Genomic DNA, 144,179 nt, shown 5'->3' with positions numbered 1-144,179 from the left:
CATCTACATCAGTACCTGACTTTACTAACACCCTTATGTTCGAATGAATCTTCACAAAATCTCCTTAAAATCTAGAGGAACATCTTCCCAGAAGGCTGGTGTTTATTATAACTGGAGACTAAATGATATTTATGATATTTATGATAGAGGTCCAGATCATTGTGAGTGATTTGATTGTAGTATCACAAAACTCATCATTCAGGCTGATGTGCAGCACGTATCTGTGTTAAAGTAAAACAAGTGTAACTTTAATACCTTTAAAATGATTTGTAGAATTTTTTATTTGTTTTAAAAACTGTAATTAAATCTGATATTATTATCAAATGTACCAGTAAATATACTTAATAGAAGTGTTTCTATCTATCTATCTATCTATCTATCTATCTATCTATCTATCTATCTATCTATCTATCTATCTATTATCAAAATAATAAATTTGTGGTGAATTAAAAAGTAAACTGTAATGTGAATTTTAATAGATAGATAGATAGATAGATAGATAGATAGATAGATAGATAGATAGATAGATAGATAGATAGATAGATATAGACAAGTAGATAGATAGATAGATAGATAGATAGATAGATAGATAGATAGATAGATAGATAGATAGATATAGACAAGTAAATAGATAGATAGATAGATAGATAGATAGATAGATAGATAGATAGATAGATAGATAGATAGATATAGACAAGTAGATAGATAGATAGATAGATAGATAGATAGATAGATAGATAGATATAGACAAGTAGATAGATAGATAGATAGATAGATAGATAGATAGATAGATAGATAGATAGATAGATAGATATAGACAAGTAGATAGATAGACAGATAGATAGATAGATAGATAGATAGATAGATAGATAGATAGATAGATAGATAGATAGATAGATAGATAGATAGATATAAAAATGGAAGAAGAAACATGGTGGTGTAATGAGGAGCTGCTCTGTGATTGACAGGTCGCTTAACCTTAGAATAAACCATTTGATTGTTATTAGTGTGTGAAGGTGGTATTGATGACCTTTTGGTGAATGAACATGAAGACACACACACACACACACACACACACACACACACACACAACCCTCCGCCCCCCGACCCAATGTGTGTGCATGCGCGTCTTCCCCAACCCCGAAAAAAACCCTCCCAAAGTGTGTGATTGACGATTTCCTGGAGGAGGACCTTCTCATTTGAAATCAGCGCGGCTTGGAATCGTACCAGTTTCTGAGTCATGGATTAAAGTCGCATCTCCAAAGCGCTGCTCCTCCACCGCGACCACGCACAAACACACACCTGAGCCACACGAGGGTCTGAGGATCTGCACTGCGCTTCAGGTAAGACCTGGTAGAACTTTCTAAACGCATTTACATGGATGCTCTCAGATAAGGAACTCGCGAGGAACTTTTATTTAAGGGTTTTGGATGGGAAATAAAAGCCGCAGTGTTTAAACGCAATAAAGACCTCAGGTTGGAACAAACACACTCCTGGGATGAGTTGTGAACTCGTTTGGCTTTTTTTTTAAGCTAAACACACACACACACACACACACACACAGTTGTGTTTGGTGCACACACCGAGGTCAGGCCCGTTTTTTAGGTAATTTTCTTACATTTTTTATTTATTTTTTTAACGCGTTAAAACAAGAAGCTCCGATTTTCCGGTTTAACAATGAATAAATATTCTGCACTAAAATTAAGTAAAGTAATAAAACAAAAGTAAAACATTGTAAAGTACCTTTTAAAGCATTTCTCTGAATATTTTAATGAATTATCATCATTTGTATTACTAATAATTCAGAAGTCTGAAGGTTGCACGTGCATAAAACCAAAAAAAAAAAAAAGCTTTTGTTTCTACATGTGCAGTATGAATCCTTATCTCGAAAGATCTTGATTTTGGCATGTGTTTGTTTGTTTGTTTGGATATTGTTGAGATTCATGGTAGATTTGAAGTGTTTAGGCTACACGTTAAAGCTGCATGTTCTCTAAAAATGTGCCAATAGCAGGTTTAGGTTTATGTATTTATCTCTACTTAATGCCAACCTGATGTTCTCCTTGTGTCTCTCTCACTACAGGCATGATTCAGAGGAAAGAGGTGGTGCTGTCCGTCCTGGAGGAGCTCCAGGAGGCCACCGAGTCTGTGGGCTTGGATGCGCTGATAAAAGTGGCGCTCGAGGTGGAGCAAGTCCTCGCTCCTTTTCGTCTCCCGACAGCGTTGTGCTCGGAGATCTCCTCTTGGATGGGCATCGATGCCGTAGCTCACAGGCTTTACCCGGCGGACGCCCCGGCTGGCCTTCTCCCCCTGGTTTGCAAAGGAGGGGGGAACCTGCTGTTTGATGCTGCCAGTATGCTACTGGTGGGCTCCACGAGCCTGAGCTTGGAGCTGCAGGTCCGGACGGTGGTGGAGATGCTTCTGTGGAAGCAGTACTACCTGTGTGGCATGATTGACTCCAAAGTCATGCTTCAGGCCTCCAGGTTCTCGCTCTGCACCGAAGAATCACAGGACATGCTCAAACTGCCAATGCAGGTCCTGGAGGCCATCTTCGACGCTGACATCAAAGCTTCTTGCTTTCCGAACTCTTATGCCAACATGTGGCACGTCTATGCTCTGGCTTCCGTCCTCCAGTGTAGCATCTACTCCGTTTACCCCATGTATAACCTCAAGATTAGGCCCTATTTTAATCGCCTGATCCGTCCCAGAAAATGGCCCAAAGACACTGATCCCATCACTCTCCACATCATGTGGTCCGGTGATCTTGAGGCCGGGTCCGTTTTCAAACCACGAAACTTCGTGGCCTTAATTCATGCTGGTGAACTCAAAATCGGAAGCCCAGGAAGTGAGCAGCGATTGTCTTCGGTTAAGACCACGGATCTGCCAAAGGAGGATTCGCAGCTTTCCTACTCCACGCTAAAAGACAAGTTCAACATCACAAAGAGCACCTTTTACCGCTGGAGGAGGCAAAGCATGGAGTATCATAAGAAATCCGTTGCCAGATATGAAGCCAAACACTTTTTCCAGGCATGTTACAAAGAAGGCAAGCTCATACCCCAAAACCAGTTCAGAGCATTCTTTCCAGAAATCTCCAGATCCACCTATTACGCCTGGAAGCACGAGCTCATGGTTACTGGAAGTATCGGTTCTGGAAGTTCTACCGGAGAGGTCAGTCCTAGAGATGGCACAGAGCAGGACTACTGGTCCTCTCCGGAGAGCACAAAGCAGCCCTCCCAAGAGAGTTTCGCCAGCATGATGGCGGTCAAGTCGGAGAAACTGGAAGGAGAACGATTCCAGAGTGCTGCTTTGATGCAAGAAGCAAAGAAGAGCCTCCAAAACTGCATCACCACCAACATGTCGTTTCCCTACCGCATTTTCAAGCGAAGGTTCCCAGGAATCTCGAGATCGACTTATTACAACTGGAGGAGGGAAGCATTGCTCTTTACACCGTTCAAAGATCTATCAGGAAGTGGGGAGGAAAGCTCAGATCCGGAGAAAATCCAGAATCCCAGAAAGAAGCTGTTACCCCCTGGTATGCTCTCGAGTCACAGGGGTGTCCAGAGGGTCCGTCTCTCCGGGTGCAGTCAAAAGGGTCTCCGGCTGATCTACCTGCAAAGGAAGAAACTCCGACAGAACGCCAAAGAACGTGTTCAGAAGTTCAAGATGTCGCTGTTCAAATTCAAGCTCCGGTTCCCGTCCATATCGTCGTATTATTACTGGCTTTGGAGGTGTAAGAAATCCGAGAAGGAGCCTGTTCTGAGTTTTGAAGCCGATAACACGGAAAGGCGTCTTGAAGCCGGGGATGATCTTCCCAAGCGAAAGGAAAACGAGGAACAGTTTAATTTCGACGGAAACGCAGAGTACTTGAGCAATCGTATGATCGATACCAACCCTGAGATCTCCCCCTCGCGCTACCCTCTGTCGGAAAAGACCAATAGCAACGAGCAGATGTTTGTGATGGACGTCGTGGCGTTGGCGAACTTCAAGGCCAAGGCCAAGCTATTTCTCCAGCAGCGCTTCGAGGAGAAATCCTTCCCCACATTTAAAGAGTTCAGGTCTTACTTTCCTCTCATGCCACGCTCCACTTATTACATGTGGAAGAGGGCTTTGCATCACGGAGTTCCGCTAGTCCACGGATAAATTCCCAAATTCACATTGTTTTCTTCTCATCACACGAGTCTGGCAACCAAGACGTTTCTGCTCCACCACGGTGTAATTGCAGTTCATGCATCTTAATTGTATTGCTTCCCCCCCCTTTTCTCCAAGTTCCCCCACTTGACTTGACCACTTGGTTGCCGCTGAAGGACATTTGCATGTGTGTGAAATCAGACAGTGTGTTTAACACACCACTCAGCTCCTGATGGCCCTCAGGCAAAAGGCAGTTCAAAGCCACAAGATCTCAGGATTTCAATTGACTCTCTTTTGTTTTGACTTTAACCTTCACTTTAAATTTTAAATCGACTCTCGTTCCATCGTCTTTCCGTTTCACGTCGCTTTCATTTGAGTTGAAACGTTTCGAATTCTTTTTTTGTTTAGTTTTTTTATGTGATGTATATCTTTTTATTCGATCAAAAACAAATATATGACTTGTAAAGTTAGTTGTTATATTTAGTTGAATCCATTAATGGTTGTTTTTTTGTTTTTCTTTAGTTTTTTTTTCCTCCACATATATATTTTTGTATTGTGAACGCTTTCACTTCGGATACAAGGTTACGAGATCCGGTTACGGTAGTTGAATCTGGGTTCGGGTTTTTTTTTTTTTTTTTTTGCACGTTTGTTCACTTTTTTGTAAAAGTAGCTGCTGCTCCTAAGTTTTCTGGACAAAATCTCTTATTAAACACTTAAAAACGGGACGTGTGATGATCTGTATAGTTGTTTTTTTTGCTTTTGTTCAACTACCTATTTTGTGTAGAAACTCGGGATGTTGTTGTCGAAGGGGTCGACGTGACGCTTGTGACGTTTATTTAAAAATCAGACGTGCCGCTGAGGATTTTTATTTTTTCCGTTGATCTTGAATTCCTGTTGACAGTGTGATTGGATTATACAGGAAATAAATCATCTGTTTCACCCATGTTGTGTTTCTGTTTTTTCCTAAAAAAAAAATGATCAATTTTCCCAGAAAATGTAATTTTTTGAAGTAAAATTTAATATTTACTTTGAACAATAATAGAAACAGATTTAGGATGTTTTTAATGAAGGTACTATAAGATTTTAGAAAGGCAGATTTTATACACCTGTGGTTTATTAAATACATTATTTAATTGGTTGTTAGTGTTGGCGGAAAGCATACATTTTATATAGTATATCTAAAATTTGACTTTCTGTCTTTTTCTGACTTTTCTTCTCTATAATTTTTTATAGCATGCAGGATGTGAGTAGAAAGCCAGTGATGAAATTCTCCAAGAGTTACTCTTGGATTAAATTTGAGAGATTTTTTTTATATTTTTGCCAGTAAAATAAAGTTAATGCCACATTTGGACATTAAATTGAAAATCTCTGCTCTAGAATTCAATGCTAATCTATAATTCATGTAACTGAAACTCAACATTTCCAGCCTCTAAAACCCCTACCTTGGTATTTCATGATAATTTTACATGTTTTATTATATCACACATTATGAATGTGTTCTGAGAGAAGAACCAGTGCATACCATCGACAGTACGCTTCACGTTATTGTAATTCCACTACCAGCCACCAGGTGGCAACAGCGCGCCGTGTTTACGATGCAGGGTTAAGGAGAACACAGCTCTTGGTTTTGCACCAAAAGTTCCTGAGAAAGTTTTTTTCTGGAGTAAGTTACACTAAAGATTTTTGGTTTTGGTGTTCATCAGAGTTTATAGAGTGGAATCTTTAAACACTAAGATTTTAGATCTACAGTCTTCTAGCTTTATCCTGGTCGGGGGATGGTGGGTCCAGAGTCAATCAGGGGAACCCTGGAGGCGTGAGGTGAGAACACGGCATGGATGGGACATCAGACCATCACTGAGCACCATTTACACACACACACACACACACACACACACACACACACACACACACACACACACACACACACACACACACAGAGACAGAGGCGTGTTCGCACCTACAGGCGGTTTCGTGTTCCCTGTGCTTTTTGGGAGGTGGAAAGAAACTAGAGAACCCTGTAGAAACCCACGATTCTTTTGCAGCATTGTAACTCCTATAATAATGATTTCACCCAGTCAGGGACCTGAACATGACCCCGCTGTCACTTCCTGTTTCTACTTCCTGTTTGTGCAGGTACTCTGCTTTTCTCCCCTCTGTTTTTATACTTTACTTTTTATCACCTCTGATGTGCGAATTCTTTCTTTTCTTTCTTTCTTTTTTTTTTTTTTTTTTTCTTTCTTTCTTTCTTTCTTTCTTTCTTTCTTTCTTTCTTTCTTTCTTTCTTTCTTATTCTGTTTTTTTTCTTTCTTTCTCTTTCTTATTCTCTTTCTTTCTTTTTCTTTCTTTTCTTTCTTTCTTTCTTTCTTTCTTTCTTTCTTTCTTTCTTTCTTTCTTCTTTCTTTCTCTTTCTTTTTATTCATTTTTCTTTCTTTCTTTCTTTCTTTCTTATTCTTTCTTTCTTATTCTCTTTCTTTCTTTCTTTCTTCTTATTCTGTTTTTTTCTTTCTTTCTTCTTCTTTCTTTCTTTCTTTTCTTTCTTTCTTTCTTTCTTTCTTTCTTTCTTTCTTCTTTCTTTCTTTCTTTCTCTTTCTTTTTATTCTGTTCTTTCTTTCTTTCTTTCTTTCTTTCTTTCTTCTTTCTTATTCTGTTTTTTTCTTTCTTTTTTTTCTTTCTTCTTCTTTCTTTCTTTCTTTCTTTCTTTCTTTCTTTCTTTCTTTCTTTCTTTCTTTCTTTCTTTCTTTCTTTCTTCTCTATAATTTTTATAGCATGCAGGATGTGAGTAGAAAGCCAGTGATGAAATTCTCCAAGAGTTACTCTTGGATTAAATTTGAGAGATTTTTTTTATATTTTTGCCAGTAAAATAAAGTTAATGCCACATTTGGACATTAAATTGAAAATCTCTGCTCTAGAATTCAATGCTAATCTATAATTCATGTAACTGAAACTCAACATTTCCAGCCTCTAAAACCCCTACCTTGGTATTTCATGATAATTTTACATGTTTTATTATATCACACATTATGAATGTGTTCTGAGAGAAGAACCAGTGCATACCATCGACAGTACGCTTCACGTTATTGTAATTCCACTACCAGCCACCAGGTGGCAACAGCGCGCCGTGTTTACGATGCAGGGTTAAGGAGAACACAGCTCTTGGTTTTGCACCAAAAGTTCCTGAGAAAGTTTTTTTCTGGAGTAAGTTACACTAAAGATTTTTGGTTTTGGTGTTCATCAGAGTTTATAGAGTGGAATCTTTAAACACTAAGTGATTTTAGATCTACAGTCTTCTAGCTTTATCCTGGTCGGGGGATGGTGGGTCCAGAGTCAATCAGGGGAACCCTGGAGGCGTGAGGTGAGAACACGGCATGGATGGGACATCAGACCATCACTGAGCACCATTTACACACACACACAGAGAGACAGAGGCGTGTTCGCACCTACAGGCGGTTTCGTGTTCCCTGTGCTTTTTGGGAGGTGGAAAGAAACCAGAGAACCCTGTAGAAACCCACGATTCTTTTGCAGCATTGTAACTCCTATAATAATGATTTCACCCAGTCAGGGACCTGAACATGACCCCGCTGTCACTTCCTGTTTCTACTTCCTGTTTGTGCAGGTACTCTGCTTTTCTCCCTCTGTTTTTATACTTTACTTTTATCACCTCTGATGTGCGAATTCTTTCTTTTTTCTTTCTTTCTTTTTTTTCTTTTTTCTCTTTCTTTCTTTCTTATTCTGTTTTTTTCTCTTTCTTTCTTTCTTTCTTTCTTTCTTTCTTTCTTTCTTTCTTATTCTGTTTTTTTCTTTCATTTTTCATTCCGTTCTTTCTTTCTTTCTTTCTTTCTTTCTTTCTTTCTTTCTTTCTTTCTTTCTTTCTTTCTTCTTTCTTTTCTTTCTTTCTTTCTTTTTATTCATTTTTCTTTCTTTCTTTCTTTCTTATTCTTTCTTTCTTTCTTTCTTATTCTCTTTCTTTCTTTCTCTTTCTTATTCTGTTTTTTTCTTTCTTTTTATTCATTTTTCTTTCTTTCTTTCTTTTTTTTCTTCTTTCTTTCTTTCTTTCTTTCTTCTTTCTTTCTTTCTTTCTTTCTTTCTCTTTCTTTTTATTCTGTTCTTTCTTTCTTTCTTTCTTTCTTTCTTTCTTTCTTTCTTATTCTTTCTTTCTTTCTTTCTTTCTTTCTTTCTTTCTTTCTTTCTTTCTTTCTTTCTTTCTTTCTTTTATTGTTTTTCTGTTTATTGATTCAGTAGTCATGTTCTTGAGTGTATAATGAACACACTTTGCTACTTCGTATCGAGACCTTTTCTACATTTATGATGTCTGGTAGACGTTTTATTCAGAGTGACTTGCAGTTGTGAGTTAGGGGCCTTGCTGAAGGGCCCAACAGTGCAGTTAGTGTGGTGTTTGGAGTCCAATGAGCTTCCACCTTCCCAAACACATGTCCACATTGGCCTGCTACAGAGCTCTGACCTCAACCCTATTGTGATGTGATGTGAACACTGACTGCACCTCAGACCTCCTCATCTCATCTACATCAGTCCTGACTTTACTCACACTCTGGTGTCTGAAGAAATCTCCAGAAAATCTAGTGGAACATCTTCCCAGGAGATTGGATCTCATTATAGCAGGAATGGAGATTAAATTTAAAATGTGTGCTCCACAAACTTTTACCCATATTGTGTGTCACATAAAGTGTATGTTTGTGTGTCTCTGTGGTTGTGTGACTGCAGTTCTGTCCCCTGTTGCTCCTGGAGCTTCTGAATTCGTCTCGTCTGTCCTTTAAATAGTGTTTAATGTCGCTGTGTGCTTTCACACGGCTTTCATTCAGAGCTCCGGCTTCCACATCAACATCCATCTAGTTCACAGAAACAGTCTGATCTGATCCCGGCTTTTTCTTCTTTCTTTCTTTCTTTCTTTCTTTCTTTTTCTTTCTTTCTTATTCTCTTTCTTTCTTTCTCTTCTTATTCTGTTTTTTTCTTTCTTTCTTTCTTTCTTTCTTTCTTCTTTCTTTCTTCTTTCTTTCTTTCTTTCTTTCTCTTTCTTTCTTTCTTCTTTCTTTCTTTCTTTTTATTCTGTTCTTTCTTTCTTTCTTTCTTTCTTTCTTTCTTTCTTTCTTATTCTGTTTTTTTCTTTCTTTTTATTCCGTTCTTTCTTTCTTTCTTTCTTTCTTTCTTTCTTTCTTTCTTTCTTTCTTTCTTTCTTTCTTTCTTTCTTTTATTGTTTTTCTGTTTATTGATTCAGTAGTCATGTTCTTGAGTGTATAATGAACACACTTTGCTACTTCGTATCGAGACCTTTTCTACATTTATGATGTCTGGTAGACGTTTTATTCAGAGTGACTTGCAGTTGTGAGTTAGGGGCCTTGCTGAAGGGCCCAACAGTGCAGTTAGTGTGGTGTTTGAGTCCAATGAGCTTCCACCTTCCCAAACACATGTCCACATTGGCCTGCTACAGAGCTCTGACCTCAACCCTATTGTGATGTGATGTGAACACTGACTGCACCTCAGACCTCCTCATCTCATCTACATCAGTCCTGACTTTACTCACACTCTGGTGTCTGAAGAAATCTCCAGAAAATCTAGTGGAACATCTTCCCAGGAGATTGGATCTCATTATAGCAGGAATGGAGATTAAATTTAAAATGTGTGCTCCACAAACTTTTACCCATATTGTGTGTCACATAAAGTGTATGTTTGTGTGTCTCTGTGGTTGTGTGACTGCAGTTCTGTCCCCTGTTGCTCCTGGAGCTTCTGAATTCGTCTCGTCTGTCCTTTAAATAGTGTTTAATGTCGTGCTGTGTGCTTTCACACGGCTTTCATTCAGAGCTCCGGCTTCCACATCAACATCCATCTAGTTCACAGAAACAGTCTGATCTGATCCCGGCTTTTTTCTTCTTTCTGTTTTATGGCTGAAATGGGAGTTAAACATGGTGGAAAAGTTCTCATGAAACATTGGAAGGAACATCATAGAGATTTTTGATAGAAAACATGGATGGAAAATTCTCCATGTGCAGAGTGTGGAGTTTCATCACCAAGAGCTAATTTATTATATTATATTATATTATATTATATTATATTATATTATATTATATTATATTATATTATATTATATTATATTATAAATTATTTTATATTATTTTATTTTATATTATATTATATTATATTTGATTATATTTGTATTGTATTATATTATATTATATATTATATTAATTATTTTGTTATATATTATTAATATTATTTATTAATTTTTTACTTTATTATTGTTACTGATATTTATTATGATCATAATTAGATCTTTAGTTGATTATTTTTGCAGTTTATTATTATTATTATTATATAATCTATCTATCTATCTATCAATGTATTATATATTTATTTATGTGCTATTTTATATGATTGATGATGATTGTTGTTGTTATTAATTGAAAACCCTTCTACAGGCAGGGGTGGGGGTGGGATGGTGTGGGGGGTATTAGTGTTAATGTTGGGGGTGTAGAAAGCATTGTCTGATATCATATGTCATCAGATCGGACAAGCTCAGAGTGCTGTGGATATTATAAGGAGGAAGGCTGTCTGTTGTTTCAGTTTTAATTTGTTTATCCTGATCACTCAGGCCTCTAATCAGACACTCTGGTAGTAGATTAGACACGCTGCTGTGTGTCCGATTATTCTCATTTTATAACTTTTATAATTACCAGCTGTCGTGCATGCTGTACCTGTGTGTGTGTGTGTGTGTGTGTGTGTGTGTGTGTGTGTGTGTGTGTGTGAGGGTTAGGAAGAGAGAGACAGCAATGCAGGAACATTGTAATGATGGTAATGTGGAAACTTCAGACTCGTTCCTGCTCCTCGCTCTGATCTCCCTCACGTCACGTGGTCTGCTGTGATGTTCTGTCGTTCTTCTCGTTAAGCCTTCAGGCTCCTTCATTGGAAGAGTATAATTGCTGGGTTAATTACACACTCGTGTGGATGGTGAAAGCGAGTGTAAATATTGTCTGCAGACAATCATTTAAAGGATTCCAGTTAGCAAAGAGAACAGCACGCCTCAGAGCCCGAGATCTGGCGCAGAGGGAGAAGAAACAAACAGAGCCCTCGTTCCTCGTCATGTTCTCAGGCGCTTCCTGGTGTCACACGCAACATGCTAATGCCTCTCTTTATGCTCTATTAAAATAAAACCATAATAAGGCTCTTTTATAACAAAAAACCCATTACAGAGGGATTACCAGGCGAATAATAATTAAAAGAATGTGTTGACAAAACCACATTTCAATTCACAGTCACACACGGGCCAAAGTTTCCATTTCCTAATGATTTTCTTTCCTTTTAACAGTAATGATTTTTTTATTTCTAAACAAATTGATAGATTTTTTTGTTATATTTGCATATAACGTTTCTTAAAAAAAATTACTATTTTCTTTTTTTTTCTATTTTTAATCAATATATATACAGTATATATCATTTTTCTTTATTTTTCTTTCCTTTTTTAATTTTTTTATAAATAAATCATTTGTAAATTATAATTATAGTTTATTTTTAATTGATTAATTATTTATTTAATTGTTCATTTGTTCCATGCAATTTTCAACTGCAATTAATTTATTTATTTATTCGTTTATTTTTATTTTCTTTATTATTATTTATAATTTTTTTCCATACTTTTCAGTTGCATGTTTTATCACGTTATATTTTTTTTATGATAGATTTATTTTGATATCGATTTTAATTTTTTTTTTACGTTATTCTACTTTGTGTAACTTTACAATTTTTGTGTATTTTTGTGTATTTTGTGCACTGATACAGAGACCTGAACAAAAAGCTTTGTGCAAATTTACTTCCGTTCCTTTAAATAGTCACCTGTGTACCTGATAAACATCTGGAGGATCGTAGAGTGAATTTAAAGGTTGCAGATTTAAAGGAAATCTTCTCGCCGCCGTACTAAATCTAATGAACGTTTTATAAACGTTTCATAAATCTCACGCACAGAGACGTTAAATCTGATTTTGGGATTTGACTTTAATCTGTTGGATTGGGATTGGATAGTAATGCCTTAAGCCATGGCTTTGATCAGACTCTGATCTATCTGAGGGGGATTGGATAGTAATGCCTTAAGCCATGGCTTTGATCAGACTCTGATCTATCTGAGGGGGATTGGATAGTAATGCCTTAAGCCATGGCTTTGATCAGACTCTGATCTATCTGAGGGGGATTGGATAGTAATGCCTTAAGACATGGCTTTGATCGGACTCTGATCTATCTGAGGGGGATTGGATAGTAATGCCTTAAGACATGGCTTTGATCAGACTCTGATCTATCTGAGGGGGATTGGATAGTAATGCCTTAAGCCATGACTTTGATCGGACTCTGATCTATCTGAGGGGGATTGGATAGTAATGCCCAAAGTCCTGGCTTTGATCTGACTCTAATCTATCTGAGGGGATTGGATAGTAATGCTTAAAGCCATGTCTTTGATCGGACTCTAATCTAGAAGGGGTTGATTGGATACTGAAAGCCATTCCCTGGTTTAGATCTGATTTTAATCTCACTGAAGGAGATTGGATAGAATGCCCATCAGAACACATTTGGACCAATCAGGATGCAGGATTCGGGGCTCTGTTGTGTGAAGGAGAAGTCATGAAGTCTAATTCCGTAAACACTCGTAGAATCTCACCAGGTTCTCACTAATCTGACCAGAGAGCAGAGCCGTGTAATTCACGTGTAAATCAGATGTAATGTACAGAAAGTGTAAGTGGACTCGTCCCCAAACCCCCCCATTTCACCCCCCTATCTTATTTAAATTTGTAAAAATGATTGTAAGTATAATAAACACTGAGACTCATTCTATTAAGCAGCTCATGTTTAATATGTAAATATGTTAATAAACAGAATATATTTAATGTATTTGTATTAATATTGATGATTAATGACGATGGAAACGTGTGGACGTTCTGCGTGTCTCAGAGTCTCACTGTGGAGAAATCTCTCTTTTTATTTCTATATTATTAAAAAGCTCCGGTCAACAAAACAAATTCCTTGTGTACGTGAAACCACTTTCTGATTCTGATTCCGTGTTGTCACGTGATTATTCCTGCAATGTCACGACGCTTTATTTGAATTTGACACGTCCTCGTAAAAATAGGGGTCATAACAAGGTTAAACACCCTTTCACATTCATGATCATATATTACTCTCCTAACCTCAGATCTGCACTTCACAGTCTGATCACACGAGACACCACTTAGACGTGTGTGTGTGTGTGTGTGTGTGTGTGTGTGTGTGTGTGAAACCAGAGATTGTCCTGCGTCTTCTCTGAATTATTACCTTGTCACTTCCAATCCCTCTTGTCATCTTTCATGGCATGCAGCAACACGTGAGTCTGTTTCAGAATCAGGACCAGAGTCTCATTTTCTCCTTCAGTCCAACATCTCACATCTCACATCTCACATCTCACATCTCATATCTCACATCTCACATCTCACATCTCACATCTCATATCTCACATCTCACATCTCACATCTCACATCTCACATCTCATATCTCACATCTCATACACTGCTCAATACAGCGTCCTCATTCACACAACACACTCCTCTTTCTCCTCTTTCTTTCTTTCTTTCTTTCTTTCTTTCTTTCTTTCTTTCTTTCTTTCTTTCTTTCTTTCTTTCTTTCTTTCTTTCTTTCTTTCTTTCTCCTCTCCCCCTCTCTCTCTCTCTCGCTCTCTTTCTCTCTTTTTCTTTCTTTCTTTCTTTCTTTCTTTCTTTCTTTCTTTCTTTCTTTCTTTCTTTCTTTCTTTCTTTCTTTCTTTCTCCTCTTCCCCTCTCTCTCTCTCGCTCTCTTTCTCTCTTTTTCTTTCTTTCTTTCTTTCTTTCTTTCTTTCTTTCTTTCTTTCTTTCTTTCTTTCTTTCTTTCTTTCTTTCTTTCTCCTCTCCCCCTCTCTCTCTCTCTCGCTCTCTTTCTCTCTTTTTCTTTCTTTCTTTCTTTCTTTCTTTCTTTCTTTCTTTCTTTCTTTCTTTCTTTCTTTCTTCTTTCTTTCTTTCTCCTCTTCCCCCCTCTCTCTCTCTCTCTCTCTCTCTTTCTCTCTTTTTCTTTCTTTCTTTCTTTGTTTCTTTCTTTCTTTCTTTCTTTCACTTTCTATATGTTGCTGTTAGAGTTAAATTTCTATCTATCTATCTATCTATCTATCTATCTATCTATCTATCTATCTATCTATCTATCTATCTATCTATCTATCTATCTATCTATCTATCTATCTATCATCAGACAGACTGATATAAAGGTATATAATCACACCTCAGTCTCAGGAGAGGACAGGAGTCTCAGTAGTTCTCTGTTCCAGTTTCTGTCTCGTCTCTGGTCTGATTTTCTAAAAAAAAAAGAAAAAAGAATCAGCCTGCCCGAGTGTAGCACATCATCCATCATGTGGGTATGACAGTGTGTGTGTGTGTGTGTGTGTGTGTGTGTGTGTGTCTGAGACCCCCTGGGCTTCACTTCTTCTCAGCTGGCTCTGTAACTCCTGACCCTCTTTAGTTGTGAGAAGCTTTTCATGAGCTTTCATACTCATGCAGGTCTCCATGGGTTTATTTTAGTCAGGTTCAGAAAAGTTTTCAAAGTGTTTCAATAATAAAATCTTTTTCTCCTGGGAATTCTGACCGGATTCTGTGTGTACATTTGGCAACGTAAACTAGACTGACAAAAGTATTGGGACACCTGACTTGTGTTTCTTCTCCAAAGTGTAAGCACAACGGTGGAGACACACAATCAGACGTCTTTGAATGAAGGAGCATGAAATGTTCCCTTTTTCTGAACTGGGAGACACAAAACTGTTCCAGCAGGACAATGCTCCTGTGCAGGACAATCTTCTCCTTTAAGATCTTCTTGAACACGTTTGAGATGAATGTGTACACTGCACCCCAGCCTCCTCACCTTCTCACCTACATCACCTTCCTGAATGAACCTCCACAAATCTAAAGAATCTAGAGGAACATCTTCCCAGAAGAAGAGTGTATGATTCTTAACTTTTCCTCGTGGTTGCCTGTAATTAGGTCTTTTGTTGCAGAAAAAGTTCAATACTTTTTATTGTATTTTTCGGAGGTTAAAGACTTTATGTGCACATCTAATCACGAGCGCCTTTGCAGTGTTTTTATTAAGCTGTAACCTTTAAAGCAACGCTTTGGTTCAGCAATAAAAAAATAAATAAAAAAACACGGCACGGAAGATAATGAAGTCTGAATTGGATTCTAATCTTTACACAGCTGTTGATCTGCAACCTTCTGTTTTTTTTTTATTTTTTTAAGGGTTTTTTCTGTCTTTTAATCCTCTGCCTATTAAATTACTAAACTCATCTAATTACCGAGGCTTTTTATCTCACTCCCAGCAGCACACTCCAAATGGATCTGGTCAGAGGGTCTGCTGATGGGAATATACACATATGGATATGGATTCTGGATTGTTGTGGATCCATCACACCAAATGTGATCAATGTTATTTATTTAACCCTTTTAACAAACAAAGGTGGTCCCCAAGCAGCTTTAAGAACAAAATATCAATATGAACGCCATACATTTGTCCATATCAGTTTACCTCTAATGAGTGAGCCAGTGGTCATGAGAGTGAGGGACAAACCCCATGAGATGGTATAAGAAACCTTGAGAGGAACCCATTCTCATTTGGGTGACACCAATATGGATTGACAGCTGCTTTAGTCTTTATTTGCTGTTCATTTGTTTTGGATTCTTTAATTAGTTTTGCGCTTCGGCGCCACCGTAGTCTTTCCTCTTCGATGCACGATTTTTACTCCAGAGTCCACGTTCGTTCATTTTTATTGCCTTCTTCCAATCTAGTGAATTAACTCGCCATGTACTATGCAGGGATTAGAGACTAAGCAAAGGATGAACACAGCTACAGCCGTGTCACAGAGCCCTTTTCATACTCCCTGGTTTTGAAAGAATATAAGATCTACATTCATGATATAAAGCTGCCCTGATTGTATTTTGGGTCGCTGCATTCAGGAACAGATTGTATACTTTAATCCCCAGGTTCACAGCAGGTTCATCTCTGAAGAAATCCGGCGTGCTGGAAGTTCATGGCATTTTGGCAGAGGCGCTTATCTACTTTTCTTCCATTTCCAACTTTAGAGGGGTTTTCAAACCCCACCTGTCCTCCATCACCCCCCAAAATGGTAATGAAATACTTCAAGTTAAATTATGTCTAATTGATTCATTTAGCAAGTTCAAATAGTATCAAGTTCAAAAATAGAATCAATAAAAGTGTGACCTGATTGTTTCTGGTTGTTTTTGAACTTTATATTTAATAGAGAAAATCATAAATAAAAATAGATGGAAAACATAAATAAATCCTGCCGTTTATTGAGCCCCGCCTGTCATGCCTTTATTCACCACTAGAGGGGTGCACACCACATTTCGAGAACTTACAGTTATCTCAGTTGAGCGATTGAAGGTTAAGGGCCCAGCAGTGGCAGCTTGGTAGTGCTGGGATTTGAACCCATGCCATTTCAATGACTTTCCTAGTGTGGCCCAAACCAGCTGTAATAAGCTGGGCATCTTAGTGGTTAAGGCATTGGACTTTGGATCCAAAGGTTCATGAGTTCAAGTACCTGGCACACCAAAATGCCAATCCTGGGCCCCGGAGCAAGTCCCTTAACCCCACAGCTGTATTAATGAGATAAATGTAAGTTGCTCAATTTACATCTACAAATGCTGTAGATGTAAATGTACGTCTTGGGTTCACGGGCCGTGGTGAGCTCCATGCTCCACATTTCAAACCTGCTCTGTTTCAGAATAGTTTCAGTTGCTTTAAATGTACACTAGTGTTATGCTTATCTGAGATACAGCTAGGAGTAAACAAAGAGGAAAGAGAGATGGAGAAATAGAGAGAGAGAGAGAGAGAGAGAGAGAGATAGAAGTAACACCACTTGGGAATCTCTGAGCTCCTGGTTCTCATATCCACACTCGTTTTTTTTTCAAAGCAAAAAAAAATCTTCAAACTTAAAATAAAGAAATAAAAGAGTGAGCAGTACGGGGCTGAGAGAGGTACGGAGAAACATGGCCTCTATATGTCAGCGGGAAGGAGGAAGAGGCGTTCCCTCTGCTCCTCCCTTCGCTGTCAGATCGACACACACTGCGATCGCTTCGATTTCACACTCAGCCGTGCCTGGCAGTTCTGCGTTTACTGCTTTTACAGAGGTCAAAATTATGTGTGTGTGTGAATCCGCGAGCAGGCTGTTTGAGAGCAAAAAAAAATGCTGAAAGCAAACAAACAAACCGAAAGAAATTCGTGCCCACATGGAAGCAGACACTGACACCTCTGGTCCGCTTCTTCTACTTAAAATGCGCTGCAGAAATTCGTTCGAGAAGTGACAGCAAATGAATCCGACGTATCTGATTGTTCCCGAGGCGCTCCAATCACCGTATCACAGAGACCCACCGGCAGCAACAAACGCTCTTTACGCTTTACAATGATACACCCGCCTGCAGCACATCATCCTCCACCTGCTTTCAGAGATACATGCCAGGCGTCCGACACGTTCACTGCTTACTTTGCAAGCCACCATTACTGTAATTTATTTTGGGTCTTGGATTAACATGGTGCTGGAATTACAGTGATCCGAGCTCCATGCAGCATCGCGCACGGATAATCCCTCACTCACTGTTGCCTGGGAGCTGTTTATACCTTAACCAAAGTTCTCATCCTTACATTTATCAGCCTTCTGCCTAAAACTTCCGGGAGCTAAAAACTTATCATTCGGAGCCACTCGACTCGGGTTCACGGCGACTAATCCACAACCCTGATCGAGTCCACAAGTCATTTTCCCATCGTCAAACCTTACTTTAGTTAGTGAACATCTACTCAGAGTACAGCAGAGTACAGGGTGCCAGTGTTACATTCAAATCTATTCAATTCTGCAGCTTACTCTCATTCCAGGGGTTTATTGTTCAGTAGGAAACAAGCAGTAGATTGCAGGAGTCACGCAGTAGTGGCGTAGATGTAGTACTCATAAAGTGCTCATATAGTGCTCATATAGTACTCATATAGTACTCATCTAGTGCTCATATAGTACTTATATAGTGCTTATATAGTACTCATATACTGCTCATATAGTACTCAAAGTGCTTATATAGTGCTCATACAGTACTCATATAGTGCTCATACAGTACTCATATAGTGCTCATATAGTGCCCATATAGTGCTCATACAGTACTCATATAGTACTCATTTAGTGCTTATAAAGTGCCCATATAGTGTTCATATAGTACTCATATAGTGTCCATATAGTGCTCATATTGTGCCCATATAGTTCTCATATAGTGCTTATATAGTACTCATATAGTGCTCATATAGTGCTTATATAGTACTCATATGGTACTCATATAGTGCTCATAAAGTGCCTATATAGTGCCCATATAGTGCTCATACAGTACTCATATAGTACTCATTTAGTGCTTATAAAGTGCCTATATACTGCTCATATAGTGCTAATATAGTGTCCATATAGGGCACATATAGTACTCATATAGTGGTTATATAGTGCTTATAAAGTGCTCACATAGTGCTTATATAGTGCTCATATAGTGCTCATATAGTGTTCATATAGTGCTCATATAGTGCTCATATAGTACACATATAGAGCTTATGTAGTGCTCATATAGTGCTTATATAGTGCTTATATAGTGCTAATATAGTACACATATAGTGCTCATATAGTGCTTATATAGTACACATATAATGCTTATATAGTGCTCATATAGTGCTTATATAGTACACATATAGTGCTCATATAGTGCTTATATAGTACACATATAGTGCTCATATAGTGCTTATATAGTACACATATAGTGCTTATATAGTGCTCATATAGTGGTTATATAGTGCTTATAAAGTGCTCACATAGTGCTTATATAGTGCTCATATAGTGCTCATATAGTGTTCATATAGTGCTCATATAGTGCTCATATAGTACACATATAGAGCTTATGTAGTGCTCATATAGTGCTTATATAGTGCTTATATAGTACACATATAGTGCTCATATAGTGCTCATATTGTGCCCATATAGTTCTCACATAGTGCTTATATAGTGCTCATATAGTGGTTATATAGTGCTTATAAAGTGCTCACATAGTGCTTATATAGTGCTCATATAGTGCTCATATAGTGCTCATATAGTGCTCATATAGTGCTTATATAGTACACATATAGTGCTTATATAGTGCTTATATAGTGCTTAAATAGTACACATATAGTGCTTATATAGTGCTCATATAGTGCTTATATAGTACACATATAGTGCTTATATAGTGCTTAAATAGTACACATATAGTGCTCATATAGTGCTTATATTTTATAAAAACAGTTTAAATCAAGCTGATTATAACCAGAATGTTATTTTCAGAGTTATTTTTAGGGCTGGACTTGAGCCCAGATTCCCACTAGACACTGCAGCCTTCAAACATCTCAACAGAAATCTGATATATAGCAAAATATGCAAAGCACAAATACTGCATACATGTTCATGTTTGGATTTCACATATGCCACATATATTTCAAAATATTACAAAATGGCCATTTATATATATATATATATATATATATATATATATATATATATATATATATATATATATATATATATATATATATAAATAATAATAATAATAAGTTTATCCTTGTGTTTATTATACACGTGTGTGTGTGTGTGTGTGTGTGTGTGTGTGTGTGTGTGTGTGTGTGTGAATTAATGAAATAAACGTTATGTAAACTGATGAACTGTGATTTAAGCTTGTGTAGTACATAAAATGTCCTCTTTTCCAATAACGTATTATTACTTACTTTATATAACTACCTCACATTTGCTCAATTCTATTAAATAAATGGTCAAAAACATGTTTCATTTCAAACATTTATTGTTGGTTTACAAGCAGCAGGACGTAATGCAGTGCTTAAATTAAAGCCATTGTTTAAAACCTGTGTTCCAACAAGTAACAGGGAACAACAACGAAGCAGATCTAACATTCTGTGAATAATTATTTACATGTGATTTCTTTCGGTTTTTTTTAATAAATTTGCAAAGATTTCAAACAAACTTCTTTCACGTTGTCATTATGGAGTTTCGTTTGTAGAATTTAAAGGAAAATAATGAATTGAATGCATTTCGGAATAAAGCTGTAACATAAAATATGGAAAAAGTGAAGTGTTTTTCCGAAATAAATAGATTTCAAATATAAATATTAACAACATAAAACTTTTATTCTATCCCTAATGTAAATAAAAAAAACTCTTTGCCCATGAGGTACCAGTGACCAGTGTTCCTGTCCCTTTCTTCACAAGGAATCAGAACAGTTCTGCATCGAAGTCACCACTGACCCTCAACAACAATGAAACTGTAATAAATGGACATTTGGTGTTGAGGGAAAAGGTTCCTTTTTTGACTCTGGTTCCACTCAAGATTTCTTCCTCATGAAGTCTCTGGGAGTTTTTCCTTCACCACTGTCACCACTGGCTCACTTATTAGGAACAAACTTTTAAGGAACAAACCTATACAGTATTTTATACAACTTTATAACCTCTTTATCTCTCAATTCTCAACATTCCAACAACCCATTCATTATAGTTCCATCACTGTTGAGGTTATCAATCGTTTACTGAAAGACACACAACTATTCATGTCAACTGCAGTCCTGAACCATTGCAGCAAACTGTTTATATTAATTACAGACCAAATCCATCTTCATGTTTATTGAGTTTAACTGAGATGTTTAACTGAGATGTTGTATGGATTAGAGACAGTGGCATTGAGTAAAAGACAGGAGGTGGAGCTGGAGGTAGCAGAGCTGAAGATGTTGAGATGTTCATTGGGAGTGACGACGATGGACAGGATTAGAAATGAGTTTATTAGGGGGACAGCGCATGTAGGACGTTTTGGAGACAAGGTGAGGGAGGTGTGATTAAGATAGTTTGGACATGTGCAGAGGAGGGACATGGGGTATATCAGTAGGAGAATGCTGAGAAGTGAAGGAGAACATGGAAGGTGAAGGTGAAGGAAGACATGCAGGTAGTTGGGTTGAAAGAGGCAGATGTAGAGGGCAGTGGGGTATGGAGATGGATAATCCACTGTGGCGCCCCCTAATGGGAGAAGGAGAAAGAAGAAGAAGAAGAACTGTCCTCATGGATCTGTGCATGTGGAACCATTCACAAGAGCATTGAGTGGATTCCAACTGAAGAAAACTCCATCTAGAAGCATCAGGATGAATTAGGCAGGTCTGGAAAAATATTTAAAATGGTGATTTTTTCCTTTGGAACCTGTAATTATATATTAAATATTAGAAACTTGACAAAAACTATGCAAAAAAGTGCTGATTTTCAAAAGACCAACATGAAATGAAACCTATTTGTGCATCATCAAGAAACAAATTGAAACTAAAAACCATAATACAAACAATCAAAGCTTGTTATAGAACCTATAATAAACCTGGATCAGGAGCATGATCTGAATACTGACCTGGATATCAGCAACAGGAGAACATTATTGTTGAAGAATTTAATTAAATGATTCATTCGATGAGTTCGAAGCCACTAGGAATAGAACATTTTAAAGGAGAAAGTGCAGCAGATTCACCATGCGCTACACTGCTGAAGTTCATCCTGAACATCTCATTGAATTGCAACGGTTCCCTCGTTCTCTTGGTGTCTGACTTCATCACAGGAATTTCATGAGCATGATGAGGAAATGTGGAATCAGGGGTTTGTTCCTGTTCCACAATGTGTCCTGGATGGAATTAATGGAGCGTGGTAATGTTAATGAGAAAGCACACTGACAATACGAGTAATAAATCTGCTCCCCAGGACACTGACAGTTTTCTTCTATAAGATGATGTTCACACTGCTGCGAATTTCTTACACTCGATTAACACACTCCGAGTTACTGAGCAGATGTTAGCGACTATCCTGCAGTTGATATAGCTCTTCAGATGAAAGACCCCACCTGTGTGGTAAGCCGGCTAACATCATGTATCATGTAGATATACGGTATTTGACAGACGCTCTTATCCAGAGCTTCTAAGCAGTTGAGGGTGAGGAACCTCACTCAAAGACCCAGCAATGGCAGATAAGTAGTGCTGAGATCTGAACTCATGACCCAATCAGAAGTCCAATGTCGTATTCATTGAGCTACAAAAGTCTAATCAATATTGAACCAAACAACCAATCACTGCTTACCATTGTTCCTGAAGACCTATCACCACTGTTCCAAAAATCCAATAACTGATCAACATTGTTACACATAGTAGTCGACCAATAGCCAATTTCTAGAGCTATCTGCAAAAATCCATACGGATAGTTTTTCCGACTTCTGTTCTGTTTACACATGAGAATTCATGCTGCACGGAGTGCGCTATATTATATTTATTATTTAGAACTGAATAATTATGTCATTATATTTATTAATGAATATATTCAACTAAATTTCCAAAATCCAATCTCTGATTACCATCGTTTGTAAAAATCCAATCATTTTGCATAATCGTTCCTGAAGACTAATCACTGATCAGCCTTGTTTTTTCATCAGCAAACTTATTTTATACTTCTGAATGTTCTTCTTTAGTAATATTCACACTAATCAAACAATCCTCCATTCATGTTTTCTAAAAATCTTCCTGTTCATCCAACCGTGTTTGATATGCAAATGATCACAGTAATTAAATACATATGCAAATGAGCAGGTGACATCATCTGGCAACTACTAGAGATTTTCTGAGCAGGCATTTGGGGCTTTCATCTGAAAAGGACACTATATTCTTCTCTAAGAAAAAAACTGTGATGATTTGTCAGACCTGTCTGCTCACATGGACCTTTTCCCAGAATGCCTCCACTTTTTTTGTTCAGTAAGCATTTGAAGTTTAATCCAGTAGCAGTGAGATCAATAAAGAGGCAGAAGGAGAAAAGAATTGCCAGCTTATTTGGATGCAGCACAGATCAGATCTTCACCTTCTACAGCTGGGTTTCAGTACCTGTGAAATCCTATTAATTACATTGAGAAGAGTTGTGGAGGTGTAGGAGCAGGTGGAGGTGTAAGAGCTGGCAGGAGGTGGAGGAGCAGGTGGAAGTGTGAAATGTATAAGCAGGTGAAGGTGTGAGATGTAGAAGCAGGTGGAGGCATGAGAGCTGGGTGGAGGTGTAGGAGCAGGTGGAGGTGTGAGATGTAGAAGCAGGTGGAGGTGTAAATTGTAGAAGCAGGTGGAGGTGTAAGAGCTGGGTGGAGGTGTAGGAGCAGGTGGAGGTGTGAGATGTAGAAGCAGGTGGAGGTGTGGGATGTAGAAGCAGGTGGAGGTGTGGGATGTAGAAGCAGGTGGATGTAAAAGCTGGGTGGAGGTGTAGGAGCAGGTGGAGGTGTGAGATGTAGAAGCAGATCAAGGTGTGAGAGGTAGAAACAGGTGGAGGCATGAGAGCTGGGTGGAGGTGTAGGAGCAGGTGGAGGTGTGAGATGTAGTAGCAGGTGGAGGTGTGAGAGCTGGGTAAAGGTGTAGGAGCAGGTGAAAGTGTAAAAAATGGATGGAGGTGTAGGAGCAGGTGGAGGCATGAGATGTAGAAGCAAGTAGAGGTGTGAGTGCTGGGTGGAGGTGTAAGTGCAGGTGGAGGTGTGAGTGCTGGGTGGAGGTGCAGGAGCAGGTGGAGGTGTGAGTGCTGGGTGGAATTGTAAGAGCAGGTGGAGGTGTGAGTGCTGGGTGGAGGTGGAGGAGCAGGTGGAAGTGTGAGATGTAGCAGATGGAGGTGGAAAATGTAGAAGCAGGTGGAGGTGTGAAAGGATGGGTGGAGGTGCAGGAGCAGGTGGAGGTGTGAGAGCTGGGTGGAGGTACGGAAGCAGTTGGAGGTGTGACAGCTGGGTGGAGGTACGGGAGCAGTTGGAGGTGTGAGAGCTGGGTGGAGGTGGAGGAGCAGGTGGAAGTGTGAGATGTAGCAGATGGAGGTGTAAAATGTAGAAGCAGGTGGAGGTGTGAAAGGATGGGTGGAGGTGCAGGAGCAGGTGGAGGTGTGAGAGCTGGGTGGAGGTACGGGAGCAGTTGGAGGTGTGAGAGCTGGGTGGAGGTACGGGAGCAGTTGAAGGTGTGAGAGCTGGGTGGAGGTACAAGAGCAGGTGGAAGTGTAAAAGGATGGTGGAGGTGTGAAAAAGAACAGCAACATGGTGATGGAAATTCATGGTGCTTTTTATACCTTAACTACGAATTTGTCAGATTTATTACTCCAGTGGAACAAGAGATTCTAATTCACGTTCTATTTATATAATCGTATATATATTCATTATTTCTTGACAGATTTCATAAGAGATCTGAAATGACTGTCGATAAAAAGTAAAAACAAAACAGACATTTTATTAAACAATGTTCAAGGTCCCAGGTTTCTCCTGTGTTCCTCCAGAATACTGATGACAGTGTGTTATGGTATAAGAAGAGACTGTGCAGGTCATTGAGGTGAACTGAACTGAAACGAATCGCAAATCTTCTCGTATTCAGTAGATGAAGTGGCGAATGTGACATTTATGGCCTTCGTTTACACAGAACAACAAACTTTACACAAGGTCAAAGTGCATTCAGGTGCTTCTGCCTGCAGATCTAAAACTCCACGACTCAAAAACTTCATCCTGGATATGTTCACCCATTACTAGTTTCTATATACATATATAAATTTCATATTTAATCTCCATTTGCTCTTATAATGAGCTCCACTCCTCTGGGAAAATGTTCTACTAGATTTGAGGAGATTTTGTGGAAAATCATTCAGTCACAGGGTGTTAGTAAAGTCAAGTACTGATGTAGGTGAGAAGGTGAGGAGACCTGGGGTGCAGTCAGCATTCATATGCATCCCAAAGGTCTTCAGGAAGTCAGGAGATCTTCCATACCTTTCAACCCATGAAAAGTAGATCTTCAGGGAGCTGGCTTTGTGCACAGGAACATTGTCATGCTGGAACAGGTCTGGGTCTCCTAGTACAAGTGAAGAGAAAAGCACACTTATATAGACCCGAGCTACTGGACCTGAACCTTCTGATTAATCAGATTAAATTATCTTGGTGATATTTTAACTGGAGGTCTAAACGGTTGAGATTGTTAAAAATAAAAAAAACATGAAGCCTCTGGTGGTATTCGTGCAATCCATGTTACATTTCGATGAAATCGTAAACACTCTAGGGGTTTTTTAACAGCAAACCTGTTTATGTTAAAACGAGGTCACTCCCGAGCGTGTTTCTTCTGAAACCTCAGTGAGGTAAAGTATTAATAGATATCTGATGACTTTCTTGTCACTAAAGTACACCCCAGTGGCCTCATATGATGCTCGAGGCTTTTACAGCTCTGCCCCTGCCACCATGCTATCTTACACAAATAAACTGCTGAGGCTATTAAAGCCAGATAGCTGTAGACACACTGCCTGTAAATCCAGACCCGGCTATTAAGAAGCCTGCGCGCCGCTGAGGTCGACCCAGATGAGCGATTTTGTACGGAGATAATGGCACATTCTGTCTGGGAATTTTAAACCATCACTTTAGCCACACAGAGCGTAAACCTGATTCCCTGATACCGAGCGAGCGGGGTCGAGGTCTTATTCAAGATCTAAATATCATTTTATCAATATATCGTTTCCTGGTGCTTGCTTTAGCTCGCATTAGCAAGGCCGTGAAAATGTCTTCCCAAATCACAAGCTGGGCGAGTGATTATGTGGAAAAGGTTGATATAACGCATTTTCCACAAAATTTGCTCTCACACGTGGTCGCTTAACCAAAGAAACTTATCGTTCCAGTAGTTTATCATTTTGAGCCTTTGTGCAGCCTCTGAATGCACAACCAGTCTTCTTTTTCCACATAACCACCAGGGAAAAGGCTGAACAGCACCAATCTTCTGTAAAGATCGTTTTATAAAAGTGAAACGCTAGAAATCTACCTTCTACTGAACTCAACTGATTTAAGAGAGAAGATCAAATCTTAGTTATGACTAAAAGACACAAAGAAGTAACTCATGGTTGTGATTAAAAGTGTGAAATAAAATAATTACTGATTTACTGAAGAAAAGATGAGTAAAGCTCAGTTGTGATCAAAAGATTTAGTGGGTCCAACACTGGCTTACTGAAATTCTTATTAGAAAATTAAACCACATTGGATCATTTGGATTTTATTGTCATTTAATAACATAAATCTGATAGCGAGCCAAATTAAGTTTTATAAAGACATGCTTCTAGTTTCTCGTGTCTCGCGTCTCTGTCTTTAAGTCTTTATGTTTAATGGGTATGTAGAGTTGGGTGTCATTCACATAGCACACCAAATCCACTTATAATAAATCCTAAATGTAACATGTATAAAGAGAACAATAAAGGTGACAGAATCGATCCCTGGGGTACCCCGCAAGTGAGATGAGTCACAGAAGACGAATAGACACCTTGATTAACTGAAAAACTTCTCTTAGATCTAAGGACTGGAACCACTTACGTAGATGTGATATAAATTGACCGGTCCAGTCGAGATAAAAAAATCTTATGGTCAACAAAATTAAAAGCTGAGCTTAAATCTAATAACATTAAAGATACAGTGGCACCAGCGTCTGTGGTCATTCGAATATTAGCAAAAAATTCAGACTGAGATCAGAAATCAAGATAGTGTGCAGATAATTTTGTAGCAGTATAAAAACAGATTTTTTGAGAATTTTAGATAAGAAGGTTAGGTTGGTTATGGATCTAATTCTTACATACATACAGCAGGGTCAAGTGAGGGTTTCTTAAGAATAGGAGTCACAGTGGCAGATTTTAGACTAGTACAGTTCTAGTCTTCAAACAATTATTAATGATGCTTAGAATGTCCAATCCAGATTCACTCAAAGCCCAATTTACTAAACATAGAATGAGTACATTTTATCCATGACCATGAACTTTACTTATTCCCCAAACTCTAATCTGATAAAATCAGAGAAATATTTTCCAAAGGATTCACTTACTTGAGTACTGAAAGTCAGAGGAGAGATTTTGGGTTCTAGCAAAAAAATTATATATATTTTTTTGATTCAGATACTGAACCACCAAGCAAATGGGGATGAACTTTGGTCCTGACAAAACGTTTCACCAAATTGTACATTAGTTTGCTCAATAAGCGATGAAGTATGTCCACAAAACAAAAAGCTAAGCTGCAATGACCAAGTTCTCGATGAGTAAAGCTTTGAATCAGACTACAAAGCAACATAAAAACGCTAAAAGTTTTTGCCGATCGCTGGATATTCAATTAAATAAACGAATAACTTTGGGCGATGCGTAATCTAAACAGTGAATCAACAGAAAAATATTTAGGGGCCGAAAAAAGCCTGTTTGTTTCTGATGAGAGAAAACACCAGGATTAATTGGAACAGGAATCGGCTCGCGGCTCAGGGAGAGATAACGTAAAAACAACGGCAATACGAGGCTAATTGACTGCGAGCGGTTTTGTAGAAAAAGATCGGCGCTCATTGGAGGGAATATTTACCGAATTAATTTCTGGATTTAATCTCTGTATAATTTTAAAAGTCATTTCAAAAAACAGCCGTTGTGAATAAATATGAAAGGCGTTTGAGGCGCTTTGAAGGAGAAAGAAAGTGCGAGAGCTCCTGGAACTTCCATAGTCTGGATAATTAGCTTGAAGTTCTGTAGGAAAGTAAAGATACTGATAAGGAAAGAAACAAACAAAAGCCAATTACGAGTCGCAGCAAACCTCAGACTTCAGCACCAATTTAAAACAAATGTCTCTTGTTTCCCGCAGGCGTTTCTCTGTTGCAAAGGCATTATGAGTGTTACTTCTTATTCGCATCCTGTAGTCGTGTTTCTGAACGTATCAGTGACAACACAACAAGCTCTGAGATCACAGACTCAGTGCGCATTTTATTCATTCATAAATATTTATATAGTATAATTTTTAAATGTACATGTTATTCCCAAAAGAATTGACACACTCGACTTTTCAGCCATAAGTGATTCTTCTCCGAACTGTTACCTCGAAGTGGGAGGCAACCAATTGTATATGACGTATTTGGATGCTGTGGCTTGAAATCTTCCCTTCACTTGAACTCGGAGACCCAAAAGTGTTCCAGCATGACAGTGCTCCTGTGCACAAAGCCAGCTCCATTAAGATCTGCTTTACCAGGGCTGGAATGGAAGATCTAGATCTAGAAGATTATATGTACTTATATGAATTTTAAGAAATAGACATTGGACCCTCTGCTCCACTTCGTCATCAGGGAACCAACAGGACTGGGTTCGCACCATTCAAACGTCTTACTGTGGCGGAGCGTCTTATCACCGTACAGTGCTTGAAGTCTTCTGTGGATATCCGTCTTCGTTCTCAAGAAACCTTAACACCCCATGCTATTCTGTCCATGCACTAACACTGTTGTCTGCCATCCTGATTAACAGACCGATCCACATGTGCTCTGCTTCTCAGTAATATAGAACACGCAAGCCACTGACTCATGTGTAGTACCATGCTAGCATTTATTTTTATACTTGTAACATAAAAAGTCTTGGTTTGACTTGAAGAGGGTAAATGAGCAATGGATAAATCTGTAAAATAATTATGAAACTTTTATATCAGGGTTTTCGTTGGATCGCAGATCCTACAACTGATGAAGGATAGTCACTTGGCCCTCTCCAGGGTGCTGAATGCGTTACTGTAGGTGGACCGCCTTAAAAAAAACGTCATTTCTAAATTTCCGAGCAACTCCAATACACTGAACTCCATCAAACAAGCTGAAAGTCTGCTCCAGTCATACAAGTCGATGAACTGCAACATGTCACTGAAGACACACTTTCTTCTTTCAAACTTGGATGTGGAAAGGGTTCACCAAGACATTGCCAACATGGAGAAACACTACCAGTGGAGAAAGTGGTGTTTTTCTATTCTGGGAGATTGTGGTTGGACATGTGAAGAATCGGACAGTCACTAGAAATAACAATCTGCTGCAAAACATTCTTGTTTTTTTCTCTTGCTTGTGCTTCAATATTGTAGCGTAGACCTGCAGCTGGAGACGTTATAATGCGTAATTGCAGTTTTCTTAAAAACCCTACGTGATACAGAAATTACAAATACATCTTTTTAAATGTTTTTGGCCAGAGGTGGAAAAAGTGAATTAGATTTACTCCGTTACTGTGTGTCTACTTCTACTTTTTAAACTAGTTGTAAAAATCTTAAATTTACTTTTACTTGAGTATGTTTTGTTTTAAATTTTGTACCTACATTTTGAAGCATATCAGTTATGTGGCAAATGCAATTTTGGGGCGCCAGATTCAAACCACTCTAAAGCAGGGGATAACTGTACCGTCAAATTATTAAACAAATCCCTGGCCATATTTATTTATTTATTTATTTTCTTTGACCTTAAATGTAGGAAAGTATTATAAAATTATTATGCAGTGTGAGCTGTGTTTGCCCAAAGTGACTGAACTGGCAGCTTATAAAAACTCCTCACAAGCATGTAGAGGTCAGTTAATGATATTTATATTTTTATTTCACATAAATGTTGTACTATTGCAAGAATCACTGCATGATTTTGCTAAATCACATAAACGAATGAAAAGTGTTTTATTTTAGAGTAGATCTGCTGATGCTGCATTAGACTGGATCATTACCGTATAATCAATCACACAGTTTTGTTAAGATCACAGTGTCCAATCAAAGCGTTTGTTTCGTCATTGCGGAAAACGCGGTTCAATGCGTTTGTTCACTGTCTGAATTCTGAGCCTGCATTTGAGTTTTCTCACATTCATATAAGGACATTATAACAGGAGAATTTTTTTTTTCTGCAAGTCCTGGACTGTAGTTTTTAATTATTTTATTTAATTATTTAATTATTATTATTTTTCCCCAGCCACTCTCAGTGCCGGTCCCAAGCCCGGATAAATTGGGGAGGGTTGCGTTAGGAAGGGCATCCAGCGTAAAAACATGTGCCAAATCAAACGTGCGGAGGATCCGCTGTGGCGACCCCTAACGGGAGAAGCCGAAAGAAAGTTTTTATTATTTTTTTGTTTGTTGTTGTTGTTATGGCACTTTAATTTGTAAATGTGTCCTTTTAATTTAAAACAGATCAAAACTTTCAAATAACAGCACTTTTACTTGAGTACAATATTTATTACATTTTTCCACCTCTAGTCTTTGTTTTTGAGCAGTAAGTTAGATGACAAGTCGAACTCAGCCATTAGGGTTGCACAAGCCAGTGCACTCTTAGTGCCGGTCCCAAGCCCGGATAAATGGGGAGGGTTGCGTTAGGGCATCCAGCGTAAAAACGTGCCAAATCAAACATGCAGATCACAAAAACGGATGATCCGCTGTAGCGCCCCCTAATGGGAGAAGCCAAAAGAAAGATAGTAAGATGAGGAGTTGGCCAGAGTTTTTGGGAAAATTGTGTGTAGAAGAAGGAGTAACAAGTAGATCCTGATTTATTCAGGATATTTTTGGCCTGCAGTTGAAACTGATTCCTCAACCTGCTGCTTCTGGATTGATTGTTTTATATTTCAGATTTTACCGTTATTGTAAACAAATCATCTCCGGGTTAATTAGTGATGAGTCGTTCATGAACGATTCGTTCGTTTTGAACGAGTCTTTAATGTGACTCAGACTTTTACTGGACGCGCACGAGCAAAGCATCGTGAAATCTCCGTAGGTCATTTACAGGAAACAGAATTGTGTAGTTCATCTCTCCACTCTTCTAGATGAACTAATTGTTAAAAAAACTCGCTCATGACTTCACCAGATTTAGTCTGGACTCGGACGTCTGAAATGATTTGAAGGTGAAACAGAGTTTCAGTGAGAGGAAACACATGCGCTCTGTGCTGTCAAAGCAGAAATGCAGTATGAATGTATATACAAGGTCTGTAGTGAGTGAATAACTTTTTATTCATGCTGCCACACACACACACACACACACACACACACACACACACACACACACACACACACACAAAACACAAAGTCCAGCATTCACAGACAGGCTGATAAGATAACTTAAAAGAAAAAAGTCTAAGCTTTAACATACCTAAACTCTTTTTCTATACAGAACCTTCACCTTGGTGGAGGAAACCAAGCCCTCTTGCATGCATCTCGTTACATCTGTCCTGGTTTCAAAAAACAATTTGTTTGGTAAGTTTTTAGTCCATCCTACAACACGAGGCGCTGAAAAAGTATCGAGTCGCCCAAATAAGACAAAAACGGCGGTCCACGAGGGTCACCTGCATCTGAGGACGATCGATGCATCACTATCCTTGTCACGTTGAAGCCCTTCGACCCTCACAACACGATTGTCTCATAAATACTCCGACAGCTGGCTCGCACACTGTAATTAAGAATTGATCAGATCGTGATGATCTCGCCAGGCTTTCTACAGACCTGCTCTCATCCATTTCAGATAGAACTATGAGGACGACCGGGAGCTGTGAGACAGAAGTCTTTCTTTTCCCCTGTCGAGAGGTACAATTAACACCACAGGTGTTTGGTGATAATTATCTACCCTGCCTTTATCCTGCATAAATTCTGTAGGGCAATCATCAAATCTGCCATCTTAAATTAAAAAGCATTCCCACCTTGTCAGTTCCTCAGACTGGCTCTTCTCCAAGACATGGCTTCCATTCTTTTCTTTTTCTTTTTACTCTAGCTCTAGGACCTTTTCCGAGTCTTTTTCCAATGAGAGAAGATCAAGACAGGATTCATTTGCTGTAGAAACCTGGGCGAGCTCTTTATAACAGCCCTGAAAGTCATAAAAGAGCTGCACTGGTCAGTCACACAGAGGTAATTGAGTGTCAGTGGAAGAATGTCTGCTGGTGAATGGTAAATGAAGACCCATCCATCTCAGACCCTGTTGTTCAGGTTATTATCCCGGGCGAAATGTCACCGTTTAAACATTCGCATCAATCATTCTCTTCTGCGCTATTAATCGTCTTTTGTCTGTTTGGTTGAGTTGAAAATCATGTCTGGAAAATAATTACCTTCCCTCTTTCTTGCCTCTTAAATTATGGATTGCTTTGTGTCTGAAACAGAATTGAGTTTCAACTTTCGCTGTATGGGGATAAATGTACGATTTCTCTCGAAAGACAAAAAGAAACTAAAATCGCTCAGAGAACGCAGTCAGTACAGCATGTGTTCTTTTTCAAGGGTCTGCTTCAGGGTTTTTTTTAAGTATTGGGTGGATCTTTTAGGAAGTCAGTACAACTACAGGTGTTCATGTTTTAGCAGACATACACCGATTTACAATAACATTACGACCACCTGCCTAATATTGTGTCAGTCCCCCTTTGCTGCTGAAACAGTCGTGACCCGTCGGGTATCAACAGCATGAATTGGACCATCAATGATCCCTGTTCCTTCCTTGGAGCACTTTTAATAGATACTGACCACTGCAGACCAGGAATATCCCACAAGAGCTGCAGTTTTGGAGACGCTCTGACCCAGACGTCTAGACGTCACAATTTGTCCAACTCGCTCAAATCCTTATGCTCGACCATTTTTCCTGCTTCTAACATCAACTTTGAGGACAAAATGTTCACCTGAATGAATCATCAGTTTTCTTCACTTCACCTCTCATAATGCTAGTGTACATCAGACTGGATTAGACCAGACAACATTAGACAGAATTTTAACTGAGATGAATTGGACAGGGTTAATTTAAACTGGACTCAAATGAACTAGTATTGAACTAAATGTTATTTTGGTGATTCAGGACATTAATGTAGAGACTTTTATTTGATTTTAATTTATCAAATTAGACTTGGACTCAGATCTACTAAGCTAAGCTGAATAGAACTGGATTGTCCTGGTCTGAAGTGGACTGGAAGGAACCATGATGAGCTTGAACTGGATTTTGAATAAACTGAACTTTGGCTGGAGTGGACTGGACTTTGAGAAGACTAGATTGGACTAGATCTCACTGAAGTAGACTGGTATTGAAGAGGAGGGGTTAAAATGTTGGACTTCTGATTGAAAGGTCATGGGAATGGATTGGACTCTACTGAAAAGACTGTACAGGACCAGAATGAGACTAGAGCAGACTAAGACTAGAGACTAAAGACTTCATGTTTTGACTGGAGTGTGGTTTTTTTCTTGCTGTTTTTTTTATTATTATTATAATATAGACCTCTGAAATGGACCTTCCAATACTAAAATTGTACTGGACTGGATTTAGCAGGACAAGATCTCGCCTGACTCAGATTGGGCAGGATTGGAATGGATTCTGACTGAGCTGGTATAAATTAGACTTAATTGGACTGAGCCAAAGAAGGCTAGAAAACTAGCTGAACTAGATTGGACTGGCATTCACTGAAATCACGTAATTGATTGAACTTTCTCTGGACTGCTTTGCCTGGATTGGATTCTGGAATGAGAAATTGAATGTCTCTATAAACTGAAAACGAGTCCAGCGCTGAAGTGTTGTTTTTCATTTTTCATGAAATCTGATTCTTTTTTCTGATCACCAACAACACAGCAAATAACAAAAGATTTTACAATCCCACAATAAGTCTTTGATAAACCATCTGCAACATGTTTCAGCATTTAAAAATGTCATTCAGACTCTAAAAGAGGCGTTTGAGAGTAAAGTGTTTGATTACTGGCACATGAAATAGAGGGCAATTAACCGTCCTTCACTACTAATGGCTTATCAGTGTTACAAAGAAGAAAATAGAGAAAAAACAATGTGGAGCACAAGTGTGGGGAATAAGCGTGAGTAAGGAGAAGGAGTGTGGAGAACAAATGTGAGGAATGAGTGTGGGGAAGGATTGTGTGGAATGACAAGGAATTAGAAGGAGTGTGTGGAGTTAGAAGGAGTTTGGGGAATGAGTGTGCGGAACAATTGTGAGGAACGAGCGTGGGAAATAAGTGTAGGGAACAAGAAGAGTGTGGGGAAGGAGTGTGGAGAACAAAAGAAGTGTGGAGAACAAGAGAGAGTGTCAGGAAGGAATGTAGGGAACAGGATAGAGTGTGGAGAAGAAGAAGGAATGCGAGGAAAAGAAGCAGTGCGAAGAACAAGGGGAGTAGAGAAGAAGAAGGGGTGTTTGGAAGAGCGTGGAGAAGAAGTAGGAGTGTGGAGAAGAATAAGGAGTTTGTGAAAGAAGAAAGAGTGTGGGGACGAAGAAGAAGTTTTGAGAAGAAGGAGTGGAGAAGAAGAAGGAATGTGAAGAACAAGAAGGAGTAATGAACAAGAACGGGTGTTTGGAGGAGTGTGGAGAAGAAGAAGGAGTGTGGAAGAAAAGGGCGTGGAGAAGAAGAAGGAGTGTGGAGAAGAAGAAGGAGCGTGGAGAAGAAGAAGGAGTGTGTGGAAGAAGGAGTGTGGAAGAAGAAGGAGCGTGGAGAAGAAGAATTAGGAGCGTGGAGAAAAGAAGAAGGAGCATGGAGAAAAGAAGAAGGAGCGTGGAGAAGAAGAAGGAGTGTGGAAGAAGAAGGAGTGTGGAGAAGAAGAATTAGGAGCGTGGAGAAAAGAAGAAGGAGCGTGGAGAAAAGAAGAAGGAGCGTGGAGAAGAAGAAGGAGTGTGGAGAAGAAGAATTAGGAGCGTGGAGAAGAAGAAGAAGGAGCGTGGAGAAGAAGAAGGAGCATGGAGAAGAAGAAGGAGTGTGGAGAAGAAGAAGGAGTTTGTGAAAGAAGAAAGAGTGTGGGGACGAAGAAGAAGTTTTGAGAAGAAGGAGTGTGGAGAAGAAGAAGTAGCATGGAGGAGAAGAAGAAGGAGTGTGGAGAAGAAGAAGGATTATAAGGTGATCAGAACTGAACGATGAGTGAGGGCCGAAGTTTAGCAGGCCACTCAAGATCTTCCACTCCAACCCATGGTAAACAGATCTTCATGGATCTGGCTTTGTGCACAGGAGCATTGTAATCCTGGAACAAGTTTGTGGTCTCCTAGTTGGAGTGAAGAGAAGACGGACAGACAGAGAGATAAATAGATGGGGAAAGAAGGCAGTGGCGTTTTCAGTGAATGACTGACGTGAGTGCTGCACGTGTCATTGGCTCGTGTGTATACGTGGTGATTTGATGTGTGTGTTGTGGCAGCACTGAATGATGTTTGTACACAGATCTGGCCAGGCTGCTCCTGCTGTGCTGCAACGCATGAAAATAATGACACTTTTTGCTCTGGGTTTTCTCTCAGACTCAGACGGAGCCGGATATAATCTCACGCTCTGTTCTCGCTGCAGGTTGCTGTTTTTAAAGCCAATATCGCAGTAAGAAGCTCTGGCGTGGCTCCTGAACAGGTTGCCCGCTCGTTCCAATCTTTTTTTTCCCCCTCCTTCATCTATTTTCCGCATCCTTCTCCCGTTCGCTTCCAAGAGCAGACGGCTTTTTTTTTTTTTGCAATTTCACGTTCATGAACAGACGTGAAAAGATGATCCTCCGGCTGAATGTTTATTAGTGAGACGAATATTCTCATAAAAAGCCTGAATGAGAAACTACACATCATGCTGCCATTTTGTCCACAGGCGAGAGACCGAAGCGACGTGTCTGTGCTAAAATCCCCGTGTTTGCTAGCTTTGGATTTGCTTCACATGCTAATCGATATTGTTACATTGTTAAAGTTTTGTGCGTTTGCTTTTTTCTTTCCTGCTATAGGTGGAGCCTAATGTACTCATAATGATATGGTACCTAGAAACCGACCAATCTGGAGAAAAAGCTTGAGAGGCGGGACCTATTGTAACCCTTGTGTCAGCTCTTTTTAGCTTCTTTTGTTGTTCCTTGCTTGCTGGCCCTTTGTATTTATCCTTTGCAATCCCCTTTTTTCTTATGTTAGCTCACTTGTTTTGGGAACAGAAAAGATTACAAACCTCCATTTCACCACATAGGTGCTTAGCATAGCTTAGCTTAGCTTTCAGGTGCTACTTAGGTTAGCTTGGCCTAGTGTAGTATTGATGCATGAAGATCGCATAATTTAAGTGAATGTGAAGTTATGTTTCAGTAAGCAGATCCTCCAACATGTCTGCATACACTTCCATAACGAAATTAAGACAAACTATGATCAACAGAATTGAGTAGCTTCACATCTTCTGGTCTGCATTGTTAGTTCTTTTTGACTCCCATAGGTGATCTGCAGTGCATTACACAGGAAACAGAATTGAGTAGTTCCTCTTAGTGACCTACTCAGTGAACTACATTCAGTTTCCTGTGTAGCAGTTGTATGGGAGAGTGGGGGAAGATGAGCTAGTGGGTAGGTTGAACCACCCCCTCTATCTAGCAACCAGACACTTGTATTATCATCTGACCATACATTTTAGACCCACGCATCATTTATACCAGACTGTGAAAAGGAGAAGCAGATGGGAGAAGTTAGCGTTAAGCATGAACTTTCTTTAAAAACTGTTTTTAGCATGTCAGATGTAATGGCTGCTACATCAAAACCAATATAGCACGGTCTAAAACTATTTACCATGGTGATTTAACAGTGTTTAAAACCTACAGATCATTTAGCTATATATGAGTTCTCCATCGTTCATGAACGACCTGACGCTAGTGCATAGTCAGCTAGTTTTGTTTGCTAGCTTAGAATAGCTTAGCTTTGTGTTACTTCAATTTCTTTGGCATCATCCACATTCTCCTGCTTCTCATAATCTCAGTCTCATGATCATTTGTGATAGCTTGCAGTTATTCAAATCACTTCCTGTCCGAATGTTGCGTCGGGGAGCTTAATTAACACGAGGGCGACGCTTCAGGAGCAGGGTTTTGTCTCTCAGGAATAGGCATTGTGTGCTAAACACCATCAGAACTCCCAGAGCCTGTTCTAGAGCAGTTAAAAAAACAAAAACAGTGGATTACTGGAGGGAAAGTAGGAGACTTTTTTAACAATGCTGTGCTTTTAGCACTGGAAATAATGCTACAATGAGGAAAGTTTTTACAGCAGCAAGCTAACAGATTAGCACATGCTCTGCAATGACTCGGCAAAATAACGGACAGGAAATGGGTGGGATGAGTGATGGTGAATTCGAAGTTCAAGCACTTTTGATATCATCACGCTTCTCTAATCTTTAAGCAGAATTCTGCCACATTTACCAATGAAAAGATAAAAGTTTGTGGACACTTGAGCATACATTTGCTCTGTGTTTTTTTAACATCCCAGTCCAAGTGGTGGACAGTAATGAAGTAAATGTAATTCGTTACTGTGCTTAAGTAGATTTGTTTGTGTATCTTTTACTACAGTATTTCCATTTGGGAAGATTTTACTTGAACTTCACTACATATCACAATGAATAGAAACAATTATAGCCATAATAAATCATAGTATTTTGGATACTTAAGTACATTTGAAGTCAAAAACATTCCAAGTGGATCCACTTTAACCCTAGTACAGTCATGGTTTGTATACTTCATCCAACACTGCCCAGTCCACATGTGGTCTCCATTTACTATTCTAATAACCTCCACTCCACTAGGGTTGGAGCGCTACTTCAGGCGATCTTCCACAGACTTCCAGGATCTTCATGGAGCTGGCTTTGTGCACAGGGAGAAAGAACCATATCTGGCTGGAAAGTTCTGGTGTCCAGATACTTTTTGTGTATTGCATTAATGTCTTGATGATTGGTGTTTATATATTAGCTTTATATTAGAGTGCTTGTTCTTACCTGTTATGGTTTCTATAGTAACAGCTTGTTCTATAACAGGAACTCGTGTGGTGGATCCGTTACATAATTACTGAATTGGTGTATCATCGAATGTAACTATAAACAGATAAAAAGTACATGAACTGTTGCAGAATAAGAAGGCAAACACATCAGTGGTGCAGGAAAGTGAAGCCTGACGTTGATTATTTTTCTACACTCCAAAAATTTACAATCCTTTTTCTAGCCATAAGAATCATATTGATCTTATTTTGAGACTAAAATATTATGCAAGATCAGATTGTGTCCGATTATTATGATTGTTTTAGGATTATTTATTTATTATAAAGTTTTAATTTTACCTGCGAATTGAACTTCATTACCATCAGTGATGTCGTTTGAAGCCTTGTATCTTCTAAGACGTTATTTTAGTAACTGGTTTGAAGGTTGCCAGTGAAACAATAATCACACTTTAGTATTATTTATTCCAAATGCTTCTTTTATGTCGACACCAACACATTTATTTACAGTCTAATAACAGATGATAAGAGTCTGCAGTTTGAAGTCTCCACACATTATCCAGTACGGTTATTGTTTTTTGGATCTTTGTTACAAACTACTTCTGGCTTTTTACTACATCGTTCGATAGTTTGATTTCAGATTCTCACAGCGAATATGTTTGTGTTTTCCGTGATGATAAAATACATTCAGTAATGTTTTATGTTGCAATAAGTATTTTGAGGAGTAATGATTTCGCTTTGTCTTCAGTTTAAAAGCTTTGTCTCATTTTAAGACAGAATATGTAATGATGACTAACCTCAAATAAAGAGGAATTTTCTTGTTCTCTGGTTTTAAAATCTTTTCACCCATATTAAGAAAAGCAAAGCAAAGCAAAAAAAAAAAAAATATATATATATATATATATATATATATATATATATATATATATATATATATATATATATATATAATTAACAAGCTAGTTTCAGCTAATTAGACTAAATCAACTGCTTGGAATTGATTTTATTGCTTTTTCTAAATCCTAGGTATGTTTTCTTATTAAGAAATCTTACCGAGTGTAATTATCTCACTACACTGGCACATCATGTGACTTGTTTCTAGTCTTCTAGAATCATATTAGACGGTTCTTTGTTTCAGTGTGTGTTCTTCCTTGATCTTTAGGAGAGATCTGGAGACTTTAGATCCTGTCTAAAGCTTATAATATAGAGCTATGAACCAGGCGTCTTCTGAAATCCCTGGTGTGACCGGGATCTTGTGTTTCCCACTGAGAATCTAAGTCCTGATCTACATCCCGGGCCTGTAGTAGATCAGAGGTGGCGTCCCTGAGGATTTGTTTGACGGTATTCTTCTCGGTAATCACCACTCGGCTCTGCTTTACACGTCAGCTGAGCACCGAGGAATCCACGAGGGAATTGCTGGAGACTCGGAGGACGGTGGCCATCATCGTCATCTGACTGCTAGAGGAAGTGACGGCAGGGCCGATCTCCTGAGCCGGGCAGGGCGCTGTCAGACTCCAGCCCTCCTGAGGACCTACCCAACCACGTGAAACCACATGAAACTCCCAGCTGACTTCATGAAGCCCTGCACTGCTTGCTGCCTTCTACCCCCTCCTCTAATGATCAGAGTGACAAAGCAGAACTCACTGTAGCAGGGAAATTGTACTGTTCATTATTTTCGCACACCAAATCTGCACAGTGGTCCAAATATACACCATATGGACAAAAGTAATGGCCCACCTGACTTTCTAGGCTATATGTGGTTCTTCTCCAAACCAAAGATTTGAACATGAGATAAAGAGATCAATTTTTGCTGCCATTTTTTATTCAATAAGATTTCAGCTGTCGAAGGTGTTTCTATACGTGATGGGAAGATCGGATCATTTTAGTGACTTCTCGTTCTTGTTCATCACAATGAATCCTTTTTTTTGCGAGTCATTTAGTTAATTTTCTTACTTTGGTCAGAAATAAAATAAAATGTTCCTCCAACATATGTGATTTGTATTTATGTAATGAGGTTTTTGAGCATCACATTCCACATTTAGTCTCAATTTGCTCTTATAATTCCCTCCTCTCTTCTCGGAAGATGTTCCAATAGATTTTGGAGTGTGTTTATGTGTTCATCAGCCACAAGTGTATTACAAAAGGTTGTAGGTCAACTGATGTAGGTGAGGAGATCTGGGGTGCAGTCAGCGTTCACATTCATCCCAAAGGTGTTCAGTAGGGATGAGATCAGAGCTCTATAGCAGCAAGATCTTCCTCTCCCAAACATGTAAACCAGATCTACAAGGAGCTCACTATGTGCACAGGGGATCGCCATGCTGGAACAGGTTTTGGGTTTCCAAGTTCAAGTGAATACAAAATGATAGCGCATCTAAAGACGTCCTGTACGATTGAGTGCCTCCAGATTTGTGGTAACAGTTTGGAAAAGAACCACATATAGTAGGAAAGGTCAGGTGTCCCAATACTTTTGGCAATATAATATATATAAAAAAATGCATAGTGTTTATGGGAGTCGCGCGATAAAAGAATGAACGACTCGGACTAGAAGAATTTTTGCGATTGCTTTGATCGTGCATGTCCAGTAGAAAATGAACGAATCACTCTTTGAGTTGACTCGTTCCACCGAGTCACATTGAAGACTCGTTCAAAATGAACGAATCGTTCATGAAAGATCGTCACTACTCTCTATCTGCCGTAAGGCGTTCAGAAATGAGCACTGGTTACATGATACATGGTTGAATGGAGCTTTTGAATTAACCAATCAGATTGCGAGTTGGTTGAACCGATTCCTTCTAGAAGGTGTACAATAACGTTGGCTAGTTTTAGTTTCAATTAATCCAATATGGGAAATTCGGACCTGTTTAAACAGAAATAGGGTTCAATTACGGTTTTACAGTAAAGCTGTGAGGTTAGAAGCCGCTGATGATAAAAAATAACTACAACAAAAAATAACAAGCCTCCTATTCATATTTGCATTTGTTCAGAAAACATCCTCAGTTCATTCAGAGTAATGTATTCATCAAATCCGCTTTTACTATTCACTCCTCTCATTTTCATATTCTTTCGCTGATTATAATTTCATGAGGTCCAACAGAATTCTAATAGTATCACTGCAAAAATAAAACAAATTCTACCGCTCAAACCTGCAACTTTTTCTTTTTTTTTAAAGAAAAAAGTTGAAAAGCTAATATACATCTCATTATGCAGAACAGTGTGTGGAACTCCAGTCACTGCTGCTATGGAGATATTTTGCTGTGAACTCTGTAGAACTCCATGACCTGTGTGGGTGGCCGAAATACTCACCGTATCCTGCAACAGCCTTGTTTATTTTCAGGATCTGTTTTTTTTATAGTCTTGTATTACAGGTCGAGCCTGCCAGGTACGTCCACATGGATTGGATGAAATATCTTTTGGAACCCGTCTGCTCGTTTTTTTTTTTTTTAAACCTGACATTTTCTTGGCAGCAATATGCAAGCATGTTGTACACCTCCCTGTTAGAGTGACCTAGAAATGCTAAATTCAGGCCCAGATAAACAGTTGTGTATCAGAGGCAATGGAAAGGGAATGGAATTATTTACACCAGGTGTGGGATTTTTGGTCGAATTCGATGGAAGGAATTCAACCATATACCGGATTTCCCAGCCATGTGTGGTTCTGCTACCACACACTTTTGAATGCATCTTTGGATGTGACAGCATGGAATTTTCCCTTCACTTGAACTAGGAGACCTGTTCCAGCACCATGAAGATCTCCTACTGTAAAGCTTTGAACACCTTTGTTATGAATGTGAACACTGACTGCACCCCAAGCCTCCTCACCTCACCTACATTAGTACCTGACTTTACTAACACAATTGTGGCTGAATGCATCTCCAGAAAATCTTCACAAAATTCTTGTGGAACATCTTCTCAAAAGAGTGGAGTTTATTAAATAAAAAATTATGGGTGGGTGTCCACAAACTTTTGCCAATATTGTCAACAATGAAAAAACAATTTTCTCTCATATAACTCTGGATTCATGAGTCAGTCTATAGAGGGTCTTGTTGTTTACTCTCACTGGTTAGTGGGATTTGGATGGACAGCTTCCAGAATTAGGGATATTTTTGTTACTGTTCTACATCATGACCTTCAGTTTTGTGCTTGGTTTTTGGAAAAGACTTCTCTAGTTAGTTCACTCATTTTTTCTATAATTTACATTCGAGGCTTGTTTTATTCATAAAGCGGTTTATTCATTAAGTAATGCGTCGCATGGGACGTCAATGCTGGTGTGTTTCTCTCTCATTTCCTCTTTGTTGCCCTATAGGTGGAGTCCTCTGTCAATTATAATTATTTGGTGTCTGGAAATGGACTGGATCAGGATACAAGAACATGACCAGAAGTGGTGAAGCCTATTGTTTATAAGCAGAGCCTTGAAGCCCATGTGGCAGTCATTTTTGGTGTCCTTATTGTGCCATGCTAGTTTGAAGCTTGTTTGAAGCTTGTCTGAGCATTGGCTGGGTCTTGTCTAAGCCTTGTCTGAGCCTTGTCTGGGCCTTGTCTAAGACTGGTCTGGGCCTTGTTTGGGTGAATGAGTAAAGTTGCTCTAGAAAAAGGTGTCTGCCACATGCCATAAATGTGAAATGTTATTTGGATCTGTGCCATCTCTGGATGCTTACGCTGTCCTACTATAGGTGGAGTCATCTGTTGGCAAGTTCTTGTTTTTGAAAAAGAAAACAAGAACCTGTACAGAAGTGGTGAAGCCTATTGTTTAAAGGCAGCCTACAGCCCATGTGTTTTTTTGTGCCAATCTTTTCTGGGCCTTGTTTTTGCTCACTTGCTTTGAGAACAGGTAAGATTGTGTGCTCACCTACATTTCACCACACAGGTGCTGGGGTTGTCTAGACACCCTTAGGTTAGAGGGCAGGTGCTACACCTTGTATTTTTTGATAGATTATCCTATTGTTTGGGATAAGCTAGTTTATTGCCATTCCTAGCTTTTGTTTGTTAGCGAGGTTAGCCAACTAACACAGCCTAGAGTAGTGCTTTATTATTTTATTTTCACTTCTTTGTCCATTTTCTCTTGCCTCTGTGAGCCTGTTCCCTGAGTCTTCATCCATCATTTTTGTATTTGATCATTAAAAAGCAATAAAAGCACCCTAACCTTCTGTCCTATTTTATATTCACCACCATTTCTATCCAAATAACGTGCAACATTAAAACAGTAATTGTTTCTGCTTCCCTGTAGGCCCCAGCCCCTGTGGGAATGTTACAGAGACCCTGACCTTAAATATTAAGAGCATTTTAAGTTCAGCAAGAGATGCGCCAAGTGACAAGATGGAGATATGACTAGATCTGGTGATGGAATTCATCAGAGCAGAGGTCGAAATGGATGTAGCAATAAATTGTGGGATCAAATGTGTCAGATTTGAGAAAGGGGCGCCTTTAAGGCTAAAAAGGAGGTTTGGGAAGCTAGGAGGATTGATGTTATTGATTTTGACCTTATGGACATTAAAGTTGGCATTACGCTGCTTATCAGGCGAGTAAAGACAAGTTCGGTGGTACCTCTTACAATAACGGACAGAAATAAGCTCAGGGTTCAGCGGAAAGCCGTGATGATGAGATGGGATACTTTACAAATCAACTCAGCCCGGAGAGGAAGAGTCGTGTTTCTACATGACCGAGACTCGGCTAAGAAATCGCTCTGATCCCTGAAACAAGCTCTGCTACCTTCTCCAGACTTGTATTCTATCCATTATTGAAGCGTTTGAGAGAAATCTGCCGTTTCGTGTTGAAAAGTCGATCGTTTTACATTTATTCTTTCTATTTTACTTTACAGCACTGCTGAATTGTGACTTCTGATTGTTCAGATAGTGGGGATTTATTTTCTATGACAGCATAGTGAACTTTTTTGTGTAAAGAGATGTTTAATTACATTAATGCAAGGAGTCTCCAGTGTCACTGGCACTTTATAACAGTCAGAGGTGAAACTGTACATTTTCTGATATGGGAAAATTCTCTGGGACAAAAATTAATGTTGGTTATAGTTTAATTAAAATATTTCACAATGTTACATGATGTTAAAGCTGTAAGTAGCATTTTCAGGGCTGCCACAGGCAACCTAGCAAGAACATATATGGTAGAACATCAATATTGCAGGAGAAATCTTTAGAAAATTGGAGAATTTGAATGTTATTGTAATGTTTGACCTGTAGGTGTTGCTGGGAGAAAAAAAAATCTGAATTGAAATTAGTGTTGCCATGGCTACGAAGACTGGTCCTAGGCCTAGTGCTGATCCACCTAAGGACTGTCTCTATGACAAAGTGTAATTAAAATGATGGAAAGATCGTCTCCATTCTTTAGCTCGTGCTTTTGGTTTTGAGTTCCATTGTTGATGTCACCCATCAGTTACAAGTGAACGAGTTTGAGTTGCTTCTTTACATTAGCATCAATTGAAATGTTTCAAGGTATTAAAAATGTTATAAAATTTTGAACTGTTGAATGATTTTTGTGACATTGTGTTGTTTTTGGGGTCTATTTGGGGGGGGGGTCTAGGTCATTTATTACAGGGTTTATTTGACTCAAGTTGTGGGTTTTGAATTAAAATAATAATGAGGGGCTTTTGTATTGTAAAATAAATAAATGAGCTGTAAGTAGTTGGTATGCAAGGTCAGAAAAAAAGAATCTAGATGTGTGAAGTTAAGTGACCCGTCACTTTCTTGTGGAAATAACAGCAGGGTTATGAACAAAAGGCATTATGAGCCAAAGGGACGCCTTACTGTACAGGGTTATTAATACAGTGCCAATCAAAAACGAATGAATCTCCCAGCATTATTTAACCAGTAACTCATTTCTAACACTGAACCAATTCTTATATTAAAATAAATCTGCTGGATATTTACAGATTCAGTCTTTAATTCCTGAAATGACTTTCTGGCAGGAGGATTTATACAGTCAGGCTCTGGAGGAAATCCCCTTGATCCTTCCGCAATATCGTTATATACAGTTATGCTACTGTAGGGGCGCCAGATCTTTTCAGTCATCACGAGCGATCCGATATTCCGAACCGATGCGCAGACGAAGGTCTTCCAGATACACAGCAAACGCTCACATCCTCTCTGTTTTGTCTTAAATGTGGTTTTATTTTATACAGCATCCTCCAAGTGGTTTTATTTGCAGTATTTACATGTTCTTGACTCACTCTGAGACGAAACACATGTTGGTCTTGAAAGAAAGAGAAACACAATCACAGATACTTCGAGAACACAAACCACCCCGGCGAATTTCGCTTCTTTTTTTTTTCCGTTAAAAAGCTCGTTTTTTATTTGCGGGTCCAAAAATATCATCCAGGATTCATCCAAATGCACACAAACGAGCGACACTGAAACGAGACTTTTTGCAAGGTAAATCATACAGTACATCATTTTTTTCCTTCCCTTTTCTTTTCTCTTCTTTTTTTTTTAATTACAGGTTGTATAAAGATGCTAAAATGAAATAAAAAATATATAAATAAATAAATAAATAATAGTGAAACAGTACAACATGTAAAATAAAAGCCATAAAATCCACAATTATTAAAAAAAGTAATAATATAATTCAAACTCATTATTGGAAAACTGAAAGAGTCGATTTTTTAAATCTGATACATTTGATCGGATTTGCATCCCGAAATTCGCCAAAAATTGCAGTATCCTTTGTTGGTTTGTTTTTAGGTTCAGGTTGTGTGTTTTTACTTTACAATTCCATGTGACTGTTTTTTTTTTTTTTTTACTAGACCTTCTACTCCTCTTTCTTATAGCAAAAGCAAAGTCTCAATCTATTTACGTTTAGGTTTTATTCAAACCCACTTCCACTCATCTCATTAATACATCTGAACAGTTGAAGGTTAAGAGCCTCGCTCAAGGGCCCAGTTTATGGTAGCAGCTTGGTGGTGCTGGTTTTCAGACTAATGACCTTCGAATTAGCTGTCCAACATCTTCACCACTGAGATACCACTGATTCTGAAATGTCCTCCCTGCTGTGTATGGACAATCCGGTACGATAACGACTTTCGGATTCATCCTCATAAAGCGAAATGCATTACATGCAAAATTGTGGTGTTTTTGTCGTTGCTCATTTCCTTCCTTTTAAGCTAAAGACACACAGGTCAGGCTTTGGTAGTTCCCCTACACAAGATATTTATCGAGGTGCTATTTTGTAGTTATGCTCCAGGGAACTGCATTATGGTAGGCTAATTGTAATGCGTCAATGGCAGGTATAGCGGACGGCCGCGCTGCGCCGCGAGACTGTAAGTGCCTAATGTTGGCTTTCGACGCTCCAGTGCTCGTAATGGAAGCACATTTTTTACCCAAACCCACTTTCAACATCGGCAAAAGAGCAAATTATGAGTCATGGGTCCTCAGAGATGTGGAGAAGCTCGAGTGTTTGAGTCATGCTCACTCGTTTGAAAGGATGTGGTGTTTTTTTTTAAAGAGGGTTTCGACGAACAATAGGAAAGCGAACGCTGTGTTCTGTTTGTGTTGCGTTTAATAAAACTGTGACGATGCCATCAGATCCTGTTTGCCCACACAGGACATTCAGATAACAGATGAATCACTTCGGAAAAACATTGAGATTTTTCTGATTATTACTGTTTACATTGACACAATATTATATAGTCAATTATTCTTACTTTATTATTATTATTATAATTATTATTACTATTACTAATATTAATACTACTAGCCACAAACTTTGGATTTTATTCTCAGGGTCCAAGCACCATGCTATCCAAATGAGCTCAATCCACATCTTTTTCATGCTTGCTGAGGCCCAAAAATGAATTTCTATGGAACTTTATATTGAATTTGAATGTCACCTAAAATAAGACGTCTGTCACTGTAATACCACAATCAGGCCGATCCAAATCGTCTCATTTGCCTGAATGAAGGCCAGACTGGTTACTAACTACAGTCCAAATCGAATTTCTGTAGTACAAACCGTTTATTTTTTTCCTGTCTAATTGTCTGTTTAACTTCCTTTCGGCTTCTCCCATTAGGGGGCGTCACAGCGGATTATCCGCATGTTTGATTTGGCACATGGTTTTACGCTGGATGCCCTTCCTAACGTAACCCTCCCCATTTATCCTGGCTTGGGACCGGCACTAAGAGTGGCTGGGGTTGGTTCCCTGACCGGGGATCGAACCCGGGGCATCCTAACCACTAGACCACCAGGGAACCTACTATGAAAAATCGAAGAAAGTCCTAATATTTTGTAGAAAATGTCAATATTATGAGAATAAAGTCTACGTCACAGCTCGTTTTTTTATTTCAATGCTGCGATTTACAATTGAAGATAAAGGTTGTAGTGGAAATGTATGTTCTAAGCCAACGTTCACACGTGCAACGAGTTCTACAAATAAACAAGGTCCTAAATAATTTGGATTTTTTTTGGAAATCCTTACCAGATCTACACTTGATGGACAAAAGTTTGTAAACACCAGACCATAAGAAGTCGTAGCAGTACGAGAATAAAGTCCACACTAATCCACATACATTTAAAAACGGCGTTTTCGTCTCAAAAACGGTTCACACGTCCACGCTTCCGTTTTCAAACGTTTTCTAGAAGCTGCTCATCCACACCGAAGAAAAATATGCAGTTTTAAATAAAAACCTATTGGTGTGGACATGGCCGAAGTTGTAGTAGTATGACAAAAAACATTTTGAGAATAAAGTCACAGCAATACGAGATTAAAGCGGTAAAATTTTGAGAAAAATCACAGAATTGCGTGAAAACGTTTCGCCATTTTGCATAAAATGACTTCTTATTTACTTCTATATTATACTTCTATTTAATAAACGTCTCTTTAGAAATGAAAGACTTTTGTGCAGTCTGGAATGTTGACCAGTTTTAACTCTTAGGATTTCGATGTTTACATTTGTGTGCTATTTGAAGAGATGTTGTTTCTCAAGAGACTTTGATTATGATGATCACGCTGGACGTCTCTGACATCGCCAGGGCTTCAGCCGGGGGTCCCAACACTTTGTAACAAATTAATTAATATGATGAACTTGTAAGTATGACTTTTTCGCTAAATATTACGACTTTATTCTCGCTTCACTTTTTTACGCAAAATATTACGACTTTATTCTCATTTTACTTTTTTCTTAAAATATAACAACTTTATTAATTTTTTTTTCTTTTTTTTCTCCAAATATTCCTTTTTTTCGTAAAATATTACGACTTTATTCTCGTTTTTTTTTTTTAATTACGATTTTATCCGTCTTTCTTCTTTCTCAAAATATTAAGACTTTATTCTCATTTAACTTTTTTTTTTTTAAATAACAACTTTATTTTTGTTTTACTTTTTTCTCAAAATATTAAGATTTTATTCTCTATTTTTTTTATATTAGAAAAATGTATTCTCCTTTTACTTTTGTTTTCTAAAAATATTAAGTTATTCTCATATGTTACATTTTTGTCTCAACATATTACGACATTGTGTTTGTACACTTCTTGTTGAACTAAATGTTTACGTGTGCTGTATTTAACAGAACAGCCGTCTGTACTGGACTAGTTGACGCTACTGTGTTACTGTTTTTCCTCGTCTCATGTTGTTGTTTGTTGGGATTTTTTTGCACTAAATGTTGCACATGTGCACTTTGTGTTGTTAGTTTGCGGTTCTGTGTAGTTCTGGGTTCCTTTAGTTAATGTATGTTGTTTGATGGAGCTCCGTGGTCCAGGGGAAACGTTGTGATGTTGCGATGTATATGGTTAAAATGACAGTAAAGCCTATTTAACTACTTTTTTCTCGTAAATGTGAGTGTTTTTTTTTCTCAAAATATTCCTGACTTTATCCTAAAACTGCTTTACTTTATTCTCATAATCTCAGATTGTATTATTTTTTAAATGTGGTACTAAAATGACGTAATACAGTATGTCGTGTGTTACAGAGGGGGGGTCGGTGCTTGGACCCCTTTAATTATAACCCCTATCTTTGTTTAGCGATGCCAATTTCTTTTCACGTTTTTCCTTTCAACTTCAAAGACTCTAAAACACAATAAAAAAACACACAATACAAACACGATGTAACAAAATACACATCGTTTTTCCGGCACACCGGCACCACCTAGAGGTGCCCTGCTCATTCTGCGATTTCCAATTGACGATGGTGGATGGTGGAATTCTACAAGTTATACAAACAAACAGAAGCCATCAATAGTTCAATTTTCTCTTTTTATGGGAATCGTAACCGGAGCTACACTATACGGACAAAAGTTTGTGGACACCCAACCGTAACATTTATATGCACTTCTCTTTGTACATCCCGTTCCACACTTAGTCTTCACTTGCTGTTATAATGAGCTCCATTCTTCTGGAAAGATGTTTTACTAGATTTTATGGAGATTTGTGCAGATTCATTCAGCCTCAAGGATGTGTGTTATTAATGTCAGGTACTGATGAAGGTGAGAAGGTGAGGAGGCCCAGGGGTGCAGTCAGCATTCAATTTCATCCTAAAGGTGTCCAATATGGTTAAAGCTCTGTAGCAGGCCACTCAAGATGTTCATGGTCATACTGGAACAGGTTTTGGGTCTCATAGTTGAAGTGAAGGGAAAATTTGACGCATCCAAAGACGTCCGATACAATCGTGTGCAAATTTGTGCTAAGAGTTTAGAACCTCATATTGCTGGAAAAGTTTGGTGTCCCAATACCTTTTGCCCATATAGTGTATATAGTAGTTCAGACACGTTCCCAGGAACCATTTAAACAACCACCAAAGCACCATTTCATTTGTCAGTAATGTAATTCCAAAAAAGCCCACCTTTTGTAACCCCCAACACTGCCTCCAGCATTATGCTAATGTTCACACTCCATCGGCGCCTCGCCTGGAGACACGGTGCACAAGACTGAGCAGATGCTTTGACAAACAAAACCTCGTCTTTTCTTTTCCTGCACCAAATGCAATATGAGCACGAGCTCACGTTCAGACCAGGAGGTGAGTCGATTATGTAGCAACGGTTCTCCGTCGCACCCCCGAGAACCTCAACCTCGCTACAGACCTGCCTTTTTTTTTTTGCGATTTTCAGTCACGTCTACAGCGCCCTCTACTGTTATTGCCAAATGAGAAATGGTCTTAAATTGCTTAATTTTTTGTTTAAAAAATTCAGAAAAAAAACTTGGATATGCCTATGAGGAACAAACATCTAACACATATGTTTTACATAATTATGTGACGTCTATAAGAGCAGAGTATTTCTGTGAACTGTTTGATGAAAGACCAAATGGTTAAACAGAAGAAAAAAAAAAAAACAGGTGTCCCAATACTTTTTACCAAATAGTGTGAGTGTGTGTATGTGTGTGTTTTTCACAGGAATTTTCACTGGAATAGTGAAACAGTGAGCAGATGCTCTTGCGCAGTGTATGTGAAATGTGTTGTCAGGTCTGGAATTGAAAATCACTCGAGTTTCAAAAAAAAAAAAATAAATATGAATTTTGGACGTCTGTGTGTTTCTCATTATTCTTTCTCCAAATCTCACAGACACAACAGGAAGCAATTGTAACATCAGTCAAAACTTTTCTTTTCATTACTGGGGATGTTTTCTTTTCAGAACCCCAGTCATTACCGTGTCGCGAAGCTTCAGAGCTTCGGGTGGAACAAGAAACCGAAAAACACAAAACATGAAGCATGAGCCAAGAACGATTGAAGAAGGAGGAAAGCAGGGAGCAGCAGCAGATGCAGGTGTGTTTCTCTCAGACACCAGGATTTAAACCCTGAAGCAAGCCAGGCTGAGTCGAGTCAAGGTGAGTCGAGTCGAGTTGAGATGAATTGACCCAAGCTTAAGTGAACCGGCCCAAGTTGAGCCGAATCAAACCATCTCGGGTTAAAATGGGTTGAACCGAGCCTGGCCAAGTTTAACCGAGCCGGGTCGGGCCAAGTTGAGTCGAGTCAAAATGAGTGAAGGCAAGTAGAATTGACTCAAACTGATATGAATCAACCCGAGTCAAACCAAGCCAAGCTGAGGTAAATTGAGAGTCGAGCTGAGTGGAGTGAATCAAACCAAGTCAGCCTGAAACAGGTTTAACCGAGAAAAGTCAAGTGGAGTCAAGTCACGGTGAGTTCAACCAAACTGAGTCAAGTCAATTCGAGTCGAGTCAAACTGAGCCTGGCCTCGTCAAACCAAACTGAGTTGAACTAATCAAAGCTGAGTGGAGTGAAGCTGGACCAAACCAAGTCAGTTAAGTGGAGTCAAACCAAGCTGATTCAAGTCTTGAGTCCTGACTTGTTTTGTCTTTCAGGTGTTAATATTCAGTATTTATGCTTTTAGCTGTTCAGTAAACATGAAATAAGAGAATTAGTTTTTCTGGAACTTCAAAAAGTTCAGATGGCGTCTTAAACACACACACAACAGGAAAGAGTTTGAGGTATCACGCAGGAATATCTCGAACCCTGGATACATTTAACCCAACGGCAAAAAATAGATTTCGATCTCAGGATGTTGAAAGTTCAGTTAGTTCTCATGTTCCTTTGTGCTCTCATCCATCAGGACTTCCTTCATCTGAATCCATCTGGTTTATTTTCTCTGGTAAAACACAAATCCCACGTTTCTCCTGCCATCCTTTTATAAAGAATTTTCTCGAATGTCCAAATGTTTTGAAATCCTTCTTTCTCTCTCTCTCTCTTTCTCTCTCTCTCTCTCTCTCTCTCATGCTCTCTCTCTTTCTCTCTGGGAGCAAATGAACAGGGGATGTGTTTGTGGGAATGAGAAGGTCTGCTGAAGATCTCAGAGGTGCTACTGCAGTTCCCGGGTCCGTTATGAGTCGGGGGGACGTTATATATGACCCGGTTTGGAAAGGTAGGCGATGAGAGCCACCACCACCCCCACGTACACCCCGGTGCCGATGGTGATGGAGAGAGCAGCCAGAAACAGAGCTCTCCTCGACGCGATGCTGGCCATCGGAAAATCACCCTTCGTCACGGCTTTGCTGGTCTGGAAGACAGAGGAGAAGAAGAGAGAGGAGAAGAAGTACAGATCAGAACAGAAACCAAGAAAATAGATAGTAGAAGGAAAATTAAAACAGAGAAATAAAAAGAAAATAGAAGAAAAAAGATAAGAAGAAAAGAAAGAGTGATGCGATTGGAGAAGAATTTTGGAAGACTCAAGAAGAAAAGAGGAGAAGAAAAAATTTGAGGAATAGAGGAGGAGGAAAAGAAAAGAAGGGCACAAGGAGGAGGAGAATTAAGGGGAAGAGAGGACAAGAATAAGAAGAAGGGAGAAAAGAAGAAGAGGTGGAAGAAAATAAATGATTGGAAGAAGAAATAGAAGAAGAGAGGAGGAAAAGAGAGGAATAAATAGAAGACAAATAAAAGGAAGGAAGTGAAGAGGAGAAGAAAAATCAAAATTGAGAAGGAGAAGATTGAAGGAGTAAATAGAAAAGATGAAGAGGGGAAAAGAGGAGAAGGAAAAAAAAGAAATGATGGAGAGGAGTAAAAGAGAAGAAAAGATGAGAGGAGGAGGAAAAAGGGGAAAAAGGAGAGATGAAAAAGAAGGACAAAGGGAGAAGAGAAGAAAAGAGAAGAGAAGAGAGAAGAGAAGAGAAGAGAAAAAGAAGTGAGGAGACGCTTGAGCGAGGATGATATTTAAATGCAACACATTTCGAAATGATATTAAACACACACACACACACACACACACACACACACACACACACACACACACACACACACACACACACACAGAGTTCTTGAATCCTGAGCTGTGGTATCTGGAAACACTGGAAGAATCAAACCCACGGCTCAGAGACGCACAGCGAGAAGGTTAATAGAACGATCAAAGAAAACTCAAATGAATGCCTGTGTGTGTGTGTGTGTGTGTGTGTGTGTGTGTGTGTGTGTGTGTGTGTGTGTGTCACGTTGGCTTCTTTTCAGCCCTACGCTCTTTAAGGAACTAATTACACAGCACACACATCCTTCTGTTTGAACATCCCATTCACAGAAGAAGAGAGAGAGGAAGAGAAGTGGGGATGTTGAAGGAGAAGAAGAGGAGGTGTTGAAAGAGGAGAACTGGGGGTGTTGAAGGAGGAGTAGTGGAGGTGTTTAAGGAGGAGAAGTGGAGGTGTTGAAGGAGTAGAAGTGGAGGTGTGAAGGAGGAGAAGTGGAGGTGTTGAAGGAGGAGAACTGGGGGTGTTGAAGGAGGAGAAGTGGAGGTGTTGGGGAGAAGAGGAGGTGTTGAAGGAGGAGAAGAGGAGGTGGTGAAGAAGGAGAAGTGGAGGTGTTGGGGAGAAGAGGAGGTGTTGAAGGAGGAGAAGAGGAGGTGGTGAAGAAGGAGAAGTGGAGGTGTTGGGGAGAAGAGGAGGTGTTGAAGGAGGAGAAGAGGAGATGGTGAAGAAGGAGAAGTGGAGGTGTTGAACGAGAAGTGGAGGTGTTGAACGAGAAGTGGAGGTGTTGACTGATGAAGAAAAGTGCAGATGTTGGAAGGAGAAGAGAGGATGGTGAAGGAGAGAGGAAGGAGGGGAATTTAGGATGGTTGAAGGAGTAAGGGAGAAGAAGTAGGAATGTTGAACAATAAAAAAAGAGAAGAAGTGGGGATGGTGAAGGAGGTATGGAAGGAGGAAAAGTGAGGATCTTGAATGAGGACACTGAGGCGGGCAAAGAGCAGAAGTATGGACACTGAGGTGAGGAAAAATGAGAAGAATAAATTCTGCTGCTCGTATTGAGGGTGTTCTCCTCTCGGCCTTGGCTTTCACCATGGAGCTGCTTTTATTATGTCATGAATAACAGGACAAATCAACTCGCATGTAAAGGAGATGTTCCAGTCAGTATCCATGGCAACATGAAGCAATTTAGGACACCATTGTTTTTTATTTTGTGATGAATGCGCATCACGTTTTTTTTTTTACTGATCATGTCTAATAAGTGTGTCTGTGTGTGTGTGTGTGTGTGTGTGTGTGTGTGTGTGTGTGTGTGTGTGTGTGTGTGTGTGTGTGTGTGTGTGTGTGTGTGTGTGTGTGTGATAAAAAAAAAACACTAGCTGAAGCAAGGCTCTTGTTTCGATTCTCATTTGTTTGATTCGTAAATTGTTCAGCTGTGACTTAATGCTCCTCAGGGATCAGGGTTTCAGGCGGGTGCATGTGAGGAACACGTGGGAAGATGTTTGTGTGCAATCAAGGTCTCACATCAACATCATAAAACTGCCTGCACAAACACTGGACATGACTGGAGAGAGAGAGAGAGAGAGAGAGAGAGAATAGATAGAATGTGAGTGTGACTGTGACTGTGAGTGTGAGTGTGACTGTGAGTATGACTGTGAATGTGAATGTGTGTGAGTGTGACTGTGGGTGTAAATGTGAGTGTGAATGTGACTGTGGGTGTGAGTGTGGGTGTGAGTGTGAATGTGAGTGTGTGTGAGTGTGACTGTGAGAGAGAGAGAGAGAGAGAGAGAGAGAGAGAGAGAAAGAGAGCAAGAGGATAGATAGAATGTGAGTGTGACTGTGGGTGTGAGTGTGAATGTGAGTGTGACTGTGAGTGTGAATGTGACTGTGGGTGTGAGTGTGAATGTGAGTGTGGCTGTGAGTGTGAATGTGAGTGTGAGTGTGACTGTGTGTGAGAGAGAGAGAAAGAGAGCGAGAGAATAGATAGAATGTGAGTGTGACTGTGGGTGTGAGTGTGAGTGTGAGTGTGACTGTGGGTGTGTGTGTGACTGTGAGTGTGGGTGTGAGTGTGACTGTGAGTGTGAATGTGAGTGTGAGTGTGTGAGTGTGACTGTGAGTGAGAGAGAGAGAGAGAGAGAGAGACAGAGAGAGAGAGAGAGAGCGAGAGGATAGATAGAATGTGAGTGTGACTGTGGGTGTGAGTGTGAATGTGAGTGTGACTGTGAGTGTGAATGTGAGTGTGACTGTGGGTGTGAGTGTGAATGTGAGTGTGACTGTGAGTGTGAATGTGAGTGTGACTGTGTGTGTGAGAGAGAGAAAGAGAGCGAGAGAATAGATAGAATGAGTGTGACTGTGGGTGTGAGTGTGAGTGTGACTGTGGGTGTGTGTGTGACTGTGAGTGTGAATGTGAGTGTGAGTGTGACTGTGGGTGTGACTGTGAATGTGAGTGTGACTGTGAATGTGAATGTGTGTGAATGGGAGTGTGAGTGTGAGTGTGAATGTGACTGTGAGTGTGACTGTGAATGTGTGTGTGAATGGGAGTGTGAGTGTGAGTGTGAATGTGACTGTGAGTGTGACTGTGAATGTGTGTGTGAATGGGAGTGTGAGTGTGAATGTGACTGTGAATGTGAGGGTGAATTTGAGTGCAAATGTGAATGAATGTGAATATTAGTGTGAGTGTGACTGTGAATTTGAGTGTGAATGTGAGTGTGACGGTGGATGTGACTGTGGGTGCGAATGTGATGGTGAGTGTGACAGTGGATGTGACTGTGGGTGCGAATGTGATGGTGAGTGTGATGGTGGATGTGACTGTGGGTGCGAATGTGATGGTGAGTTTGATGGTGGATGTGACTGTGGGTGCGAATGTGATGGTGAGTGACTGTGAATTTGAGTGTGAATGTGAGTGTGACTGTGGTTGTGACTGTGGGTGCGAATGTGATGGTGAGTGTGACGGTGGGTGTGACTGTGGGAGCGAATGTGATGGTGAGTGTGACTGTGGTTGTGACTATGGGTGCGAATGTGATGGTGAGTGTGACGGTGGATGTGACTGTGGTTGCGAATGTGAGTGTGAGTGCGAATGTGACTATAGGTGTGAATGTGGGTGAGTGTAAATGTGAGTGTTTGAGTGTAAATATATGTGTGAGTGTGAGATTTTTTAGTGTGTTATTAACTCACATCACATCTACTGGCCTCCTTCAAACACGCCGTGGTGAAACTCCACTCTATTTTGCAGCTGTGAGTTTGTTTGCCGTGGCCTTTCACACACTGATGTCTGTTTTAGCCGCCGTTTCACACACTGTGAGCTGCAAATCCCGTGTGACTGTATAGTGTGTGTGTGTGTGTGTGTGTGTGTGTGTGTGTGTGTGTGTGTGTGACCTCCTAATCCCAGGAAAACACTATTGATTTTTTTACTCTTTCACTCTGTGACAGTCAATAATGTGCTGCTCGGCCACCGCTGTGTATCTGCTGAACCCGACGTGGTGCGAACACATTTTTTGCTACTTATTCTTTCTTTCTCTTTTTCTCTTTCTTTCTTTCTTTTACTCTCTGATACACACACTTATTAGAATCAGTATCGCACTTCTTGTGAAGAACAGTACGGAAAGCCGACGCCCATTTTCTGGAGCGTAATTGAAAGGAATGAGTCTGTCATGAGAACATCATGTCATGTTTATTACCTTAATTATGTCTATAATGTGTGCGAAGGTGATGAAGATGATGAAGATGATACATTAGCCGAGGGAATGGAATGAGGGAATAGTGATAATAGTGACACTAAACTCATGCATTGTGTAAATATGAATCAAAAGAAAAGACAATAGAGGCATATGCTGGGAAGAAGGAGAAGTGGGGATGTTGAAGGAGGGAGGTAAAGAGAGGAAAGGAGGGAGAGAAGGTGAAAAAGTGGGGATGTTAAAGGGAGGGAAGGAAAGAGAAGGAGGAGAAGTGGTATGTTGAAGGAGGGATGGGAGGAGGAGAAGTGGAATGTCGAAGGAGGAAGTATGGAGGAGCAGTGGAATGTCAAAGGAGGAGGAGGAGAAGTGAAATGTTGAAGGAGGGAGGAAAGGGGAGAAACAGGGATGTTGAAAGAGGAAGTGAAGGAGACTAATTCAGGAAAGAAGGAAAATGTGGAAAATGAAGGAATGAGGACACTGAGGCAGGAAGAGAGCAGAGGTATGCACACTGAGAAATGAGGACAATACAGGAGAAGGAGTAAAGATACTAAAAGAAACAAGGAGGGAGGAGAAAGAGGGATGTAAAGGGAGGAGAGAAAGAAGAAGTAGAAATACTGATGGTAGAAGGAAAGTAAAGAGATAGAGGAAAAGCAGGGGATGCTGATGGAGGAAGGAAAGAATGAATGTAAATTTGAGGATAAATGAGATGCTGAGAGAGGGAAGAAGGGAGGGAAAAGTGGAGATGCAGAGAACACAGCGATTGAGAGAGAGAGAGAGAGAGAGAGAGAGAGAGAGAGAGAGAGATGGAGGAAGATTATAGTTGTCAGGAAGGAGCAGTAGGACGGCGTGGGCGTGACTGCGGTGAACATTGTATCTTTCTCTGCTTTGAAGGTTTATTCAGTTCTCCATGTCTCCACCCCCCATCTCTCTCTCTCTCTCTCTCTCTCTCTCTCTCTCTCTCTCTCTCTCTCTCTCGCTCTCTCTTTCTCTCTCTCTGAACACCATCGTCATTATCATAATTACTCCAACACAACCAGATTAACTTCTGACACAACCATTTAGCCTAAACTTCATCCTGCCTCTACCTGCCTTCCTTTCTCTCCTGCTTCTACCTGCCCCCTTCTCTCCTTTGCCTCTACCTGCCTCCCCTTCTCTCCTTCTGCCTCTACCTGCCTCTTCTTCTGCCTCTACCTGCCCCCTTCTACTTCTGCCTCTACCTGCCTTCCTTTCTCTCCTGCTTCTACCTGCCCCCTTCTCTACTTCTGCCTCTACCTGCCTCTTCTTCTGCCTCTACCTGCCCCCCCTTCTCTACTTCTGCCTCTACCTGCCTCCCCTTCTCTCCTTCTGCCTCTACCTGCCTTTCATTCTCTCCTTCTGCCTCTATCTGCCTCCCCTTCTCTCCTTCTGCCTCTACCTGCCTTCTATTCTCTCCTTCTGCCTCTACCTGAAGAATATAAAGAGGAAAAAGAAGAACATGAAGGGAGTTTTTTGTCATTTGGAGGAAGCTGGTGAAGATATGAGGAAGTGAAGCACTGGAGCGTGTGCGTGAAGTGAACGATTCCCAGCAGGCATTAAAAAGAAAATGATCTCCTGCAGACAGAAACCAGACAGATGGAGAAATTCTAATGTTCCTCAACAGTGACCTCGTTAATGACGTGTGAGCATGGGACAGTGCCTGTGTGTGTGTGTGTGTGTGTGTGTGTGTGTGTGTGTGTGCACTCTGTACACACCCCCTGAGAGAAGTAGAAGGCTGCAATGCCCAGAGGCCAGAAGCAGCAGAGCATTGAGAAGATGGCCAGGCCCAGGTGATCACGAGGAGGAATGACGATGAAGTTATCTTCACTCTCGCTGTCACTGGAGCAGTCCGTCTGGGGAGAGACACACAACACACAACACACTGACCGTGAGTTTTTACACCACACACAAAATTCATCTCCTGACTTTACTTACTGGCTGAATGGAGCTCCACACATCTCCACACATCTCCACACATCTCCACACAGCTCCACACATCTCACACAGCTCCACACATCTCCACACAGCTCCACACATCTCCACACAGCTCCACACATCTGCACACAGCTCCACACATCTCCACACAGCTCCACACAGCTCCACACATCTCCACAAGCACATTCAAATTATTATAAGAGCAAACGGGACTTCCATAAAACTAGTGACCACAACAGAAAACCAATGGAAAAGCAGGAGGAATCTGTAAAAGTCTCCAAAGAGAATTCCAGTGTCAGAGGTAAACATCTCACTTCTGACATAGAGATGGCAACATGCCTCTGTGAACATATTTCTCAGATGTTCCTCAGAGATAAATAAGACAATTTCTCGACGTTTTGAGCTCACGTGATTGCAGCCATATATTTTTTTATATTCAAAAGGAAAGTCCTAGAAAGCAGCTGTGCTTCTGGCAGGCGGAGAGCAGAGTGACACGCTTCCTCTGAAATATTTATATCCTCTTGTGTAACAGCAGGGGTGTGGATACGGGCCTGAGAGAGCAGAAGAGCAGAAGCAGGTCAGGAGATGTGGAGTAAACTCAGACATTTGTTTAACATTAATTATTGAGACGGTGCTGCAGCTGCTGGAGGGGAAAAAACATTTAACATGAGACACAAGAAAAGATAGAATATCCTCCTTCTCCTCCTCCTCATCATCATCCACTTCCTCCTCCTTCTCATCATCATCCACTTCCTCCTCCTTCTCATCATCATCCACTTCCTCCTCCTTCTCATCATCATCATCCACTTCCTCCTCCTTCATCATCATCCACTTCCTCCTCCTTCTCATCATCATCCTCCTCCTTCTCATCATCATTATCCACTTCCTCATCCTTCTCATCATCATCATCCTCATCTACTTCCTTCTCATCATCATCCTCCTCCTCCTCCTTCTCATCATCATCCACTTCCTTCTCCTTCTCATCATCATCATCCTCATCCACTTCCTTCTCATCATCATTATCCTCCTCCTCCTCCTCCTCCTCATCATCATCATCAAATCATTATCATCCTTTTCAATATTCTCATCACTGTCCTCCTCGTTCTCCTCCTACTTCTTATTTTCAACATCATCATCATCCACTTCCTCCTTCTCCAGCTCGATCTCCAGCTCCTTCTTTTCATCATCAATTATCATCATCATCATCATCATCATAGCTACATAGACACAAATGTACAAATTTATTCATCATCCACTTTTTCCCTCTCCACCTCCTCATCATCATCCAAAACATTATCACCCTCTTCATCGTTCTCATCATTATCATCCTCATCCACTTTCTTTTTATTATTTTTAACCATCATCCTAATTATAATCACCATCATCATCCTCATAATCATCATCATCATCATTATCCTCTTTACCATCATCCTCGTCCTCATCACCATCCTCCTCATAATCATCACCATCCCTTAATCCTCATCCTCATAATCATCATCCTAATTATCCTCATCATCCTTATCACCATTCTCCTCATCCTCACATTCTCCTAATCCTCATCACCATCCTCCTCATCCTCATAATGATCACCATCCTCCTAATCCTCATCACCATCATCCCCTTAATTCTCATCCTCACCATCCTCCTCATACTCATCACCATCCTTATCATCCTCCTCATCCTCATAATCATCATCATCCTCCTCATCCTCATAATCATCATCCTCACCATCCTCCTCATCCTCATCACTATCCTACTCATCCTCATAAACATCACCATCCCCTTAATCCTCCTCCTTCTCCTCATCCTCATAATCATCATCCTCATCATCCTTCTTATCACCACCCTCCTTATCCTCATCACCATCCCCTTAATCATCATCCTCATAATCATCATCCTCATCATCCTCCTTATCCTCATCACCCTCCCCTTAATTCTCATCCTCCTCATCCTTATAATCATCACCATCCTCCTCATCCTCATCATCAGCAAAATCCTCCTCATCCTCATCAGCAGCACAATCCTCATTATCCTCCTTATCATCATTATCTAAAAGGTAAAATAATCAAGATGTTCAGATCAAGTCTGGTGTTGTTCAGTATCAGCACATAAGCTGTATTCACCCTGGAGAGCGCACCACCTGACTACCTACATTATTATTATTGTTGTTGTTATTATTGTTGTTATTATTGTTATGTGGGTGATGGGATGAGTACAGCTTCTTGCTCTGTAAACAACAAAATTTTCATCACTGCTCTTGAATCTGCTCCTTCCCTGGGCCGAGTTATTTTTATCCTCTTTTCCTCATCGCATCATCCTCAGCTGAATCTATGGAAACCACTTCTACACCCACGGCAGCTGCTACAGCCGTTGCCATCGTTGTTGTTGTTTGTGTCTGTGGCCTAGAAATGTGAGTGTTTTGTGTCTAAATCGCTGCTGATGATCCATTTGGATAATCTGGAAAAATACTGTGGAGATGAGTTTAAAGTTCAACACCAATCAAGGAGAAGATCGTTCAGGTTTCTGAATGTCAGATTTCATTAATATGACGAGTTTTTTAGCACACACTCCACTCCATGAGCTGAAATGTTCATGTGAGCTTTAGAAATGATGAAATTATTGCTGCAGATTAGAATTTTCCATTCCAAAACATACATTACCCACATGATTACACATCACCAGCACCACTATCACCATCAGCACCATGACTCCCCACCAGCAGCACCACCAGCACCATGACTCTCCACCAGCAGCACCACCAGCACCATGATGTTGATACCAAAATCTGACACTACCAAGTAAAATTAAGATCCATCAGACCAGACGACATTCTGCATTTTTCATCAGTCTAGTTTTTGGGTCCTGTAAACACTATAGCCTGAGATGCCTGGCTGACAGAAGAGGAACCCAGTGTGTTGCTGAAGATGGTTCTCCTTCAGCTTGGGTACTAACACCAGTCTATCCCTTCTTTTCAGATGTCTCTCAACTTGATATCTCCTGCAGAACTGCTGCTCACTGGAGGCTTTTTTTGTTTTGAACACCATTCTGTGGAAACTTTAGCGATGGCTTTGTATCTGTGTGTGCATGTGTGTGTAAACAAAATCCCAGGAGATCAGCAGTTTTCTGAAAATACCGAAACCAGCCTGTCTGGCAGTAACAACAAAGCGACAGAGATCTAACATTTCCTCCATTCTGCTGTTTGATGTGAGCAGTAACTGAAGCTCCTGCCCTGATTTCACATCAATGTGCATTGTTGCTACTGCTACATGATGCGTTCCTAATAAAGTGTCAAGTTAAAGTACAGTATGAGTACATATGATATGGTGTGTGATATTAATTGGGTTGATTTTAGATGTTGGCACCAGATTTAGAAACCTCTCCTAATATCAGAAACAACTTCCTGTAGGTACAATATGCTCACCAAACAGCCTGTAGTTGTTTTACAGCACCCTCGGCTTAACTTGTCCACCATTTCAAATTCCCCTCTGTGTCTGGAATGGGTGCCATTACTTTTAGTTAGCTCGATATCCAAATTAACTGTACACTCATTGCTGGAGACTATATGTATTATACTCATCAAACAAAACTGTTTTCACCCTGACTAAAAATAAAAGGTAGCACATTTGCTTTGCAGTTCCAGGGTTGGAGGTTAAAATCATGCCTCATGCCTCTGTTCATTTAGTGCTTCCCCTGAGTATTCTGGTTTCCTCCATAGGTTTAAAGACATGTGCTAAAGGCTACCAAATTGTGTGTAATTGTGCCCTGATTTTAGTTTGTACCCTCTCTTTGTTCCCTGAGGCCCCTCTGTAATAGGTTGGTACCCTCTCTTGTTCCCCAAGGCCCTCTGAGATAGGTTGGTACCCTTTATTTTTACCAAGGCCCCTAAGATTTGTTGGTACCTTCTCTTGTTTCCTGAGGCCCCTGACATAGCTTGGTACCTACCCTTTTTTCACGAGGCCCTGTGAGGAAAGTTGATACCCTCTCTTGTTCCCTGATACCCTCTGAGATGGGTTGATTCCCTCCCTTGTTCCCTAATACCCTTTGAGATAGGTTGATACCCTCTCTTGTTCCCTGATGCCCTCAGAGATAGGTTGATACCCTCTCTTGTTCCCTGATGCCCTCAAAGATCGGTTGATACCCTCTCTTGTTCCCTGATACCCTCTGAGATAGGTTGATACCCTCTCTTGTTCCCTGATGCCCTCAAAGATCGGTTGATACCCTCTCTTGTTCCCTGATACCCTCTGAGAAAGGTTGATACCCTCTCTTGTTTCCTAATACCCTTTGAGATAGGTTGATACCCTCGCTTGTTTCCTGATGCCCTCAGAGATAGGTTGATACCCTCTCTTGTTCCCTGATACCCTCTGAAATAAGTTGAAACCCTCTCTTGTTCCCCGATGCCCTCAGAGATAGGTTAATACCCTCTCTTGTTTCCCTAAGGACCTCTGGGATGCACACGCTGCATCCGCAAAGCCAACAGTATTGCAGACGACCCCACACACCTCTAACACACACCCCTGACACACACTCTCCTACCATCAGGAAAGAGGTTTCAAAGCATTCGAGCCTCACATCCAGACTGTGCAACAGTTCTTTCCCTCAAGCAATCAGGTTCCTCAACACACAGAACTGAAGTGTAAAAACTCACACACACACTCAGCTGTGTGTTCCTGAACTGTACAACCTGAACTCAAATACACACTCAATACTCTATTTAATTCATAAACACAATGTCTTCAGCACCACTCATATTTATATTCTAATCATATTATACGGTTTACATGCTGTTCTGCGTTTTTCGATGTTGCTGTTTTTGCACAACATTGTGTTTATGTTTACAAGTTCACTGTTGTTTATTGTTTTCTCTTTTGGACATTTTACAGTATGACGCATTATACAGGTTTACTGTATGGTATGTAGCGCTGTGTTCTGTATGTAGCTCTGTGTTCTGTATGTAGCTCTGTGTCTTGTTATGTAGCTCTGTGTTGTGAATGTAGCTCTGTGTTGTGAATGTATCTCTGTGTCCTGTATGTAGCTCTGTGTCCTGTATGTAGCTCTGTGTTCTGTTATGTAGCTCTGTTTTCTGTGTGTAGCTCTGTGTTCTGTGTGTAGCTCTGTGTTCTGTATGTAGCTCTGTGTTGTGTATGTAGCTCTGTGTTCTGTGTGTAGCTCTGTGTTCTGTATGTAGCTCTGTGTTGTGTATGTAGCTCTGTGTTCTGTGTGTAGCTCTGTGTTCTGTATGTAGCTCTGTGTTCTGTTATGGAGCTCTGTGTTCTGTGTGTAGCTCTGTGTTCTGTATGTAGCTCTGTGTTCTGTTATGGAGCTCTGTGTTCTGTATGTAGCTCTGTGTTCTGTGTGTAGCTCTGTGTTCTGTTATGTAGCTCTGTGTTCTGTGTGTAGCTCTGTGTTCTGTTATGGAGCTCTGTGTTCTGTATGTAGCTCTGTGTTCTGTGTGTAGCTCTGTGTTCTGTTATGGAGCTCTGTGTTCTGTGTGTAGCTCTGTGTTCTGTATGTAGCTCTGTGTTCTGTATGTAGCTCTGTGTTCTGTATGTAGCTCTGTGTTGTGTGTGTAGCTCTGTGTTCTGTTATGGAGCTCTGTGTTCTGTGTGTAGCTCTGTGTTCTGTGTGTTCTGTGTGTTGTGTATGTAGCTCTGTGTTCTGTGTGTAGCTCTGTGTTCTGTATGTAGCTCTGTGTTCTGTTATGGAGCTCTGTGTTCTGTTATGTAGCTCAGTGTCCTGTTATGTAGCTCTGTGTTCTGTTATGTAGCTTTCCTTGAACTACATCCAATCAAACTACTTGGTTGCCATGATGAAGAAAGAAGATACAGTAATCCACCGTTTTACCGCGGTTCGAATCTGGCGCCCCAGTTTACTGCGGAATCACATTTGCCACATAGCTAATTAGTTTAGCTGATTTTCCAGGTCTCTCGTGGAGAGCACCATAGACCAAAACAATTATAGGGAAATGTTTTTATGTTAAAATAATGAAATTTATTAATAAAAATATTATTATTAATTATAAAATGAAGTAAAATGTTAATACAGTAAAGTACTGTATACATAAAATAAATTTTTTGGGGCGGTGTCCGTTTATCGCGGTTTTTCGTTAATCGCGGGCGGCTTTGGAACGTAAACACCGCGATAAACGGGGGATTACTGTATTATGAATGTCAGCAGCAACGCTAAGCCTTAGCATCAGTCCTGTTATCACCATGACAACCAATATTTTATTCATACGACCTGATATTGATATTTTTCTTTTTAATGTCTCTATTCTAAGCCTGGGATCACTTAGCCTAATAAACTATGCTTGGTGCACGCTTCCTGCCTTTTTTTTTAAACCTCGGAGTGACCCGTCACTTCCGGGGCCCATGACACGTCCGAGCAGATTAATGAAGGGTTTGGCCAGATCAGGGCGAGCGGAGCCACAGGAGAGCGAGTGAGTAATTTATGTTGCCAAATTTCCTCCTGAGCTCCTACCACTCGCAAATCAGTTCTCCCCCGTGCAAATCCTTCTTCTCGCTCTGTCCTGGTTTTCTAATCCATCTCTACATTACTTTATTTCATTTCAAGGTGATCAGTTCCTGCTCTTTCACACTAATTATGTCAGTGTCGTGTAGATGGGGTTTGGCCTGAGTGTCCTCTTGAGCTGAGAAAATTGAATCTCCACAATAGCATTAATTAGCTGCTTCGTGAAACCTTTTTGGTCTGAACTGCATCCTAAACATTTTTATGCAGTCTCCCAGCTTTGGACAAACACAGCGAGAGGAATTTATTCAGCTCCTTCCCCCGACACATCCGTAAACAAACGGTCCGCCAGGACAAATGGAAATGAATGTTTTGGTTGGAAAGCGAATGAGGTGGTCTACGCGGAGACGGATGGAGAAATGAGTGGACAGAGCTGCCAGGTGAGAGCCAATTATATTCCAACAAAGGAGCAAGTGACCGCATGAGCAGCGGCGTTAGGAGCTGAGCGGCGCACTGGGGATTGGTGGCTACAGAAAAGTGCCGCCATACATTTTTAATGCCTTTCGATTCCGAGTTTGCGATAGCTCTGGGTGAGTCGAGGTGAGCGAGCTCGGGGCCACTCGCCTCACAGATTACTGACATGAGGGTAGGGGGTGTAGAAGGATAAAGGTTGTGTTAAGTTATGCCCCACCAGGCCCTCTGAAGCAGGTGATTCCTCCGAGGGTTGATTAATTCTGGGCGCATGCCAGACGGACATAAAAACACCCACTCGCTAAGGTTTAATACGCCTGATTTACGCTGCAGACCTGCAGCTCTCCGGACCTCCGTCGGGAGTCTCGATCAGCGAGGGGATAATCGAGGTGCCAGACGGCAAAACATTCGAGTCAGACGGAGCCGAGAGGAATGCCGACACACAAACAGGCAGGCGGATTGACTCGCACGGATTTTCTCATAATGAAATCAGTCAGTAGGGGTAGCATCTCTGATAATTGAAGGTGCAGTTGTTCAATCCTGAGCTGAATGCAAAGGAACCCAACGAGCGACGAAAAGGCGACAAGGCATATACAAGTAAACTGAAAAATTCATGTGATCTCTAACATCTTTGTGGATGGTAGACGACATGCTTCTTACAGCATTTTCATCTACATTATAAAGACATCAGTGGAACTCAGCCGTATGTTCATGATCAGGTCAAAGGTCTTTTCGGGATTCGATTCGATTCAATTCAACTTGATTCGACTGAATTAAATTTGAAAAAACTCACTGACATCTTCACATTGCTGAAAAGCAGCTTTACTGAATTCGAAATAAATTTTTAATTTATTAATTGAGCAAATAACAAAAATACATATATAATATAGATAAATAAATGACAGATTTCAGCCCAGCAGCCATGTTGGTAAAAACCCCCCCTGCACTGCTCCCAACCCTGCTCTCAACTCACTTCCTTTCCAGCCATTAAATCTGCCATTCGTTTTTCCACCTACAGCCTCGTTAGCTTCATCTAGATGAATTCAACAAGTTAACATACTGATCTATGATATAGATGTAAATGTAATTTCCACAGAGATTCGTTTGTTCCAGAAGCGTTGCCTGTTCCTAACATATTCATCACCTTACTGAAAATTAATTTCCCTCAAAATCTATAGCAGCCTGCTTTTGTTTATCTTATATGTGTGTGTGTGTGTGTGTGTGTGTGTGTAAACAGTCCTCCATCACCTGAGTGCTGTGCTTGCAATAAACCCTTAATGAGATTAAGAATGGGTTAGCTCGGAGCTGATGGATTTCTCCAGGCCGTAGATGGTTAGAAACTAATTGATCGCTTGGCGCTGGAGATCTACTTATTTATTTCTTTATTTTGCCGAGCACGAACATCAATCTGCATGTAGCTGTAACGATTTTCGATGTAGATTATGATGATCCAGAATGACAGCCTGTATGAGCCACTGATTATTTCCATCCGAGCGTAAAAAAGGCGCAGTCGATTTCCTGTGCTTTGGGTAATTAGATACACAAACATCCATTTATATTTAGACTTAAAACCAGCACTGGATTGATTTTATGGACAGAATATAATCTGTGCATTAATCAGAAGCCCTAGAAAGCCACGTACAGTCTACTGTATAGACAAACGTTTGTAGACACCTGAGCATAAGATTGATAACTCATTCCATCCCATTTCACATTTAGTCCTCGTTTGCTGTTATAAGACCCTCCACTCTTCTGCGAAGATGTTCTTGATTTTAATGGAGATTTTTGTTCATTCAGTAAAGTCAGGTACTGATGGAGGTGAGGAGGTTCCTGGGGTGCAGTCAGCATTCACTTTCATCCTGAAGGTGTTCAATTGGGTTTATAGCAGGACATTTTCCAATTTATAGAAAGTAGATCTTCATGGAGCAGGTTTGGATCTCCTAGTCAGCTGTCCCAATACTTTTGCCTATATAGTGTACTAATGACTGATTTTTCCATTTTATCATGAGAAAACCTTCCACCTCGTGACCTCAAATGCTACTGAACATCTCACCTACATCAACCCCCTTGTGGATGAACGAAACTCTAAAAATCCCCATAAAATCTAGTGGAACATCTTCCCAGAGCAATCCTATGGTGTCCACAAACTTTTGCTCTATATAGTGTCAAGCTAGCAGAGCGTCGAGCTGAAAAACTTCGGTTCCTGGTTGCGTGTGTCAATGTTTTATCTTTGAAAACGCTCAAATTAGATAAAATAATCGTGAGATGCGTCCGATCAAAGCAAAGGTTCTTGTGATCATGTGATAAGAGTTAGTGTGTGATCATGATTACACAAAATAACCTCAAAAAAAAAAAAAAAAAAACAGCAGGTTCTCGCATCAGTGATGAGCAGCGGCGGGCAAAATAACACCCATTTCCTCCTAAGGATGAGTGACGAGAACGATCATCATCATCATCATTACCATCATCTTCATCACCATTACCATCTCCTTCTTAGCATTACCGCGCCGCCTGTAAAGAGTTCCTCAGAACGGCACAATTTAGCTTAGGCTAATAAACTGCAGGAGATGAAAGGAAAAGGCGGCAGGGTTTTTTTTTTTTTTTCTATTTTCTTTTTCCATCCTTTTCTACAGAATTCTGTTTTTCAGCTTGCTCTCTGAGGAGAAGAAAAGGTGAGCAGAGAGTAGATCTTAAAAAGCTTTAAAATGGGGTTGAAGAGGTGAAAAGTGACTTCGGTGATATCGAAAAACACAAGGGCCATTAGTGTCTTCTTCCTAGTATATGGAGAGGGGGAGAGAGAGAGAGTGAGAAAGAAAGAGAGAGAGAGAAAGAGAAGGTTTTCAGGAAGGAAAGAAGAAAAGAAGGATAGAAAGAAGAGCAGCTGTAAGCTCTGACTCAGATGTGATACATTGAGATGGGCGGAGGTGGGGATTAGAATCAGAGCAGTGGGAAGAGCTTCAGTGAAACACACACACACACACACACAAAAATGCATAAAGTCTTAGAGCAAAGATATACTTTTGTGTACATTCGCCTTAGGCCACGCCCACATTCATCCTGATAAATCTGAAAATGACGTTTTCTGTCCACACTGAAATGACTAAAATCACTCACGTTGCTGAACTGGAAGGCCATCAGGGTCAACAAGTCCCAAAACACTATCAGAATCACTGACTTACATTTCAATATATTTTTGTCCATAAATATGCACTAAATTATTCCCAATAGTTTAGGTTGAAGATTCTATCCAATCAGATTTCAGCTGTCACATCACATGGTGGCGAAGTCAAAGGAATCTATTTGCCATAAGTCCTGTTGCTGTAACCAATCAGATTTTGAGTTGCCTACTCCGGGGCCCTTTAGCAGGCACCCAATAACATTGCATTTTCACGTCCTTTGATTGGATGGTCAGAAGGTGTCACTAGTCACATGACTGACAGAAGAGGAACACTTACAAGGACATTTTTTAAGAAAAGCTGGACATGGTGAGAGAAATCACCAAAACAGTTTGTGTTTTCTTTTCTGTACTATTTGCACAAAAACACATAATTTGCCTTCATTTCAAATCCACAGGAAAACCGTAACCCACGAAAAAAACACAAGGAATATATAGGTGAATATCGGTGCTTTTGCTGGAGATGATGTATGTAGAGGTGCAGCTGTGGCTCCAGTGAAAGGAGACGTGTTGACTGTATGAGATCCTGTGTGTGATGCAGTGCTCTGTTCTACTGCACTTCTCTATAATACTGATGCTTTCTACAGACGTGGCGACATAATGATGGGATTAAGAGGTGGATTGATTCAGGCAGGACATCACTGAAGGCCTCGGGGCAAACATTTTGATTAAAGTGATCCAAACAGAGCCATTTGTTCCGTGACCAGTGTGTCTTTGAACATCTGGTTCCACATTTATTCTCCATTTGCTGATTTAAAAATCTCCATTCTTCTGGGAAGATGTTCCACTAGATTTAGTGATTTGTGAAGAGTCAGGTACTGATGTAGGTAAGGTGGGTTTTGGGTCTCCCAGTTCAAGTGAAGTCAGAACCTCATGCTCCAAAGGCGTCCTATACAATTGTGTACCTTCAAGTTTGGGGAAAACGATGGATGGATGGATGGATGGATGGATGGATGGATGGATGGATGGATAGATGGATAGATAGATAGATAGATAGATAGATAGATAGATAGATAGATAGATAGATAGATAGATAGATAGATAGATAGATAGATAGATGTGAGAATCCATCATCACTCGACAAACTCCTTAAGTTTCTCCAAGTTTTTTTCCTCAGAAGATGTCGATTTTCATTGTTCAGCTCGTTCTGTCTGAGAGAAAGTTCAGATCTTGGCTTTCCGGTATTAAAGGTGAAGAATCTGTTTTTGTGACACTGAAATGGGGACTTCAGATGCTTTGCTATCTAACCATAACTTTAGATTCTTTTTTTAATGGAGTGAGATTGCATGTATAGCTGTTAAGGTAATGTTAGCTCTGATATTCATTAAACTGAGGATTGGGGATTAGTCTCTAGATTTTCAGTCAAAATTGGACTGAATATGGAAGTCTAACAGCTACAGTTGCATTATGTGTAATAATTCTGGGTGTCTTTAGAAAGTTCTGTCTCTATAAGTAGAATTTGTTTTGCATTTCCCTCGTGTGTGATTTGTCCGTCCCTGACAGGACCATGCTACATATCCATCTCATATACCTCGAAAAGGTCTGAAATGTCTGATTGTTCATTCTGTAAAGTTGTGTGGACTTATGCTAATCAGTTCTTTCAGATGCTTCATCAAGAGTAGTTTCAGACTCCATTTCAGGAGTTACCAGGGCTTGCTAAAATATACTGAAGGCAATTTCTTCTCAACAATCATCTTTCATTTGTTAAATATATATATTTTGCAAGAATAATCTTTTCCTCACATATCCCAGCTCATTAGGATGCTGGGGTCATGGGGCAAGATCAAGGAACTTGCACAAGAGCCCAAAAGTGGCAGCTTGGTGGTGCTAGATCTTGAACCCCTGACCTTCTGATTAGTAATCCAGAATCTTAACTGTTGAGCCACCACTATCCTTGTTCTCTATTCTGGTATCTGGGAAGTAGAGCAAACCTCCCTTAGATATCCTCCTGATTTTATTCCTAGTCTGTGACCAAGATACACAAAATTGACAAAAGTATTGGGACACCTGTTTGTTCCAGTCTGCATGTGGTTCTTCTCTAAATAGTTTCCACAAATTTGGAGGCACACCATTTTATAAGACGTCTTTGAATGCAGCAAGGAGTTGTGTCTTCACTTGAACTAGGAGATGCAAACTAGGAGATGTTCCAGCATGACAATGCAAACCCTGTGCACAAAGCACTTGACCAGGCTTCACATCACCTTCATCAGTACCTGAGTTTACTAACACCCTTGTGGCTGATTGAATCTTCACAAAAATCTAGTGGAACATCTTCCCAGAAGAGTGGAAAATTGATAAAGACTTTCAGACCATATCCAGTTCATCAATGCTTTTCTTCATCATGTCTTTTACACTGTAGCTGAGGAGCCTATCAGCAAAGCTCTTGACTTTTCTTAGACCTTTTCTTAGATCTGCTGTTGCTGAGGCTGAAGTGATAAATCCACAATTCCTCGAGTCATGGCTTGAAATAACGCATCACACCTTCTGAGACATGCAGAGAGACGTGTCACGCGCTTTATCACCAGGTCGTCATACAGTGGAGGCAACAGAAGCATCAAGTTAATGAGGCTAATCACACACGACTAATTAGCATGCTAGCAACCGAGATTTGCTGTAAAAATTTTAATATCTCGACCTTGGTGTTAGAAGGTTAGAGCTTCACTTCACCAGCAGGAAAACATTATTAGTCATTTTTATCATATTCGCTGTTATAATAAGGTCCAGAATTCCCAGATGTTCCACTAGATTTTTGTGGAGATTTATGGAGATTCATTCAGCCACAAGGGTGTTAGTACAGACAGACAGACAGACAGACAGACAGACAGACAGACAGACAGACAGACAGACAGATAGACAGATAGATAGATAGATAGATAGATAGATAGATAGATATTTTCTGCATGTTTTTTCCTCAGTAGATGTCTATTGTAATTTTTTTAGCTCATTCCGTCTGGGCTTTCAAATTTCACTCCACATAGAGAGCATTTTCAAAAAGCTGCTTTTTTATTGACTAAAAAAACGCAGTCTCACTCTGGACGGAAGACAAAAACAAAGAGATAAGAAATGCATTTTTCAAGCGAAAACTTATTAGTGTGGGCTCTGTGCTCGTTTCTGTTCACTTGCATTTTAAATGCTAAAATCACACGCCGCTACTCACCAGTTCCCATTCTTCAAAGTCACCAGCAGGCATTGACATAGTAGCTTTTACTAGCACAAAACTAGCATACCACTTCAACAACACACCAGTAACTGGATCACATGCGCTTGTTTTCATTTATCACATGCTGTCAGACGTTGCGTAGCTAAGACTCATGCTGCCGGTTACCAGTTTTTGTTAAACATGAATGCTCTCAAGTCATTTTGTCACAGTGAATTGTTTATTTAAATGTAGCTTTAGCATTATATCCCTTGTTTTTTTTTCTGAATTGATTATAATTGAGTTCTATTTTCTCGTTTTATTTTGCTGTAACATACATTACAAACGAACGGATCTTGAATGCAGATGAACCTTTTACATTTTCATTGATGGCATTTGGAAAAAAGCTCTAATCCTAAGCGACTTACATTTATACAACGAGCAACTATATGTTTAAAGGCCTCGCTCAAGCGCCAATAGTGGCAGATTGGAACACACGACCTTCAGAACCAAAGTCCTATGCCTTAACCACTAAGCTACCACCTCCCTACCAGCCAACATGCAATGATTGACAGATGTTGACATTTCTTGGTATTAATTCAATCAAGCCCCGCCCTCTCTTTTCCTCTCTTATTTAAAAGGTAGCCAGGTGCTCACAAAATTTTCCAGCGGTTGTAGAAGCATCACAAAAAAACGTTGACATTGAATAGATCGACCACACAAGGTTTCAAATCGAACACTTTCCGAATTTCATGCTCACGATCTTTAGAAAGCAATCATTAAAAACACTGTTTCCTTAAATCTTCATTTCAGACTGTTAGATGAGACTTCACATGTTCTGCAAGCCATAAGCGTTCTGAAGTCTACCTCCTGACCCTCCGTCTCTCAGACTGTGCACTTGCCTCCAACCACATGGTCCTACAGACGTAAAGTAGCCGTGAACATATTTTCTCATTAGCTCCCGTTAGATTTCCAACAAGCAAAGCCTGAATGTGCAAGCTGCTGCTTTGAATCGTCTCACGTTCTAATGAAAGCGTGGTAAGTCCGAGCTCCCCTTTGAGAAATCATATGAAAATGCTGACAAGCTGCTCTTCGCTTTTATTATTCAACACGATCCAGAAGCAGGTAGAACGTACTGTATGTGACAGAAATCACGGTACCTGGAATAGCATGTGTGTGTAGGCTATTCTTGAACACCTGAAGATGTGTGTGATGTTGGGAAAGTGAATTGCTGTAATGAAGATAATTAGAAGCACTTATTCGATTCATGCTGCGAGACCCAGGCGGCGGAGCGACAGTTCATCCGCAGACGGACGATATGCAGATGTTCTGTGCAGGGTTTCTGCGTAGTTTTAAAAAGTCTACAATTTTAAAATCTTTAAAAATTCGCTGTTCAAGTTCATGTAACGCTACCTCTAATGCTCGTTCTAATGCTCATGTGTTGTTTGTTCATTCTTTAATGTGGTCCGAATATAATTCACTGTATTATAACTACAAATGAGACCAACATGCAACAGCCAATCAGCTTTCTGTTATGGTGACTCTCTCTAGGGTTGCACCACAGACGTACAGCAGATTTAAGCTCAGGGGAAGTGCAAGTTTAGCGATACTTGTCTTGACTAATATGGATTTAAGGCCAGTTGCTAACAATGTATTTGTGTGCGTGTGTGTGTTTGAGGTAATCATATAAATTTTATAAAATGGTCATAAAAAGTTTCACCTTTGACTTTGTGAAACCTGCAGAACCCCTGACCCGTGCCTCTGTTTTACCGAGATACATTCCCGACTGACTTGCCCCTGTTATACTTGAAGCTCCTGGGCGTGTTGTGATGTCACTCATGCATTCATGATAACTTATGCTTATGAACCGGAACCCTTTTTGAAAAAGTTTTTTTACCTCGTACTCGACGTATTCCTCCTCCTCGACTTCATAGGACACCGTCTGGATCTTTACCTCATTTTCATCCAGGAGTTTAGCCTGTGGATCTTCAGCGCCGGGGGTCTCGACGCACGCCTCCTTCTCTTTCTTTTCAGTGAAGGTGGTCTCGCAGCACTCGCTTTTGTAGTCCTTGGCCTTGATGCCGATCTCGTCCTTGTACAGGATGAAGTTGGGCTTGTAAAAAGCCTCAACTGCCAGGTGAAGAGAAGTGGCGTCTAGGAGCTGCGCTTTAGCCTTACCGTTCGCCGCCGAGACCCCGACCTGCCCTCCTCCACCGACTCCGACTTCCATTCCTCGTCCACCTCCTCCTCCGCCTCTGCCTCCGCTGCTGGTCACAAAGTAATTAATGATGTTCTCCTGGTACTGGCTGCTGGGGAAGTCGCTCTGTAGCCGTAGTCGGCTTTGACCATGTGTTTGCTGTTCTTGTCCAGCAGAGGGTTCTGCAGCTCACTCAGGCTTTCCATTGTCAACCGTTCCACAAGGATGTGCTCTCGTGCCCTTCTGGTTCACACTCGAGGTTTAAGGAGGTGAGGGGAGGGGAGGGTTTGGGAGGATAAAATTAAACTGTTGACCAGGGGTTAATGGTGTTCAACAGGCCATGAGCTGCAGGAAGCGAGAGAAAGAACGAGAGGAAGAAATGGGTTATTGAACACTTGCAGTATAAACTTTTAATAAGAGCTGACTGTAGCCAGGACAGACGAGGAGGAGAAAGTACACCCTGCTACAGTATCTTTGTCACGACGCAGACAGAAAGTTCTGCTCTGAAAGCGTCGGAATGCATACCAAATTCCCTGAAGGGAAATTCGAACATTTTTCCAAGTGGACAAATTAACAGTTCAGCTTTAATACAGTATATGGACAAAAGTTGGTGGACACCTGACCTTAAGATTGGTATGTACCTCATTTATTCTTCATTTGCAGTTATAATAACTTCCACTCTTCTGGGAAGATTTTCCACCAGAGGTTGTGGAGATCTCTGATAATTCATTCAGACACAAGGGTGTTAGTAAAGTCAGAAAGGTAAAGTGAGTTGAGGAGGTCTTGGGTGCAGTCAGCATTCACATTCATCCCAAAAGTCTTTGAGTTCTATAGCAGGAGATCTTTCACAGCCTTCCAACCAATCAATTGCACATCTTCAAGGAGCTGGCTTTGTGCACATTGCTGGAACAGGTTTGGACCTTCTAGTTCAAGTGAAGGCGAAATTTCATTTTCATGTATCCAAAGATGTCCGATACCATTGTTTGACTTGAACAATTTGTGGAAGTTCTACATATGGCTGGATAGTTCAGGTGTCCAATACTTTTGTCCATATAATGGAGCTGCTCTAATGTAAGTAAAAGCAGGAACTGAACCCTCTGAGGTTCCACAACATCATGGAAGTGACAGGATGAAATACAGATGTTTGGGAAACGCAAAAATGCAATTGTGATATAAAGAGAAAAAATTTTAATTCCTTGGCATGGAGGTGTTAGTGAGCAGATCGAAGCCCGATGTCAATTCCATCTCGCTGCACAACAAACATTAAACCTTCTGAAACCGTTCATCAAACCACTTTTCAAACCCGAAGGAAAGCATTATTATTTTATTTTACTTTATTTTTTTATCATCTGCACCAACGCTGACAGCAATTCTGACGTTACTTAATCAGATTCATCACACAGCGCCCCGGCTTCACTCCCAACATCTCCACACATCAGGAATACTCTGTTCTTCAGCCAGATTTCAATTAAATTCACTTCTGTGTCTGGGAACCGAATCACTGATAACAACCCTGCTGTAGACGCGGGGAAATTGCGAGGGAGGACGTCTTAATTAAACACCAGAGCCAGCTGTTAAAACTTCATCTCGCCGCTTTAACTGATCTCGAAAGGTTTGTTCGGCTTTGCACAAATCAAACAGGAAGGAAAAAGGGGGAAAAAATCTAAATGACAGGTAATTATTGAGCACGCCGACGTTCGTACCGCGTTCGCCGGCCTGCGCCGCGCTTCTCAATTATTGTCTGGAGCTCGATTTCTACACGCCGAATTTTTTTTTCATTTCTTCAATGAACAAATAATAACAATAATAATAAAAAAATTCCCACTCTTCCTTCATTATTTGTTTACTTAAAATACAGATAAGTGCAAAATTATTGGCACCCCTTCCAGAAAATAGGCAAAAAATTTGTTTACTTTAAAGATGCATAAGAAGGAAATACAACACTTTAAAGATACGTATGAAGCAGCTACAAATACTATGCGATACGATTCCTCCCTGTTAGGACGGAGTGCGATCCGATTTCCATTCGCTTCAGCTCAATGGAATAATCGGATTCTCCGCAACATGGTACAGAATGTTTTATTTCTTTGGTTCAGACTGACAGCAAATTGTCAATTTACTTAAGTGACTTCTGACTTCTAACTCATGTCTCACACACACACACACATGCCTTTTGTAATGCAAATAAACCCAGATGTTCTTTTCCTGTTGTGTGTGCAGGAAGTTACAGCTCTACCTCTGCCATGTTAATCTGTATTCTATGTGACTCTCAGGACACGCCTCCGTCGCCATAGTGATGTGATGCGCCATATTCAGCGTTGCTGAGAGAAATAATAAATAATATAAACACAAATAATAAAAGTATAGAACATCTACTGATAATTATATTGAAATAAATCAAATCGTTACAGACCCGTATCTAATGCACCAATATTTGTTGCTACCAATATTGTTGTTGGACTACGATGATCATGTCCCAGCTGATTTTCTTCAATGTTCTCAAATCAGCTTTGGTTCTGTAAAGATTGCTGTAGAACTCGATACGTTAGCATTACGAGGTAATGCTAATAATCTGCGGCTGAATGTGTGTTACAGGATGTTGGTGCACGAACATCACGAGGTGAAGCGTTAGAATGGTGTAAGTCCTCACACCTTATACCAGGGTCACTGTTATTGATGTTTGCAGAGCGAAACTGACTGAATGGATCCAAAGAACGCTTTGTTTTCTTTACGCGTTTTAGTTACAGCTAGAAATCTGCTGCTCCCAATCACACCCAGAGATAAAGTAGTGCCAGATTACATTTATATACATGAGATTTAATAACTAGCTATGAATCTGTGATGCATCTCTACTCATAATGAAGCTGTTGGAGTGAAATCCTGGTCTGATACTCAGAAATAGACAAATGTTTTCTTCTCCAGTTGGTCTTCAAATTCATCCTGTGCCTAAAGCTCTTCACCATTTAAGTTCCACCACATGCAAAACTCAGGTGTCAGTAAGGTCAGAAGAAAAAACCCACATGGACCTAGAACTGGATGTTACTATGGTTACAGGTGTTTAGAATTGGTTCAAGTGAGAAACACAAACTACCTGTGTGTACATCTGATCTTACACCTGAACTCCTTCCAGCCAATCACAATCGACCAGGGGATTAATGCGTGTATATAAAGGGAAATGTGTTTTGACTATTTGAATTCACGGGTAGTTTGTATAAACACAGGCCTCTTCCGGAGCTTCACTACTCGGAATTAATAACAGTGGGTTTTTTCTTTTTTTCCCGTACCTACAGCCTGCATCCTCGAGCAGACCGATGAGTTTTGATTGAACTCTCAGCGTGAGTCACGGCACTTTGTACAGAACCCGAGTGCGTCCATGTTTTTCCCTCCGCTTCTTTTCATTTTCTCTTTTCACTGCATTGAATCCTGTAGTGTATTGACCTGAATTCTGTATTTAGCATCTACTGCAGATCCATCATTTCCTCCAATTTGTTTCCTCAGGCAGCTCGGCTCAGCCCCGGTCCTGTTTACCTCCAGAATAAAAATTCGTCTTAGTGCTACACTGTGAACGTTTTGTTCATAGCCTCCGATGCATGACAGACAAAAGAGCGAAGAAAAAAAAACAACATACATGCTCCTTTCTTCTTTGGTTCATTGTATCCGGGGACGAGAGCAGAATAAACAGCGTGTTGTTCGATTATGTCTTTAATCCCCCTGCTTTGTTAGTCCTGTGACGAGATGTTCCGATTCTTATAAGTGTGTTCTGTGTTGTCACTTTTAAATAGTGTGTAAGTGTCTTTGAGGAGTGGAAATAAAACCGCAGCAGAAAATAAAGCAACAACAAAAAAAAGCTCAGTGTGGTGTCGTGTGTTTTACAGGTCACAGCAGAGACAGTTTCCGTCTTTCGGAGCTAAAAAAAAAAAGAAAGACCTGCCAAGATGGAGCCCTCGTCCCCAAACCAAGAGATCTTCAGAGAGTCAGACAGAATTAACAACGTAGATGAAAGGACAAGATTTTTAGTGGGTTTTTTTTTAGTAGATCTAAAGAATTATTTATATATTTATAGAATTATATATATATTTTTTATAACTAACCTTGATTTTAATTCTCAATGCTACTGAGATCAGTTTCAATGATTCAATTGATGAAATCTTTTATATGACTTGAGACCAGTCCTGGATCGTGTTTCCCCCCCCCCAAGGCCTTCAGTGATGTTCCACCTAAACCAATCCACCTATTAATCCCGTCATTATGACCCACGTCTGTAGAAATCATCAGTGCTATAGAGAAGTGCAGTAGAACAGAGCGCTGCATCACACACAGGATCTTAAACAGAGAGAATGAATCACTAAAGCAAGAAACCCAATGAACACAATTCAACACGTCTCCTTTCACTGTAGCCACAGCTGCACCTCCACATACATCTTAAAATGACTCGTGCATTTATGATTTTTTTTATTGTTTTTGTGCAAATACGACAGGAAGGAAAAGCCAAAAGTACATAAAAAAGCAATTCTCTTCTTTCCTCTCTTCCGTCAGTTATTATGGGGAAAAAAAAGTCAATATCAAATCCACATGAATAGAATTAAGGTTTTGCTACAGATGCGGGTTGCGAGCTCTGACTGGTGACACTCTCCGACCATCCAATCAAAGGACGTGAAAATGCTGACGTTATTTGTTTCGTCAACTCAAAATCTGATTGGTTACAGTGACGGCTTCATTCTCATGTATTTAAAGCTACATAAATTTATACTCCTGGAAGCAGCACAAGCAAAAGAAACACTGAAGTGAAGAGAATAGACTATCGGGAATAATTTAATACAGATTTATTTCACATTACTGTAAATCAGTTATTCTGGTAGTGTTTAGATTAGATTAGATAAGATTAGATTAGATTAGATTAGATTCAACTTTACTGTCATTACACATGTACAAGTACAAGGCAACGAAATGCAGTTTAGGTCGAACCAGAAGTTCAATAGCAGCAAAGGCAGGATATACAGTGTTTATATAAGTTACATGAATTAAATAAAATGGTATCGGTTGGTAATGGTTTAGTTCAGCAGAAAAGGTTTTTCTGGCCCTGATGGCCTGCCACGTTTTTTTTCTTTCTTTCTTTTCTGTTTTCGTCCTGGAAGATCTAGAATGATGCATATTGGGATGCAATTTCCCCCCAGAGTGATTACTCCCAATTCTCAAACCTGTAGTTGAGCCTCAATTTTCCTCCCATGAACCATCTGAGGAAATCCTATTCCAGCACAATACGGTGAAAGTATTCTATAAATGGTGTCGCTAAAAAAAGGAACAAGGTGCCTGATTACTGACACTAAAGCAGTATGAGGTGGGGGACGACTGCCATTTTATTCAGACCATCGGATCTGAAATGAGAAATCTGCTTAGCATTAATCAATCAGGAACGTTTTCTTCAGCTCTGTAGCTTTGTGCTGCTAACAAAACTCCTCATGCTAGGTTTTATGTTTAGCAGAACAGTAACCTCTGTGCAAAAATGATCTTAGCAAGTGAAAATAGCTTTAAGGGAGGCAAATGCATCAGAATTCCACATTATAAGGTGATAGGAAACCCAATGTACATTTTTAACCATTTTCAACCTATTTCAAGCGATTTCCGCTCATGCTCTTGAAAAGTCCTTGACATATTGCAAGAAAAGTTATATTTTAAGCATATTTTTTTAAAAAGCAGCTGCCAAATGAAAAAGAAAACGAATTAATATCCAGAATCATCGGATTGAATCATCTTATATCTGCTTTCTTCTTATCTGTGAATGGGAATGAACACTTGAATTTGACGGGTTGCCAGATATTTCTTCATTATAACTTCATTAGCTTGACGTCTAATGCTAGATTTGCGTCACACAATATCGGTATCAACGCATCCCCTAATCCTTAAACACCGTATCACCACACGCTCTGAAGTTCTCTATATACACAGTTTATTATCCTTCCTTTCATTTCTCAGACTCTTTTATTTCCGAGCAAGCTACTAGCGAGCCAATTTCAGATAAAACATCTGGCTCCAGGGTGTAACAGTGGCTCAGTGCTGGGATTTGGACCAGTCCAGGACCTTAAAAACAGAGCGAGTTCATTATAAAACACAATAAAGTATTACTTTCTGCTTCTTAGCGTTCCTGGAGTCATGTGACACTTCGGGGAGCCAGGAATTGACCACTGCGGTACAATTGTACAATTAGATGTGCGTTTTTTGCATGAAGGCAGTTATTAAGCCGTCTGAGAGAGCTGTGTGTGTGTGTGTGTGTGTGTGTGTGTGTGTGTGTGTGTTAATTAATAATGACTGGTTCTGCTGAGAGCTTTTATATTACCACTGATTAAGATTTGTTTGGTGGTTAAAGCCCTTAATGGTAATCTGGACACTTGTGTCTTCGCCTATGAGCAACTTTTCATGTAAAGACTTCGTTTGTAGTCTTTCCCACAATGTGTGTGTGTGTGTGTGGGGGGGGGATATGAAGAGAGTATGGCGGTGTTTTATAGTGTGTGTCTCAGATTTTATACTCAGAACCCAAATTAGTCCACATTTTCTCCAAATAACCTGAGATTTGCCCACAAAAACTTTGCATGGGAATGATCATAACCTGGACAACTCAAATCAGAAACACTAACTTTCTTTCGGCTTCTCCCATTAGGGGGCGCCACAGCGGACCATCCGCATGTTTGATTTGGCACATGTTTTTACGCTGGATGCCCTTCCTAACACAACCCTCCCCATTTATCCAGGCTTGGGACCGGCACTAAGGCTTGTGCAACCCTAATGGATGGGGTTGGTTCCCTGACCGGGGGCTACAGCGGTGAGAGCGCCGCATCCTAACCACTAGACCACCAGGGAACTCAAATCAGAAACACTGCCTTACATTTTCATATATTTTTGTCCATGAATGTGTATTATTCCCAATAGTCATTAATTTCATCGCATTTCTCGAATTCTATCCAATCAGATTCCAGCCTTCACGTCACATGTTTCCATCAGAAATGAACAGCACTGTGGGCTCTTAGTAGCTTCAAATCCATGTTGCTTGAAACTGTTGCTGTAACCAATCAGATTTTGAGTTGCTGACTCCAGCAACGTTACTTTTAAAAGTAACGCATTACAATATTGAGTTACTCCCCAAAAAATAACTAATTACGTTACTTAGTTACTTTTTATGGAAAGTAGTGCGTTATATTACTTTTGCGTTACTTTTGCGTTACTTGTATCTCTTTCACGCCTTACAGGTGTAACAGGTGTAATATAGATCATTGTCATTAAGAAAGAAGTTATATTAGGGCAAAAGACATTTCTTAAACATTTAAAAAACATTTTAAACATGTTCAGCTTCAAACATTCTGAACGCTTTTACAAAGTTCGCGCTTTTATCAGTGACCGTGGCAGTTTATCTTCCCACAAAGAGCAAACGAGCTGTGAATTTGCTCTCTCTCTCTCTCTCTCTCTCTCTCTCTCTCTCTCTCTCTCTCTTTCTCTGCTGTGATGGCATCGTACATGTGTCTCCCACGGAGAACTTTTATTCTGAGCAGTCCATAGAGCTGCAGTGGTGGAAAGTTGGCAAAAGTTTTCTATATTTCTGTCTCCATTTCCATATATGCAACATTATACACACACACACACACACACACACACACACACACACATCTGTAGTGCTGTGCTTTGCATGCAGATGTTTTTTTTTTTGAAGTGGTATTTTTTGCAGTTGACAAGAGCTTTTCACCAACACATAATCTACACTTAACCATTATTCCTTTCTCCTTCACTATTTCAATATAATAAAAACACTTCCATCACAGTAATGTAATGCTCTGGTTTGCCTTCTCCGCTTCTGACCAGCTTCTGTTCCCGCGGCTCGCACGTATGAGTGCGTGATTCTACGTGACTACGTTCATTTTAATTCAGTATTTATTTTTTTATGCAAAATAATTTAACTGAAAAGTAACTCACATTACTTTTTTAAAAAGTAACTCAGATATTAATGTGTAAATTTATAAAATAACGCGCTACTTTACTCGTTACTCCAGAAAAGTCATATTATTACGTAACGCACCTTACTTGTAACGCGTTACCCCCAACACTGCTGGAGATGATGTATGAGGGTGGTGCAGTTGCGGCTCCAGTGAAAGGAGACGTGTTGATTTGTGTTCATTGGTTTCTTGCTTTTTGCAGCGCTCTGTTCCACTTCTCTATAATACTGATGATTTCTATAGATGGGGGGTCATAATGATGGGATCAGGAGGTGGATTGATTCAGACAGGACACCACTGAAGGTCTGGGGGAGGGGCATGTACCGCCTCATACTGATATTAATTCTTTTGAGAAATTCAGTTCTGTAAGTGTCTCCTTTCAGAAGAATCCTGTGATTAGTTCATTTTGAACCATTATATATTTTTAAATGAATCAGAAATAACGAGTTTCCCCAGAAAGCGATTTGCTCTCAGAAGTAATCACATTAAACAAATTGCTTTTTTATATTTGACTAATCAGCCGACTCACTGAGCGATTTGTTCATTAAGTCAGTAAGGATCGTTAATTGTAAATTGAGGGCGGAGCCACATGGAAACAAGAGTGTGTGTGTGTGTGTGTGTAGGTAATGTGTAAAAAAAAATCATTAAATACGGAATATTTAATTGACTTAAATAAATGAAACCAAGTTTCATTAGAATCTGTCAAATCCATACACTCTTCATTCACTCTTTATAATCCACACACATTGTCTGAAAGTCTACAAACTTTTACTTAAAATATCTCATAGGGGAAGACGCAAGTGTCCCGTTTACCTTTTGCCTGCTTTCCGTTTGTCCTCCTCTCTACTAGCGACAAGCAAAATCTCCATAGTTTATCCACAGAAAACAGAATCGAGTCGTTCGTCTCAGGAGTCCTCTGGTCATGTGACTCGCTTTGATGCTACACAATGCAATCGTTTGTTTTGTTTTTTTGTCCGGATCTTTACATTATTGTTACTGTAATTATGGGAGTCACATGATAACGAACGGACCAGAGGAGGTCAGAGGTGAAACTCCTCATTCTGTGTATTATAATTAACTGCACTGGGATATTTTCATTATTGGATCTACAGTTAAAGTTGGTGTATGAAGACGTGTTGGAGGATCTGATTATTACAAATTTATTTAATTTATTTTTTACATTTTGTCGAACGAAATTCAAAGAACCGAGTCACTAAAATGATCTAAAAAAATAACTAAAATGGACGATTTGTTTATTTTGATCAAAATTTATCAAGCATAATTTTTTCATGTTTATTATAAATGGCTCCATTATTCAATTTTAATAAAGATAAGATTAATAAGATTAAAATTTTGATAAAGATGAGAGTTTTAAAAAAAAATGAAAATGTCAATAAAAATACATATTAAGTTACAAATGAATTGAAATTAAACTTGTAGCATTTCAGTAAAATAGATAATGCAAAAAATAATGAAATTATTATTATTATTATTAATTATTATTATTGTTGCACTTAAATTATTGCCCATAATTGGTCAATATATAAACATTATATACGTGTGGCTGAAAAATCTATAATTATATCTATATCTTTTATAACTATATTGTGGTCCAGCTGTTTAACCCTCAAAGGGCCTTGCTCAGGGGCCCAGGAGTGGCAGCTTGGTGTGGCTGGGATTTGAACTCATAACCTTCAGGACCTTCACAACCCTATCATTGCAATGTGCCTTTAATCCATATTGTTTTTTTTTTACATCTATTTTTGGTTTTCTTTTACTTGTACTGATTATTTTCAGAATTAGAAAATATAGTTTTTTCAATGCAGATGAAAAACACTGAAAATGTCAAGTAAATCAGAAAAAAGTAAAATAAATAAAGAAGTTAAAGCAGAGCTCCAGACGTCTGCTTCCTGCAGTGAAAAAGAAAAAGAAAGCTGACCTAATGAAATGTGAAGGAAAAGACTGTCGGAGATTGTGGGCCACATCTCTGAGCATTAGGACGTGGTGTTTTCGTGACTCATCCTCAGTCCTCGTCTCTGCTGTCACTCAGCCGTCACATTTGATCGGGTTCGTAAGGATCGTTGAGGAACCTCTGCTTCGGACAATGAATAATTGAACGCTTGGGCGTCGATATCTCTCCGGTCTCGCTAACGCTGCAGAACACTGGAGCAGAAAGAAGTGTCAAGAAACGTTTTCACTGCTCATTGATTACGACGCTTCATTAGTGCCGCGGAGAGGCGAAGGAGACTCGCAGAGCCACGGCCTGCATAATTCCAACGCAGGAAACAGCTCTGTGTCCCAAATGCCCGGCGTCGAAGGAAAAAAAATCTCTTTATGTTCGTGAAAACGAAATTTCAATGGGTCTCGCTCTGGGTTGCAGATCAGAAGGTCAGGGATACGAACCCCAGTATCGTCAAGCTCCCACTATTGGGCCCCTGAGCAAGGCCCTTATGCATGTCTAATCCTGCGCTCTGACCCATTTCAAGTTATAATTCGTTTTCACAGGTGGCTTTTTTTCCTCTTATAAAACATTAGGTTGCCAGTCTAGTCATTTCTACCCATGTCTAGTTACAATTCGTTTCCTAGATGTGTTGTATTACTCTTATACCATATCAGGTTGCCAGTGTGCTCATTTCTACCCATTTCTAGTTACAATTCATTTCCGAGATGGGTTTTATTCCACTTATACTTCAGCAGGTTGCCAGTCTAGTCATTTCTACCCATTTTAGTTACAATTTGTGTGTATTTGAACTTGAAGCCTCCTGGTAGAACGTCTGGTTTTCTACATTTTTGTGATCCATTTGAACCCTGAGCTATAACTCTGTACATGACCTGGTTCCTCAGGGTTTCTCTCTCTCTCTCTCTCTCTCTCTCTCTCTCTCTCTCTCTCTCTCTCTTTCTCTCTCTTTCACACACACACACACACACACACACACACACACACACTCACTCCTTTCTCTCTCTCTCTCTCTCTCTCTCTCTCTCTCTCTTTCACACACACACACACACACACACACACTCACTCCTTTCTCTCTCTCTCTCTCTCTCTCTCTCTCTCTCTCACACACACACACACACACACACACACACACACACACACACACTCACTCCTTTCTCTCTCTCTCTCTCTCTCTCTCTCTCTTTCACACACACACACACACACACACACACACACACACACACACACACACACACACACACACACACACACACACACTCTCTCTCTCTCTCTCTCTCTCTCTCTCTCTCTCTCTCTCTCTCCACACACACACACACACACACTCTCCTCCTTTCTCTCTCTCTCTCTCTCTCTTTCTCACAGACACACACACACACACACACGCCATTTTCTCTCTTTCTCTCTCTCTCTCACTCTTTTTCACACACACACACACACACACACACACACACACACACATACAGAAAACACACACACTACAATGTCTAAGTTGTAATGTTGTGTAGATGTGTAGTTGTGATGTGAAGTTCTGATGTGTAGTTGTGATAATGTATAGTTGTGATGTGATGTGTAGATGGTAGTTGTGTAGCTGTGTAGTAGTGATGTGATGTGTAGTTGTGATGTTATGTTGTGTAGTTATGATGTTGTGTAGGTATGCTGTGATGTTGTAAGGTGTAGTTGTTGTGTAGATGTGCAGTTGTGTAGTTATGATGTGTAGTGATGTATAGTTGTGTAGATGTGTAGTTGTGGTGTGTATTTATGATACGTTGTGATGTGTAATTGTTGTGATGTTCTTATGTGTAGTTGTGTAGGTGTTGTTTTATGTTGTGTAGTTATGATCTGAAGATGTGATTAGTAAGTATGTTGTCATGTCGTGATGTGTAGTTGTGGAGATGTGTAGTTGTGGAGATGTGTAGTTGTGATGTGTAGTTATGATGTGAAGTTGTGATGTTGTGTAGCTGTGTAGTTATGATGTGTAGTTATGATGTGAAGTTGTGTTGTGAAGTTGTGTTGTTGTGTAGTTGTGATGTGAAGTTGTGTTGTGAAGTTGTGTTGTGAAGTTGTGTTGTTGTGTAGATGTGTAGATGTGTAGTTATGATGTGAAGTTGTGATGTTGTGTAGATGTGTAGTTGTGATGTGTAGTTATGATGTGAAGTTGTGTTGTGTAGATGTGTAGTTGTGATGTAGTTATGATGTTGTTGTGTTGTTGTGTAGATGTGTAGATGTGTAGTTATGATGTGAAGTTGTGATATTGTGTAGATGTGTAGTTATGATGTGAAGTTGTGTTGTTTTGTAGATGTAGTTGTGATGTGTAGTTATGATGTTAAGTTGTGTTGTTGTATAGATGTGTAGTTATGATGTTAAGTTGTGTTGTTTTGTAGATGTGTAGTTGTGATGTGAAGTTATGTGTAGATGTGTAGTTATGATGTGAAGTTGTGTTGTTGTGTAGTTGTGATGTGTAGTTATGATGTGAAGTTGTGATGTTGTGTAGATGTGTAGTTATGATGTTAAGTTGTGTTGTTGTATAGATGTGTAGTTATGATGTTAAGTTGTGTTGTTGTAGATGTGTAGTTATGATATAAAGTTGTGATGTTGTGTAGATGTGTAGTTATGATGTGAAGTTGTGATGTTGTGTAGATGTGTAGTTATGATGTGAAGTTGTGTAGATGTGTAGTTATGATGTTAAGTTGTGTTGTGTAGATGTGTAGTTATGATATACAGTTGTGATGTTGTGTAGATGTGTAGTTATGATGTGAAGTTGTGATGTTGTGTAGATGTAGTTATGATGTGAAGTTGTGATGTTGTGTAGATGTGTAGTTATGATGTAAGTTGTGATGTTGTGTAGATGTGTAGTTATGATATAAAGTTGTGATGTTGTGTAGATGTGTAGTTATGATGTGAAGTTGTGATGTTGTGTAGATGTGTAGTTATGATGTGAAGTTGTGATGTTGTAGATGTGTAGTTATGATGTGAAGTTGTGATGTTGTGTAGATGTGTAGTTATGATGTGAAGTTGTGATGTTGTGTAGATGTGTAGTTGTGATGTAGTTATGATGTGAAGTTGTGATGTGTAGATGTGTAGTTATGATATACAGTTGTGATGTTGTGTAGATGTGTAGTTATGATGTGAAGTTGTGATGTTGTGTAGATGTGTAGTTATGATGTGAAGTTGTGATGTTGTGTAGATGTGTAGTTATGATGTGAAGTTGTGATGTTGTGTAGATGTGTAGTTATAATGTGAAGTTGTGTAATTATATTGTGATGTGTAGTTGTGATGTTGTGTAGTTAAGAGGGATTGTAATTGTTGACACATGTCACCTGACCTGAGAGAGAAACATTTTAGAATTTCGAAGTCCAGATCTGTTTTTGGTGCATCAAAGATTTACAGGAAGGATGAGAACTTACAGGTACAGTATCTCTCTCTAAACACACACACACACACACACACACACACACACACACACACACACACACACACACAAGCTACAGCGTGGATTTCAAAAAGGATTATACGACCAAGAGCATAGAAACTCAGCAGAAGTGAAATCATCTCCAGATCTTTAAGCAGTTCCTGGAGGTCAATAATCAGAGCACAAAAACTCATTACAGTCACAGCGACTGTTCTTCAGTCTACAGGAAACTATCAGTGATACAAGCAACAGATTTTTATAAATGAATGGAGGGATGGAGGGATGGATGAATAAATAAATGAATGAATACATTATCAGAAAGTGTAAAGAAGCTCACCTTGAGGCTCGGATCATCTCAGCGCGGATGAATGGTGGAATTTTCACATCTCCATCATTACCTTCACTCAACATCTCCGTTCTTCACGGATCAGATTTATTCCCACTCCGGGTGAAAAACAAGAAGGAAAAGGAGAAGAAGCGCATTATAAGCGAAGGATCAGCTGCCTGTGTGTGTGTATGTGTGTGTGTGTGTGTGTGTGTGTGTGTTTAGTATTCAGTCTTCTGCAGGAGACTCTCATGAAGATCGGTTCTCCTATCAGTGCGGCGCGCACCCGTGTCTGTTCGTGTGTGTGCGCGCATTTGTGCGCGTGTGTGAGAGAGAGTGTGCGTGTGAGAGAGAGAGAGAGAGAGAGAGGAGAGTGTGTGTGTGTGTGTGTGTGTGCGCGTGTCTCTCGCGCTAGCACCCAGCAGCTCGGTTAATAGCCCGTGATCAGACGGCGCGTGCGGCTCTGCACAGCTCATTGGATGATCGGACCTCGTCTGAATGTATGATTTCGCCTCCTACACACTCAGACACGATCAGATCAGATCAGATGAGAGATCGGAGTGGAAGAAGGACATGGACACTCAGGGAAATGGCACGAGCTCTGGTGTTAAAAGTTTTGACCTATTAGAGTTACAGCGATGGGCGTGGCCTGTGTGTGTGTGTGTGTGTGTGTGTGTGTGTGTGTGTGTGTGTGTGTGTGTGTGTGTGTCGTGCAATTCCAAAACGATCTATTATTTTTCTTCAACGAATCTGACATGAAAGAAAAGAAGCTGCAGGAGGATAGAAAATACACAAAATGCGGCGCTGATGGAAAACTGAAAAAGTCTGAAGACGAGAAAAAGAAGGAGGACAAAAAGGGTACAAAAAATAAATACAAGCACAGGGAGGAAAGTGTAAAAGTGGAGTTAGAAAAAAAAAAGCGCAGCAGCAAAGAAAAAAAAAGAAAGAAAGAACGAACGATGGATGGACAGAAAGTGTAGAAAAAAAGTGCAGCAACAAAGAAAGAAAGAAGGACACAAAGAAAAAGCCAAAAATGTAGTGTCGAAGAAAACGAAAGAGAAATGCGAGCACAGAAAGTGAAGAAAAAGAAAGAAGGAAAGGAATAGGAGGGGTGCCAATAGTTTTGGAGCTGCCTGTATTTGTACGCTGTGAGTGCACATGGGTTCTGGATAAAGGTGTGAGTGAATAAATGAGAAGTGCGAAGGACAAAACGTGACTGTAGAATAAAAAAGCTGAAACGTATTTATTTATTGTGTGTGTGTGTGTGTGTGTGTGTGTGTGTGTGTGTGTGTATTTGTGTTTAACATGAACACGTTTGTAAGGCAGAGCTTTGCAGCCTTTTATTTATATTATTTATCTGTTTTGAGTTCAGCAGGCTTCGAATGACGTCATCATCTCCTCCACTCTGCTGTGACTCATGACTAATGCTCTAACACTGACATCACCATCATCATCACTATCATCATCATCATCATCATCATCACCATCATCATCATCACCCAGATGAAGATTTTCTCAGATGCAGGCAGGTGAAATCTTTCCTCTGTGTGGTTTTATGGTAAGTGAGTGTAAATGCTGTAAGCACAGTGTCAGTTTGGTCGTCCTGCTCCACTGTACAGGAGACGACATTCCATAACGTCTGAAACACGTGAACCACGGCTCCGACTCATTTTTCATCCTGAGCCGAGGAAAGCAAAGAGCAGGAAGTGTCTCTAGCAGAGCGTGTAATAGCCTGTGAGAGGAACACATTAGGAGACGGACTGTCACTTTTATTACGCCGCTCATGATCCAACACCAAACCCAGCATACTGACCTGAGGGACACCAGATACTAACACCAGACAAAAGCAGGATAGAAGGAAGGAATGAGGGAGGGAAGAAATAAGAGAATGAAGGGAGGTGGGAAAGAAAGAAAGAAAGAAAGAAAGAAAGAAAGAAAGAAAGAAAGAAAGAAAGAAAGAAAGAAAGAAAGAAAAAAAGGAAGGAAGGAATAAAAGGAGGAAGGAAGGAAAAAAGGAGGGAATGAATGAATGAATGTCCAGCTGACAGATCACAATACCCGGAAGTTTGTTTTGTAATGATCTTTCTTTCTTTCTTTCTTTCTTTCTTTCTTTCTTTCTTTCTTTCTTTCTTTCTTTCTTTCTTTCTTTCTTTCTTTTATTAGTTTGATAAATGACACAAGGCCCAGCATACTGACCTGGGGGACACCTTATCCTAGCATTAAATTAAGGAAGGAAGGAATAAGGGATGGATGGATGGAAGGAAGGAAGGAAGAAAAGAGGAAAAGATAGAACAAATGATGAATGTCAGATTTGTATAAAAGAAAGAAAGAAAGAAAGAAAGAAAGAAAGAAAGAAAGAAAGAAAGAAAGAAAGAAAGAAAGAAAGAAAAATGTCTGACAGCCATTTTCATTAAAGTTCACATGGCCCAATAAAAAATTACAGTTGTATTATCCTTCCTTCCCTCCTCTTTAAATTTCTTTATTTAAGGGGGAGGGTTTTATGATCTGTGATAGAACTGACACAAGGCCCAGCATGCCGACTTGAGGGACACCTTATACTATCATAAAAAAAAAGGAAGGAATGAAGGAAGGCGTGGCAAAGAAAAGACTAACAGAGAAACTCCATGAACCAGTTAGCTAGTTCTCAGGTTGCCAGGTAATGCAAGAACTCTCCACAGTAACAGCCACAGGTTCGAGTGTAACATGATGCTCCCACTACCATGCTTCACTGGTTCCTTTTTGAAATTCAGGTGCAAGTATGATGCTTGTTGTTTTGCTTAAACATCCAGACACACACACACACACACACACACACACACACACACACACACACGTGTTCCATTCGGCCTGAACATCTCAAAAGTGCTGCCCTCAGATTAAAGCAGTCGTTAGCTTTCAGGTGTTCTCTTTACATAAACTCCAGTAATATATCTGCCCTCGCGGCGCTCGTCCTGTCTGAGACATGAGGCCAGAGACACCTCCAGGCATCACTCAAGCTCCTGATCTGATCCAACGTCCAATTTGTTTGCTACAGAGCAGTAAAGCTGTAAATGAATATGTTCTAGGCATATTTCCCTCCTGTTTATCTGGGAATACAGATCAGGCTCTTAATGCTAATTTCATGCAAAGTTCTTTGCGCTCTCTCACCCTCAGAGTAGGCCAAAGAGGATTTAACACTGATACAGTCCTGTGATGGAAGCAGCATTAAGAGCAGCTGTGATGAACTAGCTGGGGAAATAAACAGGTCTGATATATTAAGGCTGGTTATAATGCTGTATGACACCTCTATAAGCCCCTTTTCACATCATATTACCAGGCGCCGGGTTTAAAGCCAAATATGACATCATGTAGGCCAAAATATTCAAATCATAACAGCTTTTTACTTAGGGGTGATGTTCATAAGGCTACATTACGCCTTCAGGTTTAAATATATATGTAGCTCTTGTGTCTCCTTATAGACACCATCTTCCACTAAAATGTTATCTTGCTCCTGGCAACAATTGATACAGATATATTCATAGAGTTTTTTCTTGAGGTTTGAAAGCAGGTATGTCAACTGTCATGAAAGACTTATGTAGGTCTTGTGTAGCCTTATAAACCCAACTCCTAAGGGAGGTGTTATTCAGCTTCTCATATGTTTGCCTATATTTGTATAGATACACAATGGAGTATTTAGTTAAGGTTTGAGAGAAAGTAGAATGTTAGCACTGAGGAAGGCCTTACGTAGGGTTTATTTAGCATTCTTAACACCATACTTCATTGAAATGATATCCTGCTTTTAATGTACAGTATATTAATACAGATCAATATACTGTAAGATCAATAGACAGTCACCTGTGAGGGGGGTTACGGATGTCTTGTGTAGCTTTTTGAACCCTTTTTTTAGACTATAAAAACAGAGTATATTATGGAGTATTTAGTTTTAGGTTGTGAAAGCAGGTACTGTATGTCAATTGTGAGGAAAGTCTTATGTAGGTCTTGTGTGGCCTTATAAACACCACACTTTATTGAGGTTTTATCATACTTTTGGTTTATATCGATACAGATATACAGTATTCTAGAGTAGTTGGCTTTAGTATGACACCAGGTATGTCAGCTGTGTGTAAGGGCTTATGTAGTGTTTTTGTACACTTATAAGCACTTAAGTAAAATGCTATGTTGGCATCTACAGATACATGAGTTATGTCAGGTGCATAGAAGGGCTTGTAGGTGTTGTGTAGTCTTATAAACACCACATACATCATCAAGAATTAGGCCTCATGATGGAGGCAGTGGAGCAGAAACAGCAGGTTGAACAATGGGAAAAGTCGAGCAGAAATGTCTGCACTGCAGAGCAACAAATACAAAAAGAGCAAAGCGATTTGTATGAGGTCAAACCTACTGCATGTATCATTAGCTCAGGGCCTCAACGGTGCAAAACGAAGGCAAATAAGCGTTTTACTCCGAACTTCCGGACAGCATTTGCGCTCATTCCCTACGGCAAACAAGGCGTGCTGGAGGTGTTAGTAAAAGTTCTGAGTTCGGAAAGCTTTTCCTCAGAAGAGTCGAAACCATGACGATCCATCCTCACCTCACATCCTACAGAGTCAGTTTTATTACCACCTTTCAAACACATTCCATCAAACGAGAAATAAAACGCCAAAACAAACAAGACGCAACAAGTCTGAGCCTTTAACACGAGTAAACACCATAAACACGCATAAACAACATGACGAAGGATGCGTTTTTGAAGCCGTCGTGCCGCAAAGTCTTTTTCTTCTTACGCATATCTCTCATTCGCAGCCGTCTGTTTCTCTCAGACGTCTGGCCAAAATCTGCTCTGAATTACCCAAAAACCTGCAACGCAGTTAGTGCTGCGACTCCGCCACCACGCTGAACCCTGTTCTGGAGAATGTTCAGTCTGCTCAGGGAACCTTTGATGTGAAAAGTTATCTGGCTGCTGCATGAGTTGAGAAGAAACCTGGCAGAAGGTGATGGGTGTTCCTCAAATTTCCTGGTTCTTCTCTGTCTAAGGTATTCAAAGGAAAGCACCTGCAAAATACGGTTTTCCAAGATGCTATCACTATATACAGTATATAAGGTTCATCTATCTGGAGGAAAGTTTGATCGGTCTACGAACGGGTTCCTTATCTACCTCTATTTATTTATTACAGAGTTGTTCATCCTGTGAGAACCCTACAACAGGTTCCTACAAAACTAAAAGAAAACTTTAAAGAAACCTATACTATACAGTATGTCTTAATGCTGAAGGGTTCTTCACGTGTCCCTCATAGAAGAACTAATATCAAACATATACGACTGAGCAGCAAAGGTTCTAAATATACACTTTTATGAAACCTTCTAAGAACCATTTTTTTAATCAAGCATCTCTTGAACGTTGGAAGCAAGAAACGGGTTCAGAATGCTTTTGTGGTGAAGGTGACCACGCTGATGATGATGATGATGAAGATGATTGTCCCCAGATGTTTTTCAGCTTTAGATAAGGGTGTCCTCAGTTTATGCATGTGTGTGTGTGTGGGGGGATGATGAATAACATTTGCATGCTTGAAGGCAGACATTGTAACGAAGGTTCTTGGAAAGGATCCACTTTGCTCCTGCACACTCACCTCATTAAGCATTACATCTCCTTTATACGCTGCGGGGACACGACGGCACTCGAGCTCGAATTTCAGACACTCGTCTCACAGCAGGCTGCCGCCGGTTCTCCTCGCTGTTCTAATGAAAAGTGCTTCTTGGACAGCTGGTTATTTCTCCGGGTCCAGGAGGAGAATCTGCAGAACAGAACAGGATGCATTGTTTGGAAATATGCTGATGTAAGAATATGCGTGAAGTCAGAACAAATCTCACTGTAGGGACTGGTTTTATTAATCAATATTAATTTATGTGATCAGTTCTGAATAATATTTAGAGTCGGAATCAAAGTATAAATGCAGCAGAAAAGGGGAGAGAGTGTGGCCAGGGGTCAGAGGAGTTCAGGTACCTAGGGTCAACAATGAGTTTATTAGAGGGACAGCGCATGTAGGATGTTTTGGAGACAAGGTGAGGGAGGTGAGATTGAGATGATTTGGACATGTGCAGAGGAGGGACATGGGGTATATCAGTAGGAGAATGCTGAGGATAGAGCCACGAGGAAAGAGGAAAAGAGGAAGACCAAGAAGGAGGTTTATGGATGTGGTGAGGGAAGACATGCAGGTAGTTGGTTTGAAAGAGGCAGAAGTAGAGGACAAGGGGGTGTGGAGACGGATGATCCGCTGTGGAGACCCCTAATGGGAGAAGCCGAAATAAGAAGAAGAATGCCACATGGTATCAGGTTTGATTTGTCAATTGAATAAATAGATAAAAAAATAAAAACATTATATGATAAATAGACAAATAAAATAATATAATGACAGTTAAATGTTGGGGGAGGGGTGTGTGTGATCATTAAGTTCTGTTCTGGTGCAAAATGCAATTCTTCATCTCTCACAGAACACAGAGCTTCTCTACAGGACCACACAGCTTCATATATCTTCACATCCCCCCGTCAAAACATTAAAACCAACCAAAATTGTGTGGCACTCAGCATTTTGTGTTATTTGTTTTTTTTTTCTGTTCAGGTATATTGCAATTTTTGTCTGCCCAAAAATAATTATATATATATATATATATATATATATATATATATATATATATATATATATATATATATATATATACAGTACAGACCAAAAGTTTGGACACACCTTCTCATTCAAAGAGTTTTCTTTATTTTCATGACTATGAAAATTGTAGATTCACACTGAAGGCATCAAAACTATGAATTAACACATGTGGAATTATATATGGAATTATATACATAACAAAAAAGTGTGAAACAACTGAAAATGTCATATTCTAGGTTCTTCAAAGTAGCCACCTTTGCTTTCATTACTGCTTTGCACACTCTTGGCATTCTCTTGATGAGCTTCAAGAGGTAGTCACCTGAAATGGTCTTCCAACAGTCTTGAAGGTTCCCCGAGAGATGTTTGGCACTTGTTGGCCCTTTTGCCTTCACTCTGCGGTCCAGCTCACCCCTTAACCATCTCGATTGGGTTCAGGTCCGGTGACTGTGGAGGCCAGGTCATCTGGCGCAGCACCCCATCACTCTCCTTCTTGGTCAAATAGCCCTTGATGCCTTCAGTGTGACTCTACAATTTTCATAGTCATGAAAATAAAGAAAACTCTTTGAATGAGAAGGTGTGTCCAAACTTTTGGTCTGTACTGTGTATATATATATATATATATATATATATATATATATATATATATATATATATATACAGTGAGGAAAATAAGTATTTGAACACCCTGTTATTTTGCAAGTTCTCCCACTTAGAAATCATGGAGGGGTCTGAAATTGTCATCGTAGGTGCATGTCCACTGTGAGAGACATAACCTAAAAAAAAAATCCAGAAATCACAATGTATGATTTTTTAACTATTTATTTGTATGATACAGCTGCAAATAAGTATTTGAACACCTGTCTATCAGCTAGAATTCTGACCCTCAAAGACCTGTTAGTCTGCCTTTAAAATGTCCACCTCGACTACATTTATTATCCTAAATTAGATGCACCTGTTTGAGGTCGTTAGCTGCATAAAGACACCTGTCCACCCCATACAATCAGTAAGAATCCAACTACTAACATGGCCAAGACCAAAGAGCTGTCCAAAGACACTAGAGACAAAAGTGTACACCTCCATAAGTCTGGAAAGGGCTACGGGGAAATTGCCAAGCAGCTTGGTGAAAAAAGGTCCACTGTTGGAGCAATCATTAGAAAATTGAAGAAGCTAAACATGACTGTCAATCTCCCTCGGACTGGGGCTCTATGCAAGATCTCACCTCGTGGGGTCTCAATGATCCTAAGGAAAGGTGAGAAATCAGCTAGTCAATGACCTGAAAAGAGCTGGGACCACCATTTCCAAGGTTACTGTTGGTAATACACTAAGACGTCATGGTTTGAAATCATGCATGGCACGGAAGGTTCCCCTGCTTAAACCAGCACATGTCCAGGCACATCTTAAGTTTGCCATTGACCATTTGGATGATCCAGAGGAGTCATGGGAGAAAGTCATGTGGTCAGATGAGACCAAAATAGAATTTTTGGGTCATAATTCCACTTAACTTGTTTGGAGGAAGAAGAATGATAAGTACCATCCCAAGAACACCATCCCTACTGTGAAGCATGGGGGTGGTAGCATCATGCTTTGGGGGTGTTTTTCTGCACATGGGACAGGGCGACTGCATTGTATTAAGGAGAGGATGACCGGTGCCATGTATTGCGAGATTTTGGGGAACAACCTCCTTCCCTCAGTTAGAGCATTGAAGATGGGTCGAGGCTGGGTCTTCCAACATGACAATGACCCGAAGCACACAGCCAGGATAACCAAGGAGTGGCTCTGTAAGAAGCATATCAAGGTTCTGGCATGGCCTAGCCAGTCTCCAGACCTAAACCCAATAGAGGATCTTTGGAGGGAGCTCAAACTCCGTGTTTCTCAGCGACAGGCCAGAAACCTGACTGATCTAGAGAAGATCTGTGTGAACGAGTGGGCCAAAATCCCTCCTGCAGTGTGGGCAAACCTGGTGAAAAACTACAGGAAATGTTTGATCTTTGTAATTGCAAACAAAGGCTACTGTACCAAATATTAACATTGACTTTCTCAGGTGTTCAAATACTTATTTGCAGCTGTATCATACAAATAAATAGTTTAAAAATCATACATTGTGATTTCTGGATTTTCTTTTTTAGATTATGTCTCTCACAGTGGACATGCACCTACGATGACAATTTTAGACCCCTCCATGATTTCTAAGTGGGAAAACTTGCAAAATAGCAGGGTGTTCAAATACTTATTTTCTTCACTGTATATATATATATATATAATTATAAATACTTAAAACCAAGAATGAAACACTGAAGAGTAAAAGTCTCATTAAAAGGAACTTAAAATACGTTTTAAAAGCACAGTGACTGTAACCAGGAGCAGTATAAAAGCATTAAAAACTGTTTTTCTCTGTGATCAGAAGGGACAGTCCTGTAAAACATCAGGGTTTAAAATACAAATAAAAGAGTTTACAGAGACGAAGCAGTGTAAAATCCTCCACTGGAGGTCGGCAGTTTTCTTGGTTAACGGTGGTTTGAACAGTGCCTCCACACTGATTTAATATCATTATTAAAACCAAGAACATTTCTCCACTGGGTGTCCACCCTCCCACTCGGTTTATTCTTATTTTAAACCTTAACACAGGCCCTGTAGAGCAGCTTCCCTGTCGTTGTCCTGAAGTTCATCTCCACTTCACCCCTGCACTCCAGGAGGGTAACCTCCACACGGCAGGACCGGTCTTGCTGATTTCATAGTCCTACAGCTGAACAGGCTCCTCTGCTGTTAATGTGGACCTCCAGCAGTGTAGGAGCTGTTAGCCATGCGCAGGGACCAGAGTCCCGTACGTGCGGCCAGGTCCTCCACATTCGACAGGTCTGTCCATGTGATGTTCACCAGCTCACGGAGTGTGACAATCTTTGAGGAGATCAGAGCTCTGGACAGTGTGTGGGTGGTCGCACCGAAGGTGTCCAGCTGACTCCCGTAGACCAGGGGCTCCTCCAGCAGTGTAGTGTTTAGCAGCACATAAGTCTGGGATCCCACCATTACAGCCAGGTCATCTGCGTACGCTGACAGGTAGAGTAAAGCGGTTTAGCTATAGTGTACAACATTCCTGACAGTAAACAGCCTTGTCTTATCCCTCTGTAAACTCTAAAAGGGGAACATAAACCGGCATTAACCTCCAGTACATTCTCAATATGCAGCACCAGTATTCATGGTGAACCCGGTCAAAAGCCTTTTTTTCATGCCCAATAGCCTAAATGTAACAAAAAAAACTGGTACTGAACTGGAAGAAAGATAGACAGGCAAAAGTTCACCAAGCAGAGCTTTCTTTATTTTCTTTCGTTTTCACGTAACGTCACGTTGCTTTCCTTTCCAGTACTCACACCAGGGTTCACCCACACACTCATGGTTCGGGGCGCCTTTTCTTTTTCGATGTTCGCTGGTAGTCCCTTCCAGAACGGCAGGCACTACTTCTGCGTTTGCCCATCTAATTGCGGATCAGCGCACTTTCTCTCTTTAGCGCCTGCCCGAATTTCCTCACGGACTGGCACGTTTTTTTTTTTTTGTCCACCCAAGTTCAGTTCTTCCACCAGCGCCTGCCCGCGCTTAGTCCACATTTGGCGATCCTTCCGTTCCTCTCTCTGCTTGGTCTCTCTCTCTCTCTCTCTCTCTCTCTCTCTCTCTCTCTCCTGGAGGTTGGTGTCTCTCCTCTCTTTATTGGCATCACCAGATTGAAACAGAGCTCACTGATTAGTCTCATCAGCTGCAGGTGTTTCTTACCGCTCATTCTGTCCGGCTCAGCCCTCCACTCACGCACCACTGGTACATACCCCCGACTCAGGCCAGGGAACCATCCAGCCTGAGCTGACTCCCCCCCGATACAGGAGAGGCAGAAGGTGGTGACGAGTGCTCCCAGATTCTGAGGAGTGGGTGTCCAGGCATGCGGGTGGGGAAGGAGAGAGGGAATGAAAGAGAGAGAGAGAGAGAGAGAGAGAAAGAAACTGCCTGTCCCTGGGTACACTCACTGCCATCTGGACTTCACTGGAGAGGCGTGGCAGATGATGGAGTGCCTGTTTTCGCTGCCGGACCCATCTCGCCGCATAGGATTCAGTTGGCACCGCAGCGGCTGCAGCACTCCTCATGGACCTAGTCCCACTCCCCCCGTGATGTAGTCTCCCTGGAGTTTTGGCACCACTGTAACAAATTCACTGGTATCACACTGGAAGAAAGATAGACAGGCAAAAGTTCACCAAGCAGAGCTTTTTTTATTCACTTTCATTTTCCTTTCCAGTACTCACACCAGGGTTCACCCACACACTCGCGGTTCGGGGCGCCTTTCCTTCTTGTCACTCACAATCAGTCCCTCCTGGATCGGCACAAGCTCCTTCGGCATCCACCAGTCTCACTCCCGGATTGGCACACTTTCTCTCTTTAGTGTCCATCTGAGTTTACTCGCGGACTGGCACGCTTTTTTTTGCGTCCACCTGAGTTCACTCGCCGGTCGACATGTCTTTAGGTGGGTCAGGTCTCCCTTCTTTGGCAGCAGGGTCAGGACGACTCTCCTGCAGCTTGATGGGAGCTGACTAGCCTTTACACTGTCCTGTAGGCCCTCTAGCATGTCCTGCCCTATTGTTGCCCAGAAAGCCTTGAAGAACTCAACAGGGAGACCATCTATTCCTGTCACCCGCCTGTTCCCTATGTCTTGGAAAGAATCCTAAAGCTCGGCCAGTGTCAGCTCCCGGTGCATCTCATTGGCCACTGATTCTGTGAGCTTTGGCAGGTTACTGAGGAAGCTCTCCTTCACCTCCTGTGCCCCTGACCTCACGCTGCTATACAACTTAGAATAGAAGCTGACTGTCTGCTGGTGAATTTCAGCAGGCTCTGACATGAGATCCCCTGATTCTGTTTGCACAGCATGCATTCATCGTTTCTGTCCAGCATCCATCTCAGTCACGCTTTTAAGACATGAGCAGGACAGTGCCCTCCGTGCTGTAATGTCCAACAGGTCATTTATTTTTGCTTTTTTATTTTTGAGGGCTTTAATGTGCCCTAAATTTCCTGTGGCCTCCAAAATGCAAATCTCTATCTCCAGAGCTTCCAGAGATCTGGAAATGTCTCTTGTAACGGTTAGAGTGTACTGTTGAAAAAAATACTTTTATTTGTGCTTTTGCTTTAGTTAAATCCCACCACTGCTGTAAGGAGTTAAAATCTGCCTGATCCAGTTTAAAACAATTCCATAAACAAATAAAAGACTCCCCAAAATGAGCGTTATTTTTTCAAAGTGAAGTATAAAAATGACAGTCGGTGCTCTTAGGTTTTAAATTCTTTTTACTGAGTTTACACTGTACTATGTAGTGGTTTGAGATGCCTACTGGAAAAATAAAGCACTTTGTATAATAAGTCAGTTGTTGCTTGAAACCATAAAAGCGATCTAATCTCGCCAGGGAGAGCGTGTTGTCTATGAAGTGGGCCCACATGTACTGTCTCTGTTTCTTATTTAAATTTCTCCATATGTCACATAGATCATGGGCCTCTACCAGCTCCCAAAGGTGCTTATGGGATGCTGCATTAGGTTCTACATAGTTCCTGTCTAGAGTGTCTGCTGTACAATTAAAATCACCTCCCAAAATGAAAAACTCTGCAGTGCGGTAGTTTAATGATTAGTGATGTGTTGTGACTCCAAATTACCAACCCGTCCCACTCCTTCACCCAGTCAGCAACATCCCGTGTTTTTTTGCTCCATTTATATTAAAACTCACAACGTGGATCCTGTTTATTAAAAGAGATAAAAGTAAACCCGAACGAGTGCTAAAAAACCCAAAGTAAAATACGCCACACACTCTATCAGTCTTCATCTGAGTTTTCATTATTGACTTTTGTTATCAGCTTCTTCAATCTTAAGATTTCTTGATCAGTAAAAGCTCCTTCTCGTCTAAAATGTTTTATATCATGGACAAACTGTTTACGGTCCAGGAAAACTCTAGGACTAAACACTTTTCTGCCACTTGGGGGTTCTTAAAAACTCTTTTATGTTTTCAGCACTATAAAACATGTTTAACGGATCCTCCTGAGACTCATGCCACCCCTCACACACCCCTACAGCCACCCCACACACCCTCACACATCCCCACACACCTCTACACAAACCTGCAGCCACCCCAACCCCTCACACACACACACCACACCCCTACAGCCACCCCACACCCACTCACACACCCCGCACACCCCTACACAAAACTACAGCCACCCCACACCCCTTACACACCACCACACCCCTACACCCACCTCACACCCCTCATACACCCCTACACAAACCTACAGCCACCCCAAACCCCTCAAACACCACCACACACCCCTACAGCCACCTTACACCCCTCACACACCCCACACACCTCTACACAAACCTACAGCCACCTCACACCCCTCACACACCCCCACACACCCCTACACAAACCTACAGCCACCCCAAACCCCTCAAACACCACCACACACCCCTACAGCCACCTTACACCCCTCACACACCCCACACACCTCTACACAAACCTACAGCCACCCCAAACCCCTCACACACCACCACACACCCCTACAGTCCTCTTACACCCCTCACACCCCCACACACCTCTACACAAACCTACAGCCACCTCACACCCCTACACACACCCCACACCCCTACACAAACCTACAGCCACCCCTCACACACCACCACACACCCCTACAGCCACCTCACACCCCTCACACACCCCACACCTCTACACAAACCTACAGCCACCTCACACACACACACACACACACACACCCCTACACAAACCTACAGCCACCCCAAACCCCTTACACACCACCACACACCCCTACAGCCACCTCACAACCCACCACACACCCCACACACTCCTACACCCACCCACACACCATGACACACCCCTACAGTCACCCCACACCCCCACACCCCTACAGCCACCCCACACCCCTACAGCCACCCCTCACACACCAGCACACACCCCTACAGCCACCCCACACCACCACACCCCTACAGCCACCCCACACACCCCTCACACATCCCCACACACCTCTACACAAACCTGCAGCCACCCCAACCCCTCACACACACACCACACCCCTACAGCCACCCCACACCCACTCACACACCCCGCACACCCCTACACAAAACTACAGCCACCCCACACCCCTTACACACCACCACACACCCCTACACCCACCTCACACCCCTCATACACCCCTACACAAACCTACAGCCACCCCAAACCCCTCAAACACCACCACACACCCCTACAGCCACCTTACACCCCTCACACACCCCACACACCTCTACACAAACCTACAGCCACCTCACACCCCTCACACCCCTACACACACCCCACACCCCTACACAAACCTACAGCCACCCCAAACCCCTCAAACACCACCACACACCCCTACAGCCACCTTACACCCCTCACACACCCCACACACCTCTACACAAACCTACAGCCACCCCAAACCCCTCACACCACCACACCCCTACAGTCCTCTTACACCCCTCACACACCCCACACACCTCTACACAAACCTACAGCCACCTCACACCCCTACACACACCCCACACCCCTACACAAACCTACAGCCACCCCTCACACCACCACACACCCCTACACACACCCCACACTCCTACACCCACCCCACACACACCTCTACACAAACCTACAGCCACCTCACACACACACACACACACACACCCCTACACAAACCTACAGCCACCCCAAACCCCTTACACACCACCACACACCCCTACAGCCACCTCACAACCCACCACACACCCCACACTCCTACACCCACCCCACACACCATGACACACCCCTACAGTCACCCCACACCCCCACACACCCCTACAGCCACCCCGCAACCCCTCACACACCACCACACACCCCTACAGCCACCCCACACCACCACACACCCCTACAGCCACCCCACACCCCTCACACACCCCACACACCTTCACACATGCTTATATGCCACCCCACACACACCTCACACACTCCCACCCCACAGTTCTATAGCTTGCTGTACAGTATATTCTTTTTTGGCAAGAAAAAACCTCCATGTATTTAGCACGTCTCAGATAGCGACTATTAAATCCTCATGTACAATTTTCATCACTGTCACAGTGACCTGACGCTGACGCTAATTTTCCTTCATCCCAGCGCTCACTGCTTAGCCATTCACTTTCTGCTGATTATCCCATTAGCATTAGCTCTCCGGGTAGAACACATTTCTGTTGCTCAAATGATGTTTTAATTATACATTCACACAAATTCTGTCCCATGTCAATTTATTGCCCCAAACACAGCTCCAGATTCTTTAGGAATTCATGAATATAAGGAGTGAATGACAGGAACACCTCAGCGTCCCTCTCTCTCTGAGGAGAAAAAGTCACCTCAGCAGTGCACAATGTTGACTGAAGTCATACAGCCACAATATTAAGGTCAGAGGTCAGTCTGAATATTCCTACTCTTGTGTATTGTGCTCGGTGCTGTTTCTGAACTTTTAGCGACAAAAAAAAAAAAACATTGGTCACCGTTGTCCACAAAAACCAATCACTGATCACCATTGTTCCCAAGGACCAATATCTGGTCATCCTTGTTTTTACTATTTAATCGCTGATCACCATTGTCCACAACAACCAATTGCTGATCACTATTGTTCCAAAGGACCAATATCTGGTCATCATTTTTTTTTTTTTTATCACTGATCACCATTGTTCTCAACAACCAATCACTGATTACAATTGTTCCATACAAACAATCGCCATTGTTTTAGACAAAACTGATCACCACTATCCTCAAGGACCAATCTCTGGTCATCATTGTGTTCACAATCTAATCACTGATAACCCGTATTTCAAACAACCAATTACTGATTACTACTGTTCCACAACAACCAATCACTGATCACCACTGTTTTCCTTTATCTACACAAATATTCTTTTTTTTATTATTATTTTAAATATCGCTCCTGCCAAAGGAAACTAAACTCACAAGTACTCGGTTTAGACTCTATAAAATAATGAGTAAAAAAATCGGCTAATCAGCCGCCAAGCTTCTGCTTGCTATCTCCTCTAGTGCTTTCTGGGATTGATGTTGGCTGGTTTTCAGGATTACATTAAATATTCGACCCGGGTGACTCTGCCTGTCTGTGTTTGACCCTAGCTGTGGTATCTGAAATAAAATCAATGAGCCGTCTGCATCCTGCCTCTCAGCATCGCTCAGCACTGGTTTCTCATTATTCCAAGAGTGAGATATGCGAGAAAAAACCGAGTCGCACGTCACACTGAAGCATGATCCTAGATAGAAATCATACGATGGATTAGTGTGTGTTAGTCAACTAACAGGAAATGATATACTGTATATCATATAAAACAGACTGGACGTCTTTGGATGAAACTGTCCCTTCACTTGAACTAGGAGACCAAACCTGTTCCAGCAAAGCATTGAGCCCAATGCCTTCACGAAGATCTGCCTTCCATGGGCTGGAGTGGAAGATCTCTTGCTATAGAGCTCTGTGAACACTCACTGCACCTCAGGTCTCCTCACTGGTTTTATCAGTACCTGACTTTACTAGCACCCTTGTGGCTGAATGAATCTCCACAAGAACCCAGGAGAACATCTTCCCAGAATCCCAGAAGAGTGGAGCTTATTATAATGGCAAATAGCAACTAAATGTGGGATGGGATGTTCAAAAAGAATCACATACTAATCTTATTTTCAGGTGTCTACAAATTTTGGTTAAAATCAAAGCCAGGGCAGTAACATTATCTCTGCTTCTTCATGCTATACCTTCCATACACCATTCTCAAGATAGCTTCAAATCACACCTTTCCATTGCTAGTAGATTTCCTGAAACAAATTGGTGCACAATCTTTGTTCTTCACCATAACATGAAGGAACACCATAACATGGAAATGGATGCCATCAATCTGGCTTTCTAACGCTTTTTGTACTTTCCAAATAGACTATTAAACTCATTTTAGCCAAAATATTGAACGATGGAAAACGAAAAAACCCAAAAAACAACGAGAAATAAATCGCATTAAACATTTAAATGGGTAAAAGCAAAACAAGACTCCCCACCCTCCCACCCCCACCGCCTAAAAAAATGTTCTGTTGTTTTGAGCATTTTTCTTTATTTTCCGTTTTTTCCCCACAGCACCGCGTTCCTCGCGCAGCCATTAAAACATTAGGCGCATTACGCTGTCTGCTCCTTTCATCATTTTCCGCCCTGTTTATATTCAGGCCTTTGCGATTTCTCACTATTTGTATTGGGTTTTTTTTTTCCCTGACAATTTGGTAAGAGGGAAATAAAACGAAGGGAACGCTTGTGGAAATGTCGAATAAATTAAAGCCTGTATAGAAAGCTTTATTGGATTGCTTTACTCATCTCGAAATTATTCTGAACCTGTTTACGCTCATATATTATTATGAATTTTTTCTCTCCATCATGAACGATCGCTAATTACACATTTATAATGATAGTAAAGTAATAGATGACCACCACAGTTACGGTGATCAGGTCAGAGTTTATTATTTATTATATATTTCTTCTTTTCATGCAAAAAAAGAATAAACATATCCATTTACAGTTTTTTATATATATATAAACTATATTTCCAAAAGTATTGGGACACCTGACCTGTCCTGCTATATGTGTTTTTTTTCCTAAACTGTTACCACAAATCTGGAGGCACTCAATTGTACAGTCTTTAGATTCAATTCAATTCATTTTTATTTGTATAGCGCTTTTAACAATGAACATTGTCCCAAAGCAGCTTTACACAGATAATGTCCACAGATAGATGGCGCTATAATAAAATTTAGCATCCACTTGAACCCAAACCTGCTCCAGCATGGTGATGCCCCTGTGCACAAAGTGAGCTCCTTAAAGATCTGGTTTACATGCTTTGGAGAGGAAGATCTCCTGCTATCGAGCTCTGATCTCATCCCTACTGAACACCTTTGGGATGAATGTCAACGTTGACTGCACCCCAGGTCTCCTCACCTACATCAGTACCTGACTTTACTAACACCCTTTTGGCTCAACACAAATATCCATAAGCACACTCCAACATCTAGTGGAACTTCTTCCCAGAAGAGTGGAGGGAATACTTTTGGCAATATAGTGTATATATACTGGAGATGGTAAAATGAATTAGCATAAGAGTTAATAATGTAATGCATCGATATTCAACATATTTACATCGGTAAAAAACGATTTATTTCTATGTAAGGAGTGCAATTCAAGGTTATAAATGATTTTGGCAAATTTTTCCCCCCTTGTGCTCGAGATATTAGGGTTCGGCGACATAAAAGAATCGACATAACCGATAAAAAATGCTTAGACAAAGCAAGAATTTGGTGGTTCCACTTCAAAAACGTCGACTTAATAGGGTTGTCAAGATAACTGAGGTCAAGATAAGCGGGTTCCACTGTATATATGTATTAGTATATAGAATTGTGTGTGTTTTGTAGAAGTCTGTTATTGTGAACATATTGTAACAAAGTAAATGTAATTCATTACTGTACTTAAGAAGCTTTTTTACGTGTCTGTACTTTACTGAAGTGTTTTTATTTGGGGAGACTTTTACTACATCTTTTACATTTCAAAATCAAATATTTTACTTTTTACTCAACTTCATTTTGTCCTTCCTTTTTATTTACGAGGATAAAAACGTAACTGGTGAAACACGCAGCGAGTCACCAATCAGGATCGAGCGCACGCTCTGTTTTACACGTGTTCTGATCGGCGTTCGGTGAATCTACTGATCACCAACATACAGTTCAGCATCAGTTCAACATCAAGCAGAACATTTAGAGAGAATAAATGATGAAGAAACTCCAGACTCGAACTCGACACAACACACGTGACTTTGATAATTGTATTAGATATCAATGTTTGGCTCATTAATATCATTCTATTCACTTTATATCATTTTATTAATTCTAGATCGGTGTTCTGACTTAAACTGAGTGTGATTTTGAGATTAAGCAAAGAGTCTTGTAACAAAAATGTATACCGTAATTTCCGGACTATAAAGCGCACCCATATATAAGCCGCACCCACTGAATTTGACAAAGATTTTTATTTTGAACATAAATAAACTGTACCTGTGTATATATCTACACTAAAACTAATGAACTTTACACAGGCTTTAATGAGAGACAGTGTCTGTTACATGGTGTTACATGGTGTAAAATATGTTGTGACTCCTTTAAGAGCAGAGCGGTATTTTGGGAATCGCCTGCTGCCGCATTTTTCCGCTATTACTGCAAGTGTGCAAGACCGAGGAATATGTCCTTATTATTTTCTAATGCTCATTTTTAGGTTTCTTTGACTAACCCGTAACGCTGTTGCCAAGAAAAATAAAAAAGCACGCGTTTTGGAAACCTGTCTGTGCTTATATGATTTCTGTTGTAACTGGAGTTAGCGAGCTCTCCCTTCACCCAGACTCAACGCGTTACAACGGCTTGTATCTAAACAGTAGCCGACCAAGAAAGTCGTTGTTCACTGTCTTCCTCCTTCCTTTCACAACTATTTCTCTCGGGAGTTTTTCTTCTGGCATCGTTGTGGGTTTAAAAATCACCATCGGTGAAGCTTTTCTCCCGATGCCGTGCAGCTCAGAACACAGGTGAAGTGTGTTTTCATGCCCGGTTGTTTTCAGCGTGACGAATGATTCGCATTTCCTGTAGACAGTCCGAGTGAGCGGCAGGTCAAACGTCAGAGGAACCTCATCCTTATTTATGATGTGGTGCGGCCTGATTCAGTGGGAGCGCATCTGATTTAATATAAAGAGTTTCATTGGTGCACCTGAACCCGTTCGGCAATTTCATTGGTCTAATGTTATGTCGCTCAGTTTTTTGGCTTGAAGTTTGTGAAACCGGGAAACACCCAGAAAAAATCCATAAATTAGCCGCTTCATTGTTTAAGCCGCGGGGTTCAAAGCGTGGGAAAAAAGTAGCGGCTTATAGTCCGGAAAATACGGTAATAACAACATTATAGCTTTAATAAATTATAGCACTTTGGATACTTAAGTACATTTAAAGGCAAATATTTTTGTACTTTTACTCAAGTGAAAGTTTAATGTCACCCCACACTGCCCTATGTCTCCTCCGACACTCTACCACGGCTCTACTGCTCCCTCCATGTTTCAGGGTACAAGAAATGTGAAGACTCTTCTCTGTTCTGGCACCAAGGTGATGCCTAAAGACCTTCCAGACATTCCTCAATTAGTACTTAAAACTCTAGGTTATCTCCTAACAGAGATTGAAAATGACGTTGAGAATCAGTGAACCAGCATCAGAATGTAGTCTCTGATGAAGACTTTTTTTTTTTATGTCAAATGCTATTAATAGAGGTACGGGGTAATCAGGTGTTTCTAATAAAGTGGTCAGTATGTTGTATAAAGTCATAGCTAAGAATCTTAATAAAGGTCTTCCTGTTTGCCCTTGCCCTATTTGAATTTTAACACAGTCTGGTTTTACAGACGAAGGGAAGTGCTTGGATCCATTCAGCCGAAGCCCTTTCTCATTAATTTGACTGATGACGAGGCTCCTCGTTATAAACGCCTCTGTCATTCGCTCCCTGCATAAGCTCTGACATTCCATTTTTCCGCAAAATGCTTTATAATAAAACGGATATAATGACGCCGTATTACTTAAACCACATTCGCCGTGCTCGCACTCGACCCTCCGGCATAAGGCAGACATGCATTCTGTCTGTTTCGTTCCGATTTCACGCTTCGTGGATTTTTTTCCTTTTTTTCCCAGCGATCCCGCTTCATTTAAACTAAATTAAATGTGAGATTGAAATGAACAAGCCGCATTTATCTCGTTAATAACCTCATCAAATTAACGGCTCATTTGTTCGACCCTCTGATCCGTAATGCGCTTTATACGACACTTCTGCTCTCGGTGGTCCGTGTGCGTACTGTAAGTGGGCTTTCGGTGATCCGTTAGAAACGCCAGGGACATGGGAATAATTTCCAGCTGTTCAAATCCATGAGACGTGATGGCACACCAAAAGCGTCTTCATTTATCTTACGTGTCTTACTGATAATGTGCTGTAGTGTACATTTAATTAAATATCTAACCTGCAAAGCATCAACTGCTAAGATACCTGCATGAATTCGGACAAATGAGCTAAATAAGGTTATATACTGGTAAGAGCAAAGAAAAAATACTATAAATAATAATACAAATTATTTAAATGGCTAAAAAATGTATACAATTTATAAATATTAAATAGAAATATACATTTATAACTTGTTTAATTATACATTTTTTAGCCAGCTAAATATTTTGTATTATTATTTATAGTATTTGTTTATTATTATTTGCTCTTCCCTGTATATAACCTCATTTAGTTCCATAGAGTTTTTTTATTTCACCTACTGGTCAAAAAGGGAAACTGCACCAAATACGATAGGGTCATTGAGACAGGAAGTATCCTGCCACATGCTTTTTTTATTTGATAAAAAGAGCTCTAATTGATCTTTTAATCCATTTATAGAAATAAAGGCAGACTTTTGGATTTGTATTAATCTTCTTTTTCTTCTTTTTTCAAGTTCTTCCATTAGGGGGCGCCACAGCGGATCATCCGTCTCCATACCCCCTGTCCTCTACATCTGCCTTTTTCAAACCAACTACCTGCATGTCTTTTCTCACCACATCCATAAACCTTCTCCTTAGTCTTCCTCTTTTCCTCCTTCCTGGTGGCTCCATCCTCAGCATTCTCCTACTGATATACCCCATGTCCCTCCTCTGCACATGTCCAAACCATCTCAATCTCGCCTCTCTCACCTTGTGTCCAAATTGTCCTACATGCAATGTCCCTCAAATAAACTCATTTTTAATCCTGTTCATCGTTGTCACTCCCAACAGAAACCTCAAGATCTTCAGCTCTGCTACATCCAGCTTCTAGCTGCTCAACAGTTCTGGGTGTCTTTTGTTGTGTTTTTCGTTTCATGACTGTAGGCCAGATTAGCACCAGGACTCTTCTACTACAAAGTCATGCTATTGTAATACATTCAGTATGCAGTTAGCATGGTCTTGCTCAAATATCCAAGGCCTCCCTAAAAAAGTCGTTTTCTGAAGGAAAGCATTTGTTGCTATAAAACCTGTATATAACAATCAGCATTGATGGAGCCTTTCCATCTGCAAGCTTCACATTCCACAGGCACTAATGCACTCCATTGCCATCAGAGATGCAGCTTTTTGAACTGAGTGCTGATAACAAGCAGATAGTCCCTCTCCTCTTTAGTCCGGGGGATGTGGTGGCCATGGTTTCCAAATAGAAATAAAAAAATTATTTGTCTGACCACTGAACAGTTTCCCACTCAGTACATTCTAAATAAACTTTTCCCAAGAGAGGACGGCAGCGTTTCTGGATCATGTTCACGTATGCTTTCTTCTTTGAATGATTTCTGGAGGTGTTAATAAACCCAATGCAGTAATTTCATTTACCAATACATGGCTGTTTTAGACACCTGAAGGCACAAAGATCAGGAGCATCCAATATTGATTTTTGCCTTTGTCCCTTCTCCATCTGATTTCTCCAGATCCTGTAAAATTTCCAAGTTATTATGTTTTGTAATTAATGAGATTTTTCAACTGGTTTGAAGTTTTATGTTGAGGAACAAATTCGTCAAATTAAAAATCTTATTTTTATTTTTATATAATTTTTTTAATTATATTATCTTATTTTATCTATTGTGAATAAAATGTGGATTTGTGAATATGGAAATAATTGCATTCTGTTTTCCCAACTTTTTTGAAATTGGAGGAAATGGCATGTGGGTGTATCTTTGAGTCTTTATATAAAAACACAGGTACTTATATATTTAGTTTTGTTTTTTTAATACTCATTGGCTGACAAGATCTCGTTTTATGTAAAATTTTTGGAATGAAATCGAATACATTCATGCAATCAAAGTGTAAGTGCAGGTGGTTTATCTGTGACTTACAGAATCATCTCTATTGCAAGATATATACTGTAAGTTGTTAAGATAAAGAGAAAAAACAGAGGTCTGATTTGATCTTTATAGCCAAAAAGGACTACATTTGGCAGAAAAGTAACCCTGAAAACACAATCCTGTGTGCGCCCCATGTGTGAAGCATGCTGTCGGTAGCACCTTGACCCAGGTTTGTGGATTTGTTAGATATTAAAAACCATTTCAACCTCATATTTGTAACGTGGCCCGAATGAAACGATGCGGTTGTTTGTAAAGATTGTATAGCGCCCAGGTAACCTTGTGTATTTTCATCTAATTATGAAATGACGAAAGAACAGAACATTATTTGTTTTCCACCGAATTGGATTTAATCTGTGCGTAACGCAAGCCTTTATTTTAAATCGAGCAGATTCCGAACTATAAAAAGCACAACACAACAGCGTTCTTTATTACAAACTTACTGGCATTATTTACACTTTTACAGCTCACTTTAAGCCTGCAGGATGCTTTATGCCTAAGCCGAGCCAGTCAGCTAACAATATTAGCAACGTATGATGGCATCAGGGCGGCTTGTCCTGGCTTCTCCCGCCTAAAGAAAAATTGTGCAACACCAGGAGTAAAATGTCTCATGAAAAAGGTTACAATGATACTCTTTGTGATGTCTGTGTGGTGTAGTGTGTGTGTGTGTGTGTGTATATATATATATATATATATATATATATATATATATATATATATATATATATATATCATTGATGTATCAGTGTTTGTAGTGTCCAGGGCAGATTGTAAGTGTTGACCTTAAAATGACAGTAGGCTTCTCGTGAAGCTTTAAAGGTCTGCAATTCTGCCTTCTTCCTCTCAAAAGCACTCAAAATGCCGCCTACTCACAAAAAACTTCTTCCCCCAGAATGTAATTTTCCCCAGGTATTACATTCCGGAAATCTGAAAAAAGCAGACGGAAAAAAATAGTCTCTCTGTTTCCACCAAGTTCAACAACAAGAGAAGATTGAAGTTCAGAACGAATGAAAACGAGATAAAACACTGGCTTAAATATCTGCTGATATCTTTTGTGTGTGTGTGTGTGTGTGTGTGTGTGTGTGTGTGTGTGTGTGTGTGTGTGGATGGAATCTTAGTCATTAAGCCGTTGGACTTCAGATCCAAAGGTCATGAGTTCAAATTTCAGCCACACTATGCTGCCACTCCTGGGCCCCTAAACAAGGCCCTTGACCCTGTAGCTACTCAGTTGTATAAATTAGATAAATGTAAGTCGCTCTGGATAAAAGCGTCGGCCAAAATGCAATAAATGTAAATCCTGAACAGTTTTTTAATGTACGCTGCATTCAGACCAAATGGTCCAGCCATTTTTATTTACAACGACCTATGAGGTACGTCTCGTGTCCAGTCGATTACATCATCACTTCAATGCAACTTATGGTGAAAAATTGAATCTATACACTCATGAAATATGCAGGTTTTTAAAATAGAAAGACAGAAATACATTTAATATTTATATATATAGTCCCAAAAATTTTTGTTTGTTGGAAGATGTAACAAGTCAGACATTCATGTTGTTGTTAGTTTTGTCTTTATATAAAAAAAACCCTGCAATATTATAATGATGTGTAGACATTTTATATCCACGATACATTAAAGACCGATATGAAGCAGCTATACTATGCTATACGATACGATATACCATACACCTATTTACGCCTCCTCCAAAGCGCATTATACATCATCTATAAGAGCATGAAAATCGAGACCCTTCTGATTCTCACCAGAGGTCAGAAAAGGTCTCCTGAGCTCAATTCTATCTGAAATCTGGGACATCACGAGTTTCTACCAATTAGTATCTTGTCCTGAAGACATACTTACATGAAAGGAAGGAAATGGAAAATGGATGGGAGAGGGTTCTCCTGATAAAACCTTCCTGTGTGACGTGAGGAGTAAAATAACAAAGAAGAAAAAGAAGAAGAAGAGGGATTCATCATCAGACAATCGGGTTTCATTAGAAGTCAGGAAGTTGCTCAAGCGACGTCTCAGCGTGGAGAATAGAATAATAGATCGAAGCAAAACGGTGACTTTAACACCAACTCCCATCTGTCAAACCTGCACTGTACCTCCTGCAGCTCGCTCAAACACTGACGGTATTTAAATAAACGTCCCGGATTCCTCCCTGAAAGAGCAGAAGAACCACGCAGGAGCTGACCGTATCTTTTAATTGAGTTATATATTGATTTATAGATTTTAAAGGTGTTGACTGAGATGTGCTGATTCAGCACGCCGCTCGCACTCCGGAGAACAGGCGAAGGATGAGTGCTAATTTTAGGAGCTTAAATGTCACCTGCAGTGAAGTACTGCGTGCTCGAGATGGAGACGTGAAGGAGACGTGCACCGAGACCCCTAGCTCCATCAGACGGATTGATAGGCGAGGGCGATGATCTTCAGTAGAGCGCATGGAGGGAAGGGGGTTATAGCCCGGCTTCGTCTGAGCGTCTTCCCTCTTCTCTTTCACGGTGCGGTTTGGAGGTGACCTCTAGATCACAGCGCTACAGAAACACCACACACTTACAAATCTCACTCTGTAGGAAACTTCAGCACGGTGCAAGAAACTCTGGACCTTTTCACTGAAATGTTGGTGATGTGATGATCGGTGATGTGTTGTATTATGCCTGTGGAGGAAATGTACAGCCAGTGTTCTTCTCTTCTTTTTCCATCTCTTTTTTCTGCTTCTTCTGATTTAAACTGTCTGACACAAACGTTTAAATCTCACACTCTGTTTGGGAAGAGTCAAAGAAACCTTCTGAACTAATCTGGGACAAGTTCCACCAACACTGTAGTTCCCCCTGGAGAGAGAGAGAGAGAGAGAGAGAGAGAGAGAGAGAGAGAGAGAGAGATTAAAAGAAAAAAGAAAGAAAGAAAGGGATCAAAAGTAATAGAGAAAAATGATAGATAGATAGATAGATAGATAGATAGATAGATAGATAGATAGATAGATAGATAGATAGATAGATAGATAGATAGATATTGAAAGAAAGAAAGAAAGAAAGAAAGAAAGAAAGAAAGAAAGAAGAAAGAAAGAAAGGAAAAAGTGATAGAGAAAAAAATTATGATAGATAGATAGATAGATAGATAGATAGATAGATAGATAGATAGATAGATAGATAGATAGATAGATAGATAGATATTGAAAGAAAGAAAGAAAGAAAGAAAGAAAGAAAGAAAGAAAGAAAGAAAGAAAGAAAGAAAGAAAGAGAAAGAAAGAAAGGAAAAAGTGATAGAGAAAAAAGATAGATAGATAGATAGATAGATAGATAGATAGATAGATAGATAGATAGATAGATAGATAGATAGATAGATAGATAGATATTGAAAGAAAGAAAGAAAGAAAGAAAGAAAGAAAGAAAGAAAGAAAGAAAGAAAGGAAAAAAGTGATAGAGAAAAAAAAAGATAGATAGATAGATAGATAGATAGATAGATAGATAGATAGATAGATAGATAGATAGATAGATAGATAGATAGATAGATAGATAGATAGATAGATTACTCAGAGTGATGTATCTTCTTCTTCTTTCGGCTGCTCCCATTAGGGGTCGCCACAGCGGATCATCCGTCTCCATACCACCCTGTCCTCTACATCTGCCTCTTTTACACCAACTACCTGCATGTCTTCCCTTACCGCATCTATGAACCTCCTTCTTGGCCTTCCTCTTTTCCTCCTACCTGGTGGCTCCATCCTCAGCATTCTCCTACCAATATAATTCATGTCCCTCCTCTGCACATGTCCAAACCATCTCAATCTCGCCTCCCTCACCTTGTCACCAAAACATCCTACATGCGCTGTCCCTCTAATAAACTCATTTCTAATCTTATCCATCCTCGTCACTCCCAACGAAAACCTCAGCATCTTCATGTATATGATATATAAATAGAGAATATCCAGGCTGTGATGTAGGAGTGCAGTGGAGTGTAAAAATGGCTGCTACATGAGCAGACGTGAGGTGAATTAAAGCAGCAGTGCAGTGAAAACATGATCAATGTGAACTTAGTAACCGATGTGACAGCAGAAAAAACGAGTGGTAGTAAAGTGGCAGTGAGTGTGGGAATGAATCATAGATGCTGGTAGAACTGCTCAGGTTCACATATGGCTCTGGAGACTGACTCAGAGGAGTGTAGTGTCCCGTCACAGGGATGAGCTTATGAGATATGAACCGTGAGTCCAAAATTTAAACACCATTCCTGGATTTATAATTTGGTCAGTGTAGGATGCCAGTTTTATAGTTTTCTTTCAAATCATTTTTCCAACATGTTGGATTTGTGAGCACCAGATTTGGCACACATCTTCAGTGTATCCAGTCCCTGGGTTACGATGGAGATGTGTTCTGATGAACACATTATAACTTGAAGACTATGTAAGTTGGTAGCGGTACTGTACTCTAATTTGTCATAGCAATCAGAGCAATTTACACTTCTGTAGTATTTACACTGGAGAGGTGAAAGCCTAGTGGTTAAGGCATTGGACTTTGGATCTGGGGGTTGTGTCTTCAAGTCTCAGCCATACCAGGATTCCACTCCTGGGCCCTTGACAAAGGCCCTTAACCCCCCATGGGTGCTCAGTTGTGGCAAAGAGGATAAAGTACTCCACCATGGATGGTCCCAAGACCGGCTGTGAAAGGAGGAGGCCGGGCGTTTGGCTAGCAACCCAACCCTGTACTAAAACTGCTACGGAAATAGCTGGTAAGCCACCAGGCCCTTTCCTGCCGCACAAAACAACATATTTTTACAGTTCTTGTTGTCTGTGGTGGTATCATCAAATTTCAACATAAGTTTTTTTAACACGCCAACAGATGGCAGCACAAAGCAGCACATAGTCACAGGGAGCACCAACCAGTGTGCCAAAATCACATCCTTCTGTGTGCACCCTGTCACCGAGTTCTCCTCACATGTGAGTTCCACACCCACCCTACTCGCCAAATTGGGCCCCTCTTTCTGAAGATCTTTCTGAACATCTGGCTCAACTCGTTTTTGTGGAGATCTGGCACGAATCAAAGAAGGTGAAAGAAAAGAAGACTTTCAGGACACATTCCAGAGGAACGCTGGGGGCGCTGTATTGCTGTGCAAGGGGACTATTTTGAAGGTGGTAGTGTGTAAACAGAGTGAATCTTGAAACCTTTGGATACCACCTCGTTTCGTCACCGTAAGACAGAAAAATTAGCCGAATGCTGTATACTTTAGAAAATTTATCAGTAGCATTTTGAATACTCCACATATAATGTTTGGCTGTAATGGGCCAACAAATGCTAAGCCTCCAAACAGGTCATAGCAAAAAACTTGAAGGCTACGCAACAAATGTCTTCCCAGCGCCACCTACTGAGTAAAGTAGAAGTAATGCAGACCTCGGTGCAAACGTCAGACTTAAAATGTGGCGCATTCATTCGATCCATTTCAGTGGATGAGATGACGAGTGTGATGGCTGTATTAGCATAAAAGCTTTGGAGGCTGATCAGAGCGTACAGATCACAGAGCTCGACAGATTAAAGGACTAAAGCCCTGCTGCATCTGCCTCTTTATGTGGACATGAAGCAAGGGCTAAAACCCTCAGGCACAACAATATTTTCTGACATATTATCTAGTAGTATCCACACCAATGCGAGATATACAAATGTGCTAAATGATATGAATGAAAATGATTCTGAGCTTGAAAAGAGTGCGAAGGACTTGCGACGAGGTGCAGTTATTGTTAATATTAGGTATTTACAAGATATTTCCACTTGCTGCAAGTATATATTCTGCGATTCGTGCCGGATTTTCGCAATGATGTCTCTTTCTCTCCCCATCCCGAGACACCCTAAAGTTTGGCCAGCTTCAGTCACCTCCCACCATCTTGATGATTACGGACCTTTGAAGAAGTAGATGCCGAACTTGCAAACATCCCGAACCATCTAGAGTCGTTCCAGTGCCATTTGGATCCCGCTACATGTGTGGTTTTGACATTGGACCTCCTGGAGTGTTTAAAGGCTCTGGCATGGAGAAGCTGATGCTGGATCTGTGATGATCACAAAAGCTGAGCTTATAAAACTAGGAGCTACTAACCATATAGACTGTATAAGACTGCAGAAAGAACATCACTTATAATCTTATACTCCAGTAATCATGTTAGTTCTCTCTCTCCAGTGTTCTGTACTGTTGAAAGATTTATGATCAAACTCTTGATGTCACACAAATGAGGATGGGTTCCCCTTTTGAGTCTGGTTCCTCTCAAGGTTTCTTCCTCATAACATCTAAGGGAGTTTTTCCTTGCCACAGTCGCCACGGCTGCTCATCAGGGACAAATTCACACCATTCACCTTAACTGTTGATTTGTGTAAAGCTGCTTTGAGACAATGTCTGTTGTGAAAAACGCTATACAAATAAAACTGACTTGATTTGACTTGACTTGTCAAAACAGTGACCTTTGAGCCGGATCTTCATTTTCAGGAAGAGGACGAAGTCCGCAGGAGCCGAATCTGGCGAGTGCGGAAGGGAGATCATGTGGATCTCACAGCTCTTGCTCAGGGGATGAGGAGGGGCAGCTCGATGTGTCTGGGATTCAAACTCATGACCTATGGATCCAAGGTCCAATGCATTACCCACTAAGCTACAATACCAGCAACATTCTTTTGATTTGTGTGTATATTTATACCAGGTGTATCATTTGTGTCTCTCACGCACAATACACTCAATCTGGCTTTTCTTTCAAGCCTGTCTGTACTTGTTTGTTCTGTTTGTAGATCGCCCCCAACCCTCGCCTGTTTTGACCTCGAACCTGCTTCACATTTTGTGGATTTATCTGCCTGCCTTTCTAATAAACACGACCAGCATTTCTAACATTAAAAGGAGGACTTTAAATATCACCCTCCAGGTTGTGCTGAGTATTCACATGAAAATAATGCAAGCTGAATACTATTAACCCCCTAAAGTGCACTGTTTATGTATAACAGCATGGCCTGGGGTGAGTTATTGCACTCTCACGACTGAGATTTTTCCAACGACTACAGCGTATATTTAATATACACCATGTATATGACTGTTAATTCAAAGTAATGGAGAGTGTGTTAGCGAAGTGAAGAAAAGAGTGCAGGCAGGGTGGAGTGGGTGGAGAAGAGTGATAGCAGGAGTGATTTGTGATAGAAGAGTATCTGTGAGTGAAAGGAAAGTTTATAGGACTGTGGTGAGACCTGAGATGTTGTATGGATTAGAGACAGTGGCATTGAGTAAAAGACAGGAGGTGGAGCTGGAGGTAGCAGAGCTGAAGATGTTGAGATGTTCATTGGGAGTGACGACAATGGACATAAATAGAAATGAGTTTATTAGAGGGACAGCGCATGTAGGACGTTTTGGAGACAAGGTGAGGGAGGTGAGATTGAGATGGTTTGGACATGTTCAGAGGAGGGACATGGGGTATATCAGTAGGAGAATGCTGAGGATGGAGCCACGAGGAAGGAGGAAAAGAGGAAGAACAAGGAGGAGGTTTATGGATGTGTTGAGGGAAGACATGCAGGTAGTTGGGTTGAAAGAGGCAGATGTAGAGGACAGGGGGGTATGGAGACGGATGATCCACTGTGGAGACCAATAATGGGACACGCTCTAAGAAGAAAAAGATCTGATTATTAATCTGCTGGTCAGTGCGGCTGGAAGGAGTTTAGGTGTGAACAGTGGATTGTTATTGGCTGGAAGGAGTTCATTTGTGAATAGTAGATTGTGATTGGCTGGAAGGAATTCAGATGTGGATTGTGGATTGTGATTGGCTGGAAGGAGTTCAGATGTTAATAGTGGATCGTGATTGGCTGGAAGGAGTTTAGGTGTGAACAGTGGATTGTGATTGGCTGGAAGGAGTTCAGGTGTGAATAGTGGATTGTGATTGGCTGGAAGGAATTCAGATGTGAATAGTGGATTGTGATTGGCTGGAAGGAGTTCAGATGTTAATAATGGATTGTGATTGGCTGGAAGGAGTTCAGATGTTAATAGTGGATTGTGATTGGCTGGAAGGAGTTCAGGTGTGAATAGTGGATTGTGATTGGCTGGAAGGAGTTCAGATGTTAATAGTGGATTGAGATTGGCTGGAAGGAGTTCAGGTGTGAATAGTGGATTGTGATTGGCTGGAAGGAATTCAGATGTTAATAGTGGATTGTGATTGGCTGGAAGGAGTTCAGGTGTGAACAGTGGATTGAGATTGGCTGGAAGGAGCTTGGATGTGAGTACAGAGTAAACATGCTCATGATATCTCTCGCTCTGGTGTTTTGTATTGTTTTAAAGATTTATAATAACACTCTTGATGTCATCCTTGATGTCCGCCTCAGGCTTCATCACATAACACACATAATTCACTTATATGAAAATGTTTTGATCTATGATTTTTACTTTCTTTAAAGATGAAATAAGATAAAATAAAATACCTTTATTTGTCTCACAGTGGGAAAATCTCGGTGTTATTGCAGTTTTAAATGGTGTTTTTATAGTTGAAAATGGTGTTATTATAGTTTTAAATGGTGTTATTACAGTTGAAAATGGTGTTATTATAGTTTTAAATGGTGTTATTACAGTAGTAAATGGTGGTATTGCAGTTTTAAATGGTGCTTTTGAAGTTTTTAATGGTGTTAATACAGTAGTAAATGGAGTTATTACAGTTTTAAATGGCGTTATTGCACAATTGTTATGGCACAAAAACTTTATTGTTATTGCACAGTAAAGAAACAGTATAAACAGTGTGTATTATGGCACCTGGTTCACTGGGCAGCTCTGACTGTAAAGTCGAATAGCAGCAGGGAGAAAAGACCTTCGGTTTCACTCCTTTAGACACTTAGGATGTAGCAGTCTGTCACTGAAAGAGCTGCTTTGAGACAATGTCCGTTGTGAAAAGCGCTAGAAATGAACTTGATAATCTGCTTGGTGTGAGCACTTACATCATTCTAATGCTCTCAGCTTCACCTTGGGCCATTTACATTGTGCACCAACATCCTGTACCACTGATCTACACCTGCAGTATCACCTTCACTTATACACTGCTTATAAAGTACATTACACAGCTGACTAATAATAACCACAACTGCTTTAGGAAAACTGAAGATACAAGACAGACAGACAGACAGACAGATTGATTGATTGATTGATTGATTGATAGATACATCGATAGATCGATAGATCTGTGGATGGATAGATAGACAGACAGACAGACAGACAGACAGACAGACAGTAAGATAGATAGATAGATAGATAGATAGATAGATAGATAGATAGATAGATAGATAGATAGATAGATAGATAGATAGATCGATCTTCAAATGGACAGACAGACAGACAGACAGACAGACAGACAGACAGACAGACAGACAGACTGATTGATTGATTGATTGATTGATTGATAGATACATCGATAGATCGATAGATCGATCGATCTGTGGATGGATAGACAGACAGACAGACAGACAGACAGACAGACAGACAGACAGATAGATAGATAGATAGATAGATAGATAGATAGATAGATAGATAGATAGATAGATAGATAGATAGATAGATAGATCATTTTATATAAAGTCTCTGTAAATAAGCCGTTACTTTAGAAACAATCACACATTAATATCACTTTGTGGTAGTTTACAGCCCCAGTTTTTCGGTGCTGATGTATAAAAATAACGCAGACCAATAAAAATCCAGCGTACTGTGGTATACATGACATTATCTCACTGAGAATCTCATTTTAAATGTCAACGTGCTGAAAATTGATATATTTTGTGTGTGTGTGTGTGTGTGTGTGTGTGTGTGTGTGTGTGTGTGTGTGTGTTATTCCCAGAGGGGACACACTGCTGGAGAAAAGATACCATTGACTGGGCCACACATCATTTCTATTTTTAATGAATCCCATTGTTCCATCTGTAGCCCCGAACGAAAGAAAAGAAAAAAACAGCACGACTGTGGTATTTAGTGCTGCTAATGCTAACGCTCGTAGGCACTGAGGAACACATTCTCAATTTGTATTTGTATTTTTGTATTTCCAGATATTTATATCTCGAGTGCTAACTTAATTCTTTTCCATCTCGCTTCACTTCTGTCTCCTCATCAAACTGGAGATGTTTCCACTCTTTTCGTAACTCTTTTTTTTTTCTTTTTCTATTTTTTTATCCCTTCCATGGTACTTATCAGGATATTAAAGATAATAGCCTCCAAATCCCTGTGGAGCATTTGTATTGGCGAGTAGACATTAGAGAAGAAAGCTGTTTCTCTATCTCATTACTTCACACTGGTGCTTAAAGCAAGGAAACGTCCCTCGCGGCTACGGCGCCCGAGCAAACGCCGCGCAAATAAGAAGCGCAAGCCGAGCGTGAACGATGGAGACGGAGGGAAAAAGAGAACGCTCTGGAACAGAGAGATCGGATGGCTCGTTTTCACGGTCGCAAGGAAAGACTTTGTTTTGAACACATGCTGAGGTGCATTCATCTTCAGGTAGAGCAGGAACAGAGATGGTCATTCAACGAAGATGAAGATGAGGATTAAGGGAAGGGTGACTTCTTCACACCGAAGCATCATTTGGTTAGATTTTGAAGCAATAAAACACATGCTGTCATAAGAAAATAATCAACGGTGGAGTGATGTGAAGAAGCAGAGATACTGTTACTACCCTGGCTTTGATTTTGGCCAAAAGTTTGTGGACACCTGCGCTTTTTGACATCCCATTCCACATTAAGTCTCGATTTGCTCTTATAATGAGCTCCACTCTTCTGGGAAGATGTTCCACTAGATTTTGCAGAGATTTATTTATCTACAATGGTGTTTGTGAAGTCAGGTACTGATGTAGGTGAGGTGGTGAGGAGGTCTGGGGTGCAGTCAGCATTCATAATCATCCCAAAGGTGTTCAATAGGGTTTATTGTAGGAGTTTTTCCACATCTTTCAACTCATGGAAAGCAGATCTTCATCAAGTGAAGGGAAAAATTAATGCTACAGATGCTACAGGGAACCGACCCCAGCCATTAGGGTTGCACAAGCCAGTGCCACTGTTAGTGCTGGTCCCAAGCCCGGATAAATGGGAAGGGTTGCGTTAGGAAGTGCATACAGAGTCAAAACATGTGCCAAATCGAACATGCGGATCAGGAATACGGATGATCTGCTGTGGCGACCCCTAATGGGAGAAGCCGAAAGAAAGTATAATTATAGACAGGAACTACATCACCCATCAGCCACTGCACGTCATCTGATCCCAGCACTCAGGGTCACATTACTGTCACCAGCTGATTCCTAATTAGTGCCAATTATCACTTGTGTAAAAGCTCATTGTATAAAATGTGTCCTTCTGTGGTCCCTGTCAGTGTTTTGCTCAAGATTAGGATCAGGTTCTGGTTTATTAAAAAGGTAAATTTTTTGGAAGTGCATAAATACAACTGTGAAGAATCAATAGAGCACTTAATGCTATAGCACCAAAGACGTCCTATACAATTGTGTACCACCTACTTTGTGCTAACAGTTTGTAGAAGATCCACATATGGCTGGAACAAACAGGTGTCCCAGTGCTTCTGCCCCTAAAGTATCCTAGAACATTTATTCTTCTCAGACCAACGCAGACTTTATAATCAGCCTCCACTGAAACTGTGTAAGGATATAATATTCTAATTATGGATTGTTTGGTAATTTAATAGCTTTATCTATATTTCATACCCCAGCTGTCAAAATCAGAGTCTATCAGCCTCTACTACCAAGTCACATGACCCTGTCAAACACGTATCTGCTCACATGACTGAATGAGTTTGTCCTTAATTATATTCCTCCGTTTCATCTGAGATTCACAGTTTAATCTCAGGGCCCTGATCATGGAGACTGACTTTGTAATTCCCACTGCAATTACAAGTTCCAGCGCATTGGGGGATTTATGGCAAACATACATGCTTGATTCTGATGATCTGACACGTCCTTCCATTTATTTTATCCTTTTGTTCTTTCTTCTCTTCTTTTCTTCTTCTTTGTAATGACACCAGGCCCAGCATACTGACCTGAGGGACACCATGAAAAAGAGATAGGAAGGAACAGAATAAAAATATAGAAAGACAAAAAGAAATAAAAAAAGGACAGAGAAATGAATGTGCAGTAATTAAAAAAGAAAAAAGAAAGAAAGACAATCACATTTTTTTCCTTTTCAAGACTAAATTCGCCACAGGAAGATCAGCTCAGTGTAAACACTCTCCTTTTTTCTTTCGTGTCCATTATTTTTTCTCAGTTCATGCTTTGTGTTATTGCTTCACTCTGTTATTCTGATGCATTCTTGCCACCGGGGAGGACGATAGAGATCCTGTTTGTTCCCATTTTAAAAGCCTTGATGTTTGTTGTTGCAGAGGGACAAATGAAGGGCATTCAACCATCTGATGCACTTTTCATCTACTTACTGCTTACTTACTGCTTTTCTGCCCTTATGTTTTTATATATATATATATATATATATGATAATTGGCATTAATTATATATATATATATATATATATATATATATATATATATATATATATATATATATATATGTGTGTATGTGGATGAGGGCTGGACTATATGTGCCAATACTTGTTAGGATGACTTTGAATGCAGTAGCATGAAATCTTCGCTTGAACTTGGAGACCTTGGAGTTTAAACACAGCATATTATAGACAGGAACTAGTTCCCTGGTGGTCTAGTGGTTAGGATGCGGCGCTCTCACCGACCCCAGCCATTAGGGTTGCACAAGCCAGTGCACTCTTAGTGCCGGTCCCAAGCCTGGATAAATGGGGAGGGCATCCAGAGTCAAAACATCACGAATACGGATGATCTCCTGTGGTGCACGTCATCTGATCCCAGCACTCAGGGTCACATTACTGTCACCAGCTAATTCCTAATTAGTGCCAATTATCACTTGTGTAAAAGCTCATTGTATAAAATGTGTCCTTCTGTGGTCCCTGTCAGTGTTTTGCTCAAGATTAGGATCATGTTCTGGTTTATTAAAAAGGTAAATTTTTTGGAAGTGCATAAATACAACTGTGGAGAATCAATAGAGCAATTACGGAAAATTACCCCTTAATATTATTATAATGATGTCTTTGCCACACACAGACAATCCTTACCACTTTATGGTAATGTGCTACAAAAAGAATAAACATGATTTCTCCTTATTCTTTTAATGTCTTAAATGAATACCTAGAGCTTCTTAATACAATGCGTGTTCTTAGCAACAATAGAACATTAACGATTTAATGAATAAATTAGAGGTTCTTAGGTTCATCCAAGTGTTCTGCTTGATTTCCTTTCCCAACAAAAAAAAAATACTCTTTTGTACGATTTCATACAGAACCTTGCATTCTGAACTTTATCTATTTACAGTCCTTGTGTATGTTTTCGTGTATGTGAGTTTGTGATTGTGAGTGTGTCCATGAGCGTGAGTCATGTCTCACAATAACCCTTTGGTTCAGAAGTCTCGCTTCCTAAAATACAAGCCCTGCATACCAATGATTACTCATTTATAGGAATGGACAGATGTGTACTTGTACATGTATGTCTTGAATTCCACGTTCCAAGGTAACACACCTTTTCAGTTATTCAGTGTTTCTCAACAATCAGACACATGCTGGTACATAAATACTTTGAAAGATGATATATAACTTTGTTCATGTGGTGTTATTTCTTTTATGGAAGCTAGTTTTAAACACCAGTAGGGGCCTGGATAAATCATTTACCCCATTAGGGGGGTCTGAAAAACCCATTTATACCTCTAGCCAATCTGAACAAATCATCTACATCACAAAGGGGGTTTAAACAAATCATTTACCTCACCATTTACACAACCAGGCAACCTGAGCAAACTATCTACACTACTTGTGGGGATTGAACAAATTACTTACACGGTTACTAAGGAGCCTTAACAATCCATAATCACGACTAGTAAACCTGAACAGCTCATCTACACCACTAGGGGGTCTGAACAAACTATCTACACTATTAGTCAAACTGAACAAATTATCTACACAACAAGCAGGGTCTAAATAAACCATCGACATGACTAGGGGGTCTGAACAAACCATATACACCACTAGGGGGTTTGAACAAACAATATACACCACTTGGGTTTATTAACAATTCATATACACCACTAGGGGACCAAAACAAACCGTATAACTCGCTAAGAGGTCTGAACAAACCTTATACACCACTAGGGGGTCTGAACAAACAATATACACCACTTGGGTTTATGAACAATTCATATACACCACTAGGGGACCAAAACAAACCATATACCTCGCTAAGAGGTCTGAACAAACCTTATACACCACTAGGGGACCTGAACAAAGAAAATACACCACTAGAGGACCTGAACAAAGAAAACACACCACTGGAGGAACTGAACAAAAAAAATACACCACCAGAGGACCTGGACAAAGAAAATACACCACTAGGGGACCTGGACAAAGAAAATACACCACTAGGGGACCTGAACAAAGAAAATACACCACTAGAGGACCTGAACAAAGAAAATACATCACTAGAGGACCTGAATAAAGAAAATACACCACTAGGGGACCTAAACAAAGAAAATACACCACTAGGGGACCTGAACAAAGAAAATACACCACTAGGGGATTTGAACAAACAGCTCTGGATAAGAGCGTTTCAAATGCAATAAATGTAACTGTAATTAATATCGCATAAACAAAAAATGCTTTAAAAATGCCCAGGAGTAACTGAGATACTTAAACTTGTTGGTTTTCCTCAAAATCCAGGCAAAATTATTTATTATATTTTGTAACAATTTATCTAAAAAGAATTCAAGAATTTAATTGGTATAATTAAATGCAAGAAGGCATATTTAATTTTATTTTGGATAATTCATTTCATTTCAGATCTTTCTAGATTCATTTATTTTCATGTAGCATCATATAAAAGTGATTTTTCAACCTGGCTCACATTATCACCTGTGCTTGATTGAATCGACGTTTGCAAAGCTTTCCTCCATTTCAGCTCTCTTGCAGGATGCACATGCCTTTCCCTCGAGCTGTCATGCCTGTAGAACTGCAGCAGTTTTGTTGTCATTTTTTTATGAACATTGCAGGACAAGTTTTCAATAACATTATGACTTACATCCAATCGAACCTCCAAATCAACATGTTAATGTGTGCGCCTCAACTTCGCAGGCCTGTGGATGAATTTTTATAGCTGAGCAGAATCAGCGTGATTTGAGTTCGCTCTGCTCGAGCACTCACTGGCAAAGCAAATTTATCCAGGCTATAACGCTGGAGCTGAGTAAATAATGGCCTGGAAGAATGTGTACACAAGCTTGGGGATGGAGGAGGATGTGGAGGAGTAGTTTTTTTCTTTCTTTTTCTTTCCGCTATAACAGCAGCGCCGGCTTAAAATAAATGGGTTTTGGCAGGCGGCCTCTGTTCCGAATGTGCCACAATTAAACATGGCAGAGACGCAGAAATCATTTCTGTGCTGGAGTTTCATGACTCGCATTCAGACACACACCTGCAGTTCACTCGCAGTGGGTCTGCCGAGGGTTGAAGTGTAACTAAAAATGGGCTTGATGTGACACTCTGGATTTTGATTACACACATTACGGAAAAAATATGGTGTTCATGAAAATCCAATTAGTCCGGGAAAATATTTATATCTCGCATTTCCAGCCTTTGTGTGAATTTGTGTGAAGAGATTCACTATTGTGAGCCTCCAATGATTGGTTGTACAAATTGCAGTTAAATTCCTCATTGCTGCAGATTCTTGATAAATCATGTCCCCACCCTCCACAGTACCCCCTTGATTTGTCAAAAATCCAAAAACCAGGTTTCCACCCTCCACAGTACCCTCTTGACTTGTCAAAAATTCAAAAACCATGTCCCCACCCTCCAGAGTACCCCCTTGACTTAAAAAAACCCAAAAACCATGTCCCCACCCTCCACTGTACCCCTTTGACTTTACAAAAGCCCTAAAACCATGCCCCCTCACTCCACAGTACCCTCTTGACTTGACAACCTTTAAAAACCATGTCCCCACACTCAACAGTACCCCTTTGACTTGACAAAAAAAAAACAGACCATGTCCCCTCTTTACACAGTACTCCCTTGAGCTGCCAAAACCCCCCAAAAACATGTCCACAACCTCCATAGTAATCTCTTGACTTGACAAAAACCCTAGGAAATTGAAAGACATTCACCTGATGGTATAACCCCAATTATAAAAAAGTTTAGATGCTGTGTAAAATGCAAATAAAAACAGAATCCAATGATGTGCAAGTCTCACAAATCCATATTCTATTCACAATGCAGTCATGAAATTCATAATGAGCTTATCTGTCCATCTTAAGGAAAAATAAGGTCATTTTAAATTTGATGGCTGCAACATGTCTCAAAATAGTTGGGATGGGGCAACAAAAATTTGAATAAAAGTAAGTGTTATTAAAAAAAAACAATTTGAGAAACATTTTGCAATTAATGAGAGCTAATTGACAGGAGGTCAGTAAGATGATTAGGTATAAATTGTGTATTTTAGAGAGGCAGCAATGATGGGAAAAGTTTTACCAATATGTAAACGACTGTCTATATATTGTGAAACAATTTCAGAATAATGTTCCTAAATATCAAATTGCAAAACAGGTGTATCCCATGATTAACAAAACAATATCATCAAAGAATCTAGAGAAATCTGTGCATGGGGAACAAGGGTGAAAATCTTCGGGCCCTGAGGTAGCACTGCATTTAAAACAGTGATGATTCTGAATGGACTTATTAACACCTCCAGAAATCATTGCCTTTAAACACAGCTCTCTGTGTCATCCACAAATGCAAATTAAATCTTTATCATGCAAAGAAGAAGGCATGCGTAAACATGATCCAGAAATGGTGCCATCATTTCTGATCCAAAGCTCATTTAAAATGTACCGAGGTAAAGCGGGAAACTGTGCTGTGATCAGAATCAATTTTTATTTTTAATTTTGGCAAACCATAGACAGCATGTCCTCCAGACTAAAGAGGAGAGTGACCATTTGGTTTGTTATCAGGACTAAAAAATATAAAAAAATATGCATCTCTGATGGTATCGGAGTGCATTAATGCCTGTGGAATGGGCACCTTGTACATTTAGAAAGGCTCTATCAATGCTAAATGGTATATACAGGTTTTAGAGCAACAACTTCTTCCACTCAAAAACACCCTTTTCAGGAAAGGCCTTGCATTTTTGAGTAAGACAATGCTAACTACATGCTGCATCTATTACAATAGCAAGACTTCATATTAGAAGAGTCTTTGTGCTGAACTGACCTGCCTGCAGTCTAGACCTTTCACTATTTAAAAACAATTAGAGCATCATAAAACAAAAAACACAAGGGACACCCAAAACTGTTAAGGATGCTGTATCAAAAACATATAAGACAACATTCCTCTTCCAAAACTTCAGCAACTGGTTTTCTTAGTTCCCAGATGTATACGGACAGAAGACTAAACTGTGATGCTACACAGTAATAAGGATGACCCTGTCCCAACTTTTTTGAGATGTGTTGTAGCCATCAAATTCAAAATAATTTATTTATATTTTTACCTTAAAATGATATATATTCTCAGTTTTATTGTAAATAGAAAATGGATTTATGAGATTTGCTAATAATTTTGTCTGTTTTTTGTTTACATTTTATAGTGTCCCATTTATTTTATTTGGGGTTGTAGAAAAAATCAGCTACTACCACCTGTGCCCCCCAACCTGTGGTACACAAGCAACTGCATTACCAGATACCCATAATTGATTGATTTAACATCCTTCATATGGTGGGGGTAAAGCAGATTTACAGAGATAAATAGGTTACATAATTTGTATTTATATGTTAGCGCCAAATGTTTAGTGTCTCTAAGTTTATCACTAATAAGCCAGTGGCCACATAGGCAAGGAAAAATTTCTTGAGGGAATGAGGAAGAAACCTCTAAGAGTATGTGCTAGCCATTGATGCCTATCTTTTTTTTTCAGGGTTTTATCATAATTGAAATTTCAGACATATATTTGCTGGGTAATATATAGGTGTTCCTGCCCCTTCCACCACATGGAACAGAATGCTCCAGCTCTTTGTCAAAAACATCAGTCTGCAATTCAATCAAGAGAGATTAGTTAAGTAACCGAAGCCCCTCACAAAGAGAACATGGTGGTGGTGGTTCATTTTAATGAGATCCGTTTTCAGGCTGGTGTGGTCAAAATAATACGGCATGACAAAACCTCTTGCAATAATATCCCACCCTTACTTGAAATACTTCATATTTCCAACTTGTCTTAACTTCTCTACAGGCCCATGTTCCTCCTAATTAGGCACAGACCTCCTCAGCATGCACAGGCTCCTCCAAAGCACATACGCCTCCTCAGCATGGATAAGCTCTTCCTACACAGGTACTTACTTCTCATCCACTGTCATTGACTCCTCCGCTACAGGGACAGACTCCTCCTCAGCATGCACAGTTCCTCCTACACAGATACATACTTTTTTCATCCACAGTCATTGACTTGTCTTTCACAGACAGAGACCCCTCTTTAGCATACCAGGTCCCTCCTCACCATGAACAGAGTCTTTCTCAGCATGCCATGCCCCTCTTCCACAGGCAGACAATAGTACTCAGAATGCCAGGCTCCTACTCCACAGAAACAGAATCCTCCTTAGCATGTTCAGTCTCATCCTCCTCAGGAGGCCAGGCCCTTTCTCCCCAGAAACAGACTCCTCCTCAGCATACACAGGCTTCTCCTGCACAGGTACATATATCTCATCCGCAATCATTAACTTCACAATCAGAATCCTCCTTAGCAGGCACAGGCATATATACCCTCTTGAATATTTTCCACAGCTTCAGTATCTGGGGCATCTGATTCACATAGATTTATAGGCACTTCACTTGGAAATGTATTTGCTCCCCACAGCCCCAGCAAACCTGGGAATCAGCAGGGAAGGAAAAACAGAAAGAAATTGTAATCATTATGGGGAAAGATCTGTGTCTGTTTCTGCAAGTTCTACCTGGTGAAGTAAAAAGGCACATCTGGAAGATGGGGTTGCTCGATTCGTGGATCGTGGAAGCCACTAGCAATGGCAGATTGGGTGGGAGGAGTTCTGGCTCTCAGGTGGCAAACTTTGTGCTGCCAAAAGAGCTTATTTAATCAGAAGGGCTCCAAAATCCACTGACATCCCAGTCATTAACATGCTAAGGCAGTACCCTGAAACAGCTGGAGGTATATTTCAGGGTCATCCTGGTCAGAAGGGTGGAGCTTAGGGTGGGGTGGTTTGCTGCTTGCTCATCCACAAGTTTTGTGAGCATTTCTTGAAGCTGTTGATGCAAGAGACTGGATGATTTAGTAGAGATTCAGGGGCCAAGTTCTCCTAGGATTCAGCTCTGTTGTGAGAATGACAGGAGCACAATTGATTCCAATTGCACATGATCTTTTAAGATAAACATGTCAGAACCCTCAAAAAGAAAAATGGTAATAAATAAATAAGGCGTGGCTGCTTTTCAGCAGCTCTTACCATCACGTTTTAGTCGAATGCATTCATGCTTTATTTTGCTGTCTAATTCTTGGAGGCATCTAAAAATCCTTTCAGAATCAGATATTACACACATCATAAATATTAGCAGGATGATGAGGAAAACCGACAAACACAGCTAAAAGAACATTCTTTTTTGGTGAAAAAGAGACATGAATACAAAAAATATCCTTCCAACACACATAAATCAGTAAATCAGTCATGCTTTGAGAAATGCCAAGATTAAACCTCATAGCATATTTGCCTTTGCCAAGAGGTTAAGACATGGCAGTAAATTGAAGAAATTGGTGTGATGAAATAAAACAGTTGATCAGTTTCTAACACATTTACAGCATTTAGAAGACACTCTTATCCAGAGAGACTTACAAATGAGTAATAGACCGTGTAGGCACTCAGTGGCAGCTTGGTGGTACTGGGATTTGAACTTGCGACTTTCTGATCCAGAGCCCAATGCCTTAAACACTGTGCATCCACCTCCCTAGTAAATCTTCTCTGTCCTGAAGATGTAAGTTTGAAGATATTGCTATAACCTTTTATGTGTGATTCCACACAAATTCCAAGATGGAGGAAAAATCTACCAGAAACTGATGTCTGAGTTGAACTCATCTGGACAAGGACATCCAAGGATTCAAATGTAATAAACGTAGACCTATTGCCAAATTAGGGCCAAATTTGTCCCAAAGGTGGCGCTAGAGCTTTGGGAGCACTTAGCATAAACTTGACCAGAATGGACCTTGGATCCTCCCCAATCAGTGTGCTAACTCATACACTTTTAACTAACAGTTGCAGAGACATTCTTTCCAAAATAGTAGATGAAATGGTAATATGTCATGTAATGAAGAGAGAGTGGCTTTTGAATTGTCACAAGCTTAACAGGACCAGGAATTTCTTCCTTCACATATTCACATATCCATGCATTGTTAGGAAGCTGGGGGCAGAGCACAGGGTCAGCCATGATACAGTGACCCTGGAGCACAGAGGGTTGAGGGCCTTGGGAAGACTCAAGAGAAGACTGGCAGCACGTCAATTGTGTGGTTTGAATCCCTGACCTTCAGAGTAGAATCCCAAAGCCTTAACCACTGAGTTACTACTTCCCCATGCTGATGTTTTTATTTTTTTTAATACTGAGCAAAAGTTATGAGATGCATTGAAATCAAACAGGACTTTTAATGATACAGGTGTAAACATGTATGTTAGTGTGGTGGTACTAGACGCTGTAGTAAGTGACTAGCATGTTTTATTACCTATAGGCAGCGCACATGTCACAGGTCTGTCCAGAGATCTTTAATCAAGATGGCAGACAGCAGTGCGAACGACGTTGTAAAAAACACGTTGGACATCTAGAGAAGACTTTAAGCACATATTAAGATGTCTGAATGGTGTAAATGTTTCAAAGGTGGCCGTACGTCAATCAGTGATGATCCATGATGACGAAGTCAGGCAGTTTGCCCTAGGATGTCCATAATCCTATCAGAATAACGATAGGGTGTCTAGGCACATGAGATGGTTGGTACCCCAATAATAATAATAATCATGAATCATGAAGTGGAAGCAGCTGCAAGTGTGGACAAATTTTATGAAATAAAATATGAACACAGTCAAAGAAACCTCATGAACATGGAACCCCAGCAAACCTTGGGTTGGACCTTAGATCTTAGTTAAGAATATTAATGAGTTCAAATTCCACCATCACAAAGCAACCACTGCTGAGATCTTTAGCAAAGCCCTTGGACTGGACCTTGGACTTAGGACAGGAAGGTCATGAGTTTAAATCTTTCCACCACCCAGCTACCTCTGCTGGGTCCTTGCGCAAGGCCCTTTCACCTTGGACCGGAGGGTCCTGAGTTTAAATCCCAGCACCACCCAGCTACCACTACCACAATGTACATGAAACAAGAGATGACAGCAACAAATGAAAGACTAAGTGTGCTGTGAGATTTGAGGATACATACTGTATATGTGCTTATTACCACTAACGTGCACCATGGATGCTAAAAATCATGTGAAATGATGCGTATGAATCCTGACAGAATTTTTATAATAAACCGATATGAAACTGGAACAAAAGCATTCTTGGTAACATCTGCATTCATTATATATATATATATATATATATATATATATATATATATATATATATATATATATATATATATATATAGTAGAGCTATCATGTTTCCAGCACTGGAGGATAATTAATAGCATGTGTGTGTGTGTGTGTGTGTGTGTGTGTGTGTGTGTGTGTGTGTGCTCGAGTGAGACACTTAAAGCCTGAACACTTCACCTGTGTATGAGGGCTTTTCATCCATTAGCATGAGCACACAGTGAGCTGATGAGCACTAACACAAGGGTCACTGGATTTCTGAATTTGAGCAACAACAAAAAAAAAAAAACACAAGCTTTTTAGAGGAGAGGATTCAGAAAAAAAGGTTTATCAAATGATTGCCTTTAAGCCTGGAGAAAATAAAGACATAGACAATGCATAGTGTCAAACCAGTGTAAAAGTTTTGAAGAATATGCTGCACGAGTGCTCAATCTCTATATATTTGCACATTTCTCATTCTTTTTCTTTGCTGCTGTAACAGAGAAATTTCCCTACGGTGGGACGAATAAAGGTATATCTTATCTTATCTTAATCACTACACTTTTATCTCGCTCCGTAAAATAAGTCAATTTTCCTGATTAAAATTCCTGTTTAAAAATAAATAAACAAATAAATAAATACATATTTTTTTCTTCTTTCGGCTTCTCCTATTAGGGGTCTTCACAGTGGATCATCCGTCTCCATACCCCCTCCCCTCATACTTCCCTCACCACATCCATAAACCTCCTCCTTGGTCTTCCTCTTTTCCTCCTTCCTGGTGGCTCCATCCTCAGCACTCTTCTACTGATATACCAAATGTCCCTCCTCTGCACATGTCCAAACCATCTCAATCTCCCCTCCCTCACCTTGTCTCCAAAACGTCCTACATGCGCTGTCCCTCTAATAAACTAATTTCTAATCCTGTCCATCGTCATCACTCCCAATGAACATCTCAACATCTTCAGCTCTGCTACCTCCAGCTCCACCTCCTGTCTTTTACTCAATGCCACTGTCTCTAATCCATACAACATCTCAGGTCTCACCACAGTCCTATAAACTTTCCCTTTCACACTCACAGATACTATCACAAATCACTCCTGCTATCACTCTTCTCCACCCACTCCACCCTGCCTGCACTCTTTTCTTCACTTCTCTAACACTATCCATTACTTTACACTGTTGACTCCAGGTACCTGAACTCCTTCACCTTCTCTACCTCTCCTCCCTGCAACCTCACCCCTCCACTGCCCTCCCTCTCATTCACATACATGTACTCTGTCTTACTCCTACTGACTTTCATTCGCCTTCTCGCCAGCACGTACTTCCACCCCTCCAGGTTCTTCTACACCTGCTTCCTACTCTCACCACAAATCACAATATCATCCACAAGCATCATAGTCCATGGAGACTCCTGTCTGACCTCGTCCTTCAACCTGTCCATCACCACTGCAAACAGGAAAGGGCTCAGAGCCGATCCTTGATGCAGTCCATCCTCCACCTTGAACCAGTCATTCCTACTGCACACTTCACTGCTGTCACACTGCCCTCACATACTTCCCTGACACACCAGACTTTCTCATAAAATACCACAACTCCTCTCTCCACCCTGTCATATGCTTTCTCTAAATCCACAAATACACAATGCAATTCCTTCTGTCCTTCTCTATACTTCTCCATCAACATTCTCAAAGCAAATAATGCATCTGTGGTGCTCTTCCTCCGGCATGAAACCATTCTGTTGCTCACAGATGGTCACCTCTTCTCAGCCTGGCTTCCACTACTCTTTCTTATAACTTCATGGTGTGACTGATCAAATTAATTTTGCCGTAGTTACTGCAGATCTACACATCTCCCTTATTCTTAAAGATCGGTATCAGCACACTCCTTCTCCATTCCTCAGGCATCATCTCACCTTCCAGAATCTCGTTAAACAACCTGGTTAAAAACTCTGTCCTTAACATCTCCATGCTTCTACCGGTATGTCATCTGGTCCTACCGACTTTTCACTCTTCATCCTCATAATCACTGCTCTCACTTCTTTCTTACTTATCCTGTCCACTTCCTGCTTCACCATCTCAACATCAACCAACCTTCTCTCTCTCTCTCTCATTTTCCTACTTTATCCAAATAAAGAAATAAATGAATGAATAAATGGGCTTAAAGTGGAGATGTTATGCCAATGCACTGAAATCACTATGGCGGAGTTGGATGCAAGTGGTACAGATTCAAAATAGCAGATAAAAAAGTAATAAACAGAGATGAGTGGAGGTCACCCAGAGGTCAGGTGATGTGCAAACAACATTTCCAGGGCAAAACTGTGAAGAAGAACGAGTGAGGGAAAAAAACGCTAGGTCAAAAAGAAGAATACTGTGAAACAGGAACCTATGAATGTAATTCGATCAGTAAAACACAGCAGAACTAAATGAGATGGAAACTAGTGGGTATATTCTGTATATTTATGTGTGCATGAATTAGATATGGAAATGAGAGCAGCTGTGAACTGGAACCATGAACCACTGATGAGAAAGGGATGAAGACATTACATCAATAAACACACTAATAAATAGTGTCATACTTGTCGGAGAACAATCCACAACAACGCTGCCGATGTCGGGGTGTCATACAGAACAGGCAACTCTCACATGTGATTTAAACATGTACCATGTTGCTGCCAAGTTTGATCCTCAAGCTGCTGACCCAGAAGTCGAAGTCTTTCAAGAACTCCATCAGTGTTCTGTGAATGACTCGTCCTTCATGTCAAGGATCATTACCAACTCCGTAAGGGTAAGACCCTGAGATGAAGCAACGGTCTTCACAGTGGAAGAGCCCATTATCTTTACGACCGAACATGGCGAGAAAGGTCTGCAGCTTGCATGAGTTTCATCTTTTTAACATTTGCAACATTGCGCATCAAGATTTCATCCTCATGGGCCACACCATTAATAGCAAGTTGTACCCTCATTTTTTTTGGCGTCTGAGGGAGGACATTTGGCAAAAGCGACTGGATCTGTGGCACCCAAGTCTCGAGACTTTTGGATACCACTTCGGATTTGTTTAGTATTAGTGCTTCCTTTTCTGTATATGTGTAGTATTTGTGCAAATTTATACACAGGAAACTATAAAGAAGCCATAACAAGAAACTGCAAGCATTGAAAATGAATCTAAAAGCCATTAGTAATACATTATTTATGCTCCACATTTCAGCTCCATTCTTCTGGGAAGGCTTTTCAATAGATTTGGTGGGGCATAGTTGTGGAGATTAGTGTTCCTTCAGCTACAAGTGATGTTGAAGAGGCTTGGGTTGCACTCAATTTCCTACATGCCAACCTTGACATAGAGTACCATGTTTTAAAAAAAACAACTTAGAGAAGAACCACATACAGATTTAGTTGTTACGTTGTTAGGGGTGCACATACTTTTAGTCATGTAGTGTATATATATATATTCCTGTGAATGAACAGTACATGATATAAATAAATGTAGTTCGTTTTCAGTAACGTGTGCATATTATATCTCCTAATTTAGCATCATCTGTGCTCTTAATTACCTTTCCCATCAGGGGAATTTAATATCATGAGTACAGCACCTCCAGGTGACCTTAATATTGTTAATGAGTGTGTGTCTGTGTGTGTGTGTGTGCGTTCGTGACTTTGGATCCTGCTTTCCCTTGTCAGTAATGAGAATAAATGTTACAGTGTCCTTGACAGAACATAAAACTCTTTGGAAAAGCCAGCATCAATCGAGTGGAATCTCGAGCATGTCACACCGCATCGCTCAGTCTTTCACCGTCCTGTTTCACCAGAGCCTGTTCCAGCATGACAATGTTCCTGTGTACAAAACCAGCACCCTGAAGACCTGCTTTCCATAGACATTGGAAGTGTGTCCCCCCCGGACCTCTTCACCTCACCTACATCAGTACCTGACTTTAATAACACTCTGTGGCTGAATCAATCTCACACAAATCTCCACAAAATCTAGTGGAGCCAATGGGGACTACATGTGGGACGTCCTAGAAGCACAAACCAATCTTATAGTCATGTGCCGACATACTTTTGTCCATATAATGTATATATAATGATCAATGAATGCATGAATAAGCTGTTATAAAACATTATACATAAAGCATTACATATGCCACATAATTATAAAATAATTTATGAAAATACATTACAGTCTATAGAAACATTGATTTGCATTTCTAAATACTAAAAAATGTTAATTGGGAGGAAATGTAGCCTACATTTCATTTGCAGACAACTTTTGTTTAAAGCCATTTACCATTATTTCATTTACTATATATAATGGAGCAGGTGATGGTTAAGGGTTGCTCAAGGGCCCAGGTGCTGGATTTGAAGGACCTCAGAACCTTTACATTAGAAGTCCAGTGTCTTAACTACAGAGCATAACCACTTTGAATTAATCACAACTGTGTAGAATACAGTAGAATACAGATGTTCCTGTGGCTATCAGACTATATAACTCCTTCCTCTGAGTGTTAAACAGCTGGTCCATAATCTGGTCTGGTGTTTTGCTACAGGGCTTTCGGTTCAGTGCTCATGTGTGTACCAAATGCAATCCTTTTTAGGTGTGGAACAAAGTTACAATCTGAGTTTCCTAACAAATGTATGAAGTGGCAGACCTCAAGTGTGTATAATCTCCACCTCACACTTTGAGCACAGTGTCACTGTTTTTATTATTATTATTATTATTATTATTATTATTATTATTATTATTATTTAATTTGAAAACATAATACAAATGCCTACAAATTCCTGTCATCGCATATGTTTTTATGTCCAGCTTCAAGAATTTCTCTTGACAGGAAAAAATCCTGACAATTAAGAATATCAAAGAAGTAAATGAATGAAGGATGGAAGGAACGTAGACATTTGTTAAAGTTTGCTGAAATAAGTAGAACAGTTAAATAAAACATATCATTAGAAAATCTAATAAAATTGTTCTATTTATTTAATAAATTCTTTAATTAATTAAAAAAAAAATTTCAGTTTAATAGATTACTCAACTTTATTGAATTGAATACAAATGTGTATTGCATTAATTTGATTTGATTTAGTTTTTTTTTAGCCATTTTTTTTTATTAAATATTAAAATATAGTTTTATTTATATACTCAACAAAGTGGGCGTTTTATTTTAAATTGTTTAAAAAATTTAACCTTTTGATTATCAAAAATAATAATAATAATAATAATAATAATAATAATAATAATAATAATAATAATTATAAACTGCGTTAACAGTTAAAAAACGACAAGCAATTTTATGTTTTGCATTTATATATATATATATATATATATATATATATATATATATATATATATATATACAGTGGAACCTCGGGTTCTGGCGCCCCTGGATATGTAAAATGAAGGTTAAGAGTCGCAATTCATAAAAATGTTACCTCTAGTTACGAGAATTTTTTAGGATACGGCGTTGCACGGAAAAATCGCAGGCAGGTTAGTTTTTTTACGTATCGCCACGTGCTCTCGCTGCGCTCTCGTGCAGTACATACACATCCGCTCGTCGCTCTAACAGTGTGGAATTACTGAACTTTAAATACTGTACGTATTCCTATCACCATGCCGCCAACAAAGAAGCCTGGGAAAATTTGTATCGGGATACGAGCTTTTCAGGTTAAGAGTAAAGTGATGGAACCAATTAAACTCGTAACCCGAGGTTCCACTGTATATAGTGTGTATATATATATATATATATATATATATATATATATATATATATATATATGAAGTTATATAATTATATAGTTATAGATTTTCATGAGGAAAATAAGTATTTGAACACTCTGCTATTTTGCAAGTTCTCCCACTTAGAAATCATGGAGGGGTCTGAAATTGTCATCGTAGGTGCATGTCCACTGTGAGAGACATAATGTAAAAAAAAAAAAATCCAGGAATCACAATGTATGATTTTTTAAACTATTTATTTGTATGATACAGCTGCAAATAAGTATTTGAACACCTGTGAAAGTTAATGTTAATATTTGGTACAGTAGCCTTTGTTTGCAATTACAGAGGTCAAACGTTTCCTGTAGTTTTTCACCAGGTTTGCACACACTGCAGGAGGATTTTGGCCTCCTCCACACAGATCTTCTCTAGATCAGTCAGGTTTCTGGCCTGTCGCTGAGAAACACGGAGTTTGAGCTCCCGCCAAAGATTCTCTATTGGGTTTAGGTCTGGAGACTGGCTAGGCCATGCCAGAACCTTGATATTCTTCTACAGAGCCACTCCTTGGTTATCCTGGCTGTGTGCTTCGGGTCATTGTCATGTTGGAAGACCCAGCCTCGACCCATCTTCAATGCTCTAACTGAGGGAAGGAGGTTGTTCCCCAAAATCTCGCAATACATGGCCCCGGTCATCCTCTCCTTAATACAGTGCAGTCGCCCTGTCCCATGTGCAGAAAAACACCCCCAAAGCATGATGCTACCACCCCCAGGCTTCACAGTAGGGATGGTGTTCTTTAGATGGTACTCATCATTCTTCTTCCTCCAAACACGTTTAATGGAATTATGACCCAAAAGTTCTATTTTGGTTTCATCTGACCACATGACTTTCTCCCATGACTCCTCTGGATCATCCAAATGCTCATTGGCAAACTTAAGACATGCCTGGATATGTGCTGGTTTAAGCAGGGGAACCTTCCGTGCCATGCATGATTTCAAACCATGACGTCTTAGTGTATTACCAACAGTAACCTTGGAAACGGTGGTCCCAGCTCTTTTCAGGTCATTGACCAGCTCCTCCCGTGTAGTTCTGGGCTGATTTCTCACCTTCCTTAGGATCATTGAGACCCCACGAGGTGAGATCTTGCATAGAGCCCCAGTCCGAGGGAGATTGACAGTCATGTTTAGCTTCTTCTATTTTCTAATGATTGCTCCAACAGTGGACCTTTTTTCACCAAGCTGCTTGGCAATTTCCCCGTAGCTCTTTCCAGCCTTGTGGAGGTGTACAAGTTTGTCTCTAGTGTCTTTGGACAGCTCTTTGGTCTTGGCCATGTTAGTAGTTAGATTCTTACTGATTGTATGGGGTGGACAGGTGTCTTAATGCAGCTAACGACCTCAAACAGGTGCATCTAATTTAGGATAATAAATGTAGTGGAGGTGGACATTTTAAAGGCAGACTAACAGATCTTTGAGGGTCAGAATTCTAGCTGATAGACAGGTGTTCAAATACTTATTTGCAGCTGAATCATACAAATAAATAGTTTCAAAATCATATATTGTGATTTCTGGATTTTTTTGTCTCTCACAGTGGACATGCACCTACGATGACAATTTCAGACTCCTCCATGATTTCTAAGTGGGAGAACTTGCAAAATAGCAGGGTGTTCAAATACTTATTTTCCTCACTGTATATATTGTTATTATCTTGGGCAATTATGTGCAATAATCCCCGGTCGGGGAACCATCCCCAGCCACTCTCAGTGCCGGTCTCAAGCCCGGATAAATTGGGGAGGGTTGCGTTAGGAAGGGCATCCAGCGTAAAACATATGCCAAATCAAAACGTGTGGAGGATCCGCTGTGGCGACCTCTAACGGGAGAAGCCGAAAGAAAGTTTAATTTCAGTTGCAGAAATAATATTATTATTTTTATTTTTAATATTATTAATGTATTATATTGTATTATAACTGGATTATTGCAGTCGGTTATTTCTGCCATCTGTTTCACTGCAACTACACATTTCATTTTATTTCATTTATATATTTTATTTTAATTTAATCTTTACCTTAATTTTAAAATTGAGATGAATAAAGTATTCTGCTTTTGAAATACCTTATGTATGCTTAATAATATGATATGAATATGGGTATAGTTCATCATGCATATGGCTTTTGTAAAAGTCAAGTCAAGTTTATTTCTATTGCGCTTTTCAGAACAGACATTGTCTCAAAGCAGCTTTACAGAATATAAGAGTGAAGATGAACGATGTGTATTTATGATGAAGACTGGGGCAACTGCGGTGAAGGAAAAACTCCCTTAGATGTTAAGAGGAAGAAACCCTGAGAGGAACCAGACTCAAAAGCAGAACCTCATCCTCATTTGGGTGACACCAAGAGTGTGATTATAGTCTTTAATCAATACAGAACACTGGAGAGTGAGAACTAACATGAGCACTGGAGTGTGTGATTATGAGTGATGTTCTTTCTACAGTCTTTTACAGTCATTTGATGTTATGGAACCAGGAGCTACTGAGCAACTCATAAAATAGCTCAACATTTGAGATCATCACAGATCCAACACCAGCTTCTCCATGCCAGAGCCAAACGCTACATGAAGTGGGATCCAATTGTCGCTGGTACATCTCTAGATGGTTCTGGATGTTTGCAGGCATCTATTTTTTTAAAAGGTCCACAATCTTCATGCAGGGGACGTGACTGGAGCCGGAGCAACCTCAGGATGCCTCGGGATGGGGAGAGAAAGAGAAGCAGTGGAGAGGAATTAGCGTAGCTGCTGTTCATGATATTAACAGCACAAGTTGATAATGTGCAGGTGATCAGATGTTCTGGAGCACAAGGTTATGATATGTGACGTGTGTTATGTGTAGAACTCACTAAAAAGATACGTCTTTAATCTGCACTTAAACTGGAAGAGTGTGTCTGAGCCCCGAACACTGTCAGGAAGACTATTATATTAGTGATAGACTTATATATGAATCTGTTTTTTCTAATGCCTTTGTAATGCGTACAGCTTTTTTTATAATACATGTGCAAAACCTGGCTTTTTATTTAGAAAAAAGGAGAATGGATAGAGTTCTATAAAGGTAAGATCTGACACTCGTGGACCTTCTGTGTCACCTTCCGTTCACCTCAGTCATCTCCAAAGTGTACAAAATGAGCGCTAGTTATTTTTCTTCCCCCCAGTCGGTTTCTATGACAACCCTGACTCCAGTGTGTACAGTTTGTGTAAGTGGCAGCGTGTTAGCCCGCTGTCCATCTGTCTACACATGCCGAAATTTGTTTTGTCACCCCGAGAGACAAAAAAAATGCTTTGGCAGTGCACCAGACCGATCCTGTGCTTGTTCCTATAAATTATCCAATGTCTTTGATGCATCATGCATGGGCTCAGGAAAGTGGGGCCGAATAAAAGGAAGATTGTTTTGCGTGTCTGTGTAAGCGGGACGGGGAGTTGGCGAGATGCCCGGAGAGTACACCGTATTCAAGAGCAAAATCTGGTTCGGTGTCTAAACACGAAAACCTGCTGCCGGTCCTGAGAGTCTTGGCACAATGAAGGTGAACAAATGGCAGTGAGCAGGGGGTGAGATTCATCCATGGCAGAAGAGTATCTCCAAAGAACACACACACACACACACACAGACACACACACACACACAGGCACTTGCTAACGAGGGGGAAAGTCATGAGCTGTGTTTTTTTTGTTTGTGCCACAGCCGGTGTAAACGATGTGCAGCTCAGAAACCGACGAGGAGCTCAACCAGCTTGAAATGTCTCCATTTCTGTCTCGGTTTCTGTCCTCAAACATGGATTCCTTTAAATACACTTTATGAGCAAAAGTATTGGGACACCTGATGTTCCCATCCATATGACTTTTCCAGCCTTAAGTTGGAGACACACTGAGTAGGACGTCTTTGGATGCGATTGGTCGCATGATACCAGGAGACCCGAGACCTGTTCCAGTACGACAATGCGCCTGTGCACAAAGCAAACTTCATGAAGATCTGCTTTCCATGGGTTTGAAGACTTGGAAGATCTCCTGCTATAGAACCCTATTGAGTTGTAACTTTGAGTAAATGTTACTGTTACCATCATCTATAAGCACATACCAGAACAGTTTTGGGTTACATGTGAAGGACAAATATAGGGCTTTTGCATCCAAAAACCTCCTATAACATGGGTCTTCAACTGGGGGTCTGCAAGTGTTAGGGGGTCTGACGTGGTAATTAATAACTAAGTAACTAATAAATGTTGAATCCTTTTTTTTTTTTTACATTTATGGCATTTGGCAGACGTCCTCATCCAGCGGGACTTACATTTGATACAATTGAGCAGCTATGGGTTAAAGGGTCCTGCTCAGGGGCCCAAGAGTGGCAGCTTGGTGTGGATGACATTTGAACTCATGACCTTCAAAGCCATGCGTGCACTGCAATAGTGGAAAGTGGTGGCTCGGTGGTTAAGGCTCTGGATTACTGATCGGGGGTTCAAGCCTCAGTTAACCTTGACCCTTTGTGCTCCAGGGGGCGCTGTATCATGGCTGACCATGTGCTTTGACTCCATGTTACAGTAGCTTTATAGTATTCCTGAAAAATTTGAAAAAAAAAATTGTTTCATATTGTACATGTGACAAATAATGGACAGGATTAGAAATGAGTTTATTAGAGGGACAGCGCATGTAGAACATTTTGAAAACAAGGTGAGGGAGGTGAGATTGAGATGGTTTGGACATGTTCAGAGGAGGGACATGGGGTATATCAGTAGGAGAATGCTGAGGATGGAGACACCAGGAAGGAGAAAAATAGGAAGACCAAGGAGGAGGTTTATGGATGTGGTGAGGGAAGACATGCAGGTAGTTGGTGTGAAAGAGGCAGATGTAGAGGACAGGGTGGGTATGGAGACCCGCTGTGGTGCCCCCTAATGGAAACAGCCGAAAGAAGAAGAAGAAGACAAATAAACAGCCACTGTTTTCCCCTTTTTTACTGATTTATGCAGTTTTGCATCAATTGTGATAATCAATTTTCCTCAATTGTACATTTTTTAATTACGTTCAATACCCTGAATCGAGCGAAAACTTTCCTCCAAGCTTTCAAAAAAAAAAGTGCATCCACACTCATCAAAGAGTCACACTCTTGTAAAAGGAAGGAAGGAAGGAAAGAAGGAACGAGCAAAGCAACGACGCTAAATGTAGCGTGAAAGCAAACAGGTCATTGTCAGTTTGTTAAACGGCTCGTGCCGACAGCGTGGAATTCCATTATGATGGTAATATCCAGCCTGATACGAGAGTCCTCTTCAACACAGCAGCGCCTCGGGCTACAGACCGGACCCCGCTGTCATTTCATCGCTCGGAAAAGCGCCGGAAAAATAGGCCAGTCTGCAAAGAAAGAGAGGGAGGGAGGGAGGGAGGGAGAGAGAGAGAGAGAGAGAGAGAGAGAGGAGGGAGGGAGGAGGAAGGAGGAGAGAGAGAGAGAGAGAGAGAGAGAGAGGAGGTGTTCATAATTAAAACACTGAAAGCAAAACCAGTTTTTTTTATCGTCAGCCATATTTGTCTGGCTTTTAGCTTTAATTGGGTGCTAAAAATCTTTAGCTGCGTGTGATGACTCATTTTGTATTTCCTGTTTAGTTTTTTTTCTCGATATAATGGCCAAAAGAAGAAAGCGTTTAAGTATTTACTGGCTGTGAGGAAAGCCTTTAAACACTGTTTGCAGATCAGTTTGACCTTCAGGGCTATAGCGTCCTGCCAGCTTATGACGGTTTATGACAGATTATAGCAGCTAAAGTACATTTCATTGTTCGTTACATTCCGATCAGTGATCGTCAAACAAATTGGTAAGACTTTAAACTTTACTAAAGATCGTAACTTATTATAGTTTAATAGTATAATCTAAGGCTTAATCTAGTGTTTTATGGTTTTTGAGAGAAACGTGTGTGTTCCTTTTATTTCTATGCAACGTTTAATGCTATGAAGATGTCGGAAAATGTCCTGATTTGATTTTCGTAAAAAAAATTCTCCCTTAGATGAAGAACAGCTTTTTTCAGTTTGTTTCTCCAAATATTCAGCTGAAATAATATCCATCTTGTAAAACTCGCTAAATGTGTTCTTGACTATTTCTTGTTCATCCAAGTGCAGTTGAGTAGGATTTAGGTGCAGCGACTGGGCTGTGACTTACACAAAAGATACAATAGAACGACTGTTATAACAAGTTATAAGCACTGCTTATACAGTGATGCATTCTTTGAACACGAAACTTGATTTTGGAGTGTGCTTGTGGACATTTGTGTTCATCACCCACACGTGTGTTAGTAAAGTCATAAGTAGGTGAGGGGAGGAGTCCTGGGGATGCAGTCAGCGTTCACATTTATCCGAAAGGTGTTCAGTAGGGTTCAGATTAGATCTTCCCAGATCATCTCCAAACCCTGTAAAGCAGGTTTGGGTTTCCAAGTTCAAGTGAAAGCAAATTTTTATTTTATACCGCATCCAAAGACGTCCTATAGACCTGTGTGCCTTCAGCTTTGTGCTAATCATTTGGTGAAGAACCACATATGACAGGAAAGGTCAGGTGTCGAAAATACTTTTGTCCATATAGTTCTTCATTATTTTTCATAAAACATGCTATATCACTAACAAAGAATTAAAGGTTCTGATGTAGGTGAGGTGAGGAGGCACCCCAAAGTTGTTGAGCTCTATAGTAGGAGATATTCCACACACTTCCAACCTATGAAAAGCGGATCTTCATGGAGCTAGCTTTGTGCACAAGGTCATACTGGAGCAGATCTGGGTCTTGTAGTTTAACTGAGAGGAAGAATTCATGCATTTAAAGACCTCATATACAATTATGTGCCTCCAACTTAACCGTTTGGAGAAGAAGAATTATATATGGCTGGAAAAATCTGGTGTCCTGATGTCAATGTAATCTATTTGTAATGGGTAGCTGTTGTTTTTCTTTTCTTTGCAAGTAGAGGAATACTGTAGGTTCACGAATGGGGGTACAAGAAAAGCTTTCAGCTAATTGTTCAGCTTTTGCAAGGTCTTCCTAAAGATTGGTGTTAGATAAGAAGGAATTGTTTTACTCCCAATCCTGATCGTCAGAAAAGCCTCCTGTGCCGGTAATTATCTTGTTTTTACTTGAGCCGGCTCTCCAGTCCAAACCTCTGCGCCACTTTAACTGCATCCATTTTCTCTCATTAAACAG

General features: G+C 40.3%; 2 protein-coding genes across 2 annotated transcripts; one reads left to right on the top strand and one right to left on the bottom strand.

The window, feature by feature from the left end:
* Positions 1–1,129: 1,129 nt before the first annotated feature.
* On the top strand, positions 1,130–5,068 carry vrtn (vertebrae development associated). Its single transcript, XM_046836237.1, has 2 exons — positions 1,130–1,343; positions 2,081–5,068. The coding sequence occupies exon 2, from the start codon at positions 2,083–2,085 to the stop codon at positions 4,135–4,137; it is 2,055 nt and encodes a 684-aa protein (XP_046692193.1). The 5' UTR covers positions 1,130–1,343; positions 2,081–2,082; the 3' UTR covers positions 4,138–5,068.
* Positions 5,069–49,169: 44,101 nt separating this feature from the next.
* On the bottom strand, positions 49,170–87,621 carry syndig1l (synapse differentiation inducing 1-like). The gene is given in 5 exon segments (XM_046836254.1): positions 49,170–51,634; positions 57,700–57,837; positions 73,064–73,491; positions 73,494–73,708; positions 87,049–87,621. Coding segments are annotated over 4 exon segments (801 nt in total). The 5' UTR covers positions 73,570–73,708; positions 87,049–87,621; the 3' UTR covers positions 49,170–51,475.
* Between the last annotated feature and the right edge of the window lie 56,558 nt (positions 87,622–144,179).

This window comes from Silurus meridionalis, chromosome 23 (assembly GCF_014805685.1).
Source record: "Silurus meridionalis isolate SWU-2019-XX chromosome 23, ASM1480568v1, whole genome shotgun sequence".
Taxonomy (NCBI): Eukaryota; Metazoa; Chordata; class Actinopteri; order Siluriformes; family Siluridae; genus Silurus; species Silurus meridionalis.
This window is presented reverse-complemented; position numbering and strand designations above follow the sequence as displayed.

Bases quoted from the DNA above. Each gene is read 5' to 3' on its own strand.
- vrtn (XM_046836237.1), top strand. From the start codon at position 2,083: ATGATTCAGAGGAAAGAGGTGGTGCTGTCCGTCCTGGAGGAGCTCCAG.